This window comes from Camelus bactrianus, chromosome 15 (assembly GCF_048773025.1).
Source record: "Camelus bactrianus isolate YW-2024 breed Bactrian camel chromosome 15, ASM4877302v1, whole genome shotgun sequence".
Lineage (NCBI taxonomy): Eukaryota > Metazoa > Chordata > Mammalia > Artiodactyla > Camelidae > Camelus > Camelus bactrianus.
The window spans coordinates 18099488-18243666 of NC_133553.1; the positions used below are offsets into that span (position 1 = coordinate 18099488).

At 47.8% G+C, this 144179-nt stretch overlaps 2 long non-coding RNA genes across 5 annotated transcripts; one reads left to right on the plus strand and one right to left on the minus strand.

The window, feature by feature from the left end:
- Positions 1–30826: 30826 nt before the first annotated feature.
- Positions 30827–119916, minus strand: LOC141573456 (uncharacterized). 4 transcript variants are annotated; one of them, XR_012499183.1, is made up of 3 exons: positions 119777–119916; positions 111465–111616; positions 30827–30973 (listed from the first exon to the last, which is right to left on the minus strand). It is a non-coding gene; the product is annotated as an uncharacterized LOC141573456 (long non-coding RNA). The 4 variants fall into 4 exon arrangements; XR_012499186.1 differs by lacking the exon at positions 30827–30973 and adding an exon at positions 33215–33420; XR_012499185.1 differs by lacking the exon at positions 30827–30973 and adding an exon at positions 45248–46295.
- Positions 48548–59795, plus strand: LOC123619466 (uncharacterized). The gene is made up of 4 exons (XR_006728074.2): positions 48548–49171; positions 53035–54110; positions 55314–55515; positions 55826–59795. It is a non-coding gene; the product is annotated as an uncharacterized LOC123619466 (long non-coding RNA).
- Positions 119917–144179: the final 24263 nt, after the last annotated feature.

A 144179-nucleotide genomic window follows, 5' to 3' on the forward strand; every position in this document is an offset into this window, starting at 1 on the left:
AATTATAAATTATACCTTTCTAAGCAACAGAAAATGATAATTTAGTGCTTTGCAGTCACAAAAATACTTATCAATAGCTTCTCAGGGACCCTATAAAGGAAAATGAAACAAAATAAAACAAAGCTTGGAACCTTGTCTCAAAAATCAAAGCTAGATTAAGATATTTAAGATTTATAATAAACGTATTTCTACTGTGACCCACTAGGGTTTATCCTAAGTATACAAGGATGGTTCGATATCAGAAAATCTATCAGTGTCATTCACCACATTAACAGATTTAAGGGGGAAAAAAGTCATAAATTAGCCCAATGGATGTACAAACATTATCAAATAAAATTCAAAATTCCTTTCAGATTACGAAAAACACTTCACAGCAATATACAAGAATTTCCTTAACTGCATAAATGGTATTTAGCCTAACTTTCAGCAAATATCAATATCATACTAAACGGTGCAAACTGAGCCTCAGTCCCACTAATGTCAGTAGGAAGGTGAGAGTCCCCACACCCACCTCTACTATCCATCACATTAGAGGGGTGGAAAGCAGTGACCCTAGAGCCAATTTCCAGGGCTTCACATGTGACTCTGCTCCGTACTAGCTGAGCCATCTCGGGCAAGTTTAACTGCTCTCTACCTCAGGTGCCTACCGACAAAGACCCCCTCCTTGATCAAACATTAATCAGGCTCCTACAAGCCCTCTTCTCAACTTAGCCTTGTCCTTGGGTATGGCCTTGGGCCAGCCTAACCCAGCTGTAGCAAGAATTTTGCTCAGTCAGTTTAGGGAGACTCTCCCCACCCTTGATACCTAACCACTCCCTATATCCGACCAAGTTCTTTCTCCCCCACCGTTGTCTACATTCTTGACCTGCCTTCAGCAAGAATCCTGTTAAGTCAATTTCACAAGAATCCTCTGCCCCTTGGTGTATCTTCTTAGTAATTTTCCATCCATAAATGCTTCCTCATTCTGCTCCCCACTTGTTCTTGCTAGATTTGGAGTTGAGTCCAATTTCACACCTGTTGTCATAGTCCCAAATTAAGTCTCCGTTACCATTTTAACAAGTGTCAGAATAATTTTTTCTCTAGCTCTACCAATAAAATAGGAATAATAATATTATTTACCTCAAGAATTGCCGTGAGGATGAAAAGGCTTAATACACACAAGGTGCTGGAAGAGTATCTAACCCATCAAAAACCCAATGTAAATTTGAATGGTTATTACTACTACACAGGTATTTTTGAAAAGAAAGGTAATGAGTGGAAAGCAATAGACAGGTTGTTAGAAAAAGATCCTAGAAAATCTAAAATAAATTATTAGCTATGAAGCCTTTGGAATATAAAAAATCAATTTAAAAATCAATACCAGCAATAAGCAATACAATTTAAGTTTCAAAAGAACATAGTATCTAATTTTTTTAAGTAACAATAAAATGTAAGGTGCCTAAAAATAACAAAATGTAACAATGTTTATAAGACATTTACTAGGAATATTATAGAGCACTATTCAAAGACATGATGACCAAAGTAAGGAAAGGGAGGGGTCTGGAGGTTGGAGGAGAACAGAGACACTGTTGACATTGTCACCCGGCTGAGCAGACACAGGATCTACCACTGCCAGTGGTCAGAGCAAGGACTTACCGAGTCCTAGTTTCCTCCACTGCCCTCAAGTCCCATCTTCAAATGAGTGTGTCCTTAGTGCAGAATCCACTTCAAAGTGGAAGCATCGCTAATCCAAGGCAGAAGGAGAGTGAAAGAAGAGATGGGTTTTCTCATGTTCTCCAGAAGAAATTGTCCTAAATGTCTTATCTTGTATTTTGGCGAAAAAGAAGAGAATCCCAAAGATAAAGCCTGTTTCTAGGACGTCGACAGCAGGCAGGACCATCCCAAGGAATTAATGAGCACCATAGTGGGGAGGGTGGTGCTCAGTGGTGGAGCACATGCTCAGCATGCACAAGGTCCTGGGTTCAATCTCCAGTGCCTCTATTAAAAAATATTAATAATAATAAAATAAATGAATCTAATTACCTCTTCCCTGAAAAAAATTTAAAAAAGAAAAAAACAGACAAGCACTGTAAATTCAAGGTTCTTTTGGGACAATTTTGAAACATTAAAATAGTTTCAGTTAATAGTTTTTTGAAAACTCAACATGAAGCTTTCTCATCAGCTATATAAAATCTGTTATTATTTCTTGGCCTTTGGAGATTTTATTTAATTTAAATATTGAACTATGACCCGATTTTCCTAAGTGCATTCCTAACCATATGTTTCTGGAGGAGAAGGCTGTTTTCACTGCCTCCCCCATTTGATGAACTGTTTTGTAACCATGAAAATGTGATTCGTTTATTTCTATTGAATCAAAACACACGATAAAAACTTGATAACTTACTCCTGAGAGCTTTGCTTCATTGATGACAGATTAGACAAAGGCACTCAGCATCCTAATCTGGTTTACCATCATAAATATTCAAATCTTACATATTTATCCCACAAAACAGTTGTTTAAGTGGCTTTAATTTATTTTCAATTTTATTGTCTCAATTGTATGATGCAAATCAATTGCTGAAATTGTTTGGTAACCTGCTTCCATCCTTTCAACAGTGAAGAGCCTCTCTCTCTCTCTCTTTCTCTCATGAAATTAATTAAAATGAACATGACGGAGCTTCAGAATCCTATAGCCCATCCTGCCAAGTTCAGGGTGAATGCGCACTTCACAACAGCGAAGCACGTTCTGTGCGCATGCAGGGCGAGCGGATGGTGAAGTTCCACCGCTATCAATCATTTCTTTCTTTAAAAATGCACCTCTCGGAGTTCTGTTTCCAGTAGCATGACAAGCGAAGTGCTTAGACTAAGTACTCAAAACAGCTAAAAATCATGAATAATTTTTTTTTAAATTCTTAAACACATCTTCATGACATAATAAGAAATTCTCAGGCCAAAAGCTAAGGGAAATTTGGAAACAAAGAGGAGCATGAGTGGCAGTGAAATCATTTTTGCCTTGAGAGCAGATACGATGGACTTTCATTTTCATGGCCTTTATGAGAAAGTCCAGGTCCCCTTCTGCAGACCTGGGATCTGGAGGACGCCAGCCCGTCTGTGAAGGGGTAAGGGAAGAAACACCCACGCGTACGCCCACAGGAGACCACCTGGGCGCTGGGCAGACAGGGCTGGGAGCTGGCGACGCCTTTGGGAATCTGTAATGAAAAATAAGCTTTCTACCTGATTAACATTAACAAAAATAAAATTCACTCATTAAAGGTTTTTGGACTTTTCAGATGCTACCAATGAAACCAAATAGTTATATTAACATCAGGGAAAAAAGTAGATTTAATAGCAAAAACATCATTTGGGATAAAGAGGGTTAACAACATAATACTAAAAGAAAATTCACTGGGGAACTTTTTTGCCCTAATTTTATTTTTTGTTTTGTTCTGTTTTTGTCTGAAAGGGAGCTATTGTTACTCTTACTCATGACTTTTCTCCCCAGATCTTGGATATTCCATGATGTCGTCCAGCATCCCAAAGGCCTAGGCTTTGGAACTCGAAAGCCAGTCTGTATTCCATGGGAACAGAGTCTGAGGTGCAAAACTGCTCCCAGAAGGTTCACTGGGAAGTGTTCTCAGAAGACACGTGTCTAAGGAGGAGAGGGAGGGAGGGTGGGGTGGGGGCGGAGGACCTCAGCAAGGTGGCACCTGGATCCCAGCCTCCTGCAGGGAGCTCTGGGGCAGGAGATGGTCCCTCAGGTCCTTTCCATGCTGGGGCACGGCGGCTGGGCCTTTGTGCCCCGACGTCAGCCAATAACTTGAACATGGGCTGTCCTCAGTGTTTCCAGTCTCTGCTGCTGGTTGAATTGACATCCAGCAGCACTTAGATCGATCGCCTTGGTGAGTGGAAGTCCTCCAGACGGACCCACGTGTAGCCTTCATCTCTGCGGCCATGGCATCTGCGGTACCTGCACTGGGAGGTGTGATGACAGGCTGACTGCTGTCCACCAGCCCAGTCACCCTGTCTGGTTCTTTACCGCCTCTTCCGTGGTCCATCGTGAACACACTTCTCTGGGCATTGCTGTGTGACACACAGACCTGTGCACACTCCGTGCTCACTCCCAGAAGCCCATCCACAGGCCCCTTCCCCACACCTCCTTGTCTCCCGTGTGCCAGTCTTCCTCCTTGCAGAATAGTCACCTGTCCACAAGCTTGGCTGTGAGGGTCACATGGCATGTATTCTTATCTCAGGCCGTTTCCCTTCCCTCACAAAGCGGATGACCAGGTGATCTGCCAGGATATGTGCCCCTGGACAACCCCTCCTCGTGGCTGTCTTCCAAGGCCATCCCTGAGGGGTGTCGCTGTGGCCCCACCGAGGGCCATCCATGTGAGTGGAGAAACACCAGAACAGTGGTGGGTGATGTGGGGCCCAGCCAGCTGTCCGTGCATCTTCCTTGTTCTGTCTGACTCTGCTCATGCCAGAGGCGTCCCAGTCCTGGATCGCTCACTTCCCCTTACGATGAGCCCATCCTGTCTTATAAGTTAGTGGGTCCGACAGAGCCCAGCCTGGCCATGTGGTAGGTCACAGGACGTTCTAAAGAGAAGCGCCCCGTCTCCCCCAGGGCCCAGGAGCTGGCTGGGAGCCCCTTTTCCGTGACGTGTACTTCTCCACCACTGATGACACAGCCTCTCTCCAGAAGTCCAGGAGCTACCAGATGATTCCCCCAGGGCTTGCCATAAGCACCACATGGCGTCTTTCCCCATCATCCGTCTCTCTAGAGACCAGCCACACACCATCAGGCTGACCAGGCTGTACGGCACAGGAGACAGGGTCACTCGCACTGTCACCTGCCCTGCTACGGAGCGCTGTCCTCTCCGGGTCCTGCTCTAAGATGGCAGCCATCCCTATCACCCAGAAATGGGTTGGAGCTCTATTCCCAGGGGCAGAACACGCTGCTTCTAAAGTCCGAAGACGCCTGCTAAGCATGGGGTATCTTTTCAATGATGGGAGATACGAAATGCGGTCCTTCCTTACTTTGGAGGGACTACCCCAGCAAGCCCAGTCTCTGGATCCCTCAAAACGGCACTGCTGTTGCGGACCTCAGAGTCCTAGCAGGGCTTCCCTCCCGGCTTTTGATGGTCACGCGTCTTACCGAGGCCCCCAACCTCCGCACCGGTTCTCGTTCATCTGGTCCAGCGCACATGACGCATCGCTGTCGTGGATGCACGTGATACCCTGTGGGGTGTCCAGAAGGTCCAGGTGACTTCAGACTAAATGGCAAAGGGTATGAAAGTTAGCACGGACCTGTAACAGGACCATACAAATGTCTTTAGTTTGTTTCAGGTAAATTTGAACTGCTTCTGATCGTCCTTTTCTCAGAGATGGGAAAGACACATTCCCCAGATCAATGGCTTCCTCCCACAGGCCAGAGTCTGTGGTGATGATTTTCTTTAGCAAAAAAAAAAAAAAAAAAAAGGTCATATCCGGCAGAGCAGCTGCAAAGGAGCTTCTTCTGGACTCCCTTTGTGGAAGTTCTCTGTCGTCTCTTGTGGTTTATCTGCTTTGTGCAGGGCCCGAGGGTGAATTCAGTGGGGCTCTGACAAGGACCACCAGCCCACAGTCTCCGTCTCTCAGGGTGGCACTCACCTCTGCACTCCGGCCCCAACACGAGATGTGATCGTGTTTATGACTTACTGTCTTGTGAGAGAAAGGGTCTGCCCCGCTACAGCACTGCTTTACTGTGGGCAAAGGAACCGACGGGCAGATCACGCCAAAGACCAAGCACATCTGTTCCCAGTGGTACTTGAGGACCAAGGACCTCCGCGGACCCAGGGGTCTCACTGTGAGGTGGACCTGAGCAAGGAGTCCACTTACTGCCTGACTCCCTGCTCTCCACTCTAACAGGAGGGCCATGGTGGTCCTTGGGGTCCCTCAAATCTCAAAATAACTTCCACAGTCCTTGAAAAGCTCAGGCACTCCTCTTTCCCCAGCGCACTTTTGCCTGAACAAACGGGCTGCATCCCTTTGGGGAAGAGCTGGGGAAGCACTGCTGAATCTATACTTGCTGTCATGTTGCAGGGCCCCCGCTAGGAGGAACGCCTCTTCTTCATCCACGGGCTCTGGGTCTTAGAACCAGCGCAATTCAAGAAACTAGGCGAGAGATCCTGACTGTCCTTTGGGGTGGCTTTGTTCATCCTCGTGATTATTCATAATTATCTAAATCAAATATGACCCTCATTGACTGCCCAACTGTTTCTCTTCTAGGAGCAACGTGTCCACCTGCCACCCCATAGGCTGTCCTCAGGGCAGGTACCACTTGGGCGCCACTGATCCGGTCTCTCACTGTGATCACTGCCTTCACCTCACTTCTGGCCTCTGTCATCTCAGGATCCTCTCCTCCCTGTTGCTCCCAAGAACCAGTTCTGTGATTTCATCATCTGTCAGCTTGACCCACAGAGCCACGCCAGCCCTGAGCTTCTGGATAGTGCTGGGGCCACTCTTTCCAGGGCATTGCTTTGCAAACAGGAAGCCCTCCAGCCCATCTTGGGAATACATCCACTCCAGCATGTCCACTTCTCCGGGCCACTTGGTCCCTTCCTCCACCATCCGCCTGGATGGGTCATTGCTTCCTCCAGGCTTTCAAGCACCATCCTAGCAGAGGGTTAGCATTGTCTCAGGGATCCTGGCCAAGATGTGAAATCCTGTACCAAGGAGAGTGCCCCCCATCACTGAACTCTCTCTCATTCAAATCTATATTCTATACTCTGACCTGGTCCCATGAATATCCTCCTGGGTCCTTCGGGAACAAATTAGCTAGATCCTACAGCTCCTTTGCCATGTAGCCCGTATTTGCCTGGGCCAGCCCAGCTCAGCCCCCGTCAGGCTGTGCTGAGATTTGGCCCTCATCATTTGTCTTGAATGAAGACAGGGCTGGATCCCAAGGGAGCAAGTTTTGTTTTGTAGGATGCCTGCCTTATTTATTGTGTGTGTGTATATATATATATATTTTATTTCAGAACTTTATGTACAGACATCATTAAAAAAAAAAAAAAGCACAAACGTTGGAGGATATCCAAGGACATGGAGCTGAAAATAAAAGTTAAGGGCAATTAGGAGAACCGAGATTGTCCCCAAGAAATTCCAAGGCTCACGCTTCCTTAAGTGTCCTTGATAACCTCTTCCAGTTCTGCCTTTGTGAACATGTGGACTTTCTGGCCAGGCTGCTCTGTGGCTAGCTCTACGTTGGTTGCATTCAGCGTCCCCTCCATCACTTGTTTGAGGACTATGAGTGAAGACTTGATGCCTTCTGTAAGACCACTGAGAAAAGAACATCAACGTCTTCTCCTGAGCTGGAGTGGACCACTTCTGCGGGTTCAGAGGCTCCAGGGGACAAGGATCTCACTGCCCAGGGCACCCAACCCCACGTGTCAGGGTCCCGCCACTTTCTTATAGGACCTTGACCTGGGAGAACTTCCCGCTTGGAACAGCTTGTGCTGCATCCCATACATCTTGTCTGGCTGTATTTTCATTGTTGTTTGTCTCGAGGTAATTTTTTTTATTTCCTCTTTGATTTCATCGTTGACCCATTGGGGTTTTTTAATAGCATGTTGTTTAGTCTCCATGTAATTTTTTTTTTCTCATTTCTCTTTCTGTGGTTGATTTTTAGTTTCATTGACCTTGAAGAACTTAACCCTTCTCTAAAACTCTGCTATTCTTGGGGTTAAGACCGGCCCTCCAGCTGGCCTGTCTTCCAGCTGCAGAACAGAGATTTGCTTAAATGCTGCCACGGAGGTGCTTTGCCTTAAACAGGTGATGAGTCACTGAAAGCCTGTCATTCTCTCTTCAGCAAATCAGCAGCCCTCAGCCACGGCCACCCCATCATCCCAGGAACCTTCTAATCACCGTTTCCCTCGTGCCTCTCCAGCGCCAACCATGCTCCACTTAGCACCAGTGACAGGCTCCTCGGGGTCAGTGGCGTGTGCTCCAGCTCCACTTTTCCACTGAGAAGCCACTTCTCACACCACTGCCAATGTCAGCTGCCTTGAGGTCTCCCAGAGTCTGGGATGGAAACCTGCGTGCAGGAGCGTTACCGGGAAGTGTTCTTGGGAGATTCACCTGTAAAGAAGTAAGAAAGAAAGGATTCTGCAGAAGGAGAAACTGACTTGAAGTGAGGTGACAACAGAGGCCACCTCCAGCCAAGCCTCAGGGATCCCTGAGGCTGAAATGGCCCAGCAGAGTCGGCTCAGGTTGAGGGCAGGGGGCCGAGCCTTCGTCTTCCTGCCAATCACAGAGCACGGCCGGCCCTGCTGGACAGTTCCCGCTGCACAGCCTGCTGCCCAGTGAGCGGCTCAGCCGTGAGCCGTCAGCAGCACCATTCCCAGCAAGGGAGGCGGCTGCATCCGCCCCGGAGAGGGATCTGGCCAGAGCACCCCTGCTCCACTTCAGCCAAAACAGGACTGCTTCCTGTTCTCACCCCCTTACCTGAGATAAAGAGGAGAGGCAGGTCCTGTTTGAATGAGAGGAACAGCAAAGGGAACAAAGAACTCCGGGGTGAAAGAGGAGACCTCAGTTCACATTTCAGAACATTAGCCCACCGCACCCATGGCGCAGCGCGCTAGGGACCCTCCACCCGCTTCTCTGCGCTCCTAAGGAACGGTTGGCTCTTTCGTACCTCGCCTTCTTCGCGCCACACCTAGATGTCCCCAGGGCTGCGTGGTCTTACACATCTCAGGACCCTCAGGGCCTCGCAAGGCAGCACCAAGTGTCGAATGAATCAGTGAAATCATCAAGAAAGTCATTCGTATCCCTCACGGTTGGTTAGGTGGTCGGTTTTTCTGGGCAGTTTAACAGTTCTGTACCCCAGGGAAGGGACCCCATAACAGGCAGCACAACTGTCTGAGGTGAAGATCTGGGGAGGTCCTACTATTTATGGTAAACGTGATGGAAAGGCATGAAACGGAAAATGCAGACACAGTCAAACGTGCTCAGTGCAGTGAGTCGGGAGGGCCCCACAACCCTGGGCGGTGTGGGCAGGTGGGCAGAGCCCTGTCTGAACCAGCAGGCTTTGCTGTGGACACGCAGAGTGAAAAACCAGGAACTGGCCTCCTTGGAGACGGTTACTCCACCCTCCTCGGTTCCGTGTCTGCAAAGAAGGATCATGAAAGTAACAAGCTCGGTCTCGCGGGGTCCTCGTGCAGGTCAAATGAGAGATGTGTGGAAACGGGAGGGCGAAGGCGCAGCTGCCACCCACGTGAGGACAGCTGTTGCCACCCGCTCTCCCGCCCCGGCAGAGAGCTCCCCTGTGCTGCTGCCGTTCAGAAGGGCTCCCAGAGGCAGAAAAGCTGGGAGCAGGGACCTGAGGACCCAGCACACACCAGCGAGAGCAGCAGTGTGCTTCGGTCCCAGACCTGCTGATTCCTGGCTGGGGAACCTCTTACCTGAACTTACAACTGCTTTCCCAGTGGTGAGCGGGGCTAGGAAAGCTGAAGTTGAATTTTGTTAAAAGGACTAAAATTGATCATGTGTATAGAGCATTGAGAAATCATCTATTATTAGAGAGGAACAGAAATTATGAAGTTGTTTTAATGTTCTGGGATCTTTCCAAAGAACACTAGTTGTTAATCAAGAGATCATTTTTTTTTAATTATATTTTTTTCACCAATGTTTAAGTGTGTTATTTTCCGTGACATACTTAAACTGAAAGGTCATATTCTCTGTCATTACCTATCAAGAAGTCTTGACTTTGCTAGTATTTTGATTTTGCTTTAAGGGAAGAAATTCTAAATACTGTAGATGACAGTAACTTTTGGCCGAAATCACCTGCCCAGCCCCCCCTGATCATCCAGGTCCCGGGCTAAGAGGTGAAGCTTCTCCAGGGCAACCTTAGGGCTTGTGTGCCCAACCCAGAGGCCAGGGCTGGAGGCTGAGAATGGTGACACCTGCACCCTTACAAAGCAGCCCACATGGTGAGATGCATCCTTCCCAGAGACCCAGCCCCACTGCGAGACGGGGCACCACCCACCACCGCTCACCCCTCCTCCCACTGTCATCACCAGCGTGGGCAAGGTCTACCAGCTAGCCCTGACTCCCCCGAGCACTGAGCAGCCCCTTGGGTTTGTGCAAGAATAGCTCAAACACGGGGCACAGTCCCTGCTGGGCCAACATAGGTGGGACCCACCCAAAAGGCCAAAAGGCAAGAAATCAGTACGAACTCGACTCCTGATGGCGAGTGACAGGAAACAAGAAGACGCCCCAGCAGTTCCGAGGTTAACAGGGAGGGTCCTGCTGAGCCCCACTCTCTGGTTTCTGTTCCTCCCGGTGTTTGGTCTGTAAAAAATTAATAAACAGAAACCCCGATTAGAGTTGGGAGACCAGAAGGGGGAGCCCCGTGCCCTGCCAGGGTAGCCGAGCCCAGCAGGAAGGAGAAAGACTCCTCTTCCTTCCTGGCAAGAGCTCAGCCAATGGAAAGCCGGGGACTCTTTCTTTTTCACAGCCCTCCCCACTTCCTCTTCCCCTCTGTAAAGGCGGTCTCCTTCCCTTGCTGGGTACACTCTTGCAAGTGGCTTGCCATGGTTGCAGACCCCAAATTGCGATTCTCTGCTGATCCTAAATAAACTCATTTTTGCTGGAGAAGTAACGGGCAGTCTATGTAATTCAGGCCAACAGGTCCCCTCCCACCCATCAGTCAGTAATCAAAGCAATGCGAGACGGAGCTGAGTGACAGAGGCGCCAAGGGTTCAGGGCTGTGTCATGCTCAGCTCTGCCTCTTCAGAGCTTGGCACACAAATCAAAGTGACTGTGAATCAAAACAGGAAAGCAAGAAACAGGGACGGACCCCAAGTTCTCATTTTGTTTGGAAAGAAAATGCAAATTATTGTAAAGAATATGGTCCGATTGCTATAAATCAATGTATCGGTTGCTATAAAAGGTCTCTAGTCCAAGAGATCAACACCCTGCTGAAAAAGGATACCAGAAAAGCAGGTGGTCAGTGGAGGAAATAAAGAACCTGTAGGTCAAACCCTGTCCTGCCTGGAATGGACCCACCCTTCTGGGCCCATGACATCTCAGGAATCCAGGCTTCGTGTAGATTGACTTGAGTTTCTGCCCAGTGGGAGTGAGAGCCCTTGACATCCTTCTCTGTGAGACGAGTAACTCGGAGAAGTTTGAGTGTGCTCGAGGGGGGAAGAAAACAAAAAGCAGACATGCAGAGGGGCAAGGGAGTCTCACAGAGCATGGTCTTTACAAACTTTCCACTGGGCGTCCCAGCCTGGCCACTCACACATCATGCCATTTGAACAAGCTTCTTAACTACCCAGAACCTCAGTTTCCTCATCTGCAAAATGACAACGATGATGGTGCCACCTTCCTCCCAGCATTGCTACAGAGTAAACAGGACAGTTGTCATACAGTGCTCAGCACACTGTCCCTCCTTGCTGCCTGTTACCTTTATTATAATGTCAGTTTTGCAGGTTTTCTTCAGTATTGCAGGACCAAGCAGGTGAGAGACGTGTACGCCCTCCCCTCCCCCCCCCGGTGCTCACTCTACAGTGTCACCTAACATGGCCCAACGGTACCAGATGGCACCACCCAAGGCAAGACCCCCGGCTGGGGCTTCCTCTCCGACCTGCCGCTGAGCCGGTCACTTCTTTGGGGGCCTGAGTTTACTGACCTGGTAAAATACAAGTTTCGTGCTCCGTGTTCTCTGAACTGTCTTCCAATCTAACAATTCCTGAGGCTGCGCTTTCTTAAAACTCAGTCTATGCTGAAGCAGACTTGGCCATGACCATGGTTAGTCTCCCTGAGATCCACTCCAGCCCCCCCGCCCCAGCCAATGGTTGCATCCTCCCCATGTGGAAGCCACCCTTGGAGAGTGTTTATATCCCTTGCTGTGATTACAGCTGATTAGTAAATTTCCAATGTGTTTGAAGTTGCCCAGGCTTACATCTTGCAACAAAAAGCTAGATCGAGTCCACACTTTCATCTGTAAGGGCACCCATCCAGGCTTAAGAAGATATCCCGAAATATATACCTTCTTAAAAAACCTTTTGGAAGCCAAGTGTTAAACAAAAGTGGAATGTGAGACTTTTTCTCTCGATTCCCTGTTATGGGCATTTGCTGCTTGTTTTGCAATTGCATTAGCACATGCACACACACACACGTGTGCAGGGGGATACACAAATGCACAGGGGAGCACTGCCTGAGGTGTGACAATTCTTAATGGCCACAAAGAACAGCCCTGGGCATTTGCATGGTGGGCGGTTTAACAGTATGAACGGGACTTTCTGGACAGACCTGTGGGGTGAGATGCTTGGATGCCTACCAGCTGCCAGGGCACACTACCAAAACAGGCAAAAGGGGAGAGTGGTCCATTCGGCACGCATCTACCACCCCAACTCCCTGGGCACAGAGGTTACCAGATCTCCTGGAACTAAGTCCTGGATGAGATGAAGAACCATGGAAAGTTGCTCAGACTTACGGACTCAGAGAAAATCGAAGTCCTGCTGCTGGGGGTTCGTGTGATTTTGTCACCATCTTGCATTGGCCTGAGAAAAATGATTACATCTCTCAGAACCTCAGTTTCCCCATCTGCAAAATCAGAATTTCTTTTAAATGGCGTCTCAGATCCTTTCTACTTTCAAAATCCTGGGAAATTGCTTTAAAACAGGTTTTTAACCCCTGGTGGCCATGGGTCACTCTAAATGTCTGATGAAAACAGGGGTCTCCTCTTTAGAAATAAACACGAAACTTCATAAGCATACAGAGTTTGTGCACAGAGTGTGAGGGAGGTTCAGAGACGCCCTGGGGCCTGCTGTGGAGAAAGAAAGGGCTTTAAACTTCTGGCTCCAGGACAAGACGTCTTTAGACAATCTCTCCAAACAAGAAGCAAAGGCTACAGCAACTGGGGAAGTTTGGAAATCTGAAATTTTAGATTAGAAACCAATACAGCTGTCTCATTCTGAGTTTTTAAAAACTGAGGCCCATTTTTGTACAACAGCTCAAAAAATTGAAAGATGGAAGATAGTAAAACAAGATTCGTTATCGTGATAAACTATAAAAGCTGTATCTGAGGCCAAAACTGCAAACGTGGAGTCCGATTCGGATAAATCAGGTATTATGCAAATGTCCAAGGCTGCAGTTAATGAGTTGAGAGTTTTCCCCAGATGTTCAGCTCATGTTCCAAAGCAGGAGGGAAGCTGGCTATGGACCAAATCAAATTTTTATATTCCTGTGAGATAATACCAGGCACTCAGATTTCATCAGTCCTATATTGGAGGCATCAGGGCACCACATCATGGTTGGGTAAGCCTATATTCGATCCATTTTCCCCAAGACAGAACAAATAGACTAAGAATCAGAGCACTCAGTGACTCGTTTCAGAGGCGTAAACTGAACGTCAACACTTGTTCCGCATGGAATCTAACTGAAGAGTTTGTCGTGCAGAATCCTCTGTGTTGAGTGTTGCCGCTCCTTTCTGAAAGGATGGCTCCGTGTGCGTATGTGTGTGTGTGTGTGTGTGTGTGTGAGTGTGTGCATGCTCACAGCTTCAAACAGCACTCCAGAAAATGGAAAAGAAGAAGAAAAAGAAGCCCAAAACTTCTATTTCACTTAGAAAGACATGCAAACATCACTGTCAATACTGTAATTGAAATCGTGACTTTGAGTTGCTTATTTCCAAGTATAGTTCGGGAGACACTGTTTACCAGAAACCTCCTGCCACTTCTTCAACCATCTCTCAGTTTGGTGTGTTAATTCTGTCCAAATACTATTCTTCAAAGGAAAATTTTGGAGTCTGGAGCCCTTCAGATCTCTGCTGGAACACGACTTCCTCAGGGAGACGTTCCCTGACCCGCCAGACCTGAGAGGGTCCCCCGCATGGTGCTCCCAGAGTCATGGGCTTGAGGCGTGGAAGCGCCTCAGCACCGGGCGGTCAGGACCTACTTCACAGCGGGATGGAGGGCGGGGCTGCTGCACACCGCCTGGCTGTCGTTCCTGTCTCTGCCACTTACCTGCTGCCGTCCTTGGAGCAACCACTTCCTCAGAGCCTCTTTCTTGCCTGTAAAATGGGGCCATACTGGCCTCTACCCTTGAGGTTATTATGAGCCTCAAATGATTTTCCATGCTTACAACAGCCCCTGACCCCCAGCAGGTGCTCCCTACGCCCTGTTGCCTGTGTTCAGCCCTTTGACCGGTCACCGTGAGAACTGGGGCGCTGTCTTTCTTCTGGCTCTTGTAGCGCCGTGTTGGGTCTCAGTAGGTCCTCAGTGACTCTGCTGAGATGAATTATCCAAAGGACGACTCAAGAGGGGAAGAAAGAGCAGGGCACTCCCTGCAGAGAGCACATCTGGGGAAGGGGCCCAGGGCGTGGGCGGGGACAGGGGCGTTGGTGCGGAACATGAGCCCACGCGGCAGCTGCAGGAAGACTCTGGGGAGGGCTGAGCGAGGGTCTGGCTCTGGCTTTGATGTTCACTCTGAGGCACCACCTCCACTCCACCACCTCGCTGACTCTGCCCGAGTTGCTATCAGACCACAGACAGGTCATTAGCGTAAACAGCAGGCACTTTTCTCCTCCCAGTTCTGGAGGTTGGAAGTCCGAGACCATGATCTGGCCAGGTCAGTTTCCAGCGTGGACTCTCTGGAATCTCTCTTTTCACGGTGTCCTCACATGACTTTCCTAGGTGCCCGTGGACAGAGATCTCTGGTATCTCTTCCTCTTCTTATAAGGGCACCAATCCTATTGGACCAGGGCTCCATCCTTATGACCTCATTTAACCTTAATTACTTCCTAATAACCTAGACTCCATTTCCAAATTTAGCTACACTGGGGGTTAGGGCTTCACGTATGAATCTGAGGGGGACACAAATGTTCAGCCCGTTGCATTGCCTTCCCCACCATCCCAGACACCCTACTCCCTCACTCTGCCCCTCCTAGCTGCCATTCTCCGGTGTGGGGAGGGGAAGGGGCAGAAACATTTCATCCTCACTCCCAGTAGGACAGCTGCTCCCAGCACCTCTGCTAATGACTGCGAAGTCTGTCCACTGCGTCCGGAGCCTGAGAATTTGCTTTTTAAACGAGGGTCCCTATTAGCTGTTAACTGCTGAGAGATGAGAAGTTGTGATTTGACCATTCAGCTGTTTGGCCTTTCAGCTAAAATCCCCTCTCAGGGGGCCTGCCTCTGCCTCTGCATAGTCAGAAGTTTCCAGCCATGTTCCCTTCTGCCAAGTAATTATTTACAAATTAGGTTCCCAGGGAATACACGGCCAGAGAATGTGAGTGTGACACATATAAATAATAACAAATTAATTTTTCAATAATAGACAAACCATCTCCAAATAACCAACATCATTAGGACACTCAGGGACTTGTCACCCTATCTACCCACAGCTCAGAGCATCTCTGCTCACTCCCCTCCCTGGTTGGAGCTGAGAATGTCTACAGCGCAAGTTGCAGCCAGCCGTGATCGATGCCCTCTCCCCTCCTCTTAGACTCTCATTAAACAATAGTCCTTTCAAATTATTTTCTCAATTCAAAACACTCGGGCACTTGGGGAAAATAGGAAGCATTTATTTCTGGTTTCATCAGAGCTCGGATAACTGTCCTGAAGCGTCCACTGTCTGCAGGAATAGGTTAGGTCTCATGAGACAGCTGTAGGCTCTCAACTATCCAGTTCCCCTCCCTCCCTGTGCCAGAACGGCAGTGTAATGTGTGCCCGTCTGAAAGGATGGCATTTGTCAGCCCTTCTGCAGCTAAGCATGGCCTCTGAGCTCTGGCCAAGGATGTGCAAATGAAGTGTGTGTAGGTGGGGCGAGGGTGAGGGTCTAGAAAGTCTGCTTAATCAAAGCAGAAGGGAAGGCAGTGGTTGACTTTTCATCCTCTTCCTCTTCTCTGCTCTCTGAAATATGCATGTCATATCTCCGACACCCACAAGTTGCTTGACCATGAGGTAACCATCAGATGTGAGCAAACCACAAGCTGAGATGGGGGAGCAGAAAGAAAGAAGGAGGCTGGGTCCCTGGTGACCATGGAGCAGTCGTCAGAAACCCAGTTTATTTCAAGATAGCACTCTTGTTACTCCATCACCGATTCACGCAGGAACCCTTTGCTGAGGTTCTGTTTGCTCTGCCCCCTGAAAGTCAATTCTGACCCCCAAGGTTCCCAATGCACTTTAGGATGTAAAATCAGACCTGACTTCCCTCCAGTATAATAAGGCAACAGGTCCCAAGCGGAATGACTCTCACCTGCCAGAAGTTTGTCAGTGTCGTTGTATCAGAACTGGACTCTATTTGGCCTTTCCCTCCCTTTGAAGGGCTGAGGATAGAAAGTTGGAAGAGAGAGGAGGGTGTGTGTGTGTGTGTAAATGAGGCTCCTCATGGGAGGATGGTTGGGGAAGGAAGAGAGAGAGAAACAGAAGAAAAGTGTGAAACTCTGCAGAGAAATGCAACTGAATTAACATCTATCAAAAGCACCATGATTCTTATTAACATTTACATTTAAGCACTAACTCATTTGCACTTAAGGGTTGGTAAAACCCTAACTTCCACAGCGAAGAATGTAGTTTAACAACAGCTCAACTCCATATAATTTTACTATTTTCAATAAAAACGAAATGCTAAGTATAAAATGAAAAGTGATTGAGTTTTTATGTTTGTGGAAGCCTTTTCGCATAATTAGACTCACCAATCTATAAACTTCATTTTCGACCCAGCCTCAAGTATCGGTGTGAAAAGAGTGATCGCCATAATCTCAAGACACATCTATCTGATACTGGGAAACACCCGAATAACTAGGAATTACTCAGAAAAATATAAAGGAGTCACTTTTATATTCCTTTGATGACGCTGATTCATAAGCACACATATTTCAGTAAGAATCATACAAAAATAAAATTGCAGAGCAAGAATAAGACCCTGTAACACATGAGTGCAGCTCAGAGTTAGTTATCGACCAGATCCCTGAAATTCCCTGAAGTTCCAAGGTATTTTTCAAGAGCGTGTTGATGTCCTCTACCTGTGAGAGTGCAGGGCACGTGCTCTTCTTTCCAAAAACCGAAATGACAATCATTAAACCAGGCAGCTGCTGCCCCCGGTGATATGACCACCTCTCCCTGCTCCCTGGAATTTGCTGGAGTCACCCTGCCTGAGCTCATCTCATTCAAATTAGCTGTTCCCTCCCCCGCACCCCAGCGATCTGGGTTGGTTCCCCATCTATTAGCTGAATTATTCAGATGTTTTCCCACAACAGCACAAGCAGGGCTCATGTAACTAGTTTTGAAATCAACAGTGAATTACATTATTGACAATCTGAGCAGATTAATTAGGAAATCTGTCAGGAATGACGCTATGAGAGCTGGCTCCTTTTCAAGTCGGATCCTCAGCCTTGGAGAGACTCATACCTGATATGATTTAAGAGGTGGAAGAGGGAGTTCTGAGACCTGATCTGGGGATGGAGACAGGCCCCCCAGGCTGAAAGGTGGAGCCGGGGTCGACTGGAGGCAGAAAGCCACATACATACACACACACACACACACACACACGCATGCACACACACGCATGCCCCACAGCGTTGCTGGCTGGCTTACATCAGCTAACAAGCAGGGCTGCAAAAATACCCTAGACAGAGGAAGGCACTTCTCAACATGTCTGCATTGTGGTTGCTTCCATGCACAGATTCTGGTGTCAGGGAACATCAGAAGCACAGAATTATCAAGTCACAGCCTTGCCCACATCTTGACCATTACATTTGGGGTAAATCCTATATAACCTCTCCAGACCTCATTTCACCACTGACAAAATGGAGTAGCAATGTTTTCTCAATAATTTCATTGGATTTCTAAAAGGACCAAACCGATTACGTATACAAAGTGCTCTTTATAATGTAAAGGCGTCCGTGTTCCCGTTACTCCTGTCAATCCTGTAGTATCAGCGTTTGTATTCATACTCGTATTATTGATGAAGAGGTAGCCTGGACACTCCGGAACAAAATAGATTTATATTTTTTCTCTATATGAAAGTCTTAATGTTGATGATATCCATTTGTTGAGGGCTGTTATACTGGAAAAGGAAACAAAGCAGGTCCCATCTATGCGTTTGAGTTTTATTGACATTCATGAGCCTGTTGATATAGATTCAACTGCTTAAAACCAATCAGTAAAACTGAAAGTTTACCCAGGGACCTGGAGAGTAAAAAAAAAAAAAAAAAAAAAAGACCCTCTCCTCATACCATTTTTCCCAATTTTAAGGTGAAAAACTACATTTCCAGCCCAGACGGGAGGGTCCTTCTGCAGGAATACAACCTGCCGTTAAAGATTCTTTTCCCCACGGCAGTTGTCCTTGGTCCTGATGCTTCCTTTGATCTGTCCAAGTGAAAAATACTCACCCTTAGCAATGGTAACCCTTCTCAGAAAAATCCCAAAATGGCCATTTCAATTAATAATGATCTTATTATATTCTATCTTATTTATACATAGACCTACAGTATAAAATATTTTATAACGCTACATTCAAATTAACACAGAACATATTGTGCAGACTCTTTTTTTTAAACTAGAACCAAAAAATATGGTTATAATGATGAAGTCTTTCCTTTTTCAGAAGTTTTCATAAATGAAAACAAGAAATTTGTCATTAAATAGTATTGATGATAGTAGGGTTTTCATGTTTGTCAATTTTATTAACCTTTCAAATCAGGTACCCACAATGTGTTAATAACAGCATAACCCATCATTCCATTATTCAAGGTAATTTCATGGATGTTATGTGTAGTTGATCATGTTAGAATCTCTTGTCCTTACAGCTATTAGAAAATGTTACACTTGCCAAGTGTATGAATTAGGAATGTATGAATACCAAACAGCTAAACCTGCAGCTCAAATAATGGTCCCTGCTTGGCCTTGAATTCTAATCAGGGTGCACTAGACAGTTTCCACTTGTGAAGGACCAAGCTCCCTTGCATATTTTATACAAGAACGAGAACTCCACAAAGCAGATGGAGAGCTTGGGAATTTTTCTTATTGAAGTATAGTTGATTTACAATGTTGTGTTAGTTTTAGGTGTACGGCAAAGTGATTCAGTTTTAAATTCTTTGTATTCTTTTATATTATATTCTTATATATATTATATTCTCATATATATTATTTTTCAAATTCTGTTCCATTATAGGTTATTACAAGATATTGACTATAGCTCCTTGTGCTATACAGTAGGTCCTGATTGTTTATCTATTTTATACATAGTAATGTGTATATTAATCCCAAACTCTTAATTTATCCCTCCCCCTCCTTTCTTGTTTGGTAACTGTAAGTTGTTTTCTGTGTCTATGAGTCTGTTTCTGCTTTGTAAGTAAGTTTATTTGCATCATGTTTTTTAGATTCCATATGTAAGTGATATCTTATGATATTTGTCTCTCTTTCTCTGACTTACTTCGCTTAGTATGATAAACTCTAGGTCCATCCATGTTACTGCAAATGACAATATTTCATCCTTTTTTCTGATGAGTAATATTTCATTGTGTATATAGACACCACATCTTCTTTATATACTCATCTGTTGACGGACACTTAGATTGCTTCCATGTCTTGGCTATTATAAATAGTGCTGCTATGAACATTGGCCTGCATGTATCTTTTTGAATTAGAGTTTTTATCTTTTCCAGATATGTGCCCAGGAGTGGGATTGCTGGATCATATGGTAACTCTATTTTTAGCTTATCAAGCAACCCCCGTACTGTTTTCCATAGTGGCTGCACCAATTTACATTCCCACCAACAGAGTAGGAGGGTTCCCTTTTCTCCACATCCTCTCTACCTCTCCAGCATTTATTTGTAGCCTTTTAAAAATTAAATTCCTTGCCTTCAGATTGGCAGTGATAAGTTGAATTATGGTTTAGCAAATAGTCACTCCCCCTTCAATTTGGACTACAGCATACTTTCCTGCCCTACTGACTATGGGATCGGCTAGCTGCTTGTTCTGCTGATGGGTTGTGAGCAAACACGAAAGAAATGAAGTTTTTAAATGTGCATGACTGAAATAAACAAACAAACAAATCTAATTGGTGGGGAAGGGTATAGCTCAGTAGCAGAGTGCACGTTTAGCAGATATGAGGTCTTGTGTTCAATCCCTGGTACCTCCATGAAAATAAATACAGGAATAAATAAATGAGCATGCTTGGCTGGTTTGTTCTTCTGTGTTGCAGTGCTGCAGAAGGAGGGGAACATGACCCAGACAGCCGCTTCCACTTTAGCACAGACTTCAGAATAAGACCCATGGAGCAAGCCCAGCCAAGCTAGTAAGATCAGCAGAACCTCAGCCAACCCAGAGACCCCTGTCTGCAGCACATCAGTGTTTGCTACAAGCCACCGAGATTTAACACTGTTTGTTAAGCATTATTAGGGCAACAAAGGGTTCACACAAGGGCAGACTATTCTGTTTAACCATTCATTGTTTGCAATAGGATCACAGAACATTCTGAGGTTTGATTTCTTAAGAGCACACAATGTGTGTCTCTTTCATGAAAACCTTGGCACTGATACCAAATCATCTTGGCTACATGACTTAGTTTTGTGTGCACATCAGTTTCTCATTTATTTAGTCAGTCAGTCATTCACACACTCACTTAACATATATTTTCAAAGTTCTTTCCACATTCTGGATGCTGTGACAACCACCGAAGACAAAATGAGGAGTGAAATAGACAAGATCATTTTTTTAACTGGAGGGAATCACACTCTATAAAATGGGTCGATCACCCCTAGTCCACCAGAGGAATGAAATAAGATCGTGTCTGTGAACTTGTTATAAAGGAATCAAAGCCAAGGGCAAACATTAGGGAGTCTTACTGCAAATTTCAGGATTTTCATGAGTGAAACACCTCAACCACATTTTTAAAGGTCCACGGTCTTTCTTACTATGAGAGTCTTACCTCCAGCTCTGAAGCTGATATTCTTATCTTCCACCTACAGGAAAACAGAAATTTTTATATCCATCAACTGCTATATGTGTTTGGTATTAAGCAGCTTCTGAACCTTGCCCACAGAAACCAGTCATCCCTTATCGTTAGTAAAAAGATCAATGAATTTTCCCTCCCGATTTATTTGTATTTTTCAAATTTGTGTGTATTGATGTTAATTTCCCTCCCTTTGGCAATTACTTAGTGATGAAGAACAGAGTGGGCGCATTTTGACAGCAGGACTTCGAAACTGGGCGTCAGTGAAGGGATTAAATCCTGGGATCAAGGACAGTAGACCCTCAGAGCAGGAAGGAACTGAGGCAGCACCCCTTCCAAACCCTCCCCATGCGATGTGAGAAAACATAAACCTAAGGGCTGAAGGGATGCATTTGGGAAGAGCCCAGACCATCCATCGCTCTCTCCTCCCAGCCCCACGCTCTCACTCCAGGAGAAGTTTCAGAAAGCTACACGATCAGCTTAGTAGAAGCTTTCATCTGTGATGCCCAGCTCTGAGTTGGAAGATGCAGGAAGAAGAGACACAGGTACCCCCCAGCGTCCCTGAGAGGTCACTTCTACTCAGCACGCAGCTTGCCACTGAGGCGGTCTCCTCCAGGCTTCATCAGGCGCCTCTTCTCTTTGCACCAAGACCCAGCCCTCAGGGCAGGGACCTGCAGGGATGTTATCTTGCTTATTGCCATCAGGGTGATTTGATCCATCACTGACAGATGCCGCCCAAATTCGCCCCTTCACTCTTCCTTCTAAGGTAAAGTCACAGAGGCAGCTGGCTTTCGTTCGTAGAGCAGCCTCCTGCTTTCACGATCTTGTGACTTCGTCTTCACTCTCCACTGACCAGTTGTTCTGCCTCGGTGAAAATAAACTAATTGAAAATACTCGCTCTGTCCTTTTCCCTGTGTATTACCTCTGATCTGTACAGCACTTTGAGGCCTCTTTTAGTAACCACCTCCTACAGATGAGGAAATCAAAGCTCAGAAATTCACTCACCCAGGGTCCCACTGTCACTGAAATCTGAATCAAAATTCAAATCCAGGTCTGTTAGCAAAACATTTCTCCTTTGCACCAAAGTACACTTTTTTTAATTCAAAAAAAAAAGAAAAAGCACACTTCTTGCAACAGAAGATCATCAATGATAAGGAGGCATTGTCTGCTGATGAACTCAGCTGACCCCACTTGGAAAATCCACAAAAGCCAAAAGGAAGCTGGGAAATGACAACTGGGAATTTCATCTGCATTTCGCTTGCATCTGTAGTGTCATCTACGCCGATAAAGACCTTCCACATGTCCCCTAAGAAGCAAATCTAAAGGCCCTTTGTAATACCTGAAAATCACCCCAGATTCTGTCATCCCAGCCCACAGTCCTTAAAGCCCCATCAGCAGCTGCCCAGAGAGTGTCTTTTGGTTCTCTTGGTTCAGTAAGAGGCATAAATCTCGGTAAGCTACTGAAAGGGTGATTTAAACAAGCAACTCCGATGAAGTTTTTAAAAAAATTAGAAAAATAGGTAAAACATGAGATTAGTTATTCTACCTGCAGGGGAAGCACATTCCGAGAGGCTGAGAGACGAGCTGGGGCGGATCCGCGCTACACCGAAGACCACGGCCGGGCTCAGCCTGGACAGTAACTGTGACAGGGCATCGCAGCACCGACAGCTGCCAGGGCGTCCAGACGTCCCCCTGGGTGGCTGCCACTTCTGAGCCCCGGATGGACCCAAGCAGCACTCCCCCCAAAGGAGCCAACGATGAAGGCCACAACCTCACTCAAGGTGACCACACAGCCGAGGTGGTGAAAGAAGTCATTTTCCACATCGGCTCAAAAAGAAAAAAATAACAATGTTGTGCTTCCACCGTTTAAGGACAGGGCCCTCGGTGGAGTGTGGCCGGTGGGTCTCAACCACACCAGCCAGCGGACGTCCATCGGACCCTCTCAAGGTCCTCTTCCCTCAGCTGCTCACACTTGCCAGGGACCATCCAACACATCCAGACGTGTGATCTCAGAGGGGAGACGCGCCTCCATCCTCCTGCCTCGGGAAAGCCCCCCGCCACCCCCAGGCTTCCGTGTCTTGTGCTCAGTGGAAACGTCTCCAAGCAGAGCCATCCTCTTCGCACCTTCCAACGAAGCCAAATTCTGTTTGTCAGTTTTTCCTTCTTGCTTAGCCCACGAGGGAAGGCCTGCTGTACGTGATAACACCTGCCATGAGCTTGCTTCTCTGCTGTTTCCTACCCCTGGCCCTGCCTCCCCTGCTGGTGGCAACTACCCTCTGTGGTTGACATCTGTCCTTCCCTCTTTGCACTTCAAAGGTCAGCTCTAGGAGCTTCGTAGTCAAAAGCAGGGGCAGGTGTCCTTGGGAGAAAGGGAAAAATGAAAACATTCTTCAAACCCACGTGGTGGAAAGAAAACGGGCTTTGACCTCAGACAGGCCCAGGCACTACTTTTGGCTCAAGGCATCTGCCCTCTGGTTGCCCAGGTCCTCCTGCAAAAAGCCAAAGAGTTAAAGGAAAAGTGTGGGCAACATCTGGGTGGATGGAAGACACTCAGGAAATAGTAACAATTATTCAATATTTTAACATCTGGCAGGTCACAGAGGGTAGGCTTGTTCTGAGCAGCTCAAGATGACGATTAACATTCACTGTGCACTTATCATGGGCCTGATGTTGACCTGATTTCATTTAATCTGCTCACCAATCCTCTGGTGTAAGTGTCGTCATTATCTGCATTGTCCAGAAGACGATGCCACGGTCCTCGGGGAAACTCACTGTGGCACGCCCACCCCTGAGTCCAGGGAAGCCCAGGTCTCCCGTGTGAGTGGTGACAGAGGAGCTGGGATGCGTGGATTGGAGCCTCCACACTGACTCCAGCGGACCCTCCCTGCATTGCCTCATTCATCAGTGGGGACAGGAACGACACATGGTTGGGCAGGAGGCAGAGGGTGGGCAGGTACAAAATTCTCCTAGACCTGGCCAGTTCTTTTTCCTCCACTGCGCATCTGTCCTGAAGCATTGGCCTGGCTTGACCGATGGAAAGAATGCCCTTCAGGAAGGCTGTCTTCCCAAAGAGCATTCATTCACCTACTCACGCATTCATTCATTGATCCAGCAATATGCATTGAGTGTCTGCTCTGTGTCGGCACCACACAGCCGTGAACACAGCATTCTAGGGGCAGAGGACACACAAGAAGCCAGTCAGCTGAGTGTCAGGAAGAGCTCCCCCAACCAGCGGCAACTGAGCATCCTCATGCCCTGGGGTCCCTGCGGCTTCCTTACAGTGAAGCCCAGGGGGCTCGGGGAGGCCGGCCAGACCCTCCGCCTGTGGCCACTCACCCCCTAAGTGACCACGCTGGGTGGATGCCAGGACCACGTGCCTTGTATTCCCAGGCCCTCCTGTGTCAGGGGTTAGTATCAGTCCTAATAATAATATCCATCCACTAATCTTGGCTTAAAGCTATGATGGCTACTTTCTTTGGTACAACATTAGAAGCACACAGCAGATGAAACAGAAAATGAATCAAACACCACCCACAGAGATAAACTGGCACCGTGATCCACAACAGTGGAATTTTTTTTCCTACACTGATAAACAGGAAAGGAGTTTGGGTTTCAAAAATCAACTGATTTCCTTGCTGTAGCCATATCTAGGTTGTGTATCGAAGAAAACAAAAATAATTCTGGGCACAGAAGGGAGATGGAATATTTCTGCACTCAACACTGGGCCAGGTTGGCTCCGTCCCAGACATAAAGATCCTGGTGTCCCTTTTTAAATAAAAATAAATAAAATAAAGTGGTTCAACCCCGATGGCCAGCGCCAACACGTGTTACAGAGCAGGGGGAGTGGGTGGCTGGGTGCGTGGTGTGAAAATATTTCACAATGGCCAACAGCAGCCCTGTTGTGAAGCCGACAGCTGGGAGGAAAACACAGGTGTGTTAACACAGCCTGGCTGCTCTCACTGCCCTTCCCGCTGGCCCGGGTGCTGGCCGGACCTCGGGGCCGCTGCTGACCACAGAGAGACTACGTGCGAGGAGGCAGGCAAAGGGGACAGCCAAGCCAACATCCCAGCAAGGGTCACGGCCCTGCTCCCACCTGCAAGCACCCCAGGCCGGGGCAGCCCCTGTGCCATCCACGCACCAGCGCCCAGATCAGGGCCGGGGTCGGGGGCTCTGCTGGGGGACTGCTGCTTGATGCTGAAAAGCTAATGACCTAGGTAGGCAAAGGACGGACCCGACCTTGTGGGGTGGCTCTGGGAAGTCCCGTGTCCAAACCCTGGACGGGCTCTGTGGCTTGGGTAAGTCAGCCCATCTGAGCCCCAGTCTTTTGCCCAGCAGGGAAGAGTCTAGGTACCACACTGACACATCTCTGAGCAGCGGTAGGGGCAGTAACGGCAGGGCTCTGGGATCTTTTCTGCAGGGATCCCAGGCAGGTGTCTGCAAGAACTTGAAGAAATTCGATAAAGATGTGCAGCTTTTCCGTGACCCCGAAAGGGAAGTGGAGTGGACTTGTCCTGCCTCACGTGGTCCCACAAAGGGAACTTTGGGTGACTTTTCATGGGTTTTATGTTTCGGGGGGAAGAACTTTTTTCCAAGTAAACTTTAGTTCAGTCAAAGGGATAAAAAGAGTTGATAGAAAGTACTGACACTCTTGGGATCACTTTTTCATGCTGAAAACCATCATTTCATTAACTGATACAAATTGTAAAAAGACAGCAACATCCTGACGACCTTGGGGTCTTGCTGCTGTTCATTTCACCTGGTCCCTGGGGAAGGCCGCTTGTCTTCTCTCTGACGAGAAGTTCCTAAAGCCAGATGGGTCCAGACGGGTCCAGGGGATCCGCCGGGCTCCTGAAACTTACTCTATTACTAAAGAGAGAGAGCACTTCCACTGTGGTCACTAGCATCTCAAACAAGCCAAAATTTGCTGTGATGAGTCTCCTCTCCAGCACCCAAGGAAAACAAACACCTGTTTGCTGAAGGCAGCCCAGACATCCCCTGTCCTCCTCTTTCAGGGACTGACCCATGAGGACTGAACGTGTTCCCGCATCCTCACTCCCAGTTCTCTCTCAGCCTTTCCTCTGCGTCATTTGCTCAAGGGCTCTTCTGTCTGAAAATGGATGCTTGGACTGAACACAGGGCACAGAGGTTGGTGAGTGAGGTGACAGGGAACCAGAAGCAACGATGTGCACCTGGTGGCCAGAGGCAGCATCCTCCCGGGCTCCCCTCCTCTGCCCCTCCAGGGCTCTCCGCCCCCGGCCACCCCTGCATCGCCCAGGACTTTTCACCAGGCCTGGGAGAGAAGCCAGCAGCAGCCAGTCTTGCTTTTCATTAATTTGTTTGTTGAAGAAATATTTCTGAGCACCTGCTACAGGCCTGGGATGAGTTGCTGGCGGGCCTGCTTCTCCCGCACCGGCCAGCCAAGGATTCAGATGCAGAGTTACCAGAAGACCCAAGAGCTGCGGGTCAGATAGGTGAACTTCTGCCCACATTCCAGCTTGACTTCAGTCCTGATAATCTGCCAGCAAATTCCCAGTTCTCATTCATGCACCAGCACCCCAGGGTGCTGAGAGCCATCCAGAGTGTGCTGGTCCTCGCTCTGGCCTCCGAGCGTCGGGGCAGGACCCAGATGGTGCCCTGTGCCACCACCAAGGCTGGGCTTCTGTGAATCCTCACTCTGTCACTTAAACACTAGCTTGACATGGCTCAACCTCGATTCCCTCATGTGTAGAAATGAGGAGAGTTCTGTACCCTTCAGAGGGCTGTGGTGCAGATTAAATGAAATCATTAGGAAAAGCACGTGACATGGTACCTGACTTATAACGGAGCGTCCACACCCAGTACGATTTCCATGGCACCCTGTTCCTTGTAGCTCAGTATTGGGATTCAGAACAGCTCGGGGTCGCCCTTCTGCACCGGAACCAGGGTCCCCGATCCAAAAGAAGTGAGCGCAATGCACTGAGATAAACCCAGCGGTGAGCGAGAAGAGGCAAACCTCTGGGCAACAGTGCAAAGCCCGCTTGGCCGTGGCAACACAGTTGTCATAAACGCCCCAGACAGCTGAGGCTCTCGGCTAGCGGACCGGCGGGCCGTCACGAGCCCTGGCATCGGGAGGCCCATAAATGATGCATCAAGAGCAGATCGAGCTACAAACTGCAAGCTTCAGACCCGGAACATCTGTGCAGACAGGAGGACTTCACCGGAAGAGGCGGCCCCAGCTACGCAGCCCCCCCAAGCCCCGGGGCCTTCGGATGGCACCCCCCATCCAGGCCGTGGCTCTGGTTTACACAGCGAAAGACATTCATTGTGACCTTAAAATGTGTAATGTTTTACAGAATAAAAATGTCACGTGTTCCGCAGTGGCAGTGCTCTCTTTTTTCTACTGTTAGGGGATCTGAGGAGGGAAGGGAAGGGATGGGAAGGGAAGGGAAGGGAAGGGAAGGGAAGGGAAGGGAAGGGAAAATCCCACCTCCAGCCCCTAAAACGAAGCCCAGTGGTCAGAGCTGGTCCCCCGCCGCCGGCTCAGGGCCTGGCACCAGGAGTCCCCACTGGGCTCTCTGGGCCAGCGTTCTTCCAGAAGCAGTGATCGGCAGGGCCTGCGTGCACTCTGTTCAGAGGACACCGTGCGGGGAGGTGGGAGCCCTGCATCCCAGCGTTCTTCCCCTGGAGACCTTTCCTCCTCTTGTCTCCATCCAGCGCATCATGGGGGAACCCTCAATGTTCCAGGAAATCTAGGAGCGGAGGGGCCCAGTACATGTGATGGGGAAAGAGCTTGGAAATAAGTAACTATCCTGGCCTGGAGGCTGGAGGCGCCCAGTGTGCCTCCAGGCCCTGTTCGCTGGTGAGCCCTGATCTACTAGGTGACCAGCCATCCTCTGGGTGACCTACCATCCTCACGATACAGCAGCTGCTCAGCGATCTACTAGGTGATACATAATCCACAAACTGATCCTTTGAAGAGCTTTATGGTTATGATCGTGGGCCCTGGGTGTAGACAGCTGAATGAAACCCTGCCCCACCCCGGCACCAGCTGCATGACCTTGGCAAGTCATCCAACCTCTCATGCCTCAGTTTTCGCGTCTGTCAAATGGAGGCGAATAAACTCTACTTCACAGGGTTTTGATGAGGATTGAATGAATTAATACCAGTCAAGTGCTTTAAGCAAGGGTAGCCTGGAGGAGGCACTAAAAAGTCTACTATATTTTTGGTACTGGTTTCAAATTAAAATGAAACTAAAAGTTTCTAAGACAGATGTAAGTGCAAACTGCCAAACCCTTAATGCAAATTATTATTATTATTTTTTACTGAGAATGGGAAGGGATGTGTAAATTACTCTAATGATACAGTCAATATAATAATACATGTATCAGACAAGAATTCTCCCTAAAAAAGATCCTGTAGTGGGAAGGAAGGTAAAAACTGGTTCCAAGAACATACCTGTTTCTGTGTCCAGTCCTTTCATACAACTATTTTGGGTTAAAAAAAAACGATGTCACTTACTGAATAGAGAAGAAAATATTAAAACCCTGCAAGTTATTTGGAAAATCCAGCACAAACCAACAGAAGACGAAATTTCCCATGGGCTAAACCAACAGGAAGTTTCCATCAGACCTGAATTTCTTCATAAAATGATTGAAAATGCTCTTTTGTTCCTATTCCCCTTTGCTACCAAGTTAAAGGAAAGAAAACTGGGTCATGCATTCAACATGAGAACGAAAGAGGTTACCACACCAGCCAGGGGTAAAAAGAGAAGTTTTCTGACAGCACATACCACCTCTCGAACCTGCCAAGAGGAGAACTCAGTCTCGGAAAGCAATTATTTTGAAAGTCCACCACGGGAAGACTTGGTTTCAGAGAGGAGCAGAGTGTAGAAAGGCAGTTACCAGCCTAAGACCGCAGAACCCAAAGGTGTTCAGAGCTCACAGTTTTAGTTCCAGGCAGAGGGGGCGGGAGATGGTTATCTGTTGAGAGTGTGGTCAGTGGTCAGCCTCGCAGGACGGAACACCCTTGGGTGTTCTGTGCAAGGGCCTGCTAACCTAGGGCCACCACGAAGGAGCCTCACAAGTAGAAAAGCAGAAACAGCAGTTACTCTCATGTGTGTCACCCACGTCACCGCCTCAACTGCCACGCACCCTCCCCGGAAAGATGGAGGGGTCGTCGACCTGCTTTGTGAGCTGAACGCCACCCTGCAAAGTGAACTGGCATCGTTAGCCATCAGTCTCCTAAGGGACAGAGGACCGTCCACACCAACTCACAGGCGACTCCTGAAGGCTTTGCCTTATCCCCTAAATACAGGAAAATGATCGCACAAAGTGGATTTCCAGTTAGCTTTGTTAAATAGCTCAAGAAATGAAGGAGAAGGAAGAATTCCTACTCCACGTAGCCAGCTGGGCTTAAACTTGATCTAACAGATCAACAGTTAAAACTTTCTGGTCTCAGGACCTCTTTGCACTCTTAAAAATTGGAATTCCCAAGGGTTTTTTTTTTATGAGGGTTGTCATACTTACCAAGTAGAAATTTAAACTGTGCAGACATTGTCACTAGGAATTGAGACCAAAAGGTTCAGCACTAACCCAAGCTTCCAAGAGGTAAGATGGTCACCGAGCTGCAGGTGAAGGGTGTTCGCGGGGGTGAGGGAGGAAGGCTGGGACCGGGCACAGTGCCGACGCGCCTCCGAAGGCTGGCGGTGTACGTGCACGCTTGGAAACAAACTGGACCCCGTGGAAAGTAACTGTGGTCGTTTGTGATGGTTCCACAGCCTGAGCAAAGGTCAGGGCGCCCTGCTGCCTTTTACCTGAGTGCCCTTCCGTCATTCCCCTACGAGTACAAGGATGGTGCTGCCTCCAGTTGGCAGGAGCCATCGTGAGAGCTGGCGGGACTAACCTAACGAGGGGGGAAGAGCTAGCAGAGGTTGGGGAGGGACTCCAACATGGCCCTTCCTAATTCCAAAGGCCAGGCTCTCTCACCTGGCTGATGCTCGTTTCCTACAATGGACCATGTCCTTCCCCGGGCCCATTGACAGGCTGGGGACTCCCCGCTCTGGCTTCTTAGACAGTCAACGTTCTACTCTGACCTATTGGCTGGGTGATTTTTCCTCTTGACAAAAATTTTCTTCTAAATTGCGAACACAGAGCAGTTGCTCAATGTTCTGAAATCAGAAACTATATTTTTTAACGGTCAGAACCATAATGAAGTGGTGAGTATTTCCTGACAAATGTGTGTTCTTGCCCAGAGGGGATGGCCTCTGGGCTGGGGACACTGCTGGCTCATCCACGTGATCTGGGACCCGGAGACGTTCCCCGAGTGTCTGTTGAATTGCCTGCTTAGTACGTGTGTTGCGTCTATGGTCTATACATACATGGATATAGATGGTCTCTGATTTAAAATTGATTGTTCTAGATTGCATTAGAGCCATATTAATCTTGTAGACCGAGGAGAAAACGATCATTGCTGTGCTAAGTTTTCTTTCTCCGTTAGCTATTTGATTTATACTAACCGTTACCAGGCACCAGCTAGAGGGACCTTCAGCATGTCAGGCCCATTTCTAACATGGCGACAGCCAAATCTGAGGCTTCCTGATTCAGACCTTCCTGATAAATTAGCAACAAATGCAGGGCTTCAGGGCGTGTGAGGGAGTGTAGTTCAGAAAGAGCAGGAAAAAAGGCACTCACACAATCCTAAATTATGGGGAAAAAAATGATCATTCCACCAGAACTTCTAAGACAGAAGGTTTCCTGAAGAACGTCCCTGCAGAACACCAGCCAGTTTCCACGGAACTGGAAGGTCCATTAACACGTGGTCAGAGACATCTCTGGGGACCAGCTGCCGCCAGGTCAGAAAGGGAGATGGAGCAGAGGTGATGGGGAAGGGGAGAGTGACTTTTCACACAGAAGAAGAGAGACGCGGGGCAAAGTAGGGCGATCTTGTCATGTTATAAACAAGCCTTTGATCCACAGTTGTGGATCAGTGTGAATTAACACCAGCTACGAAGATAAGAAGAGAAAGAAAATCGGGCCTCCCAGATAAACATTTGACGAGCATCCCGTGAACACTTCCAAACCTAGAAAGGAAAAAAAAAATAATCAGGGCTTTAAAAAAAGAGAGAGGTTCAGATCAAAAAAAACATCAAAAAACAACAGCCTCCATTTCTTAACATTGAGATCCAGGCCCCTCACTGCTATCAGCCTTTTTATTTCAATGTCACTGTTCTTTTTTCTTTCTCTTTGATTCAGAGATTAGCCGAGTGTATTAATACATGTTTCCCACTTCCTGCCCACACGCTTTTATCTACGTTTCTTCAAGGTCTCACCATGAGACACGGGCAAGTTCTTTAAAACCGATGCGACTTCCCCAGCCAGCTGTTAGCTAGTCATTTCCTGCTGTAATTTATGGATGGCACAAAAGGCTTCCTTCAGTCCAAGCTCTGTTACAGGTGCCCAGGAGCCAGATCTGAACAAGGCAGAAGAGGACCTGGCTTTCCTGGAGCTTGGGCTCTAGTTGAAAGAGACAGATGCTAAAGAAGGAACAGACATTAAGTCACTGTCGTGCATGAAAAGTTCCCCAAAGTGGGTAACACAGGGTGACAGGCTAGACTAGAATCATCTCGGCAAGATGTTCAAACCAGGACGGTGAGAAAGGAGGGGCTGTGAGATGTTTGGGGAAAGAAGATTCTAGAAGGAATTGAAGATATAAAATCTTTGGGGCAAGCACAAGGTTGGCATGTTCCCAAAAAAAGTCAAAGAAGGTTGAGACGGCTGAAATCCAACAATAACAACAGAAAATGAGATGAGGCAGAAAACACAGGTAGAGGCCAGATCACGCAGAGCTTTCTAGGTCAAAGCAAGGAAGCCGAACTTCACACAAGGGGCAATGGAAGCTCACAGAAATGTCTTCAGCAAAGTAGATTCACCTTTTAGAAAATGCTGACTAATGCTTTTAGGAAATATACAACCCAGTGCCAAACTCTGCCTTAAGTGGCATTATTGCCACCCAGGAGGTAGGGGATGCTGTTAGGACATCTATCAGAAATTCCATTTTTAATAGATTTCTGATTCCATTGCAAAAAAAAAAAAAATAGCTCTGGGCTCATACTTGGCTTGGCATATATGAAAAATCTGTTTGGAAGCAAACTGTTTTTTAAAGTACCTTTGGTTTTAATTAGTTTAGCATTTTAATTTTGAGAAAGGATGAGAACCCTTAATAAGAAGCATTTTCCATTTGGGTGTTTAAATCTGTACCATAATGTTACATTAAAATCGTTGCTGGTGTGTTAATTAATAATTATCTTAGGAATATTGCAAATGTGAAAGGCCACCGTGACTCACCAGCTTCATCTGAGCTCACTCCCTTTAAAAATTCTATTACTTCTTGTTACAAGTGACAAGATCGTTTAATTTCATCAATGTGACATTCTTATTACACATAGGGCTTTTCATCTAAGTGAATTTATTGGCTGTGACAGGCCCTGAAACTCGCTTTTATTTTTTCAAAATGCATTTTGTCAAATAGTTTGCCTGTTAATTCGATCCATGTTTAGATGACAAATAACTCTGTCCTATCCACGTCTTCACTCGGGGATGCGAACACTGAGCTCCAGAGAAGGGCAGGGCGAGGACAGTCATGTCCGGGGTGGCTACGTGAGCTCCGAGGTGGGGACCAAAGCTGCCACGTGGAGATGCACTTTTGTGCCCAGAAATGGCCTTTAATATTTCCACTTAGATGGCAGCAGTGGGAGGGACAGGGTAAAATCACCTGAAATGTTAAAATGATAAATTTTTCAATATTTATAGCAATTTAGGAGACTTTAAGCAGGTTGGGGAGAGGGTATAGCTCAGTGGTAGCATGCACGCTTAGCGTGCATGAGGTCCTGGGTTCAGTCCCCAGTACCTCTGTTGACATAAATAAACAAATAAACCTAATTACCTCCCCTTCCAAAAGAAGCAGAAGCAGAAGAAGGAGAAGCAGCAGCTTGGGTGGGGCCGAAGAAAACCCATGTCCTCTGAGTCTGATTTTAAAATATTAAAATATTTACGTTTTGCCTGATGGGATGCTTTGATGAAAAGTGGTAAGAGCTGTATTCGTGTTTGTGCTCAACCCACTCAAAGACTAGACATTTTCTGCATTAAAAGGAACCAGTACTTCATGGAAGTGACCTCCTGAGGCCAAAGCCAAGTACGTCAGGAAGCAGTTAGCTCAACTCACAAAGGTCACGGCCACTAGGCCGGGTTCTCTTATTCCATGTCCCCTCTACGTGCACAGTAAGGATAAGGGCAGGAGCGGCTCCTAGTGATGGAGGTGGTGCTTTACTTACGTCCCTTTACCCCCACTTACGTCCATTACCTCGTTTAGTCCTTCCTGCAGCCCATGGGACATGGTGACCTCCAGCCATGTCACACGTGGGGGAAATCAAGGCTCAGACAGATGAAGACCCTTGCCTCAGGCACACGGGTTTCCCCCGCGGTCTGTCTGACTCTTCCACTGTGTGTCATGCTGCCTTCTGGACCACGGCTGTTGGGATTTCAGGCAAATGGCGTCACCAAGCACCTCAGTCCACGTCAGAAAGGTGTGGAGAGCATCACACTGGCAGTCCCAGAGGGTGAGCAAAGCCCAGGAGGACTGCAGTGGTGATGAAAGGAGGGACACACACCCATTGCCACTTGTCTCATGGAGAGATGGGTCCTTTCTGTCCCTCTCCCGGGTCTCGGCTGGTCTGTGACTCCTTTGACAAACAGGGCATAGCAGAAGTGATTCCAGGCTATGGTTGTCAGGAAAAATGCAGAACCCCCAGTTCAACTCAGATTTCCAACAAATAACAGTTGTTTTTGGATGAGTGTGCCCCATGCAGTATTTGAGTCATACCTATACAAATAATTATGATCATTCATATGAAATTTAAGTTGAACTGGGCATCCTGTCATTTCATTTGCTAAATCTGACAACCCCACTCCATCTTCTTTTTTTTTTTAAATGAAGTGTAGTTGATTTACAATGCGTTAGTTTCTGGTGTACAGCATAGTGATTCAGTTATATATATATACATATATGTATGTATATATGTTCCTTTTCATATTCTTTTTCATTCTAGTCTATTACAAGATATCAAATATAGTTGGATAAAGAAGTTGTGATACACATACACACACCCCCATACACACAAAGGAATACTACTCAGCCATAAAAAGGATAAAATAATGTCATATGCAGCAATATGGATGGAATCGGAGACTGCCATACTAAATGAAGAAAGAGCAATTAAAGTACCATATGGCAACCCCACTCCAGTTTCAAAACCAGCCTTTGAGAGAACCAGGAGCATCTGCCAATCCCGTTTCTCCTGAAGCAGCCATGGAACAAGGCTGAACTACTCTGCAGGAGAGACCACGTGGAGGACATGGAGGGGGGATCCGGTTGAGCCCAAGCATGCAGCCACCCTTCCAAGGCTCCACCTATGTGCGTGAAGCCATCCGGAATGGTCCAGACCAGACCAGCCACCAGATGAACACCACGGAGCCACCCCAGTCTACACCAAGGGAAGCAGAGAGGCAGCCTTGGCTCTGCCTGAAATCCTGAACCACACAGCCCCAAACCAGAACAGAATGGATACTGCCTTTAGCCACTGCATGGTGGGGTAGCTCAACACACAGCACTCGAGAAGCAGATCAGAAGTGGAAAAGACTGAAGGGAAAAAATGGAAGTCAAAGCTGAGGCCCACAGTCGTGGAAAAGCAATGACAACCTCAGACGTCTGTGAGACATCGGAAGATACGCAACTGTTTAGTCCACATCAATTTTTAAATTAAAGCGTTTAATTTATTGTAGCTTAACCTTTGCTTTCGCTTTTTGAGTGAACGTTGATGGCTTACAAATTCCGTTTTTAAAATATAGCCTGAAACGTGAAAATAATTGTAAGGAATATTTCTCGGTCTTCACCTCTCTAGGTCCTCCCTTTCACGGCATGGTTCTTTTTAAAAAATAAATTAGAATAGCTTGTTTATGAGCTACCAGCAGCTGTTGATTCATTTGCTAATTAATGATTCAGACAAAATCAGTGTGTAATATCCAGCGATAACCAGTTTATAATTATGAGTTCTTTCCTTGTCATAAACCTTACAAATTACAGACAATTTTGGAATTTTTACTCATCATTGGTTACTGAATAGACTCTTGGAATGATTCTGGTCATTATTTCATCAATTACAGCCAAGAAAGAAACCTGGGCCTCTCTTTGGTTCCTTCTTTATTATCTCCCAGGACCAGCCACCACCTGTGGCTTCTGCCCCCAAACAGCCTGCAAAGCCACGCAGCCCATCACAACTATCTTAGTTCGGGACCAAGACATCCGTCTTTCTACTGGTTGTCTTGACATCATCCCTACACCAGGCGGTTGCTTGAACAATGGCCCCCAATGAGGTCCGCGTCCTAATCCCTGGAACCTGTGAGTCTGTTACCTGGCACAATGAAAGGGGCTCTGCAGCTGTGCTGAAGTGAAGGGTTTTGAGATGGAGAGGGCATCCGGGATAACCTGGGGAGCCAGCGTGGTCACAGGGGTTCGTGTAAGAGGGAGGCAGCAGAGTTACAGTCAGAGAGAGATGATGTGATGCGGGAACGCGAGGCTGCAGGGCTGCCCTTTGCAGATGGAGGAAGGGGCCCTGCGCCAAGGAAAGCAGGCGGCCTCCGAGGCTAGAAAGGCTGGAAACCGCCTCTTCCTGAAGCCCCTCCAGGAGGAGCACAGCCACCGGACCTCCAGCCTGTCTGTGGGACTGTCGTGTGGGAGCCACTGACTTGGGGGCAATTTGCAGCAGCAGCAAGAGGAATTGAATACACTCCCCCAATTCCTTCTCCATGTCAACAAGGTCTCTTGCAGTTATAAACGTGCTCAAGTCACCCCCACCCCAGCAGAAAACTCTCTATAAAGGCTTCCATTTGAGATTAAAATAAAATCCAAACTCCTAAAAATAGCCATCAGGCCCTGTTTCAACAAAACCCTTTGCCCTCGGGTCTTTCCATCCCCACTCCCATGCCCACCCCCACTAAACTCTAGCAGACAATGCCTTCCTGTTCCTCAGGCAGTCCGAGCTCTTCTTGGCCCTCCTGCCTTTTTCCTCTCTAATCCCACAGAGAGGCTGCATTTCAAAGCCCCCTCGCATTTATCCCGTGTGATCCGTGGAGTGGGTGCAGCCTGGTATTTGCCCCTTCCCGCCCCTCCCCACAGTCCTCCGGGCCCTCACTGGTTCCCATCTGACGGCTGATACACAAGGTACCGAGCCCCCTGGAGGCTGTGGGGTGACATCTTCCGTGTGGCCGGGGAAGCACCGCCCCACACCCACATCGGGTTCTGAAGTGAAAAAGAATTGCGCTGTCTGTGTTCAGCCACTGAGACCTGGGGATTGTTTGTTACAACCGCTGGCTCACTGTAAAACCTGTGCAGAAACTGTCACCCTTGCCTGGAACATCCTCACTCTAGAAATTTCCATAGCAGCCTCCCCAAGTCTCAGCTCCAATGCCTTTACCCACCAGGGCTGTCTGACCACCCGACTTAAAGGAACTCCCCACCCCCGTGAGCTTGTTGCATTTCTTCAGAATAGTTGTCATTAGCCCCAATATTTTTTTAGCTTTTTCTTTACCTGTTCATCATTATACCCTCTATATATCCACAGCACCTAACACAGTAAGCCTCAATACGTATTTGCCCTGTGGGTGGACGGGTGGATGGACGGGTGGATGGGCGGGTGGAGGGAAGAAAGAGTGCGAACACACAGGTTGGCAAATGCAGGACTTTTAAGAAGCTGGGAAGAGGCCCGCACAGCTAGAGAGAGGCCAGGTGACGGATGCTTGTGTGTGCCTCTAGAAGTCCTCATCTTTACCTCAGAGGGATGAGGAGGCTGCTAAGGTCTCTGCAATCAGAGTAGGTTTTCCAGGATTTTACCGCGGCAGCCATGTAAACAGTATTTGAGATAGAAAGATTGGAGGTAAATTACCCAATTAGGAAACCATTTGTGACAATAATAAATACGCATTATTAGCATTTATGGGACCCTAAGTACATGGCAAGCACCGCACTAACGATGTAAATGCGCTAGAGTTCATTTAATCTTCACAACCATGGGTTAAAGTGATATGATTATGTCTATTAAATAGACATGAAGACTGAAGCACAGAGCGGGCAAGTAACTCACTAAGATCACACAGCCAGTGATCAGTGGAGTTCTGATTTGAACCTCAGCAATCTGAGGCTATGCCCAATGCTTCTAAACCAGTCAAGGCCACAAAAGAGAACACAGAGAAACAGGCAGAGGCCACCAGCAGTAGAGAGGATGAACTAGTTTCTGAGAAGTCTGAGTGAGTACCGGGGGTACCCAGAACATCTCAGGTAGTTTTAATCATGCTGGGGATGACTCACCTCGGCCTTTCCGGTTCTGCTCTTAGGGGTGGGTGTTCATAGGTACTGACCAGAGCTAGTGCTCCCCAGTGGGCGTGTATCTCTAGTCCTGGGCTCACGGAGATCTGTCTGCTTTAGGTCCCCCATTGATTTAATCACGAGGCCCTTTTTTTATTTCAAACAGCACGTCTAAGGATGTGTTCAGCCTTGCTTCAATTCCAGGCCCGCACTGCGGTAATTGTAATTCTTTCCTTTGGTATGCATGAGTGTTCCTATGGGAACGTAATTTAGCTGGACATATTAAATCATGTCATCGGCAGTCACAAGCCAAATGAATTATTGATCAATGGCTGTGAAATCAAAGTGCATCTGCAGAATGACATTTGGAAGCAGGGATTCATTTACAGTCAACTTTATTCTGGAAGGTCTCCATCTGACTGAGCATTGCCCAGAACGCTCTTTTCAGGGCTTTGCTTCCTAGGCTCTTGAGTGTCTGTATTATGTCTTTGAAAGGGCCTTGCAAGCTCTCAGATAAATACAAGTGCTGGAGTGATTACCATTGCAGGTGATTGTCTTGTGTTCAGGAGCTGAAATGCACAAAAGCTTTTTCCAGCCTGTGTATCACCTACACGTGCCGCCTCCGCTCCTACCCACAATGACACCACCACCCCCCTCCACCCGCATTCCTTAGCGTCCTTAGCGTCCTTAGCGCCCACTAAGTGATGCTGGCGGCGGCACCAACCCCAGGCTCTGGCTCCCCGATTATCCTCCTGGTCTGGGTTGTTCCTCCCACACATACCCACAGACTTTGTTCCTCCACTTCTTATACATCGTGTGACTTAATCATCTCAACCCCATTAGGCGGCATCATTACCATCCCCACTGGACAAGCAAGGAAACAGAGAGGGTTAGGAACTCTCCCAGAGTTGCACAGCTAATGAGGAGGAGAAGCAAGATTGAAAACTGGGCAGCCTGAATCCAGAGCAAATGGACATCCTTCACTGTCCGCCCAGGAGAGGCTGAGGGAAGTGGGGAGGAGGTGACGTTTGAGGAACCTGCTTTGCTAGTTTACAAAAGTGCCATGGGGTGTCGGGACGGGGCGAGGTCCCCTGTTCACACAACGCCTCCTCCCTCATCTACACGGACTGGCGTGCAGATCATGCAGATCTTCTCAAAGCACAGATTCTGACTCCGTGGGGATGGGGAGGCCAGATTCTGCATTTCTAACAAACTTGCGGGTACTGCTGCTGCTGCCAGCCCATGGCAGCCAGGGTCCCGTGACTCATTCAGGGTGAAGGAGGGTGAGTGAGGAGGCTGCCACATCGGTCATGTCTCTGCAAAAAAGAGACGGTGCTTCACGGGGCCATGGATGAGCTTCATGAAGAGAATGCTCAGAGGGCGGTGCGCGGGGTGAAGCCATCAGCGGGTGAGGGAAGACCAGGAAGTAGCTGTGGCAGGAAGCCTTGCCAAGGTCTGAGGGGACGAGGATGGAGCCCCAGCCATGGGAGAGGGCATATCGGGCAGGCACCGGTGGCCCCAGCCACTGCCACACACAGTCCAGCAGGGATGGGGCCGGGGGAACAATGACCCTGACCCTCTCTCCTCCAAGTGTCCTGCAGGTGCCTCTCCCGGTCAAACCCAGCCCTGCCCACTAAGCCCGAGGCACGGGCCAGGTCCAGGAAGGACAAATGATGGTTTGAGGGGCAAAGCTGAACAACTCGTGCAGAAGTCAGCCCACCATGCCTGACCACCTGACCATGGTGGGAGGATCAGTCCGGCTCATTCATTCATTCATCCGTCTAAGGGCTGTTTCCTAAGCACCTGATACATGCCGTCTCTTCTAGGCCACGGAGAGAGAGAGTCAGCCGGAACAAAGCCCCTCTCCTCCTGGACCTTACACGCCCCGTGTCCAGAGTAGGCGCGGTACCCAGTTAAAGGATGAACTGTGGAATGAGGCCGGGCAGTGGTGTAGACAGATAAAACGGGAAGAGGGATGTGGGGGACACGAGGTGCTCTTATAGATGAAGTGGCCGAGGAAGGGGTCTTCAAGGAGTGACGTGAATGAAGTTACGGGGCCGGAGGTGGATGCAGTTGGAGGAGCTGTCCAGGCATAAAACAGCACAGGGGCCCGGGCACTCGGGCGGGTGCAGCAGGAGGAGGTCCCTAGGGTGCTGCCTGCACCCCTGCTAACGGGGCGCTCTCCCGGTGGTTGGCCTGTGTGCTTTTCTCGGGGGGCTGTTCAGCTCCACCCTGGGCTCCAGAGGAAGGATGGCTTCCTCTCGGTGCCCTGAACCACCAATCCCAGGGTCCTTGCCTCCAATCACTGCCCTTGCCCTCTGTCTGGACCATGAGAACCCAGGCAGCCTCTCTTCTGTGCCCCCTGATGGCCTAGGAAATCTGGAATGGGTGGAGGCCACCCCGTCTCTCTCCAGGCCACATCATACTAGCGTGTCAGCTTGCCTCCTGCCTTCAGGAATCTCTGCATCCAGAATGCAAGTCTCTATGATCAGGTACATCTTCAAATGTCACAGAACCTGTGTTAAGCTCCCTCCAGTTCTGCTTTGACGGCAGCGCGAGGACGGGCCCAGGGGCTTGCACAGCTCAGCCAGCGTCTCCTGGGCAGGAGCTGCAGGCGCCTCGTTCACAGACACTAGTCCGCTGACCCTGAGGAGTCCTTTGGAGACTTGCCTTTGACTTGCCCACCCTCCACCGAGGGAGGGAGCAAAGGCTCCCACCCAGCCCCAGACCCTGCGCTCCCCAGAGGCCAGCCACCACCCCTGCCCTTCCAGGGCCCGGCCTCTTCTCCTGCAGCCTGCGGGTAAGGGTGCCGGGAAGCGTTGGTAAAGCCTTTGGAGGTGTCCGACCCCAGCTCCTAGCTCCTTCTTAGGATGTGGGGCAGGTCGCACGCCTCGCTTTCTCCCGTGGACCCTCACTGCACAGCAAAGGCCCCAGGCATCAGCTGCCGCGAGTGAAACTAACACGTGTCCACAGGCGGCCTTGTTAACTACTTCGGTGAAAATGTGGTTTGGGAGAAGCAGCTGCACGTTCTCACAGAAACGAGCTCTGGCCCCAGGTTTTGTCGTGATTCTCACCTCGACAGCCACCACGTAACCACAGCCGGGTCTCATCACACATCCTGTGTATGCGCCCTTCCCAAGGGCCTTGGGCTGAGGGATACCCAGTTTTTCGATGATGTAATGCACTCCCATATTCGGTGGACAGGCCGTGGGCTCGTGATCAGAAGTTGTAGCTGAGACTGGAGGTCCTTCTGCCTCCATCCGAAGCAGCATTAACTCGGAGAGTCCATGGAGTTTGGGAAAATGTACGTGAAGTCGCAGGATGAACAGGATCTCACATAACTATGCCAACCAAATAAACAGCGGTCGTGGTACAGGTGACAGGTGTTGCTGTCAAAACACGTCACCGTGGTCACTATAACACTGAGCTGACGGCATATATATCAATGAGACTGATGTATGAGGTTCAAATCATAAAATCTGGGAGGTTTTGTATAAAATGATCAAAATATAAGGAATCTCTACCAGGACCCCATCTGCCCATAAATGGGTGAAAAGCATCTGATTGGAGTTAATCCTGACAACTCTAAGTGGGTTTTGCCTAAAGCAGATTTGATGGCCGACGAACTCCAAGAAGCATGAAGGTCCAGTTTGTAAATCATCCCACAGTTGGTTGTGCGCATTCCCAGGCACCGCATCCTCCTGTTCTGGAGGCCGATGCTGGTTACGGAAGGACCAGTTTGCCATAAACATGGTTCTGCCAAGCATCACCTGGGAGGCGCAGGACCCAGTTTGAGTCTGGGCTGCTGACGGAGTTACAGTAATGATCATCGTCTGCTTCCTGCATGCCAGGCGCTCTTCTAAACACCCCGTGTGTCATTTCACTTACCCTCTCAACCGTCACACAATGCAGACGCGATGAGGAGACTGAGGCACAGAGCTGCGTAGGACACAGAAGCAGGGTAAAGAGTGGAGGAAATAGAGACAGTGGTTCGCTGGGTCTGTTTTACCTTCTATTTCAAATTTCTATGGATGATCCCTTATCTTTTCTGCTGACGAGGAGGAAACAAAGGACGTTATACTTGCAACACGAGTTTCTCAGGTGTTCCCACGCGGTTGAATTTCACTCCGTGCAGCTAACAATAAGGCTTCTTTGGGGAACTCCACTCAATGGCATAGACCACATAGTGATACAAAACAAGCAACCACATTTGCAATAGCCAAAAATTGCTTTGCGTAGTAAAGCGTGACTTTAATGAGTCTTTAATAAGTGTTGCAGTTGCATGAGTTACAGTGGACGTGTTCTAGCAGCGCCATTCCGATAGCTAATGCCCTGACAAAAATTTTAAAGCCTGATTTTTGTCGGAGAAATGATTTTCCTTCTTGCAAATGGCCTCTAAATGAGAAGAGGCATTTGTATCCGTTCTTTGACACTGCAGACGTAGTATTGATCTACAAAATGAATGTTAGAAGGGGGAGAGGCAGGAAGAGAGAGAGAGAGAGAAAAAAAAAAAAAGAAAAGATTGTAAGTAAATGGCAGGGAGTGACTGCCAGAAGTGTCGTGGCCACGGCGAGAAGAGAGTTTCTTGTTCTTCCTCCAGGGTAATAGCATCTCATGCTTGTTCTTACTGCCCATTTAGTCAATTTTGCCGAACACCAGGTCCCCTTGTATCTTATTTACCTACTGAGGTAAAGCCCAGAAGGGTGGAAATGAACACGGAGGTGTTGCTTAGAAAAAGTGGCCTCATTTGAAGAGCTGCAGGTCGTGTGTTATTTATCAGGACACTGGAAGAAGCCAAAGGAAGAGGCAGAGCTGCCTGGCAGAGAGTCAGAGGCCTGTCCTGGCCGGGCCGTGACAAAAGCAGAGTGACAAAGAGAGATGCAGAAGAGAATGGAAACTTCGCCCAGACCAGGTTCTCCCGGGCAGGAAGAGAGGGCCGCTCCGCCCCGCAGAAGCATCCCTGTGTGATTTTCAGGCTGTGCTCTGACCCAGCGCAATCCCTGAAATATGATTCCAGTTTGACCAGAGAAGACAAACCCACAGTTTCGAGGACCCGGACCTGGTGATTTGCAGGCTGGTTTTGGCCTTTCCACTGACTTGACTTCACCTGCTCCGCACCACCTCAGGCATAGTACATATCCTACCTGAAAGAATGTATTGATTCTGTGGTCACCCATCAATAAATGAATTTCTGCTAGACAAGACACAGACAAATGAATGGTAAAGAATGCCTGCAAGGGCTCACCCTGGCCCTCCCTTCCCCCACCAGCCATGTGACCTTCAACCTCCCACTGAAGCCCCCTGGGCCTTCTTCCATATTAAAAAACAGTGATTTTCTTTAAATGTCTGCTCCATCTGTATCAGGCCTGGTTCGTCTACCGCAAGTTGTAATTATCAAATGAATTCATGGTGCAAAATCATTCTCTGTGTTGCACAGCCACCTGAAGAAGCCTGTCTCCCAGACCGGCTGCCTTTCAGGGCCCCTCTATGGTTAGCAAGGGTTATTTGACTATTTGGGCCAATAGAATGGGTAGAAATGTGTTTTGCATGTGAGAAGGATATTACCTGTGCCGATGTGTTGGGTGGCACCACGCTTTATTACGGGTTGTGCCTACGTGTAGCGTGCGCAGCAGTCCTCATCTAAAGACGACACAGCCACCTGGCTTCTCATCTTGTCATCATCACTGCCTGTGTTTCCACAAGACTATTAATTCTGCTTAAACTCAATCAAAGATTGATGTTGTATCAAAGGCTTTTGTATAGCACTTTTTTGTAAGTTACCAGATTTTATTTTGCTGGCCCATTGATGTGAATTGAGAGGAACAATTCAAATGGAGCATTAACAAACAGCAAGAAAAGATTTTAATATGGAAGGAGGAATCAGAAGGGAATTGTGAACTCTCTGAATAAATACACATGCATTTTTCTCAAGGTATTATTTTTATGATTCTTGAGGTCTGTGCAAGAAGGTCTCCACCAAACCCCCCAAAGGGCCCAGGATCCACAAACAACTCTTCTAACGATTGTCACACAGGGTTTCCTGCCCCCGGGCCTGTCATTGGTTCTGACAGGTCCCCACTAACTGGGGGAGTTTTTCCAGATCGTTGCATACAGGTGTATCTAGCATCAGGTCTGAGTTGATTTGTCGAGGGCCATGCGGTCTAATGGGATAGAAGCTCCCTGGATTCACATCTGAGAACAGGCACAGGCCTGAGCAGGGAGGAGACCCAGCAGCAGAGCCAGGCACGGCGATGAGGGGAGGACCCCCTGCAGGAACAGAGAGGCCATCCGGCCTGGTGGGCGCAGCACAGTCCTGGGCATCTGCGGAGTAGGCAGTGGGGTAACCGTCTCAGTGGCCGACGGGTTCCAAGAAGGAAGGTCTGCAGAGCAACCACGGAGGGCGAGGCCATGTGCCACTGCCAGGGGAGGCCAACAAGGACCAGATGGCACTTGGAAAAGCCAGGATGCTACAGATGATACTTCAATGACTCAAAGACAAGGAATCAGCAGAAAGCCAGAGACCAGTTCTGGGCTCAGGAATAAAGCAGAATCCAGACAGGCAGGCTCCTAGAGGCTGAGTTCCAGGACGTGCAACTCCCAATCCCGAAGTTCAGGTGCCTCTGGCCAGTGAGGCTGCCCTGGGGACGGGTGCACACAGCCCTGGGCTGGCAGGGGAAGGAGGTTCCCAATCGTGGGAGCTGAGGGATCTCAGAGCCTTGGAAATATGCCCAGTCCTGACAGATAAAACCGATAGATTTCGAGTTGATTTTTTTCTTAATAATAAATTAATAAATTCATGTTGTTAAAAAAAAAAGCAGATAACAGGGCTAAATTGGGAGTTGGAGATTTGCAGATACTAACTACTATATATAAAATAGATAAACAAGTTTATACTATATTCAATATCTTGTAGTAACTTATGATGAAAAATAATATGAAAAGAACATATGCATGTACACGTATGACTGAAACATGACGCTGTACACCAGAAATTGACACAACACTGTAAACCGACTATACTTCAATTTTTAAAAAAGCAGATAACAGAAAATACAAAGAAGACAACCTGTATTTCTTTCTCTGAAAGAAGTTGATCATTAACACGCTTGATACATAAACATCAATGCATATTTATGCACATTTATTTCTGGGTTTACATATATACGTATATAAATTTCACCCTCCAACGGAGGGTAACTGGCCCCATGGGTTAGTAAAAATGGGTGTACGAACAGGCTCTCTCATGAGTAGCTTTTTTTAACTTAACAATATATAGTGCATATTCCCTGTGTCCGTAAATGCAAATCAATATCACCATTTTAAATGACTGGTAGAGTATTTATTTCATACACCTGCCATAATGCACTCTACAAATCCTCCACTGGTGGACACTGAAGCTTTCCCACTTTTTTGAATTTATGAATAGTGCTGCAGTAAATATCGTTGTATATTTATTGCTCATAATATACAAAGCTCATAAGAGTGAAACCATCAGATCGAAGCCCATTTTTAGTTATTTGTTGTCAAACTGAACTCTCTGCAGCATCTCATGAATATTTATGTGAAAGGTCCAGACTCTGAATAGCTCTGTCAAGGGCATCTATCACTTGGAAGTTCATTTGTTTAGATCACTCATAAGGGGTCTCGGGTCCCCCACCCCCTCAGTAAGAACTCAATAGGACAGACTCGCACATAATCAGAGCACAGACCTCAGGAGCCACAGAAATAATATCTTGAGAAAAATGTATGTGTATGTGTATGTATTTATTCAGAGAGTTCTCAATTCCCTTCTGATTCTTCTTCCACATTAAAATCTTTTCTTGCTATTTGTTAATACTCCATTTGAATTGTTCTTCTCAATTCATATCAATGGGCCATCAAAATAAAAGTGAATAACATACAAAAAAGTGCTGTACATAAAACTTTGACCTGACTGTCAATCTTTTATTTAAAGCAGAATTAACAGCCCTGGCCTCGTGCAAATACAGGCAGTGATGATGACAAGATGAGAAGCCAGGTGGCCGTGTCATCCTTAGATGAGGACCGCTGCGCACGCCACACGTAGGCACAACCTGTAATCAAAGGTGGTGTCGCCCAACACATGAGCACAATTGTTTGGGGGGTGCTTCCTTCTCACAGCAATATCTAGCTAATTAGGATTTTAGAGACGAGAAGGCAGCACACGAGGAGAAAGAAACACAACAATTTATTTAGACTTTCAGAAAAGAAATTTCATCAAGTCCCAAAGGTTGGGTGTTCCCGACAAGGACGTATTTGTCAGGAATGAGGCGCTGAGTAAGAACTGGTCAAGGCAGGGACGAAGATGCAGGCTGAATAAGGAAACGCTGAGAAGTCTCTGAGCTCCCTTAGTTCACGTGGAGCCCCGCCAACAGGAAGCTTTCACGAACCCACCGAGGTAAGTCTACCGGAATACTTCCCGGAGAAAAAGAAATCTAAACCAGGCTGTCAGGGGCAGTGCCATCATAGCAGGCTGGTGTTCTAGGGGGAGAAGGCTCTTCAGGTTAAATAATTAGGGAGGCATCTCATTCAGTTTCTCCCTCTCTCTCTTGAACATTCACAATGCATATTACCATTTTTAAAGACCATAAGAAGCCTTTGATTTAAAAAAAAATCTTTAATCCTGTTTAGCCCATAATTATTCAAAACCCTTTTCTGGATGAGCATCTATTATAATCTCATAGAACATCAATGTTTCATGAACCATAAGCTGGTCTGAATTGTACATATGAGCCCATGGGTACCAAATCTATCTGTCATAACTAGTGACACAAAGGTAGACTGACTCTTCATTTAAAAAAAAAAAAAAAAAAGCCCAGTTTGTAGTGTCTGCCAATTTCCATGGTGTAAATGCTCCCACTGTGGCTGATCTGAAGGAAGGCCACATTCTTCAAGGAGTTGGTATAGGCTATTTCTTGAAAGTTCAAGGTTGCTTCTGCCCTGCTTCGGAGCAAACCAAACTCTGAAATCTGATCGTAAACAAAAAACATCTATCAACTTTGACACAGCTGATACAGTCCTCAGAAAAAAACAAGATTAGATTAAATCAGAGTGAAATGGTAAAAGAATTCACCCCTCCAAAAAAAATACCCAGCGCTGTTCTCGTGAATATCTCTAAAGAAAGAGATTAAAGACCAGGAGAAAGGCAACAAAAATTATGCAAAGGATTAGAAGAGCTTTAATGTGAGTGTCGAGTCTGGAAGTATGAAAACTGAGGGATGAATTGATTGAGGCCTGCAAAGGCATTAAATTGTAAATAGGAAGGGAGAAATTTCCTTTTTGTTAATTGAAGTCTAGTCAGTTGACAACGTTATGTTAGTTTCTGGTGTACAGCATAGTGATTCAGTGATATACATATATATACATTCCTTTCATATTCTTTTTCATTATAGGCTATTACACGGTATTGAATATAGTTCCCTGTGCTATACAAAAAAAAACTACCATTTTTAATCTTTTCTATGTACTAGCAGGAGATATGCACATATACACACAGCCTGCCGGACGGTGACTCAAATCCAGCTGGAAGAATTTTTTAGAAACAAGTAGGAGTCACTCCAAAAAGGGGGCCCCTGGGGAGAGAAGATTAATTGACCATTGGCTACACCCACAAACAAGGAGGCATCAAACAGTTTCGCAGGAAGAGAGATGCTACCAAACTGAAACCCTTCCCCCATTCAGCTCTGAGAAGGGGACTCAGCATCACGGGGCAGGATGTCACTGCCAGGCCCCCTCCTTCCTCCCCCTTCACCTGCATCACCAGGTAGAGTGACACTGAGCAAGAGAAAGCCAGTCTTCCCTTTGAGGAGCTGCACGTTCAAAAGCAAGTGCGCATTGGACTGTCCCCAGAAGACCTGTCGGTGAGGAGCCTCAAAGTCTTGCCAACTCGCCAGGCCTGAGAAACTTCTGCTCCTGGTCGTGGGGGATTTAAACATCAACATTCCTTCTTTCAGCCTTCACTTGCCAGGTTCAAACTCTGGAAAGCTGTTTCTAAAAACATATTATGTAGGGAATTTTTTTGTCCTAACAGATGTGTAAGCAATTTGAGAGCAATCAAACAGTATAGCCTTCCGATCAAAAGGACAAAAAATTCCGGACCTGCGCTCTGTTGAATCGGGAGTGGGGCACCCACGTCACCAGGACCCGCCCAATAAGGTCTCATGTTGACACGGTGTCGCGGGTCGCAGGGCGCTCAGCTTCAAGGAGCCTCCAAGGACACGGTCACTTACTGCACAAGATGTTCAGGCACCACAATTAGAGTTAAATGAGCAGATGGCAGGAAAAATCTGCTCGCAGGGAGAAAAAAATGAAAACTAATATCACAGGGAAATTGTGCAAATTAGGCAGAGTCATCTGAGAGTCTGTGAACACAGCGATGCCGACCTGAGCCAGCCCATGGGCCGCCGCAGAGAGGAGGCTGCGTGCCGGGAGTTCAGACCAAGCTTGGCTTCTGCCTGTGACTTAAAATCCAGCTGTCCTGTCCCTGCCAATGTCCATGTCTCTTGCAAGGATTTAGCAAACAAGGCTCCTTGCTTTGAAGAATTAATCCTTCTAACTAGGATTGAAAGTTACTTCACAGGAGAGGAATTAGCAGCCAGTTTATTTTTCACCTTGACTTATATTTTAGCCACTTTGTCTTCAAAGAGGATTTCCTTGCATGTCCCACCATCAGGACTCACGGGTCATCAAATCATATAGCTCGCAGGTACCTCCTACGAGGAGGCAGAACCATCACACTCACGGGTCCTCGTTCATTAAACAAAGGCTTCATGGCTTTATAAAAGATGCCCTTTTGATTTAACCTAAATATAATAAAGATGTATCTTTTTTTTTAAGTCGCCCTGGAGCTATCAAACCAGCCAAAGAAGTGTCTCTGGTCTCTGTTACTTGCCAACTTTGGCTCCAGCTGGGCTGCCCCGTGGGGCTCTGGACTGTGACACCTGTCCGCGGCCACCCTGGCTCTGGAGAAGGAGACCTAGTTATGACATTTGACACTCCTTTGGTCCAGGTTTCTCAAGCAGATAAAATCTAATTCAAGTTCCTGACAATGATCTCCCGGAGCCGCCTCACTAACCACGAGGAAGGTGGAGCTCAGCACTAACCAGTCAGAGGACCTGGGCAGTGCTGGGGGTAACTGCTCTCCAGTGAACCACACCGCCAGTGCCCACGCCCTCCCGCAGCCCCTCCCGCTTGGAACAATGACTGGCCTGGAGTAGCCAATAAAATGGGACAGGAGCATTGCTGTGTGACTTCTGAGGCTGGGGTGCAAGTTTCTGCCTTTGTCCCTCGAAAGGCTAGTTCTGGGGAAAGCCAGGCCCTGGGCAAGACGTCTGAACATTCTGGGACGGCCCTGCTGGGAGGAAGCCCATGCCAGCATGTAGAGAAGCCACAGGGAAAGATCCAGGCAGGTGTTCCAGCCATCCATCCAAGCTGGGCCCCGGACAAGAGTGGAAAAGCCACATGGGACTCCATGCCAGTCAAGCTTTCAGATGAATTCCAGCTCCAGTCACCATCTGGCAGCACAGGAGAGACCCTGAGGGAACTGCCCAGCTGGACTCAGCCAAGCCACAGAGCTGTGTGTCACAACAACATGGCATTGCCTTAAACCACTAAGTTCCCAGCAAGAGAGAGAAGGACCTGTGCTCCGCTCATATTTCAGATCCAAGGTTTGAAACATTACCTTGGATTCCAAAGAATGTCCATCAGAATGAAGGAGGGGGCAGAGGCGGGAGGTGGTGTCATGTCATGAAGGAAGGCGGGTGCAGGGGACAAGTGCCACGTGGACCACCACCGCTACCCGAGCGACCAGACAACTCACCTGTGGCCACAGCTCTCCTGGACTCTCGTAAGTGGCACAAGTTTTCCCGTTTGCCCAGAATGCTTTCCTTTAAACATCTGCCTGAAAAAGCCTTACTCATAATTTAAACACTCATGCCCCCTCCTGCAAGAAGCCTTCCTGGCTATTTCGGATGGCCTTTCCTCGAATCTCTCTCTGTCTTTCCACTGCGCTTCATTAGAGCACCTGTCACCATCTTGTGGTGCCTTTTGCATCTTTATTTCTCTTCCAGTGGGACCCTGGAGGGCAGGGCCGGTCTCTGCATTCATTTAGTAGAGCTGCTATAACAGAGCGTCATGGGCTGGAGGCAAAACAACAGAACTGTACTGTCTCTCAGTTAGGGAGGCTGGAAGTCCAAGATCACGTTGTTGGCAGAAGCGGTTCCCTCTGGGGACTGCGGGGAAGGCTCTGCTGTCCCGGCCTCTCTCCTGGCCTTGTGGATGGCCTTCTTCTCCCTGAGTCTTCACGGGGTCCTCTTCCCTCCAGGTGAGTCTCCTCTTATAAGGACACGATTCAGACAGAATCAAGGTCACCCCAGTGACCTAACTTGATTACCTCACTAAAGACCCTCTCTCCTAGATGGTCACACCTGGAGGTACTGGGGTTTAGGGCTTCAACACATGGGTTGGGGGACACGATTCTATCCCTAACAGCATCTCATCCTTCTTGGGGTTTCCAGCTGTCACCTGGTAGGTCCTCCAGGAAGGCCAGAGAGGGAGAGAGAAGAGAGGGAGAAAGGGGGAAGAAAAGGACGAATCAGTGTTTAGAGAGAGAGAAGAAGGAAGTTTAACAGGAAAGGTGTGGGGATAACTCTGGTTAAAGAGTGGGAAACCACCCGGGCAGAGCCTCCCACTGCTCTGGAAAGGTGACCCCTGTGAGTCCCATCCTCTGGAGGAAGAGGAAAGAAATAAGACGGTAAACTATAGAGAAGACCAATGGACATGATGGGGGAGAAAAGATGTCGGCAGGACATGAAAAGAGGTTTAAAGGCTGGAGTGCAAGGAGAAGGAAAGAGAGGGGGCAGAGGAGAGATGCTGGAAATGTGACTGAGAGGTGGAGGTTCCAGTCACACATACTACGAGTCTCATTTGAGATGCTGGCAGAGAAATACAGGGACGCTAATCCTACCACTTTAATTACCAGACTAGACAGCAGTTAGAAGAAGAAACAGACAACAGGAAATAGAGAGGAACTGAGTAGACAGACGAGCACCTAATTCAAAAGAACAGAATTCTCTCTGAGCACAAAATGGGAACGTATCTGCACAAACAGGAGTAATTATAGGCACATGGACATATGTAATCGTAGCACAAATGTCTTGGGATATAGGCTTGCTGCATTTAATTGAAAATAACATCAAGAAATAGTCTTAAATCACTTTGCCTAAGACGTTATGAAGAATTCAACTATTTTAAAATGTGATGAACGAGACGGCAAAACCCAGCTTCACCTCTGATTTTAATTCTATCAGAGAAAAAAAAAATCATTTCTCATCTAACAATTGCTACATAAATAGAAAGATATTTTATAAACACAGCACCAAATAAACATCTTGATGTCTAAATTTTCTTTCTAGAAATACTTAGGTTGTGAAGAAATGGTGACAAAAATACCCCTGCACAAAGACACAACTAGTTGCCGCCTCGTACAGGGCGTCAGGGCACCACAGATGCCTCACAGCACGAACGCAGCTGTTTCTAAGTCCGTCTGGAACATGTGTCATGGCTTCTTTGTAAACAATATATTTTTTAATGCAGCCCCACAGTCCACTAGAGCTGACAATTCTATACCCAGCAGTAGCATATGTAGGGAGCGTTCAAAAGTTTTTAACACCAAAGTGAGAATTGATTCCTCCCGTTATCCCAGTGCTGGTATCAGTCACGTGAGAGGAGGCAGCGTGTGTACAGAATATTCTTCCAGCTAAACATGGGCCAGAAGTCAAGGGAGGTGGGGCAGGGGAGAAGGCAGGCGATGTGCTTAGAGATTCTGGCTTCTCATTATTAAAGTGCTGTCTGTTCACCTGCTGCGCCAACACCAAAGCGTAGGGCTCGGCCATTGCTCCCGTGAACCGGGACCGTCTGAGCATCTTCTCTTGTCGGGGATGAATCCATCATCCCGAAAGATGTCAGCATCTGCCCAAACCATTTCGTATTAGAATAAGTGGCAGATGGTGGTGTTTTTATATTTAATCAGTTCCACCAAATGCAGTTTCATCTCTTCTAAAACGAAACCATCTGCAGCGTGTAGGTGTACAGCTCTCGCTGAATGCCCGCTGCTGAAACTCTCCTCGAGAGGTAAAGCCTCTCGGCAAAGCTGACGCTGGTTGGCATGAAGCACAGTCAGCCTGGAACTCCTTTAAAATAAGCCCCGTGTTTTTAATAAATACTAGCATTTAGTGACGCTAAATATTTACGGTTTACGTGCCCTTCATCTGAGGTTTGCAAGGAAGGTTCATGTTTCCTGCCCAGTGTAGCTTTCCACCCCGTCTGGAAGCCTCTGGTTCTAAACTGAAAAGACTCTCACGATGAAACTGGTCCTTTGCCTGTGAATTGGCTTCACAGCATTTCATCAAAATAATTTGACGTGAGTTCTTCTGGGAGAGGTCAGCCCTGGCTGCCGAAGTGGCCAACTTGCTACACACATCCACACACAAAAACCCAGACACATACACACACACACACACACACACGTGCCCACGACACCAGTATGAAACATCCTTGACACATTTGTGTATCCCCACCTGTGTGGGGTCTGACCAGATGTGAAAAATGGAACGCTTATTTTGAAATGCTGGCAGGTGGAACCCCCACCCTTTGGCCACAGAAAGCATGGAGCAATCTTACCACCAACGGTAGCTTTTACTTTTATTCCTTCTAGAATTGGAAGTTTAATAAGGGTCCAGAGAGCAAGCTCTGTTCCCAGGGTGGGGGAGTGAGGGCTGGGGCACCATGTCCCCAGGATGGAGGAGTCTGCATGTGATTCTGGAGCCTTCAGTCCCACCAGAACACAGGAGGAGAACAGTGAATTTCTCCCCAGACACAGAGTTACTGTGGCATCAGCAGATAAGACATCGTCCAACCTGATGGTGTCATCGGTCCATTATCTTAAACTTTGACCAGCTTCAGCCTCTCGAAGTCCAAGTCCCTTAGCCCGGCACCCACTGTTCTTGCAGCCTGGCCCTAGCTGCTCCCCTGTCCCCCCTGCTTCCTGGATTTCCATTCTTCCAAGGGCACCTCAGAGACACTTCCACTGTCCAGCTTTCCCAGCATCTCCTGGAAGGACCCCTTTGTGGGTTCCAGTTGCCCTTTATGTCTGTTTGCAACAGAAGGTCCCGATTACGTGTTGACCCGTCTGTCTCCTCACAGCACTCTGCATTCTGCTTTATTCCCCTCCGTATTTATCCCTTTCAACTTCCTACACTAGCCTCACGCAGAGCCAGGAGGTCAGTCAAGGGCTGTGGAATGAATGTGTTGCAGGTTTTTGCTATACTGAAATACCGTATCTGAGGAGAACAGGACAGGGTTTATTATTTTTCCTCCAAATCAAGAGAAAAGAAACAAAGTAGATAAAGAAAGGTGGAGGAGGCATGAGGTGGCGTGTGAAACAGCATTCCATTCCATTGATGAAAAGTCAAAATAAAATTAAGACCCCTGTGAAAGGAGCAGACTACATCGTATTCCAAGATCTTGGAAAAAATACGCTTGTAATTAAGCAGCTTCTTATTAGTTATAACTGAGCTGGAAATTGAGTAGATATCTCAAACGTAATGTGGTCCAGAAAAATCTATTAGGTAGTAGCCGACCTGCCCGCCCCCTTCCCTGCACAGAGCCCATCACCCAATCCAGCTCCTCCTCTTGCTTTTTCTCGCTCAGGAAACGGCCCCACTGCCAACCAGCTGTTCAGGCAGAAACTTTGGAGCAGCGGGTCCTGGGAGTGGGAGCCCCAGCCCCGCTCGGCCATCCAGCCTCTGCGCACCCCGCCGACTGCACCAGCCCGCGGTCGGCACTCAGTAAGCACCACCAGCTGACCGGTGGATCCTTCCAGCACAGCGGCATTTCGGCTCTCTCTAGAAGAGTGACTTAAATAGGAATGTATTGAGACTTTTGGAATGTCCCTCCCTCTGATTCCCTTGGCAGAGACCTTTGACCCATCTCGCCCCACACATGTTGACAACAGTATCCAGTTCAAGATCGTTTGGCAGGAGGCTCACCTGAAATTTACCTGAGTAGATGGGATCTCTTTTTCTATTTTCTAAAGACCCTGAGCCTTTAGCCCTGTCCATTCAGCAGACAGACACCTGCTGAGTTGCTGCACTTTGTCCACGATCCCACGCGAGGTGCGCGCGGACAGCAGGGCTCGCGGACAGCTGAGTGGTGAGGAGACAGGCATGGGGACAGAGCAGCCTCCAGCCTGCGGACAGCTCAGAAACGCTCCCGGAAGTGGCACTCAAGTACCAAGGGCACCCGGGCATCTCGGGAAGGAGGCTCGCGCATGGACCACGCGGGAGACGTGAAACCGCTCAGGCCGTATGTCCACGGGCCTGGAAACTGGCCATCACGCACGCGGGGAACCGCAGCCTGGGTTCTAAGGCAGGTGCCCCGCAAACCTCCACCACGTGAGCTCTGCGTCTGAGCCCAGGTGGGCCGGCCTGAAGCCCTCAGTGTCCTGACCGTGTTTCCTGTCGATAGGAGTGGCTTGAATCCGTCGCATGCACTGTTTCTGCAGTTGAGGAAACAGGCCTTGGTGGCTTTCACAGACATTTAAGCAGAAATTCAGACGTGAAATGGCTTTGCGACTACAGGGCTGGAAAAGAGGGGGAATGACGTGTGTCTCCAGGGGGAGCGCTTCCTTGACCCCGCCAGACTGGGGTGTTCTGCAAGGTCACAGAATGTCTCTCTCTTTGTCCCGGATGCCGAGAACTTGGGATGGATGTGATGTGGAAGCGCAGGTCCTCTGTCACCTTTATGTTCAATGTGTCACCCACCTGCTCTCTTCTCTGTCCCCGTGGAAGTCTGTTTCTACCTGAACCTTGTTAAACTGACTGAGTCACTCCTCTTGTTTGGTTGTTGGCTGGGTGGTGACTTGCCACTTGTGTGTATGTGTGTGTGTGAGTGTGTTGTGTGTATGTTGTATGTGTGTTGTGCGTGAGTGTTGTGTGTGTCTGTTGTGTGTATGTGTGTTGTGTATGTGTGTGTTGTGTGTATGTGTGTGTGTTGTGTGTGTGAGTGTGTTGTGTGTATGTTGTATGTGTGTTGTGCGTGAGTGTTGTGTGTGTCTGTTGTGTGTATGTGTGCATTGTGTGTATGTGTGTATGAGTGTGTGTTGTGTGTGTTGTGTATGAGTGTGTTTTGTGTGTGTTGTGTATGTGTGTGTTGTGTGTGTTGTGTATGTGTGTGTTGTGTGTGAGTGTTGTGTGTGTCTGTTGTGTGTATGTGTGTTGTGTATGTGTGTGTTGTGTGTATGTGTGTGTGTTGTGTGTGTGAGTGTGTTGTGTGTATTAGTGTGTTGTGTGTGTGTGTGTGAGTGTGTTGTGTGTGTGAGTGTGTTGTGTGTCTGTGTGTGTGTGAGTGTGTTGTGTGTCTGTGTGTGTGTGAGTGTGTTGTGTGTATGTGTGTCTGAGTGTGTTGTGTGTATGTGTGTCTGAGTGTGTTGTGTGTATGTGTGTGTGTGAGTGTGGTGTGTGTGTGTGTGTGAGTGAGTGTTTGGGGGTAGGTCACCTCAGACGCTTTTGCAGAGGGAGTGATGTAATAAAGCGTAATGGTTTAAAGCTGATCTCCTTTCACCGGGATATGTTTAACAAGGCAGAGGGAGGAATAAATCCACTGTCCTGATGGTGGCAGTGACTGGGGCTCCTTCGCGCACTGGGAGTCCGTCTTTCCTGACTCCAGATGCCCGTGACTTCCGGGGGGAGGCGGGGGTCTTCTGCACCCACTGAAGGGAAGAGAAGCCAGTCAGTGAGCAAACAAATTCTTTGCTGAAGAAATCCTGAACAGGGGGCTAGAGCTCCCACCTACTCTGAAAACAATTTCGGTCACCCTAAAGAGGGAACAAAATAGGACAGGAGAAATTAGTAAATGCTTAACTGGTAAAATGGGCAAACACGTCTGGGCATAGTTGGAAATTCACAAGGATTATTCTTTCTCTTTGGCAGATGCCAGTCAGTGCTGTCTGCCCAGCATCCCTGCTCCCTGCCTCCTTTGGTAGAAATGAGTTGTACAGTTCCATCCTCTTGGCCACAGGCATGGGAGTGAGGTTGAGAGCCTGCACAGACCGTCCAGATCCTTCCTTGGCATCTGCGACCTGGACACTTGGAGAGAGCAGCTGTGTCATCTCTAAGGCCCCGCTCTGGGACGGTAAGCCCACAGCTGCTGACTAGGGCGTTTCTCACTGCTGAAAGGGAGCTCGTCCGCAGGCCAAGAAAAAGAGAGAAGCTTAGCAATTATTTCCTGAGTTTCTGTCGCCTGCAGCTGAAAGAACCCTGACTAGCATGGTCTGATTTTACAAGGTGGGGCGAGAAGCCCTGACAGGCAAAGTAACTTCCCACAGTCACAGAGAGGAGACCCCGGGCCCCCCTAGAGCTGACCCCAGGGAAATGAGTGACCGAAACCTCTCATGCGTCCCCTCCCAGCCCTCCATCTCTTCTCCTGCCCACTCTTCCTCCAGAGTCGCAGTGACAGAAAAGACTACATCGCTCCTGGAAACCTCCTAGAAATTCCCCAAACTGAGAAGCCAGCATCCTCGGAGCCCTGCTTCTGGTTGTACATATTAACACACTTCTCGTCCTTTAATAAAGGACTTCAGTGGTGAGATCCTGCATTTATTCAAACAGTGCTTTGTACTTGCCTGGGCCCCTCTCTTGCTGAAACCTCCCCGATGGCTTTGCAAAAATCGCAGCCGACTCCAGTCAGTCCCCTCACGAGGAAGGTGACAATGGGATGACCTTTCCCCAGGTCCTCTTAGCTGGACGGAGACGTGGCGTCTTGGTTCACACCGCTCTGGGGGAGCCTCGGGCTCAACCCCTGGATTACGCATCAGTTAACCCCTGTGACGTGGAGTCGGTCACTCCCTGCCCCAAACCTCTGTTTTCTTCTCTCTTAAAATGGAGAGGACAGTTGTGGGTGTTTCAGGACACAACTGTGAGGAGTCTGTGAAATCGCGTATTCTCAGCACCTCACACAGGTCTCGGTGCATCGCGGGTCCTCGTTGATGTTAATTGCCTCCTCCTTCCGGTCCCGGCTGACTAGGAAAAGACTGTTTCGCACGATGCAGGATCCTACCTGCTTCCCGAGTAAGCTACACAGGATGATCATGCCCTCGCATACATAAATATACATGAGACGGAGGGTGCGGCATCATTAGCATAATGAATATTCTAATTATGGCGCAAACATTAAAGCTGGCACCAAACATTAATCCCTGGGGAATGCCAATTGCCAAGGATGTCATTACCAACCTGTGACCAAGTGTACTGAGAGGACCGAACTTGTGAAATCAAGGAGCCATCACACTTTTCAAAACACAGGAGGAGATCAGTTACAACAGCGCACTAACACACACACATCACAGAGTCCCTTTCCTATGAGCCACTGTGCCGTCATTGCTCTTCTCTTACAATGTTACTGCAGGGACAGGTGAGGTGAGGGCTGTGAATTTAACCAGCACCGCCGATGGAGGCTTTACGCGGACCAGATGCTGGCTGGGACATTTCCCCACATCACCTGTGGCTTGTTTCTCGAACAGCTGGACGAGGTTCTCTTCGTAGCACAGTCCCGTTCTGTGCATGGGACAAAGACAAGTGAAGTGACAAGAACTGTAACCGAAACAAGAGCTAACACTGCTGCTGGGTTTCGGGCGGCGCTTCTGGAACCGTCTGCGTGGGTCATCACTTCCCTTCTGCCCTGTTGCCCACAAAGGCACTGACACTCAGCGAGTCATACGGCGAACCAGCGGTGGAGCCAGGACCCACACCCGGGTCATTGCTCCCAGACGGCAGGTGGAAATGCCGACAAGCGCTTCCCATCTGCGCCGGCTCACATGGGTCCACGTCAGGAAGCTCTGATCAAACCCGGCCCCGTCAGACCCCAGCCTATACTTCGCACACGGTATTTCCAGAGTTCAGGAGTTAATTTGACATAATTTCTTATGGTTCCCTTCAAGAGAATATAGGAAGAGCTGGCTGCAAAACTGAACCCGTGAGCACCGATTTAAGGATTTCTGCTAAGCCAGAGCGCAGTCTTCTCTGGGGCATAAGAGGTCTGTCCCCAGCACAACTGGCATTCAGATTTTGGTCAGTAACTCAGATGGATGTAAAGGCGGTCACGGATTATGTTTAAGGAAGACACAAAGATGGACCGGAGAATGTGCAACAGATCGGGAAGTCAGTCTGCAGGGAAGCTGGCTTTGACGTTGACTCCACCCCTGCCAGGTACCGAGCCAGCTGCGTTACCCTGTTACAGCCCCTGAGATAAAACTGCGGGTGAAGAGAGACAAAGGCAGACTCTGCAGTGGGTTAAAGAAATCAGGGTGAGGAGGGAGTCACACGGCCTCATCGTGGCTCCTGGGGAAAGTCTGGGAGATCAGTTCACTGCAAACGAAGGCTGTTAGGAGCACATTTCTCCTTCCAGTCCATCTGGGAAGTCATAGGTGTCAGACAGCCACTGATGCTCAGGTGGCCCTGAAGCTAGGGGCCATGGAAGGAGGAAAGCCAAAAGATCCAAACATCAGGGTCTTCCTGGCGACCTTCTGCCAGAAAACCACCCCCTTTCTTCTCAAAGGATCCAGGGCTGGGAGCAGGTGAGCTCTGGGACTGCGGAGGGAGGCAGAGACCCACCCTGGGGAAGCAGGTGTCCCCTCACCTAAGGGGAAGCCAGAGAAGGTGATGGATGGATGGAGTCTCAGTGGGATCTCGCTGGCCCAAGCGTAGAAAATCAATGTCAGGCGAGCAGAATTGAAGGCAGAGAGACAAGCAGGTGATTTGAATAGGAAATCCAAACTAGCAGATAAAAATAAACTTATTTATAGGCAGAAAGAGACTCGCAGACATAGAGAGCACACCATGGTTACCCGGGGGGAAAGCAGGAGGGATAAATTAGGAGTTTGGGATCAGCAGATACACACATTCACTCATGTGTCATTATTCAGCTAATGCACTTGATTGACAGGTGACAGGTGACCTGCCTCCAGCTCCAGGACAGAGCACGTGGTCCAGGCTTAGACACAGCACCTTGCTTGGTACAGAGACAGACAGAGAGGATTGAAATTAAGCCTGGATGTTTGCTGGAGCCTTCTGGAAAGAGGGCCCGACCTTAAGCCAGACCCGTGTGGATGTAAGTGCAGAGATATGTGGTGATGGCCTGAAGCAAAACTCAGACAAAACCAGAGACACATGCAGAGCTGAGGCCTCAGGTCACCTCACCAGCCTGGAGGTGACCCGAACTCCCAGGTCATTTCCGTTAAGCCCTTCCCCCATCCTCTCACGCCTGCTTTGAGGAGGCGTTCTGTCCTAGCCCTGGAAGAATCCTGACTAACAGATCACCCCCGAGGCTCCGGTCACCGTCACCGTCCCCGCCTCCACAGATCCTCTCGCCCCTGTGAAGGGCGGCGAGCACCCAGCAGCCTCACTTCTGCGGGGTAGAAGATGTGCTACTTCGCATTTGTCTCTGATGCCTTCTTGGCTGCATCCGGGGCACCTGGGTCAGACAAGTGTCTCATTCTACCTTCTCCTGGGATTCCCACAGCCTGACTCGGTGAGGGTAATAAACGCTCAATAAATAGGACTTTCCGGGTGCTTACAGCCTAGCATAACTTTAGATGCTCTGCCTTCTTTTTCAATAGAATCTTTTCCCCAAAACAACTCCTGTTCATTCCCCGGCCTTGGAAAGGCAGCATTCCTCAAAGTAGCCCTAATCATTCTCTTGAGCACTTACTACGTGCTGGGCATCGGTGCCGTGTACAGGCGAGGTGACGCAGGATCGGTGTGACAAGGAGCCCACCTAGTTGAGGGGAACAGGTTACAGACACACACCCCGTGGAGTGAGAAAGGTCAGGGCAGAGGACCCGGGTGCTGCAGGGCCCCAAGGAGGAAGCACCAGCTCCACCATTTTGAACCATCTCACCTCTCGGCCCCCTGTGCTGTGCTGGAGGGTAAAGACGTGTGAACAGACAGTGAAATCCAAGGACCGTTTTATCAGAGAACAAATACTGAAATCCATCAGTCATGGCCTCCAAGGAAACACTGAGACGTGAAGTAAATCTAAAGATACAAGAAAAAGTACACACTCCTATTGCACCATAAATAAATAGGTTTGACAAACGTTCCCAGAGTTGGCAGCTTGTTACCAGAGGCCACGAACTTGTGGCTCCACACATTTTCTTATTCTTTTTCTTTATCGAAGTGTGGCCGGTTTACAATGCTGTGTCAGTCTCTGGTGTACTGCATCATGTCTCAGTCACACAGATGCATGCATACGTTTGTTTTCATATTTTTTTCATTGTAGGTTACTGCAAGGTAGTGAATAGAGCTCTGCAGTAGAAACCTGTTGTTTATCAATCTTCTAGATGGTAGTTAGTATCTGCAAATCTCAAACTCCCAATTTATGCCTTCCCACCCCCTACCCCCACCCCGGGAACCCTTCTCTATGTCTGTGAGTCTCACGTTTTCATTTGAAAACTGATACATGCAAGAGAAGATGGTAGCACCGTATGTTCAGAAGACTATAGCTGTGACCCCAAAAGTGTGTCATCTCAGCCCCCTAGTTCCCCAGGTTCAAGCAATCAGTCCCAGTATGCTCGCTCCCCTCCCTGAAATCCCATAGCAAATTCATTCAGCGCATCCTAAAGAAACACCCACATCCCCTGCACATGCCAAGCAACATGCTTGGTGCTAACAGTTCAGCAGGTTTGTTCTCAGGACTCGGATCTGGTGGCAGGTCAAACCGAGAGGCGTGTGTGGATCACTTGCTAAGCAGCGTGACCACACTTACCATGGGTCTAGAAGGCTGTCACAGCGTTGTCAGATCCGGCACTGTTTTGTTGTGTATTTACAATATCTGCCTGGTAACACCACGGCCCCTACTTTGGGGAAGAAGTCGGCTGTACTTTTCAGGGTCCCCCAGCCACTCTCAGGCTGGGTGGTGAGGGTCAGACTGGTAAGCAGCTGGAGTCCCCAAGGGGACGGACCTGATACAGGCCAGTTAGAACCAGAGCAGCTTCTCCAGAAAGCCAGAGGAAAACAGGACACTGAAGTTTTCTTCTGGTTTCTCTGATCTGGGGGACGAAAGGCTGAAGTCACCGGGACCCACCATGTGGAGGACCTGCAGCAGAGCACAAGGCCACCTGCTGGCAGAGGCCAGGTCCCGATGACTGCTGGCACCCATTTTCCCAGCTCTAGTCACGCGAGCCGGGTGACCCAACCCTTAACTTTTCAATTGTGTGAATCAGTAAATTCCCTTCTTGGCTTAAACTGCAGAAGCGAACGTGTGTTGCCATCAAAGCATCTACATTAACAATGCACTGAATGCACTTGACTCTGAGGTAATTAATCGACTAGAGCAAGAGCCATGTATCTTTCCCTGTGTCCTCCACACCTCGCACCGTGCTCCCCAGCAGACCACTCAGTCCACACTCACCCTCACTGAGGGCAGACTCCACAGGTTGTGACCTCGAAGGGTCATTCACACGCTGTTCCCAGGCAGGATCCACACCTCTGCTCAAAGCGTTCCGGCAAAGGGGCCAACGACTGGGCCGGGAGAGCCCCGGATGGAGCTGTTCCTCAGCCTGATGAGTTCTCCCAAGTGCCAGCAGGCTCTGGGGAGCTAAGTTCTGATAAAAGTTGCAGAAGGATGAAAGCAGATGGTAATTTACTAATAACCATGATAGCTGCCAGTCATCAAACAGCTACCATGAGACAGAATCTCAGCTACACACTGACACATCTCATCTCTGTTTCCTCTCATGAGCTCAGGAATGAAAAAAATCCCACATCCACCTTCACTTTCATGGAGGGTCATGACAGCCAAGGACGGCTTTCCAAGCAGATGCCAGCTGTGCATGCAGCCTAAGCTCCGGGGCCCATCACTGCAAGCGTCTAGGAGGAGAGCGTGCAGAGGGACCAGCACCTCCAGCCCCTCTCTGGAACCATGCAGCTCAGCCCCAGCCGGAAGGTCTCCCTCTCCGCCCTGGAGATGGTCATGGGGATGGACAGAGAGAGACCTCAGGCTGCAGCCTTGTGGCCACACTGGCCAGCCCACGGCAGCAAGCTGGCCCCGACTGGGTGTCCCAGCCCTGGGTCTGACCGCCAGGGATGATGTGGACAGCAGCTGTCTGCCCTACTGGCCCTGTTCCATGCTTGATGACCAGAGGTGCAAGGACCTGGCTGAGCGGGACCAACTGCCAAGGTGGGAGTGCACTAGCTCAAGCCTCGAGGGAGATGAAGGCTGCCGGTCTCCCAGCTCTGCCGAAGCCACTCCTCCCTCCTCCCCGCCCCCAAGGTATCATCACCGGCTCGGAGTCTCACCGTGGACAGAGTCCTCCCAAAATGGCCAATAAGCTGAAACAAGCATCCACTGGCCACAGCATAAGACTGAATCCTCTTTCTACTCACTCAACAGAAAATCATTTTATAAAACTTTTGTCATATGAAGAAGCAATCAAGAAACACACAGCCAAAACACCTAGGGAAGAAAGGGACCACGGAGGTGTATTGGGCAGGTAACTAATACCATCACGCTATTCTGAACCTTTGTCGTGACTGTGGTCATCGTGACCATCAAGGTGGCCAGGTGGCCCACTGGGAGGCTATGAAAGCCGAGACGGTCTCCTCGCCATCCTTTCTGTGTAGGAGCCGCCTGTGCATGAGAGACAAGACCGACCTCCCACCTTTATGCCTACGCTCGCCCCAAACCGGCTTCTACCTGGCTCAGGTAACCACGTCACTGCACCTGGACCTCACGCATCCTGCTCTCTGCTGCCAAGCACAATGACGGCTAAACAGTGAAGCTGTGAAAGCTTTTTAATGATTTAAAAGACACTAAGAAAGAGATCATGGAGATTCACCAAATATTGGCACCCACGGTCATCCTGTAGTTTTGAAACACAAGAAACAAATATTTATTTTTAAGCAGAAAGTCTGTTTTAAAAAAAATACAGCATTGACTAACTGCAAGCACTCCCCAGGGACTTGGAAATCAGTAACATATGACCTCTCTCTTTTTTTTTCCCCCTTCGCTAAAGAAATTCAGTAATCATGTCACTGCTAATGCGAACTACTGATGATAGTATCCAGCCTCGAAATTCAATCAAGAGCCACTGAAAGTCACCTGCTCCCCTCTGGAAGGTCTATTACGTTTCTTCCTCCATCACGAGCAGAAGTGTAAACATGAGAGAAAAAATGTGTCGAGGGCACAATTATGGGGGGTGCTCTTCCAGGTTCTTCTGTTAAGCAAATTACAGAAATGATTTTTCATCCAAGGGTTGAGATTAATGTAATAAACCATAATCAAATACGATGTGGAGAAATCAGATACACTGATGTTAGATAAACACACTAAGCAAACTTTCACTTACCGAAGAACAAAGGAGTGAAAGGACAATGAGGGAAGGTTACATAACTTCTCTGTTAAACATGGGTGAAGACACACCCACGCCATGCCTTACAAAAGGCCACGGACTCACTTACGTATATGTGACTGTTCATGTTGAAACATTAAAAATACTGTGGATACTCAGCATTGCTCTATAGTTTATGGAATCATATTAAACTGTTGTACTTTCTGATCGTGCTAACTTTAATTTTGAATAATCACATCAATCTACCCAAAGAGCCTAACTTCATAAACTACCCGTGGAGAAGATTCCTGAAATTTTTATCACTAAGAATATGACATATTTAGCACCACCTGATGGTACAAAAGAGAGATGAGAATGGGCCTTAATATTTGAATCATGCAAAGAAAAATTATAATTTTTATATAAATGTATATGTTTTACAACACAGAGCCCTTTAAGGGTTTCAGCATGTGGCATAAATTTTCCTAGAAATTGAAAATTTTTAAGAGATTTTCACGTAAAATCTACCAAAATTATATTTATATAGAATATAAACTATAACTACCTGAGTATAAGAATTCACAAATCCCCTCATTATTTCTCCAAATAAAACAATTTCATTTGATCATCTAAGTTAAATGTATAAATGATATAAAATTATGTATTTAACAAAAATTCTTGAATTGCTAAGAAATATATGCCAAGAGAGAGTACTAAATATTACACATGTTGCAGTAACAAAAGCTTTCCAAAATTTGAATTTCTCTATACTTAAACACAAATATTTTTAAAACAGGATGGAAAGCTCCAGTTTTAATACAGAGAATTAAAGAAGATATTTCAACCCTCTTGCAAAATCCACCTGTAGGTTTTCACAAAACTCAGATTCATAGGCAACGCCAAACCATGCTGGATAAGGAATGAAAGTGAAATGTAGTGATGGTCAAACAAGAGAGGGGACTCCATGGCTGTGGACTTTAGACAAGGCTGAGAGGATAAAGTGGCAGATGTCAAGGGTCAAACTGACCCCCTTTCTTGGGGAGAGCAGGCAGAGGTGGGAAGTGGGAAGTTCCCATGGACTGATTTTGGAACAAAAGGAGAGCAGGATGTGGTGGGCTGGACAGGAAATCAGTCAGACCCACCATGTATGCAGGAAGCCATCTGTCAATGAGGCAGGAAGCAGAAGAGAAACTCAGCATGATGGGCAGAGTGGCTCCAGAACATTTCAGACAATTTTGAAAGTAAAGGCTGGAAAGAATGCTCTCGGAGGCCCTGTGTCCTCTAAAGAGCTCCTGCTGAGTCTCCTACCCTCCACTCTGTCACTTTGGAATGAGCTAGACCAGAAGGAATTTGCCCCCTTCAGATATAACAAATGACCAAATAGGATCCAGCACCTCGATCTATTAAAAAAAAAAAAAATACTGCATGACAAGGAAGTAAAGATCAAGTAAAACAAATAAAAGACAAACACTGACCAGAGAAATGTGGCAAAGAGGAAGCTGAAAATTGTGATCAATGGCATTGTCAACGTGTATTTTAAAAAACTAGAAAGCAATCTCCTTGCCAAAACATGACCTCAAAGCAGATACAGGTGCTCAGGGAATCCATGGTTTTACAACAACAGGAGATAAAACAGGTTGATAGAGCTCAGAAAAGATGTGGGAGAGAAAAATGAAGCCATCACAGAAATGAAGGCCACATTGACAGCAGTTCTGAAAAGTAAAGAAACTGCTGGAAATCCAGCCAAAGACACAGCCACCAAAAGGCTGAGAAGCACAATCAAAATAAAATTTAAATAATCGAAGGATCAGGAAGGACTAGGGAGAAAATGAAAGATAAGGAAGATAAACCAAGAGACCCAACATATGTCTAACTGGTACCCCCCCCCCCCCGGATGGAGTCAGGCAAAATGCATAGATTTAAATAGATATTTTATTTCCAGAAATAAAAAGTTTTATTACACAGAACCAAAAGACATGTCCAAAGAAAAACTGATGGGGTCAACGGACACATTGAAGAAATAGAAGCATAGGTACATTCTACAAAGCAGTATAAAAACCAAGAGCACAAAAATGCAAAACTCAGACATTACTGAAAGATGTATACACAGACCAAACTAATCAGACCACACAAAAACCAAGTAATTCCCAAAAGCAGAAATAATGAAACTAAATCCCTTGATCACAATGAACAAACTAGAAATTAACAGTGAAACTTAAACACACCAAAAAAAAATTCCTCACCACTAGGAGACAAACAGTTTCAATTCATGGTCAAAGAAGAAACCAAAACTGGAATTTTACTATAACTGGAAAGCTGCAATAATTTAAAAAGCTGTGTAGCAGGGCTCATGGTTACATGTACAGCAGGGCTGAGAGAAAAAGGCGTGGCATGGTTTGCAGACATTAGTAAACAGAAAAAGACAAAAATACAGAATGGCTCATCCAGTGAAAGATGATTGAAAACAGATAAGAAAATAAAGCCGAGAATAAAAGGAGGAAGGAATTAATAAGCATAAAACGTGAAATTAATTAATTAGAAAACTGAAAAACAATAGTAGTGATAAATCCAAGAGCTTACATAAATAAATAAGCTATGAATGAGCCTAATTTTAACAAATTAGAAAGCACAAGTAGGCACTGTAAGAAATGATCAGGGGAGAAATTCTAGGAATCATACAAGACCACTTATCTTTGTGGCTTTAACTAAGAATTGAAGTTGAAATATTATTTTCTGGAAAATATAAATTACCAAAATGCACATCAAAAAAAATTAAGAATCCAAAGTGACTCCATTACGCCAGAGGAAACAGAACTGCTAAAGAGCTGGGACCCCCCCAGGAGCAGTGAGCCCAGACGGTTTGACACGAGAAGTCTGGCAAACCCTTAAGAAACAGGTCAGCTCCAGTGTTCGTTCAGACTATTCTAGATCACGGGAAAGTAAGGGAGGCTGGCAATCCTTTTGTTTTTCCTTCAAGCTAGCATAACGCTGATTGAAAACAGCAACACTAACAACAAAGAAGACATGAAAGCTCTCATTTATGAATACCAGTTCAAAATTCTTGACAAAATATTAAAAGAAAAATGTACAACAACCAAGTAACATTAAACTCAAATGCAAGAATGGTTAAAATTTATTGTCAATCATTGTAAACCATCATATGACTATATCAAAAGGAAAAAAACTCAAATGATCGTCTCCATATGTGATAAAGAAGCATTTTATATGCATTACTAGCCATTTTTAATAAATATTCTTAAGTATACGGAAAAGTGGGTGATTCCTCAATATGACATAAAAATATAATATCTATCAAAAGAACGTCAACCAAGTCTGTCTGTGTGCATATTCAGTTTACATGTGTGTCAACCCAAAAGTGAGCAACGTGTTTAGGAGAGAAAATCCAGTAACCTCCAATTCAGCCAAGGAAAAGGAAGGAACGTCCACCAGCACAGCTAGGGACATCGTTCTAGCAAGAGAAGCCCATCTGGTTTGATAAAAGGAATAGAAATGAAGTGTGCAAATGAGAAAGAGGAGTTCAGATTTTATGACCTCTAACTTAGAAAATAAAAGGGAATCGTTCAAAAACTGTCACAAACAATAAGAAAAAAATTATAAGATGCAAATTTTATGTAGAGAAATCATTGCTTTTAAAAATAACGACTAGTTTGATGAGATTCAATGTACCCCCGTGCACCAAGTTCATGCTGAACTCCAGCTTTCAAGCTTGAGTAAAATTAGCAGAGTTCTGAACTATTTATACATAGTAAGTTGCCATTTGTGCCTCACTCCCTCCCAGAAATAAACTGTGTAGACACGATGGCCTCTAGACGCAGAGACTGTCTCCAGCAGGTCACACAAGACCTCACTGTGTTTGCCTCTGAGGAAGGGGCTTTGGGGAGTAGGAATCTGCAATGGGAGGGAGGCTCACTTCCATGGCATTCTAGAGGTAGCTTTGAATGTTGTATCATATGCATGTAAGAACCATCCAAAATATAAATAACATCTATTTTTATCGATAGGAGAGTGACGGATTCTTTTTGGCAGTGTTTCTCATTTCACGGTCAGTGCTTAAGGCTTCTTATCTCTGGAGCCTTAAAAGTCTCATAAAATTCTGGATCTCAAAACTTATACCTCAGTAACTGTAGGAAAAAAGCAGTAACTGTCCTGTCCTTCTCTTACAACAACATTTAAGGTTGTTTTAAATTGAAAAACAGAGCGCCATCTATTTCTATATTATTTTTGACCATAAAACATATTAGCATCATTATAGCGTGATGGTCTCATCCATTTCAGAGTATTTTGCCTTGTTCAGAGCAGAGGTGGGTAGTCTGCATGTTACCCGGTGGCCAGGTGGCTGGGACTCAAAGCCCACCCTGGTGTGCACCAGCTGAGGACCCGGGGCAAGTCTGCAACCTCACATCTCAGATGCCCCGTCTGTACAATGGTGATCACAGTTTCCTGTGGTGAGAATTGAATGAGTTAATTCTTATAAAACATTAAGAGTGACTAGCCCACAGTGAGTGGGAGAGAAGTGCCCTATGATTATTTCTCAGATTTGGGGTCTCAGTTCGGTTCTTGTGAGAAGCAAGTGCCTTCGGGGGCTGCCCGCGGAGGAAGGGTTAGCCGGGGGGTTGGGGGGCGCGTGGACCGCCTGAGTCTTTCGGTCCTAATTCCCTGTTTGTGGTTTCTTCGTGTGGGAAAGTAAGAAGACTGAAAAGCCAGAAACCTGTGTTCTCCTTCTGAGTTTGGCCTAAAGGGAACCCACAGCTTACAAGCTTCTCTTATTTTAAATGCTCACTCTCAAAAATCGACACCACTGCTTTCTTCCATTGGGTCAAGGGGGGCAGAAAATCACAGCAAAACCGTCTGTCCCCTTAGGAGAACCATCCTGATTTATATAGAGAAAAAGTAGCTGTTATCAGCAGAGTAAACTTTCTTAGGAAAAATCTCACCCTTATCTCCACGAAGGCCCACGAAGGCCAGCTACGGTGACATTTTATTCTACTGCTATTAACTGCTCAGCGATAAAAGAAGATGAAGGAAATAAACACCGAAGAGGTCGACTGACTCTTCCACAAACATGTACGGAGGCCCTCTTCTGCGCCGGGAGGTGGTGCTCACGGTTGTGCGCACAGAAAAGATGCCAGAAGTTATGCTTCTGAGCAATTCACACTTCACTGCCTCCCCAAATGTGCCAAGAACCGACGCTTTAAGGTTAAAGAGGGTTTGATTTTGTATCATATCTGTGTTTTAGAAAATACACCTTACCCAGATCTTTTCTGTACAAATCCTAGCATCCATCTGTACAACCAAAACACCTTCCCTCACTTTTTGCCTAGAGGCCACATCTCTCAAAAGTGGGTCAAGTCCCCTAGCCCGGCGCTGTCCCCTCCCCGCAGGACCTGGTCTCCTTGTGGTGGCCCCGGACGCGTCCATTACAACACCATTACAACAGCCCTTCTCCCCCAGGGGCCGGAGCCCTCATCACTGTGTTCTCAGCAAGTACAGTGCACTTTGTAAATGGTAGCTGGAGGAACGAGCAGTTCCAGAATCTTTCTGGCTTCCTCTTTACTCAGCTCAACCTCAGTTCCCCTCTGGGATTTGTACCGCACGGTCTCTGTCTTAGCTGGAATCCACTGGTGACATGGCCTGGTTCCCCCTGCCAGCAATTACCACGATAGAGAAATCAGCAGGTCACTGTGAGGCCACATTGCCCTCTAACAGACACCCGTGATTTTCCAAAATTGTATTAAAAACAGAGCATTTGTAGTGAATAAAAAGATTTTCTTTAAGAGCAAAAAGAATAAAAATCTCCAAGAACATCAGACTCTGGCGCCCTGGTTTACAGATGAAGTTCTTTGTCAGAAACCTTCCTGTCAGTGAACAGGTAGGAATTCCCTTCTGTCCTGGAAAGAACAATCTCCCAAGTCAACCTGAAACCCTGGTGTGAAAACACACGCAGGTGCGGCAGAACGAGTTTGCAGGCTGCCCTTCCCCCGCCCCCCCCCCCCAACGCCATCACCACACTGAAAAGCCTCTGCTAAGACACAGGCGGTGCTCAGGAGGTGCCAGTCGGGTGGTGCGAGCCTCCCCTTTACGGTTCTCTAAGTCGTTTGCATCTCTTTCCTTCTGCCTGTTTTTGGCCACTTTTCTGTTCTCTTGATCATTTCAGTACTGGCAGGAGGCAGCGAGAAGCACAAAGAGGTGATATTATTATGTCCCCCCTTTTTTTTCTAGTGGTATTTATGATAAAAGGCTTCAGGGGAAAGGGAGCTACATTTCTGAGCTGAAATGAGGGCTCTGAATATCCCCAGGGTTTTGATGATCCATGCAAGGGCTCGCCCCTATCTCCAGAGACATTTGATTCTAGCCAACAAGGACAGCCCAGAATCCTTTATTTCCCAAAATGCTAGGCGTTTTGTGAAATACAAGAGGACCAAAGTTAGAGCCTCATCTCTCGAAGGAAACAAGGTGTGAGATAATTATGAACCATTAAGACAGGAGACAGGACCAAACGTCCCGATCGCTAGAACAAGTGTATCACAGAAACGCCGAGAGCAGGCTGCAGGTTCCTGAGCCAGATCTTTTTTTCTCATCCCCAGAAACATCGGGGCTGATGAGAATCAGCCTGGAGTCTTGACTTTCCCCCTTCCCGATGCAGGGAACACCTGGGACAGCAACAAAGCAAGGTGCAAAAACGGTGGTGACAATAAAGACAGCCCAAGGTTTGCTCCTAACGATTCTCTGAGACCCCTGGGTGTCAGGTCAGCACCAGAATGAACGAATCCCTCAGGTCCCAGATCTGAAGCCCCTGACCTGGGACCCATCAAGCCATCCCCTGGAGACCTGGAGGCCCCCAACAGTCACCCTCTGGTCTCTGCCCTCCAAAGAACTCCACGTAGGGCACTTGGCCAGAGTGGAAACTTGGTTCAAGTTTGAAATTGAATTCTATGATGTTCGTAGATCGTAATACAGCGCAATTTTTCCTTGTTCTCTTTGCACGTAAGCTGACCTGCTGCACTGAAGCTATTACTTAAAACAAAGGCGGATGATTTATGGCCAGACTCTCCCTCATAAATCACACCCGCAGCGTGGCGCTCGGGGCCCCCAGGCGAGGCGGCACTTGCCTTTTATAAATGCCTGGGGTGAGCGCCGACGGGGAGACTGCCGCCCGCGGCCCCGGCCCCCCCCCGCCGCCCGCCCCACGTTCACCCTGTCCTGGCTCGTGACATCTGCAGGGACTTCAGACCCGGTTTTGCAGGCCTGCCACTTGGGTTCTGTTCTGTTTTTTTATTTTTCAAATGAAGAAATGTCAAAATTAAAATCTATGGCTCCGCTGCCTGGACTTTGCCGGCCACAGAAATACAGCCGTGCCACTTGTCCCCCGCCTGCAGTCACAGCTCCTTCCTGTCGCCCTCCTGGGACAGGGATGGAGGCAGAAGTCTGGACTTCACAGGAGCTGGAGCACCGGGGGCAGGAGGCGCTCTCGTTTGGCAGAGGAAGCTGGTGGAAACCCACAAAAGCCCCCTCTCCCCGAAATGCCCTGTGAGGGGCTGGGTGAGAGACACTCTCAGTCGTTGTCATGACTCCTGCTTCCGCCCAGCGCCAGCGGGGTCTCCGGGAAGCCAGGCGGAAGACTGTCCGGGAAGTAAGGATGCGGCTGCAATGCCTGGGAGAGCGGCTCAGATGCAGGGCAGCCCCTGCCAGAACCGCCTGGCGGAGGATGTGGCGTCGGGGGAGAAAAGGGTGACGCTGTGTTCTCATAGCCCAGGGTAGTGACAGCAGGTCCCTGAATCCAGATCTGAAAATACATTTATCTTTCGGGAAGGCCTGAGGACACACAGCAAGCTGGAGCTCTGAGATCCCGCAAGAACCCACCTGCACTGCCTTCTTGCAGATGCTACGGTGGGAGGGGTGGGCTACCTGTGGGCTTCTCCCTCCTGATGAGGGGGTGGGGACCCTCCACCTCGGCCACCACTGAGCCCTGTCCCTTAGGCAAGAGGTCTAACCTCCTTAGGCCTTGTTTTATCAGGCGTATGGGTTCTGTTTTAACTGCCTCCTAACTCTAAAGTTGAAATATTCTAATGTTTATGTGGTCAAGGAAGATGGATGTTATTAGACCAGTGTTGCCCAGAGAACGTTCCAGAAAACCAGCTAAGGGTGGCGTAGACCAAAATCCTTGGGAAGTGCTAGGTTTCCTTACAAAAGGCCTTCTCAGAAGCTTTTTCAGGTCTCCCCCTTTGATTATTTTATAGGGATTTTTCTTTTAACTTACAAAGAATGACATCATCATTACATAAACAAACAACATGAGGGTTTAGAAAATAAATATTAATAATCTCATCTTCTCTACTCCAACCCCGCCCCCAAAAGGTTTGGTAGGTCTCCACATCCTCTAGAACTTTTATAGATCATGACTCTTGGAGGGGGCAGAGCAAGAAAAGCGTCCCTAGATTGTTGGACCCCAGCACCCTTTTCCACGGAGCACCGCACAGGGCAGCATCCTGTGGGAATACAGCTCTGTTCCACATATGAAGGGAGATTTTGAACGAGGGCGCAGATCCGCTTGTGATGGAATAGAATTCTTTCCCCTAATTTACAAGTTGGCCAACAGATATAATGCTGTTCGGCTTCCAGACCACAGGATTCTTTCATTCTTAGTAAGATTTGGGGGAATCTTTTAAATCACCTACCTGCCTTCTCTGGAGGAGGCTCTCAGAACTGGCTTGAAGGGGTCCTGTCCACTTGGGCTGTCACCTCACCTGTGTCCTCGGGGTCTTCCTGCATTAGGGTGAAGATGGTGTGATGCCAAACTATTTCTGCCCCTGAACCAAGAGGCTTGCAAAAGATGACACTTTTATCTTTATACCCCCTGTTCCTAGAGCAGCCCTGATTCATAGCACATCCTTGGTCATCCTTGGCTGGACTTGTGGATGAAAAGAATATGACTGGGAACACTGGAGCCCTGGAGGGCTGCGCGACCCCACCCCAGGTCAGGTCATGGTGGGACTCCCTGGGCTCCAGCTTACACATGCCAGCCATGCTTTCATGGAGTGAACAAGTCCTAACAGAAGGATGACATGCAGGTGGAGACACCAAAACCAAAACCAAAACTAAAATCCAAACAATCATAATGACAAAAATCTTTGCAATAAAATCCAGGAAAAAAAATTTTAAGTGATCCCCAGAACTGTACTCTGAGCCAAACTACAGAGCACCTGCCTTGACTCACCCTCCTCAGACACGCATGTTTATGTCATCTACACACAGATCTGCAGAGAGAAGGCACGTAGCTCATAAGGTTCAAGTGCATTTCAAGATGCACTCAGTACTTGGCAGTAACACAAAGGCTGTTCTTGTGAAGTGTCTATGGAGAAAATTGCCAAAATTCAAGACTAAATTCACAGACAAAAATTCTTGGTGTCAGGGCCGCATTCCAGATATAACACAAACTCTGCACAGTTGAGTGTCCAGTCAGTGCAAACCAGGCTAACGTATACAGCAAGATCATTTGTAAACTTCAGCTGAATTAAAGCCATGTTCACACTTTACAGGATGCTGTGGGGTGGGCCCTCTGGGAAGGATTTACACGTCACTCCACTGCACGGGGAGCAGCCCATGGAGACGGCAGGCAAGAGTGTATCTTATCAGCTTTACTGGGTTCATCCAATAGCAACGGGTTCAACCTTCTTGACTGTCCATTTTTATGTTTGGTTGTTTGTTTGATTCAGGCAATATTTTTAGGCTAAAAAAAAGAAAGATGTTTAATTACAAAGGTCTTCTATAGTCAAAATATTCTACAAATTTTTAAATTTATCTCACCTCTTTTTTCTAATTATTTTAAGGAGTCTGTAATTAATATGCATCATAGGAAGACTTTGCATCTTCCTGGGGGAGAAAAGTAATAATAATTGTGTAAAAGACAGGCTGCCTATGCAACGACTAGCAAAGGAAAACAGGCAAAATTCAAGGACACATGAACCTAAGTTGCAGCCTGTTTTCATAGAATACTTTTCATTGCATTTTCCTACCCATCATAGAAATTTACTGTTAGAGAATTTCCTCCTTGAAGGATAGGAGCTAAGCCCTGCGTTTAGAAGAGGACTGAAGAGCTTTGCTATCATTCTTGGGGTTTTTTGTTGTTGTTCATTAAGAGCCACTGACTTAAGAAATAAGTATTAAAAGCTATAAACATGTTTGAATCAATTCCTTTGGGTTGGATTTGCAGAGCTTTTTAGAGATAAAAATTATAATAATTGGACTTATTGCCTTTATTTTTTGTTTGCTTTGGGGGGTGAGGGAAAGTAATTAGGCTTAATTATTTATTTCTTTTTAGAGGAGGGGCCGTGGATTGAACCCAGGACCCTGTGCACGCTGAGCACGCGCTCTACCACTGAGATATACCCTCCCCTCCGGACTCATTGCCTTTAAAATGAAGAATGGGGCACATGAAATGATTTCAGTAGAAGGTGCAAACTGTAGGCAAGCCTGTGTGCTATGCCTGGTCCACTGTAGATGAGGAGGGAAGAAAGGGGGAAATAGACGAAAAAGCAATGAGAAAAAGAGAGGAGGAGGGGACGGGCGCAGGAAAGAGGGGGAGGAAATATAAACTCAGGGGCCAGACGAAACCAGCAAGTCCAACAGCAGTGGAGAAGGAAGGCCTCCTTGAGACGGTGACGTTTGCCCCAAGACCAGAGTCTTGAGAAGGAACGTTCTCAGCAGACGACACAGCAAACGAGGGCCTCACAGCAGAAATGAGCCTGGCCTAGTCGAGTGGCTGGAACACACAGATAAAAAGTCAGAGGCTCAGACGGCAGGCAGATCACGTAGACCTTCTGAGACCTGGGGAGGTGGGGGAGGGTGAGTTTAGATTTTTATTAAAAATGCAATAAAAGTCCATTGAAATATTTCAAGCAGAGGGGTGATATGCTCTGCTATATAGTTTTTAAAGGGTCATCTGGCTGTTTGGGGGGAGAGGAATTCAGATGGGAAAGAATGGATGCAGAAAGTTCAGCTCAGGATGAAGAGGCAATAACAGTTACGCGAAAAAGAGCTGATGCTGGTCTGGCCCAGGGCACTAACTCTGAAAATGATGGGGAGGGTGGGATTGGAAAGACACTTTGGAAGTGAAGCTTTAGACTTGTTGTTAGATTTGATGTGAGGGGGGAAGGAAACAGACAACCCAAGAAGAACCCGGGGTTTTGGGACTAAGTAACTGGGTGGGTGGTGGTGTCGTTCATGCGAACGAGCAAGACTAGAAGACAGGTCTGAGGAGTGGAAAAGCTGATCACGCGCTGGGTTTTGGCGAGTTCATTCTGAGATGGCCATGAGACAGCCGAGGGGAGCTGCGGCGCCGATCATCAGGTACGTGAACCTGAAACCCCTTGGCAGGACCTGAAAGAGGTGGACTTGTTCCCCGCCACCACGCACCGGCTCGTTCAGTCTGATAAGGTGAGGTACACAGAGAAAATATCCCCACTTTCCAGGGGGAACACGGAGCCTCGGAGAGATCGAGTTGGTGCTAATAAAGGTAAATCGCTGAGGGCAGAATCGCCTCCTCCACATCCAGTGCCCTTTCCCCCACGCTGCACGGACACTGAGGAACACACTGGCCATAAGGAGAGAGTGGCTAAGCGTCGTCTGAGATTAGCCTATCAGAAATTTACTATTTTGATTATACAGCTGTTGATTTAAAGTTTAGGTGCCAAAGCCGATAACCACCTTTGTTAAGCTATCCTAGCAGATGTCCATCACCCCTTTTCTGAACTTAAAACCAGTCAAGTGCCTATAAAATTGTCTAAGACTTGGAAATGGACCCAAAAAAGATTTCTGGTGTCTTGTCTAGTTCAACATTTAGATTTTCTCCAGTTTTTATTGTTTTTGAGGCATTTTACGATAGTTGTAGAACTAGAAATAGTTGTAAGAAACTAATAGGATATCAAATGATTCTTTTCCATAGAAATTCAAATTGTGTTTAGTGGTGATGGCAATTGATTACTGCTCTGTGGATTTTGGTCAATTTTGCATCTATTTGTAAAATCACCAGTGTTCCTGATTGCCTCTGTGTGTGTTTTGAATTCTCTTTGAAGCGGTTGTAACATCTAACTGGTTCCTCCACTAATTGATGAGTTAAATAAAATCTCTGACAGGCATTCATTTGTGTGTGTCTAAGAATCAGGATTTTAACCCTTTAAAAAATTGTTCCTTTAACATAGGACTACTTTTAATCCCAACAGTTATTTTTAAAGGAATATCCTCCTCAGTTTTCACAAGAATTTGTTCTTGTGAAAAGAAATTATTTAAATTTTAGAAACCAATTTTGACACTTTAAAAATATGGGTCTATCTACCAGAAGATAACCAGTGAGACTTTCTGATACTGAACAGAGTTTGTAGACAGATTAAGGCTTCTGTAGCCCACAGGTCATGGATGCTATATCCAAACCATTATCTATGTGATTTTGACCCTTTTGTAACTGAATGTCAAAAGCTATTTGCTACGCACCCCACGCACCACCCTTCTCCATGGACACACATCCTTCTTTGTCAGGGTGAGAATATCAGTCCTCTGCAAAGCACCTCCTCTTTGTTCAGCCAAGAGTCTCTGGAGGGTCTCCTTTAGGACCTAATGAATATTTTGCTTTCAAACAAAAGCAAATGTCTCCTCCCACTTGGTATGAGGAATTGGCCACTGAAAATGGGGTTGAGATATCTGTAAAAAAGAAAAAAAAAAAAAGCCCAAAGCTTATTGAGAAAATAAAATACAGAGCCAGACGTGCAAAATTAAGGATCTGTCAGAAAGAACAGTGGTGGTCCTGAGATCTGTAAGAAAAGATTTCAAGGGTCCTGAAGAGCAATTCAGCAGGGAGTCATTGGGAGTCATTCTTTTTGTTGGCCTGGGCTCAATACATGACCTGGAGGCTTTTTTTGGTGCGGGGGGAGGGTGCAGGGGGCTGGGGCTGGGCTGGCACAGCTTGTGCTGGTAACTCCTCGGAGCGTGGCACCCAGGCCCTGAGTCCTGCTCCAGGGAAAGCCCAGTGAAGCCAGTCTCTGTGAACTAAGAGAACTGTACCTTGGGAGGCCACCCACGGACCATCACCCCAGCCTGCGCAGGGGGGGAGAACACTGAGCATCAGCGCGTCATGGACAGGCATCCTCAGGGCTGCACAGGCGGGTTGCACCAGCGACACCATGTTGTAGTCAGGGACAGCTGCAGGAGCAACTTCCCCGTTCCCTCCAGGGCTGACAGTTGGAAGCAGGACTGACTGAACCTCTTGGGACGAAGTAATCCCTGCTCCCCAAGTTTATGCAATTTTGGAGGCTACCTTCAAGAGGCATACGCACATGTAACAAATTGATTGGAAATGTAAAAGTGATGTTTCCAAAATTGTATCTGAAGGGGGCGAAAGTTATACAGGTCACACTGGTTCTTCTCTGATCAAACTCCCCTCTTATGCTTTGCCTTGAAATGGATAATCAAAAAGTCAGAATGGAGGGAAAAAATAGAAGTCAAATACTCTTAACAGCTTTTTCACTGCTTCAAGTGCAACTTCTGCCCCTTCTCGGGGATGAGGGAGTGAGAAGGTCAGGAAAGATCGTCTGTGCTTCAGTGCACCACTTTGGTGACGCAGGAAAGATGTGAGCCCGGGGCCCCAGCCCACCAGATCAGACAGCCCTGGTGCCAGGGCCTCAGACCCAGGCTACATCCCGGCATTAAGACCAGCACTCAGGGCAGTTCCACCAGCTCGGAACTTGGGACAAAATCTCTGGAAAACTGTAGTTGAAGGAATCTTTGCTTCTGATGACAAGAGGTCTTATGAGGACCAATGAGATGAGGCTGCAGACAAAGACTTTGGGTTCTAGAGAGAAAGGTCCTGAGGGAGTCCACAAGGAGCCAGCCTTTCAGACAGGTGAGCATCCCAAAGATGAGAAGCCCCAAAATAGAACCCTGGGGCTGGGGGCTCCCACTACAGTTTCACTTCCACGTTGCACTTCCCTGTAGACCTGGTGGCTCCTGAAAGGGCCCCAGGGTGGGACGGCTGGTGGCCAGGGCCCTCGGCTTCTCTGCCCACCTGCAAACACACGTTGCGGAGGAAGTTCAAGCCCAGACTTCACCAGGAGGAAACTGGCTTAAAGCAAGAAATTCTTATCAACACTACCGCCCGTTTCACACAGACTCAGACTCCAGGTCGGGATCAAAGTCCCCTTTGTTTCCTTGGGGTTTTCCCAGTGTCCTCCTATCCTCAATCTCTATACAACAAAAAGAAACTGAGTAGTTCACTAATACCAAATAATAAGTGGTTCCTTAATATCAGCAAGATCTATTTCAACAATCCTTTCCTTAAAAAATACAAAAGCAGGAAAATAAAATAAAACAAAATAAAATAAATGTGTAGATAAATAAGGAAGTGAAGATCAGATGAACTGATTTGAGCACCAATGCTCATTGCTACAACTCCCTTCACTGCTATAAAACTGTCAGGGGGTAAGAGTAAATATAAACATGAAAACCTAATTTCTACTTTCGAAGGACTTCAGTTTATTAGGCACTAAATTATATTTTTTATTTTTAAATTTATCTTCTGAAAATTAAATAATGCCTGTTGGGTTTTGAATCTTGGATAAAATGTTCATCCAGTAACTCATTAAAAATGTTCTATGAACACCTAAAAAAATATCTAGACTTTTAGGGGAATATAGAACTTAAAGCTGGGTAACTTTGTAATAATTAAAACAAGTCAAATGCCGTTAGTTAACCATCTTCCTTGGATATCTGTCTGGAGGAAAGGGAAACGAGGCTATTTTTAGCATTTGTATCTGTCCTAAATCTATCCAAACAGATAGGACAGGGAGCAGTAGATATAAGCACTTAATTGTGAGAAACGTCCTTGGCAAAGAAAGATCGTGTTAGGAACCGAACAGGAGAAGAGAGACCAAGAGAACAAGACAGGATGGCAGACAGGAATGAATTCCTTCCTCCTCGGTCAGTCATTTAAACTCCCCCCTGTTGGCAGTGAGGGAAAGTCACTGCAGTGCTATAAACAGAAACTGAGCCGTCAGAAAATACAGAATCTGATCCTTTTACACTCTCCAGCACTAACCGGGGTCCACATCCACACAGTCCTCCCAACATGGATAGAAAAAAAAGCGACATGAAACATATTCCTCTATGTATTTCTGTGCCCACTTTTGTTGTGAGATTATTTAAATGAAAAGAAAGGAATTGTGGCACCATAGAGAACTAGCAGGCTTAACTGGAGAAGGAGGGGCCAGCCAGGCATATTAATCACTTTGAAAATCTTGGGTCACAGAGCACAAGCACAGAATTTTTCATTTATTCCCTCCTTCCTTCCTCTGTTCCGCTGTGGGCAGCTGACATGCAGAGGAGAGAGAGACACACAGAACACAAACAGCCACGTGAAAATGCGGCCGGTGACAGCCGCCGCAGAGCCAGCTGATAAGCATCCACACCCCGGCTCCTTCGGAAGGGGCAGAAACAGTTGAAGCCACAGAGAAGCTGTGAGTAGTATTTAACCCCTATTTTTTCTAATTCTTTTTTTTTTTTTTCAATTCTCTCTCCTGAGGCCGAGGTAGAACACAAAACTGATTCCGGGTGAGCAGTGAGAACAGATTCAGGGACATGGTCCGGACCTTGGTCACTGGGCTGGATTCACACCTGGTGGAGAGGCCAGGGTCCGCCTCGCTCATGGACACGACAACAAGCAACAGAACAGTGGCTGTAACTGACTAGGTGCCGGGCACTTCCTCGCCTGCCGAAGGTGGCCATGTAAATTTCCCTTGTACAGTTGAGAAATCCGACGCTGTGAGGGGTTAACTAGCCGCTCAGGGACACACAGCTACTCAGTGGTGGGCATAGACGGTGCAGCCAGGCCTGCACAGAAGACGTTTACTAAATGAGGAGGAGTGAGAGAGGTGAGCTGGGCTCAGCCAGAGGGAATTCCAGGGGAAGGGCATGGGGCAAGCTAGGAGTGCCCAGCTGGCCCAGGAAGCAGGAGTGGCAGGGATGTCTGGACACCAGGTCGTGATGATGAGCTGAGGGGCCCTGGATACTCAGTAGCTTGCGTGGACCTTTCATTACTTCCTTCCTCTCGGTACCTAGAAGAGGCTACTTGCAGGAAAAGGCTGGATTTTCTTTCTAGAGAATGCAGCACATGTTTGGTTTTGTCTTCAAAGCTTGCCAACAGCAGGACAAGGTTCCAGCTCCCTTACAGAGCCCAAGCTGGAAGTGGCTCAGAGGCCCTGCTCAGAGGTCTCTGACACCACCCATCAGCAAAGCCCCTGAGGCCAGGGAGTTGGGCAGAGCCAGGAGGGGCAGCTGGGACTGGAATAGAGAAGCTGCTCTTGGCTGAGAGGTCAGCCCCTCAACAAGGACCCGAGGACCCTCCCAAAGGGCAAAGAAATGGGAACCTGCTGTGGGCCCTCAAAAACTGTCACATCTGGCCAAAACAATCAAGAAAGCCCTTCTAGAATGTAGCCTGGTGCAACCATTATGTAAAACAGTGTGGAGATTCCTTTAAAAACTAAAAACAGACTTACCATATGATCCAGCAATCCCACTCCTGGGCCTATATCCAGAAAAGACAAAAACTCTAATTCAAAAAGATACATGAACCCCAATGTTCATAGCAGCACTATTTACAATAGCCAAGACATAGAAGTAACCCAAATGTCCACTGACAGATGAATAGATAAAGAAGCTGTAGTATATTTATACAATGGAATACTACTCAGCCATAAAAAAGAATACAATAATGCCATTTGCAGCAACATAGATGGACCTGGAGATTGTCATTCTAAGTGATGTAAGCCAGAAAGAGAAAGAAAAATACCATATGATAGCACTTATAGGTGGAACTAAAGAAAATGACACAAAAGAACTTATTTACAAAACAGAAACAGACTCACAGACATAGAAAACAAATTATGGTTACCAGTGGGGAAAGAGGGTGCGGTGGAGGGATAAACTGGGAGTTCAGGACTTCCAGATACTAACTACTATATATAAAATAGATGAACAACAGGGTCCTACTGTATAGCACAGGGAGCTATATTCAATACTTTGCAATAACCTATAATAAAAAAGAAAATGAAAAGGAATATGTATGTGTTAACTGAATGCCGTCCGACAGAAATTAACACAACATAGTAAACTGACTACACTTCAATTAAAAAAAAAAAAGAAGAAGAAGAAGAAAGCCCTTCTATGCAACAGACAGAATGTCCAGGGAGAGGGTCCTCCTGGGCAACCTTCCTAAAAGTGGCCAAGGAGGGTCTATGTGCGCCCCACCCCAAGCAAATTCTCAGATACCGGAAGCCCCTCGGGGGGTGTTCCACCGGGAGCATGTGGCCGGAGCAGACCGGAACTTCCGAGTCTTGTCTCTGCTAGTGGGAAGGCAGGGTCCCCAGGACTCAATTAGATGCAACTTAATTCTTTCAGGCCCAAACAGGGCTCAAGCTCCAGGACCAGGTCTGGCGGGGGGACAACACCTGTCCAGGAGGCCCCGCGATCCCAGCGTGCAGGTCACACCAGGCCCCACCGGCCAGGAGGCCATGGTCTGAGACAAGGCGGGGGCTTCAAGCCAAGCCCATCCTGCCTGCTTCTCCTCAGGGTCCTGGGGCCCTCGGATCCCACTCCACACCCTCTACTGGCCTTTTCTGTATTCTGGGGACCCTCTGTCAGCCCCACCTTCATCCACTTTATTCTTGCTTCAGGGAGGGTCCAGGCCTGGAAGGGTACAGTGGGACCCTTCTGAGCACCTTGTCCATCCCCTCCCCCAGGCAGCCCACTGAAGGGCCAGAGAAGGCCCCCTGGGGCGATGATTCTGGGGGGAGAAAGCACGACAGGGAGGATGGAGGGGCGAGGATTCAGCACTGCTTGACAGGAACAGAGTGCAGGGAGAAGGAGGTGCCCCCGAGAGCGCCCTCATCTCTGGGGAGACTGGGGTGCCCTCAAGAAGGATGGCCGAGGCCCAGGTGACATTTATGCAAAGAAATAAAATGCTGGCACAATCACTCCAGACACGAGTTAGATCCAGACCCCTGCTGCCCACTTTTGAGAGGGCCAGTTCCTTCCCGAGTGACCACATGCCCTTGGCATCTCCCTCGTGCTCTGGGTGTAATCACTTCAGAACGCCCTGGAGCAAGGACATCAAAGCCAATTACAAGTTATACTGGGGGAAGGGAAAAAAAAAAGGTTAATTTTTTTTTAAGTATTTCCAGGAAAGAGCTCTACCTCGATCTGAAGGGGAAGAAAGTAAGAGAAGAAAGTCGCGCTCTCGATAAAACTGAGCACGGCCTTCCCCTACATCTGATCTCTTCACACCGACTTTGCAGTCCGTCCTGAAACAGGGCATTTCATAACCTGAAAATTAAAGTGATCATTTCATCAGCGCTTGCTGACACGTCCTCCAAGACAGAGGGGATGGAGGGCGGTGCTGAGACAGGGCTGGGCTCGGGCCGGGGTCGGCCACAGGATGCTCCCGACATCAGGAACCGGCCGTCCTGGGCCTCGTCTTCCCCGTGTGTGACACAGCGGTAGACGTCCCTGTCCTGCAGGGTCCTCGTGAGGCTGGCGAAGCCCATGATAAGCCTAACAGCCAGCTCCGCTCGGCCTCGCCCCGCGGCCGGGGCTCATCCAGCGGCTCCCCGCCCTGTTAACCCGCGAACCACACACAGCCGCCTCGGCCGGACGATGGGCAGTCCCCACTTGGCAGAGCCTAGCTTCCTGGAGCCTCCCGAGGAAGAAGGCAATGCATCTCTTCCTAGAAACTCCTGCACAAGACCATTTCGAGGGTAAAACGGTTTGAAATTCTAAGACAGAAGCCAATATTGAGCAAATAATAATCATAAGGGAACACAGGTCCCCTCCACCGGAGGCACAACCACAGAAGACCTGCTCCTGCACGTATCCGCCTCGCCAGCCAATTCAAAGACCTGGAGTCCCGGACAGACTCCGCTCACCTCCAAAAGCACAGCGCTTCAAACCTGGGGCTCTTTGACCGCCCTGGGAAATCAGGATTTTATTTAAATTGTGGCTAATCCCAAACTCCCAATTTACCCTTGGGATCAACAGGTACAAACTGCTACATACAGAGCAGGTAAACGACAAGGTCCTCCTGTAGAGCACAGGGAGCTATACTCGGGATCTCGTGAGAGCCTATAATGAAAAGAACGTGAAAAAGGATATATTTGTACATGCATAACTGAGTCCCCGTGCTGTACAACAGAAACTGGCACAATGTCGTGAATCAACTACACTGCAATAAAAAAAAATTACATAAACAAATAAATAAATAAGTTGTGGCTGCTTCCTTGGCCGTCAACCCATCCTGGCTTCAGCTTGTCTTTCCTTCTGGGGGAGCAGCCCCTCGCAGGCAGGGCTGCGTCACACTCCCTCCCAGTCTCCACAACAGGGAGTCTGTATTCCACACTCAACAAATATTTGCTGGTTTTTGAAACTTTACTGGAAAGTACTGAAGAGCCCCAGAATGAAGGGAACCAGCACATTGGAAACTTCTTTGGGAGAAACTCATGTTTGCAAAGAAAAGAGGATCTTCCTTTAAATATGTTAAATAAGTTCTTCACGTGGAGACGCAAAAAAAAAAAAAAATGGTGCTGATAGACTTGCTCAATTCAGGGTTGCCATAAACCTTCTATTTGTTAGAAAAAAGAAAAAGAAAAAAAAGAAAAAGAAACCCACGCATTATCTGTGAAGAGCCGTGAAAGGAGGTGTGCCTGCAGACATGCCAGCACCTTCTGTGCGTTTGCTCCAGCTGCTAAGCTGAGGGTATCATCTTCCAGAACCGGGGACAGGAAGGCTCCCCCACCTCGGTGGCCCGGAGCTCCAACCGCAGGCTTCCCCGGGTTTCCGGCTGGAGGGTCAGGTCTGGGGGAGTCTGCGAGGTCTGCAGGGTCACTCTGCAGAGGATCTGGGCACCGAGAACCTCCCCCAGGGCTTTGCAGGAGCCTCGGGAGGCCTCTTCTCAAATCAGTGTGGGAATCAAATGAGAAAAAAGGTTTCGCGGGCAGATGTCCCTGCGAGAGGTGACCAACCTAGTTCCTAGGATGTGGATGGTGGGTAACCCCAGACGGATGGACAAGGGAGAGGAATGGGGATAGTTCAGCAGGGAACGAAGAAGGCAGCATTATCACCTCACAGCTGGCTCACGGGCCACAGGGGACTGTCCACCATTGGCCACCACTGGAACCAGCCAACCCACCTAGGCCTGGCCCCCTAGGCACGCCCAGCTGGCCCGGAGCTCCTCCACCATCTCGCATTTTGCCTTTTAGGGGGAGCCACTCCCAGCCACCAACCCAGGTGTTAGCATAATGACTAACCTAGGGTCCCGAAGACTGAGGTCCTGGCCCCCCTCTGCCTCTACTTAGTGTGAGACTCAGGGCCTCAGTTTCCCCTTTCGTCCCATGAGCTAGTTGCATTTGAAGCCCCCAAGTTTCCCGTCAGCAATCATCCCCCCAATTCCAAGGTAGACACCCTGGCGTTCTTAGCACGAAAACAGCTTCCCCAAAACACCCATCGTGAGGGTTAATTGTATGTGTCAACTTGACTGGATCACGGGGTGCCCAGATTTGGGGGCTGGAAGATTACTTCTGGATGTGTCTGTCGGGGTCTTTCCAGATGAAATCAGCATTTGAATTGGTGGACTCGGTAAAGCAGTGGTGGGGGGGGTGCTTCATTTAATCCACTGAGGGTCTGGGGGTGGGGAGATGTGGGCCCTTTCGGCCTGACTGCTGCCCTGGGACGTCACTCTCCCCTGCCCTTGGTGGTCCTGGACCTCTGGCCTTCAGACTCGGATGGAACCACGCCACCAGCTCCCCTGCGTCTCCAGCCTGCAGGGATCATGGGACCCTGTAACTGCACAAGCCAATTCCTTATAGCAAATAAATGAATAAATTCTTTAAACTAATTCAGAGAAGAAGAAAGACAAGGCAAAGGCTGTGACTCCCCCAGCCCGGGCTCAGGAGTCCGGCTCTGGGAGCTGCCCCAGCTCCACAGCCAGAAACGCCCACTCCAGGGGGACTGGCTTCTCCAGGCCAATGGTGTCAACCGCCCTCCTGGGAGGGTTCTCCCTTCCTCACAGCATCATCAGGGCCTGTGAGTACAATTCTCATTACGGTTCATTTAGAGGGGGGAAAAAAAAACATTAAACATGTGTCCTGCAACGCTGCGCTCTAGCAGGAAATTGAAATGCCCTTTTTTCTGGCACCGAGGAGCACCCGGCGGACGGAGCCTGAGACCCCAGAAGCCAGCTGTCCCGGGCGGCCTCTCCAGTCGGCGTTCTGCGTTCACGTTCTGCGGCGACACTTACGATCTGAGCAACGCAGGACTTTTATTGTCTGCCACTCTAAATCTGCCCTGCCGTAACTTAAAAAAAGATGTTGCAGCATCTCTATAAAACTATTTGGTTTTAACTAGGTTGTTAAATCTGTTTGCTGAAGTCAGCTCTCAGGCATTAAGAACTCCAATGGCACGGGGTGTCAAGGATAAATACTGCAGACCGTGTGTGGCACTGGATGAGATTTATTTTGCAAACGTTGCCAACCCCAAAAAGGAGATTATATGTTTCGGGAGATAGGGCACCATCCTATGAGCGATGTTCATTTAGATTTCTTTTTTTTACACCAAAGGGCATTAAGTCTCTTCATAAATATTAACTAAAGTTTGTTGCAGAGCATAAGCTCCCAAGTAGGGGGGCCAAGGGGCAGACTGGGCCCCCAGGTACGGACTGTGCCTTCCCCACGGAGAGCTGGCCTCTCCCTCCCATGTGACATAAACCGTCTGCTTTCATGATTCCTGAAGACTTAGGAAACATTTAGAGTCAGCCCATCCGTATTTTTAATTGTGTCTCTCACCGTAGCTGCTTCTTTGGTGGCAACTAAAATATTCAAATATCTAATCAGTGATGCTTTTTTCCCTTCCTGTGACTTATATTTGTGACACCGTAGCCGTTTCGAGGATGCCAAACCCTTACAGCTGTTTGTTTATAAAAGTAAGAAGAAACACGAGCCTATCACGTGCATTTCTAAAATTTACTTTATTTAAACCAGGGGCAGCTTTGCCGTCTGCCCCCAGGAGACATTTGATGATGTTACTTTCTGTTGTTGCTCCTGGGGTTGAGGGGTGTGGCAGTACCTGGCAGAGGCCGGGGAGGCTTCTAGACATCCTGCAGGGCAGAGGACAGCTCCGCAAGCAGGATTCATCCCGCCAGGAGTGTCCGCAGTTCCAGGGGCAATGAAATCTGATACATCAACAAGAACGCTCCTTCCCACAGAAAATGGGAGAGAGGGCTCCCTTACTCGAGAGCTTTGAAGGCACCGGTGCTTTGCTGAGATTATCTCATTCAATCCTGCTTCTATTTGAAACAATCTTTTCTAATACGACCTGAAATTTTGTGTTCTACAAAATCCATGTGTGATCAAAAATTGTCAATGACCTAAATCCAACCAAAAATGTTCCGCCTATATCTCATTTGACCTCTGGGCAGCATTCAGCCCTGCCCACCTCACTTCCATCTTGGAAACCTTTGCTGACTGGCTGATGCCACCTCTCCAAGCTCCAGCCTCCCCTTCTCTGCCACTTTCCCAGACCTTCCCCAAGCCAGTTGATGCCAGAGCCCTTCGAGGCTCAAATCCAGACCCTCTCCTCCTCTCCTGGTGGGCTCTGTGTCTGGAAAAGCTTGGCCACACCTCCCACCACGGACAGCTCAGAGCACAGGATTCCAGCCCCAAACTCTCTGTACTCCACATTCATCCCACTGCCCGCCTGACTGTCCTCTCCTCAGGGCATCTCAAAGGCAACTCGGTGAAACGTAACTGAAGTCTCCCCCTCCCCATCCCTGCCCTCTTCCAGGCTCCCTGGCTGGCTGGGGCATGGCCCCCATGTACCCAATTGTGGGGCTGGAGCCCACAGTCAATCTCTCCGCTTCCCTCTTCCCAAGGCCCGTAACCAAAGCATCACCCAACCTTGTGGTTACTTCCAAAATACTTTCAAACCCATCCACTTCCCTCCAATCTCTGTACCACACCCTTGCACAAATTGCCACTGGCTCTAACCTGGACCCCCGCGGGAGACCCCCTCCTAGACCACCAGCATCCCTCTGCTTCCTCTCACCTGGAGCCACCATGGCCTTTTTAGATGCATGTCACACCCTGATCACCCCAAAGCACCTGCACACTCGCACACATGCAGAAACGTACTCCTGGCTCTCCAGTGCTCTCAGGGTAAAGCACAACTTCTGACCTTGGCCTGTGAGACCCTTTATGTTCTGGTCCCCACCTTCCCTGCCAACACTTTGGCCTTTCAGTGCCCCCGCTCCCCGTGACTGCAGGGCCTTTGCACATGCTCTTCCTCTACCCGGAGCACCCTCTCCTCCCCCCATCAGCTCTTACCCATACTTCAGATCGGCTCACCCTCACTTCCTCCAGGACGACTCTGCCCTCTCCCTGGCCTGTAATGTCCTCTTCGAGCATCGTGATCCAGGCTCCGAAGCACCCACCCACTTGTGATTTTACGTGTTTTACATGTGTCATTGTTCAGCTGTCCTCTGTGTCTCCATCAAGTACAAACAGCTTGAGGGCAGGGAAACTGGGGTCTTAGAGACGTTAAGTAACTCAGCCAGCACCGATGAGTAAGTTCAGATGCTGTCTGACTCCTTAGGCCACTGTTCTCTTAAGGACGTGGAATTGCAGTTAAAGACGTGTAAATATCTAAACTCTGGTTTGATCTAAATAGCACCTCGATCACAGACAAATCTTCTAAATGGAACGAATGAATGAATGACTTACGCTCTCCATTTGCCTGCCTGTCAGATCCTGATCTACGTTTACAGTTTTCAAAATTTAAGAACTGGCTGCCTAGAGAGAAACATCCCCACTTCCACAATGTCCCTTCTGATCCAGCGCGCCCTGTTTGACGAGCGTGCCCCTCCCTCCGTCAAGAGCCAGAAAGGCCGGTGCTACATCCTTGCCTCTTCTCAGCGCTCAGCCCTGGTTTGGGAAGGAGGGAACCGCTCAGCCTTCAGAGCAGGCACGTCTCTTGTTCAGGCCTGACAATCACGGGGCCCTTTTTGCGGTGTCAGTTTTATGAAGATACATGCTTTTAAAGTAAGGCTTAGCGTAAGCATTAATAAAAAGAGTCACTGGCAGGCAGTAATTACTCTGGACCTGAGAATGCAGAAAGAACCACGGTGAAATCAAGTAGTTTTCATAAAGGGAAAGGGCAAAAACCTGGAAATACATATTTAGTAAAGAAATGGGATGAGAAGGAAAAAGAGCTCAAAAATGGAAGATACAGGAAAGCGAACAAAGACAAGACACTGCAGAAAAAGGAAGTTTTATGGTTTCGATTGGGACAGTGATACATGTCGACTGTCCAGAGACCGACCCAAAATGTGGCACCAGGTCACTGTAAAGGGGGGGTTGATAAATAGGTAGTTTTGCTCCAGTTTTCCATCCCTAAATTTAGCTTCGTTGCAGAACACAGCTCAAAGTATTAAAATGCATTTCAGAGTAGCTTTATAAGGTTCTGAGCTGACTTCATTCACTTTGTCCTGCACTTTCAAATGTGAGAGAGATTTTGCAGAGCCCACGAATCACGTTACCTGTTAGGTGGGTAATTGATCTTAAATTCTTTGTTTCTGGGACGCCCAGTTGGATCACATTTAACTGTTCTGAAAAGAGTGCAGGAAGCCGTGGAGGGCCGTGCGTGGGGCGCCAGGGAACCAGACGCCCCACCCCGGCAGGCGCGGGGCTGGCGGGGCCGCACCAGCGCCGGCGTGAAGTCCCAGGCTCTGCACGGCGGGGATCAGCAGGCGCCCTGAAGACAGACGAGCAGGGAAGCCCTTAGCCACACCGACTGCTCGCAGCTCTCTTCTCTCTCCTCCCTCCTCCCATCCTCCACCCGCTCCCCGTGCTTGGCACACAGGAGGAAGCTGGCCACAGAGTCCTTTCAAACCGTCTCAACCAGACCCAGGAGGAAGCTCAGCTCTTCCCGGTAGCAGCTGAGTGGTGAGCTCACCCTCCCTGAGCGCCATTTCTTCACCAGCGAGATGGGATCGTAATGCCAGCAGGAGAGGCTGCTGTGAGGATCTACAGAGGTGACCCAGATCCCTCTCCCCGGACAGTGCCTGTCACGTTCCACCAGCCACTGCTCCTGGTCACCTCCCTTCACTCCAAGTTCACCCCGAGACTGTCCTGATGACATTTGCTGAGCCATCGCCTCCCTAGCGGAAAGCTCTCCTCCCTCCCCGTGGTCTCCAACAACCTCAGACCTGGGACTCCTCTTGCCTCCTGTGTACTTTGGGGCCTGACTTAGCTTTTAATGCCACAGGACCAGAATCACAGCTCGGTCGGGGTCCACCGCTCCTAGATGGTAAAGAGGCAGGAGTCACCAGAACCACCTCCTCACGTGTCAGGAAGCAGCTCTCCTCCCCAAGAAAATAAGGCTTATTGCAAAACAATCCAAAGCGATGCTTCCCCAGTGCCACTCGGGTGTATAATCTCATGCAAGTCTCTGCACCCAAATTATAATTTTTGAGAAGACAATGTTTCTGCTACTAAAGAATGCAATATCTCAGGCAATCAGAGAAAAGATCTAGGCAAACGTGTGGAATGAAAGCTTCATCCCAAGTTCTGAGGATGGAGCCAGGGAGTTGGGAGGAGCCACAGCACCCACAAAGCCACTTGTCTAAAGACCCCTCTTATTATACAGCCTGACCCCCAGGTGCACACATGAAGGTGAAAAGCTGGAATGGGAAGAAGGGGAGGGAGAATCAGAGGCTCAAGTCTGCTGTGCAGGAGGGGATGGGGGATGGGCCAGAACTCACCAAACGTCCTCCCAGATCCCAAGCTCCTCATATGGCCGTACTTTCCAGCAGGTGATGGTTAACATCATCAGTGTGCGGACATGCCAAGACTCTTTGATTTCTCCACTCCCTGTGACTTGACACCTAACTTTCCTTCCCTTTCTAGAACGTTGAAGGGCGCTACTGCTGAAGCTTCCAGTGCTGGGCACTTGCTGGCTCTCACACAGATTGTGTCCAGTGGCCCAGTCACTCAGGATCGAGCTGTTCACTCACTGTCAAAGGCGGTCACAGGATCTCCAGCAACACAGAGCATCTCAATACACTGGATTCAATTAGCAGCAAGGTCGCAAAGATGGAAAATGCTGCTGCCTGGGGGGAAAACGAGCTGAGAAGTAGAAGGCTGGGTGTCTTGGGATGGTGGGCATGCACATCACTCCTTTTCCAACTTCTCGAATCCAGTTTATTACTTTTACAGTCCCAAATCAATTTTTTAAATTGTAAGTGGCTAAAAAAAGATTGTGTCCAAAAAGTACGTTTGTTAGTCAGTATTCTTTATATCAGACTGTAATGTCCCTTGGAAAAAGTACTTCCAGGCTAGCTCACCAATGTAATTTTGCTCTGATTTCAGTGACTTAACACCCCTGGGGACCACAGAGGGGGTTCACCCTGTTTCTTGGGAAAGTCATTCTCCAGTCGTAAGCCTCTCACTCCTCCTCCCCCAGCTCAGACAGGGCAGAGCTCCAGGGAAGCCCAGAGGGCGGTTTCCTGGAGCCCTGGCTGAAAAGGGGGTGTCTCTAACCTGCAGGTTGCAGAGCCAGAAGGTAGAGTGACACCAGAGTCCTGTGCACCGGAGAGAACTTATTTAGGTCAGGAAAGTGCTCTGACACCAGAGCATCCAGCCCCGGACCTCACACAGACTTGGGTAGAAAGGGGCCGGTTGGAGGGGAGGAGAGGGAATTTGGGGGAACAAGAGGACGGAGCTGGTAAGGGACCAGCGCCCTGGCCTCATCCTGAAAGAGAGGGCCCCTTGCCCGGCCTTCTAGCACAAACCCCAGCAGGTGCATCTGCGCCCGTGGGCCCTGAGGCTTCTGGAGCACCCCGACCCTGTCTCTAGACCCCACTCCTGTCCATGGGGAAGGGGCAGGGCAGCCCCATTCCTGACCTGGGCCCCCAGCACAGCAGTCCGGGCAAGAACACAGGACCACATGACAAAGAGGGCCCTTAGTGTGCCTCGGGCATGGCTGCCCACATAGGGGAGTCTGGGACTTGGAAAGGGGCGTCTGGGACTTGGGGCCTTGTCCCACCCCACCCCACCCCCCAGCCCACAGAGTTCAATCCTCCCTGCAGAGAAGAGCTCGCTGGCCGGCCGGGTGTGCACAGGAGGAGGAGGAATTGCCTTTCACATCCATGGGGTCACCACTGTCAGGGCCAGGACCCCCGCGGCCAGCGGGCCAGGCGAGGCGGTGGCTCCAGGCTTGCGGCAGCCCTGGAACTCAGGGCTCGGGAAGGGAGAGGTGACTTCGCCCCACCTCGAGGCCTGGTCTCCCTCTAACGACTGTGGACTCACTCCAACCGCAAGCTTCTCCTTCATCCATGACTCTCACAGGCCTGTTGCAGTGTTTTTCAGGCACCACTTAGAGAAAGCTCAGATGCATTAAAGCAAATCTCCTCTCACCTGTTCAACCCCCGCCCAGGTGCCCAATTGTGTGCCACCTGGCAGCTACCAATCCTAACTTCACCCAGTGCCTCTCATCCTGCCAGGTCCCCGCGCCTTTCATCTCTCGCCCTGGAGGTAAGCGGCACGGTTGCCTGTCAGTCCCATGATGATCGGCATCTTCTGAAGTGGGCAGCCTCTCTTTTTGACTGAACTTGTAACAAACTCCCAGAATGAGGGACAGACATCCAGCATCTCTCCTCTGCATCTGCTGGATGGAACCTGAACTCCCTCTCCCTTTCTCACATGTCCTCTGCTCTGCCTTCTAGTTCAGAAGTCACCTCCGTGGAGTAGATGGAGAGAAATAAAGTGACCGATGACCGTTGACTTGAGGTATCTGTTGCCCAATATCTGAGACCATCCCTGGCTCGGTCACTTTGGAAGAAACTCAAACTCAGTTACTCACCTTAACCCCAATACCTGGCACCTGTGATGGAACTCAGGAGGGAGAAAGAAAAGCCTGGAGAGTGATCGAGAGAGAAACTAACCACCGCCCTAACGGCTCAGAAAGAAATGACCCGGGGGCTCTTCTCAGTGGAACAGCGCAGACGCTCTGGGACGTCCTTGTGCAGGAGAGCACCTTCACCCCGCAGTGAGCCTGTGTTCTCTTACAGTAAAATCCCAGTTTGCACGATGATGTCTGAAGCCGGGCCTGGGAGAAGTAAAAGGAGAACCCCCCGCCCCCGGCCCCGCTTACAGCAAATTCCCAGAACAGAAATCATTTAGGGCCACCGTCCCCTCATGGCGTCTTGTTCCAGGGCCGCATCTGTTGTCTCGTCTGACCATGCTTGTTTGGTCCCTTCCTCTGACTTCTCCACTTCCTTTTCTCTTTTTAGCATCCCCACCTCCTGCTTTCAACCCTAAGCCTCCTCTCGGTGATGGGTAGTGTCAGCAGGACAGGCAGGAGAGACCAGTACTGCCACGTGCACTTGGGGCTCCCCAAAATAGTCTTTGGGGTGGATTTGAGCCCGACACTTGTGTTTGAGTCAAAGTCTTTGCTGTAAATGGCCTCAGTTTCTGATGCTGTCCTGAGAGGCTGGCCGTCCAGTCCCCACCCCAGGCTCATGAACCACAGCCTGCTGTCTCAAGACAAGCTCTGGGCTGTCCTGGAGAACCTCCAGGGTCCTGTCCCATGCTCGCCGCCTCCCGCTGGCCCTGACATTCCAGCCAGCTCCCTTTCCTGGTCCCTAGCCCAAGCAAACACATCCAGTGGGGTCAGAAGCTCTAAGGTGCCTGTCTGGCCACATTCTTGGACTTCCTGCGACCAGCTCCATGTGGCCACGCCTGCCTGCCATCCTCTTCACCGTTATTTGTGTTTTGTCCTTCCTTCTGACGCCCGCCGTCTTTCCCACAGCCATTAGCCGGCTGAAACAGACTAGGGAGAACAAACATGGCGCCCAGCCGCCCCTGCACTCACCACTCCTTGTCTGGCAGCTAAAGTACGCTGGGCAAATCACTGGCATGTGGTGACAGTGTTGGAGGCGTGCCAAAGGCCTGTCCTGGCCTCGCCAGGCCACACGGGGTCAATGGGAATGAAGTGGCCACTGTCTCCATTTTATAAATGAGGGAACCCCACCTCCAAGGCCTCAGAGCAACTGGGCCACACAGCGAATAACTGGCAGCCCCTGAGCTCAAACCTGGAATCTCGGCTGCCAAATCCTTTAGTTCCTCAGCATTGCGCTGCTCCCTCGGCTGCTGGGAAGTGAGGAGACAAAGAAGGAAGATGGCCTTCGCCCTCAGAGAACTCAGGCCCATGGTGGGGTGGAATGTTGAAGCAGCAGGAACACAGACTACGATCAGGGGCCCAAGGGGTGGTGCCCAGGAAGGGACGGGGTCGGGGATGAGGGCCTGAAAGAGTGGGGCTGGACCTCCCAGGACACACACACACCCCCCCCCCTCGTTGGTCTCTCCCACCATGTTCTTGGCACTTAGAATTAGTCCTGATTGTTTCTGGCTATATTTAAATTCCGATTATGAGCTATCATCGTCATGTACGATTGCAGACTCCAACCCGAAGGTGTTCGTGTGTATTGCAGGCTCCCCAGCAGACTCTGGGCTCCAGGACCATGTCTGGCACTTAGTAAGTGCTCAGTGGGCATGGATGGTGGGATCAAAGCCGCGTGCTTTCCTGCCCCACACGCTTCGTTGTCACCGTAGAGTGATGCTCCCCCGAAGAGGCTCAGGAAGGCAACAAACAGATCACTTGGGCTCTGGTTCAGAAAGACTGACGGCCCTTGCAACTGTGAGAGGCAGGACAGGGCAATTTCCATCTCCAGAAGCGATTAAAATAGATGGGGTTAAGATGTAGGAAGAAAGGCTAAAGGAACGGTGATTATTTTCACATTTAAAGGGAAAAGTCAACTGGGTAATTTAATAAAGAGCTCTAAGAATAATTCATTAGACTTACTGCTCCTTCACTAGAGGAAGAAGAGAAACTGGTTTTCAGTTTCACCAAGGTAGCGCATGCAAGAATTCACTACAGTAAGAAAGCAGAAAAGAGAAACTATTTCCTGGGAAGGTGCTTTCTAGAAGCACGCATGCGTCCCGTGCACGGGAGACAGCTCGGAGGCCGGCAGAGCAGGTGCCCCCACGTGGTCTTGCCTGGATGTCGTTGGGGAATTTCTCTAAGACAAGCATTTCAGGGCCCATGGAAAGATCCCTTGGTTATTCGTTCATGTCAGAAAGAAAGATCTTCTAATAAAAATATTCTTGTTCCAAGTTCGCAAATGTTTTCTTTTAAAATTATTCTTAAAGAAATTCCAATTACCATGGTGTCCTGACCTGTTTCAGTGTTTTTCAGACACCACTTAGAGAAAGTGACCACTCTCCACTGCTCCTGGGAATCCAGAGCACAAACCACATCAGTGTAGACACACCCCGGGGAACGAGGGAGACATCACACACACACACACCAATTTAAAAATAGAGCTGTGTCTTCATTCTAGAACAAATAAAGGAAGGGCTCGTCAATGGCGTCCAGTCGGTAAGAGCTTTGTGGTGGACACTGAGTCCCAGCCCGGTGCCCCGCCGCCCCGGGCGCCGAGGACCCGCCTCTCAGGTAACAGAGCAACGTGGAAAGGTCAGCCGGCCTTCCCATTCATCACGGATTTCCAAGCTTATTCAATACACCGGACAAAGCCATCAAGGCAGCAACCAGTTGCCAGTGATGTCTGTTTGAATGTTCCGCAGGAGACTGCAGAGCAGGGCGCTTCCCAGCACACCCAGCCTGGATGAAGTTAGATCCAGAATCGTCGCCCCGCTCTCCAGGTCTCCCCGTACCCAGCGAAAGTACTTCCTGAGTCTCGAGAATCAAACACTTCTACAGATTCTGCCGCTTCTCCAGCTTAACCACAGTGATCTTCCCAACCCGACTTGAATCGTCAAAAGAAAGCTGAATCTGACTTGTGCCACTTTGCTAAGTAGGGATCGCAGTAGCAACGCCAGTTCGGGAGATCAGAAAAAAAGGGGACATCGAGGCAAAGTTCTACAGGTGCAACACTGAAAATCAAGACAGAAAAGTCCTTTTATAATAAAAAGTTGCTCTCGCTCTGCTTCTCAATCCAACTACCTACCTGCCTGGGGTGGCGCACAGACATCGCCCATGTCTTGCTTCTGTCCTTACAAGGATGCCCAAGACCCCTCCAGTAAGCAGTGCTAATCAGTCAGTGGGAATATTTGGGGAGCCTTTTATATAAGTCTTTCATGTGTGTGAACTGAATTGCCAGTTCATCTCAGAGCAGACTCCAAGCATCCAGCAGATCTTTCCCGGCTGGAGGTCATCATAGCAGAAAGTCACCTAAAAAGCTTCCTCAGCATGTAAACTAATTTCAAAAGGAGCAGCACAGTTTTACACTTGGAAGAAAATAAGATTAACCAGAAGGAACTGAGAGAGAAAAAACCAAGATCAAGGCAGTGTGGGGGGAAAAGCTTGAAAAATAAAACCAAGAGAAAGCTGAGTCATTTCTGACAGAATTTCAAGGCCCCGTGGAAGTCCCCAGCATGAGCGTAAGAAAGGGTCACATCATTCTCTTCTTCTAGGGGTCAACCAGTCCCATCCAGTGTCATTGCGGGGACAGGTGTCACCAGGCTGAGTTGATAACACTGTGACGCGGAGTAGAAGACATGGCCTTCCTTTGATTTCGGTGGCGTGCTGCAACGCACCTGCCTTAAACTGACCAGAAATCACATCAGATCTGGGGAGAGACACTTCGGGCGGCTTTTGACACGGGCTGCAAAGACCAGCAGTGAGACTTCATTAAAAATGTTACAAAGATACACGAGGTTCCTATTCAAGATCATCTTTCTGTTCTGAAAACCCAAACATCGATGTCAGGCTCAGAAAGTAAAACTGACAACGAATAGGATGTGAAACTGGCCAGACAGACGGCTCTCACTTCGCCATGATGGTAAATGAAAGTGCTGAAAATTCCAGCGGTGAAACGAATGTTTAAGGTTCCTCAGACGAGATCTCTGAGGTCTCCCTCATCCTCATGCTCAAATGTTGTTCACAACAATAGAAAGCACAGTTTAAATATGTGATTCGGTGATTTTTTTTTAAATGCATTTGGGGTTCTTTTGAGAGTTCTGAAATTTCCATGGCAGCTGCATACTTCAGTCCTGGTGGCATTTGGGGAAACACTTGTCAAATCCATCTTTGGAGCCAAAACCGCCTATGTGAAAACAATTTTTCCCCCTATTGTTGAGTGAAAATTCCATGAGCAAAAAATTCTTGCACTGTGTCCAGTGGAACTACGCATTTCCACTGAAACTATTACCCCAGTGAGCTTACTCGTAATGTTGACATTGGAGATAAAGGAACAGAATCGCGCAAGATCGCTCCTTTGCTGTTTCTCTTCTGCTTCTCTCTCACCTCGTCCTCCAGTCCTCAGCGAGGGAGTGGGAGGAACGTGGCAGAAAATCAACATGACAAATGCAACTGCTTGCCTCTCAGGCACCGGGAGCCCTGAGCCACCCTCCTACCCCCGCCGCGCACCTGTTTGCCACCCCCCATGGTGTGTCCCTCTTTGAGGAAGAGCTCCGAGGTTCTGGCTTGGAGCTGTGGCCAAGGCTCTTGGCACCGCATGTTTACAGACTGGCGGAAGTAAATCCTTGCTCCTTTATCAGCCAATTTAGGTCTCAGCTGCAGTTTCCGGCTTTGATCAAAGCTGGAGCCCATATCATCATCCCATCATGTGTGAGCCTGGGTCTGGGAAGACCCAGATGAAGCACAGAGGGGACACGGAGCAAGGCTGGGCCACCTGCTCCCCACATTAGGATAGGAGGAAAGGGTGCAGCTGATTGGCCCGGGGAGCATGGCGTGGGCCGGGGAGATGGGCAAGAGAAGACTGAAGCTGTCTCTGACTTGGCACTTCGCAGAGAGTAAGAACCCAGCCCTCAAGGACTTAGAGTCTAGAGGGGCCCCCGACACACAGACACAGCTAATTCTGATATATGTCAGGCCGACGAAGGCATGAATGAGGAAACAAAAGAACACTAGGGACAGAGAGAGAGAAGAAAAACAGCAGAAGGACAGTCTGCAGGGAGAGCCTGGTCGCAGAATCAGCCAGAAAAGGGAAAGTTGAGGAAGAAAGTCACTAGGACCTTGCTCCTTTCATTCAATCTGTTAATTGAGCACCTACTAATACAATCATTTACTAAGCACCTACTACATGCAAGGCACACGAATAAATACAGTATAGTTTCTGAACTTGCAGACTTTAAGACAGGGACGCAAACAATGGCGGAAAAGAATTTGTGATAAGTTATTTGCTCGCACAAAGCACCGGGGGAGTGTGGAGGCTAGAGGAGCCCCTTTTGACTGGGAGAGCCTGGAGGACTTCCCGGAGGAGCTGCCATCTGCAATGAGCCTCCCAGGGTGAGTGGGATTTCACTTGCCAGGCTGGCAAATTTGGGCTGGGCTTTTGGGAGCCTCAGAAGCTCCCAAAGCCAGGTAGAGAGCTTTCCTCCCTTTCCTGGAGGTTAGAAGGAGGGAGTCTCACAGCCTGCCAGCAGCACACATCCTGTGCTTTCTTAACAGAAGGGATATTTTGAGCTATGGCCTCTGTGTCTGCAAGGAGGGTGTCAACACTGAGCAGCTAGTGGGGGCGGCCCTCAGATCAGGAACCCGGGAAACAGCCAGGCTGTGAGAGAGTGGCCCTGCCCCTCCGGTTTGCACAACACGCTGCTCTGGTCCCCGCACTTCCTTCTCAGCCTCCTGGACAACACCCCTTCCCTCCTACTCTCCTCCAAACGCCCCAAACTCCAACCCTGTCCCCAGCCTCCCACTGTGCTGTGCAGCCTTGGGCAAGCTACTTAACTGCCCTCTGCCTCAAGTTCCTCCTCCGTAAACAGCGATGGTTAAAAATAGCATGTTTCAGGAGTCTACTGAAGATGGCGTGGGCTGGGGCTTCCCCGGGCACTGGGCACAGAGGGAGTGCCCACAAAGCTTGGTTGTTATTACTTACTGTTTTCTTACAAAGTGAGCTCACCCACACCGATGGCCTCATCATAGTCTGTAAGCTGGTAACCCCCTAGTCTGTATCCCAGGCTCGTCTCATCCTAGAGGTCCACCCTGCAAATCCAGAGCTCTGGTGGACATCACCCCGTATCTCTCGTTGTTCTGACGGGCACCTCAAACTCTTCAGACCCATCTAAAACTGAATTCATCGTCCTTCTCTGACCTTCTCTCTCTCCCCATCAGAACTTCCCTTTGGCCACTCGGAACTCTTTCTGATTCCCGAGACTTGTCATCCAGGGAAGGAGACTTCTGTCTCTCCTCATCGGATCCAGCTGGTTCCTTGCTGAACCGTCAGCTTCCGGACCCCCCCGCCCAGGTTTATCTCCCTAAGAGTCCTTTTACTGCTGGTCATTCCACTAATCTCAGAATTCCCTGAAGTCCAGAATTATTCATGCTTAACAGGAAGTTTCTGCAATAAAGTCAACACACTGCCTGGTCTAAAGTCAGGCATTCCATTAACGATTTATTAACCCAGGAGAGAAGGGATTCAATGCCAACGGTGTTACATAACAACACCAGCAAAGGGAGAAGTCAGCGTGGCATCTCTTTTTTTCTCCTTTTGGCTCTGTTTCCGTAGGACCTTGCAACGAGCGCCACATTCTGCCTTCGAGCTGAGAATGGCCCTTCGTTCCCTCCCCTCTATTTCTGCCAGACTCAGTTCCTGCTGCTGCCTTGACAGACTTTTGGAAGGTTCACCTTTCCCTCCAATTTCTCATGGTGATTAAGACCCATAATTGCCACTGAACAGTCCAGTTGAGCGCCGAGAAAGCCAACCAACCTTCACCGGCGGACTCTCAAGGCTGGCAGCGGAAACAGCCAAGAGAAGTTCATTAACCGCCGAGCAATAAAAAGCGCAGGGGAAAAATAGAGACAGAACAGCTCCCCCGGGCACTGCAAGAGGGGGCCTTGGTGATGAAACATTCCTCAAGGAATCTGGGGAAATTACATTATAAAACTGCAACAGATGGCAGGGTAGAGCAACAAGCTCTGTCGAGCATCAGGACGACGCAGGAACGTTCCTGGGGAGGGAAGCGCCCCAGGCAGCCCCCGGCAGGCAGGCTGTCCAAGCGCCCCCAACGCCCGGCCGTTCCCAGCGCCCTCTGAGTATCGCCATGAAGACCGCCGTTATCCCCATGGCACAGGCACCCGGGGGGGTGAGAAATTGGGAAAGCGCACTTCCCTACTCTGCATGTGCGGTTGAAAGCTGAGCATCGGGTACATTTTGACATTTTTTGTTTGTTTGTTTGTTTTCTAAAGGGGCCAGGGGTCCACAGAAAAATAGGTCAGTCTACCATGAATGACTCTGACATTAAAGGGGTTGTTTTCCCGCACAGGACCAGCTGGAAAGATGCATCTTTGGAAATGCAGAGCAAAAGCATTACGCAGAAACCAGGAAACTTGGAGTGTTGCAGGATATGCCAGAGCTGCCGCAGAGCGTACACTCTTAGTGTGGTACTTATATGGTATATATTGTCCACAGCAGGACATTTTTGAGAGCAGGCAGGTAAGGTGTTAACCAGTCCTGCAAATGAGCAGGCATGGTCCCCTGGCTCTGAGTGGTGTCTCTGTGAATTAGACCTTCAGGTGAAGTGGACAAAGTGTACCTAGATTACAAAGGCCAAAATATACATTTTTAAAAAAGAAGGACCCTCTGGACTTAGTTCTTTGACTGTTCCCTGATGTAGCTGCAACCCAAATTACACAGGCATTTCTTATCAGTAAAAACAGACAGTAAAATATGGGAAGAACTATAAGAGAAATGGGCCAGGGCTCTTGTGAAATTCTTTCGCCACCCTCGCGTGCTTCTGCAAACAGGAAGACATTTAGCAAGAGGTGCGCAAGCTAGAGATGCGACCAGATGACCCCAAGGTGACTATCAGTGGGTGCACATCAGCGTTTCTCCCCTTTAAAACTCAGCCATAAAAGTGAAGCCTTGCCTCACATGTCCAAGTGTTTCTGCGTCACAGAAATAATCTGTATCCCAATCAAGTGATGTTGAAAGAGGTGACAATGGGATACAGAGCATGTGCGCGGACGACTTCAAAGCCTCCTTCGGAAAAAATATTGGCACAAAACAGCTGATTCCATCGTACTGCCCTTGTCTGTTACTTCAAGGTCAAGTCATCTGAGACAAGTTTTATTCCAGCCTAGGCCCCCCCAAAATAAAATCACCCTAAAAATCTGAAGTCAAGGTGACCATGATTTTCTTAAAAAGGAGAGGAGGTTGTTTTGCAACATTTTCTTCTATTCACTAGTACCTTTTTTACTCCTGGATCTTTAATCCCTTCACCCCACCCCTCCACCCCCAAAAATGGATCTGAGACCTCTTGACCCACAGTCAGAGCAAATCTAAAGAAGAGAACTGTTGCCAGCAACTACATCTCTGCCTGGATGATGCTCAGCTCGTGATGATGCTTCTAGTGGTGACGCTTAATACGGTTAGTGAGGGAAGCATCGTTGAGATGCTCACGGCAGGGAAGAGAGCCATTTCTCTTCTCCCCAGCACAGCCATTGCCACACTGTGAGCCAGGACCTCTGGCTTCTGGGCAGCCTGCACAGCGCACCCCGCATAGTGGGCAGTTAGCCCTTCTGGGCTCAGCACATCTGCTGAAGGGTCTGGAGAAAGTCCTGCGTTCCGCCTGAGGCCAGGCTCTGACTCTGCTGCTCCTTAGATGGAGGCACCAAGCAAGAAGCAGGCAGCTGGGAGCTCAGGTGCTCCAGGCTTCCCAGGTTTACACATGTGCTCTATGCTGCACCCTGTGAGGGAAGTAAAACGGCCCTAAGATCTGTTTCCCGTGGACTGTCCCCATCAATCCTCCAAAATGTTGCCTCCACCACTTCCCCTTCCCCAAGCATGTTTCACATTTTTGACAAAGCAAAACCTATCACTGTGAACTAAGGTAAAATTAACCCAGAATTCACTGATTTGAAATCATTCATGCTGGGCTGAGGTTTAACTTTGCCCAGCAACCCCATTCTTCTCTCACACGGCAATTTAAATTTATAAATAGTATTTTGGGGGAAGTGTCAAACGCATCAGAGAAGACATTGTTTCAACACATCCAAGCACTCACTTACAAATAATTGTTACAGGAAGTAAGTAATGGTTAAATATTCAGTATCTCAGCTCCCTAGAGACTCGAAAGGCAACATTTCCATCTCAGCTGTGTTACAGTAACCCTTTCAAACAGTCTCAAGTTCTGACTGCTTGCTCCCTGAATTACTGCAGATGAATGCCATCTTGTCTAGCAACCTTTAACAACTGAATTTTACAGCATTTGATAACTAGTCCCCGTCACAGTGTGGTATTAATGGAGCTGCTTTTCATATTTAAAAGCAAAGATCCGTGCATTTCCAATTGCTCCACCACTGAGCGCTCTCTGTGCCCAATCTCACTCCCTGCACCCTATGGAGGAGTGAAAGCAATTGAGGAGGCAAGACTAGAATTTATGAGAATAATTGGATCCCAGATTCTGTGGTATGGAGCCCAAGCGAAATAGAAAATCTCAGAAAGGCAAGAGACTGAGCAGAATTTGCCCGAGTCAGGGACACTGCATGTGCCGGGGGGAGCCCCTCTGCTCCACCTCCAGTCAGCTGTCCGGTCTGCACACCTCAGCTCAACAGCTTCTGCAGGGCGCCCTCTGGTTCTAACGGCAGCCTCGGTGTGCCTGCCGTTTGCACTGCCCTGTGTACATCATAGTGTGTCTAGTTATTGTTCCCCACAACCAGCAGAGGACCAAGCCTGTGCCTCCGGGAGGCATCAACATCTTGCCAGGAACCAGGCACAAATTAAATTCTCCAGTGAAAACGAATGTACGTACGTATATGCGTGACTGGGACATTGTGCTGTGCACCAGAGATTGACACACTGTAGCTGACTGTACTTCAATTAAAAAAAAAAGAATTTTGCAAGACAAAAATTTTTTTTTTTATTTATTTATTTTAATTCTTAACAGTGCTTTGCTGAATGAATTAATAAATGCACTTTTTCCTGTACATTCCTCTTTGTGGAAACTTCCCAGCTTTCAGAAATTAAGTAGTAAGTGGGGGCTGCCCCATTTTTGCCCAGCAGCCCTCCTGCATCAGTTTCTGCGGCCCGGCTGGAGTGCACACATTGTCTTTAAAGGTCAGCTTTACCAGGCAGTTGCAAAGGTGCTACTATTCCCCCAGAGCGGAAAGTCCCTCAGCTGAGTGGACAAGTGAGCTTCCGGTTTCCATGACCCACATCTGCAATTGCTCAGGCATCTGTTCATCACACTGGGCTGTGCCCCACATTCAGCTGGCCTCTTTTAACTGTCATCTTGTCTCCAAGCATCTGTAATCACCTCCATGGCAACAACTTTTCTTATGTGGTATGACCTGTGTATAACAATGACTCTGTCTTCTGGATGGAGGAAATCTGTTATCATCAATACACCAAGCGACAGAGCAAAGTCCTAACATTCTCAAGGGGGGCTCACGTCAAGACCCTCAAAATCACAGCATGAATTATTTAGCCCATGAATGCAAGCAATGCGTGACTACAGAAGGAAAGGATTTCTAGCTGCCTTCTTTTCATATATATTTTAGTGTTTTCACTTATCTGAAACAAGCCATCAGCTGGACTTAATTCCCTTCTGATCTTAGTTTTTTATTGTTACCCTCTCTGACACATCTGTTGCCAGAGAACCTATATCCTGACTCCAAAATGTTATTCTAATTGAAAACTAATCAATCTGTAACCTTTCATTACGTCACATGCTTGTTTCCAAAGCCTGAACCGCTCCTTATCTCTGGCCAGGTTTTAACCTTCAGTACTCTGATCAAACTTGGTTTTAACCTGTGCTTCAGCTTTTTCCTAACATCCTCTAAAATCCCTTGCCCTGCCAAGACATGGTCACGTTCAGTAACTAGACTGGGCACTCGGGCAGCCTGTGCCTGGTTCTGCCTCCAAGTGCCGGGACCTCCTCCCAGGGCTGCCCCAGGGAGGAGGGGCCTGTCTGCCCTCACTCGCTTCCCAGGCACCCCCCCCACTCCTTGGCCCTGCACAAGCAGCACACCCAGAAAGTCAGCTTCCTCATCCCCCAGCAAGACAGAGGCTCCAAATGGCCCCCAAATTCCCCCGATGACCGACACCTCTCCAACTCAGTCAAATGGCTGAGTGCATCCTCCTAGACTGACCGCACGGATGAGCAAGCCCACAGTGGAAATGCAGAGGATGCAGTGCCCACCTGGCACCTGGGAGAACCACTGACTCCATGGTCCTCCAGTCTGCCTTGGATTCTGGCTCTCCTGCTCACGGGCTGTGTGTGCCTTAACACCTGTTGTCATCTTTCTGTGCCTCGGTTACTCAGACGTGAAAAAGCGGCAATAATATTACCAGCCGCACAGGGGAGTCATGAAGACTCACTGTGATGCTGTGATGAAGGCAGCAGAGCCTGGCGCACAGTAGACACTCAGTTAAATGTACACTGTGTCTGTCTTCCTCTCTGTTTGCCTGTCTCTATACATCTGTGTCTATCTGTATTTTTTCCTTTAACCAATTATCAGCTTTCTGAGCGCAGACACCATTCCTGGTTCATCTTTTCACCCGTCAGAGAAGGTAGTCCCTAAGTGCTAATTGATTTAATGTTGTTAAATTCACACTCTAACTCAACTTTCTATCATGTTAAAAATATTTTAATTACTCCAAGACTTTGCTAAATAAAAATATGAGCTTCTCTTTTCTCTTTCCATAGCAGGCTTCCAGGATTTTATAAACCTCTGTACATAATCCTACTTCTTCTGGAAACATCTGCAACCCAGCGTGGCAAGAAGCGTGGGAACTAGCCTGGCTGAGAGTTGCCACGTCATGTCTTGCCACGTGCGTGCCGGCTCTCAGTCTGCACACAACACACACACGCATGCGCACACATGCAGACACGTGGAGAGGGGGCAGCCAAGGTGACCGATATTATGTGCACGTTCTTATTTTGTGAAGGCTTCACCCAGTATCGCCCGCAGGCTACACTGTACCTGGAAAGACCAATGACCTGTTTATTTGGCCAACAGAGAAGCAGAGGGTGGTTATCTACATGCTTCAAAACAAATTTTTTTTTTTTTTGCCCTAAACACAGAGACAGTTGAAGTCAAGGTCAATTTCTTGGTTGGCAATAGCTGGGTAACTGAGGCGTCTGCCTCACACCAACTATGAAAGATACACTTTAAAGGACTCTTCAGCATGGGAGTCGCTTCCAACAAAATGCCTCTGAGAATTGGCAGTATGCCAGGTGCTACGAAAGCTGCGGGTGGCAAGAAGGTGCCCCCATCTTATCAGCGGGGAGGAGCCACGTAAAAAGGACAGAAGAGGGAATCCAGGGTTTTGCTGCTGCGACGGAAGCTTGTTCAGAGGTGGGCCACGGGCAGGGAAAGATCCATCTGAGTTTACAAATGAACTCGACAAATGGGGCTCATTTTAAAATGTAGATCAAGTAAAAATTGCAGTTTATTCAAAACCACACTTGGAATGGTGTCCAAATGTTCCCAACCAAGACACTTCATGGAAAACCCTGAGAAAATGAGCTCCAACCATCCCTCTTCTGTTGCTATAATCACTGGTTAGGGGCAGTGGCCCCAGAGGCTCAGGTCTGACCCAGGGAGTGAAATGCTTTGTCGCTCACCAGTTTGACACAAGAGGGTTGACTCTACTGGGGGCAGAAAGACTCCAACAGCACAACATTTCCCAACAAGAAGCCGGTGCCTCCAGCACTGTTGAAGGGGGAGCAGGGGCTGTCTTCCCTTGGACCCCAACCTTGCCTCACTCCAGTCCACCAGGGTGGATTTTTCCACTGTCAGCAAATACTCCTGGGCGGTCACCATGTGCAAAGCATCAGGCTTCATCTGGAGACAAGCAGAGCGAAAAGCCCCCACCCCTGATGGTGCGGTCCCTTGAGCCTCATTGGGAACTTTAAGTAGCAAATTTCTCAAAGGCAGGCAAAGACAGGCAAACTGCAAGGATAATGACGAAATCGAAAAATCCATAGACTGGGTTCTTCTTGACCTGCCCCTTCTCCTAGACCAGTATGGTGTCAGTTGGATTGAGGGGATTTTTATGGGTGTTTTGGAGCACTCTGGAGGTCACGGCATCGTGGTTCTTTGTGCCTGAGCTGTACCAGTGCTGCTGCGTCCACTCAGGCAGCATCTCCTTCCCAGCATCCTTCCAACCAGTCTCTCCCCTCGAGAGTGCAGCCAGCTCAGCTTCCTGGGGCTCTGTGCTTCCAAGGCCCCTGGAACCCTTGCTGAAGCCATGTGACCTCTGGTTGGAATCCCTTCCCAAATTTGTTTTCATGGTATCTGTTTCGAGTCCCCAGCACCCACATCATATCTTGTTCGTTGCCAGTTTCAGTCTCTGAGCCAGTGGCCTGCTACCCCATGGTTGTTTTTCCTCCTGTCAGTCAGTGTATGGCTCTCTGCAAAATTAGCATCCCCACAGTTGCCACAACCTACAGAAGACTGTTTTTGTCTGGAGCTTTTTAAAAAGCAGATTCATCAGGAGCTATTCTAGATAAACATATGTCACCCTTATATATAACCAGAACTTTGGAGAGGGCTATGGCATTTTACCATCTGATAAAAAGTGCCATTCTTCTACCCCTCACCAGTGCTCAACAGCCCCAAAGCCCCACAGCCCCACAGCCCCTTAGCCAAGTCTATCCCGGTACCTGGAAATTCTACGCATGCCTTGGAGGTAAAACTTACAGTGATCTCTGGGGAAGAGAGTCCTGGTCAGCTCTCCGTTCCCCTGTGGCCACTTCAGTGATCAGCTCAGTTGCCAACAGCTGGCTATGGGCAGGGCCCAGCTGGAAGGAGGGGCGAGGGAGGCCAGAGGGGCCCCAGGGCTAGGTGGTGCCACAGAATCAAAGAGGGAGGGGCACGGAATGGGCAGCCTGGGGGCCCCAACCTCACCATCTGCATCACTGCACCTCCGCAGGGCTGGAAAGTAGACAGGATGTGACATCCCTCCCTGCGACATGCTCAGGCCCGTTGAAGGCACCGTCCTTAAAAAATCACAGCTCGTGACTCCTTCCATCTCTGCAACGCCTTCTCCCTCCAGTTTCACAAAGGTTACCATTTGCCATCCCATCAACCAGTTGTAAGTGGACAGGGGTGGGTTTTTAAGAATTTCTTCGAACAAGGCCGTATTTTGGCACTTGATGGTGGCGTCCGTGAAGCCTACCAGGTATTGACTGCGGAAACCATGTGTTTTCCTAATTGAGAGTTCACGATGCATTTCCAGAAGCGGAGGGCCCAGCTGGAGCCCAAGCAAAGTCTGCGGTTGTGACTGAGAAGTCGGGTCAGGTCTGGCGGAAATGTGGGGAGGACCCTCCAGGGCTCCATCTGCATCAAAAACCAAAGGGCCTCCAGGTGACTCATCTCAGGTCTGCAGAAGACCGGGAAGCTGCGGCATCAGATCACGGGGCGACCATCGCAGTGCTAGACAGGCCTGGTCTCAGGTTTCTCCTCCCGGGGCTCTTGGGGCGCCCTGGATCCCAGGAGGCGGTGGTGTACCAGAGGGGAAAGCTTTTGGCTGAAAGTGACAGAAAACCTAACCACAGTGGCTTAAGCAAATCAGGGGCTCATTTTTCTGGTTCAGCAGCCCCGTTCTGAGACAGCTGTGGCCTCTCCCTCCTGGTCTCCGCTTGGTGAGAACTGCCCCACCTATCACATCTGTGTTTGTTCCATCAGAAAGAAAAGGGAAGTCAACCCGCAGCAGAAGCATTCAGGAACTCTGAGCAAACCCCGCTTCCTTTCGTCCCTTCGGGCGGCACTGGACCAGGTGGCGACTCCCCGCTGCAAGGAAGCAAACCTAAAGGGGACTGGACATGGGGTTGGGGCCACTAGATTGTGGTATCTGCCACCAAGGGAAGCCCCACAAGACAGGACTGAGCTGTAAAGTCCCCACAGTCCGAAACCTGGAAAGCAGCCTCCCCGCCCCCTCCCCATGCCTGCAGAGAACACAGGGTGGCTTGGACACAGCAGGACCGCCTCCCGTGGTGCCAGGCCTCCCTCGCCGGGGTGCCCCTCCCCCACAGCGGCGGGGTGCCTCCCAGAGCCATCAGGAAGCCCGGATGGGGCTCTGCGACGTGCAAAGGTCTCCCAAAAACAGCTTGAGCAGGACAGGAGGATGAAGGGAGACCCTCTGGGGACAAAAGCGGGGGCCGCCTCTGCACCCCTAAGGAGCCCCGAATTCACCCAGGAATAACAGAGGGGGGCCTGCGTGGGGATCCTGCCGGAGCGTGAGACCACACAGGAGTCTCGGGGCTCAGGGCCCGGGAAACACAGTGACCTCCAACAGCTAGAATCCACTGACTGTGTGATGGAATCAATAAAAGACCAAACGTCCGTTTGCTGGAGCGTGAATTAAGAATTCAGTTCTGAACACAGGTCTGGTTTTCAGATGAACAGGGAAACCAGAAACTTGCAGAGTCTAGAGGATGCCAGACTCTTTGCCCAAATTGTTGTACTGGCTCCTGTAATAACCCTATAAATAGGCACTATTTTCATTTACTGATGAGAAAACAGGCTCAATGATCTTGAATAACTAAGCTAAAAGCTGGAAACGCCAAGTTCAAGCCCAGACGCTACCCAAACTCAAAGTGCATTTCCGACATCACGTGTTCTCAGGTGACTCCAGTTTTATCTGGAGAATTATTTTTACTATTTATAAAACCTCACCTCTGTCTAAGGAGATTTAAAATAGCCCCCTCTATAAACACGCAGGCGGATGACCTGCCCCTCACATTCCGAGGTAACAGAGACGCTGAGACTTTCCCCAAATGTATAAAAAGGTGAGAAGCCCAGGAAAGACCCGGAGTCCCAAACTCCCCATGCGATACCCCGTCTAAACCAGGGTTGTCATCCCTGCCAGCAGCTCAGCACCACGGCCCATTCAGCTCCGAGCAGGAGGAGGGGCGGAAAGGGAGGCGCTGTGCAGGGAAGAACCCGCCTCTTCATCATCAAGACAGACGTTCTTAATGCAATCATTTCAAACATAAAAATGAAAGTCAAAATCCATCCTGAACAAAACATCACACACTTTATAAATGAAGACAGGCAGTCTTTGTTTGAGTCTGTGGTTTCCGAGACAGCAGTTTCTGGCCTGGCATGGCTCCCGTGGCCCCACCACCATGACGGTGGGCTGAGTCCCCTCGTCCCCAACACCTCCCTGAGGGCTGACGGTGGGTGCACGCAGATCGGACAACGTGGGGCTGTATGGAGTCACGGTTTGTTTTTGGTTTTTTTTGTTTTTTTGTAGAATTTCTATTTAATTTCTGCTGGGTTCAAAACATGGGAGGACTTTCTGCTAAGTGTGAAAGGGCACCTAGTCTTAGTTTCGCCTCTGGTGCCAGAGTGGCCCAGTCCCTCCAACCGCTCAGTATGTCACACAGCAGAAATTGACACAGCGTCGTGAAGTGACTGTACTTCAACAAAAATATATGCATGCAAAGAAAAGAGAAAGAGAGAAGGAGAGAAAGAGAGAGAGAGAGGAAGGAAGGAAAGAAGGAGGAAAGGAAGGAAGGAAGGAAGGAAGAAAGAAAGGAAGAAAGGAAGAAAGGAAGAAAGGAAGAAAGGAAGAAAGGAAGAAAGAAAGAAAGAAAGAAAGAAAGAAAGGAAGAAAGGAAGAAAGGAAGAAAGGAAGAAAGAAAGAAAGAAAGAAAGAAAGAAAGAAAGAAAGAAAGAAAGAAAGAAAGAAAGAAAGAAAGAAAGAAAGGAAGAAAGAAAGACAGTCAAGCAGAGAGGAGACAGACGAGGAAGCGGACCTCCGCGGGCTTCGCGAGCTCAGCCTCCCGGGACCCCCGGTGCTGCTTGCTCAGGGCCGGCTGGCTGATCCCATCCACACAAATCCTACCCAAGGATGTAACGGCAGTACCTTTCAAACACCCCTTTCCTTAGGAGAGACTGTGACTTTAAAATGACCCTAACAATGGTGGAACAATCTTTCCACCCCCTCCCTGGGGTCAATTTAACTTTTTCTTCCTTTTTGTTTTTAAATTGAAGCCTAGTTGATTTACAATGTTGTGTTGATTTCCAGTGCACAGCATAGTGAGTCACGTACCCATATATACATATATTCCTTTTCATATTCTTTTTCATTACAGGCCATTACAAGGTATTGAATATACTTCCCTGTGCCAGTAGGACTTTGTTGTCCGTCTATTTTATATATAGTAGTTATTATCCACAAATCCCAAACTCCCATTTTAGCCCTCCCCATCCCCCTCCAAAGCACTCAGTGTGCAGTGGTGAGCTGACACGTTCCTTGTTAACGGGCTCGCCGATCATCACTTGGACAACAATGGAAAGGCTAGAAGCTATTACACTGGGTACCTGACGATGCAAACAGGACTAGATTAATTTGCATTCAAAAGATTGCAAGAGCAATTAGCACCTCATTAATATGATGTAAATGCTAATTTATACAGATCCCAAGCCACCCCCAGATTCCTTTCGTCCAACCAATGTTAAGTGTTGTTTCAGAAACCAGACCTTGAGAATTCCCAGGCAGGCAGGAGCAGCTCCACCTGGGCTGCCCTTTGAAGGGGGCACGGGTCACCCACATCGCAGCTGCTCAGATGAAGGGCCACCTGCGGGAATTCCATGCAGCCCACGGTGCTGTGTTCCAAGGGGCGCCCAGTGACCGACTTGAGAACTGCTGGCCACAGCAGGACGCGTGATGATAAGGTGTCCCCGCTGAAGGGCAGGGCTGTGCCGCACGCTGGGCGGGGAGGGAGCTCCCCGAGAACAGCTAAGCTTCTCCACCACACACTGGCAGCTGGTAATGATCAAAGCAATTGCCTTAAATAATTGATTGATTTATACCAGTTAAAAAAAAACAAAAACAAAACCCTGGAGGGTTATGAATAGTCTGAGATATAATCATACCATTTGGGACTAAGAGATGCTCAGAAACGCCCTGTGTCTGGCAACACCCTGAGGGTGTGATTAGGGTATCACACATCAAAAGATGGTGGCAGAGCAGTCCACCCAGTAAATCACTGCATACAATTCATTTTAAACACTGCCAGTAAGAAAAGTTCCTCAAGAGCTTCGCACTGCCCCTTGTTGTTCACCACTAATCCCGCAGGGGGAAGGAGGAGACAAAATGGGGAAGGAATGTGGAGGAGAACTGGCGAGGGGGCACTTCCCTGGGTAGAATGAATGTCTCCCTGTTGTCCTCACCTCTGCCTGCAGGTACGCTCACCTCAGGGATGCAGTGAAATGTGCACACCCTCAGACACACACACACTCACACACACACTCACACACAGTTCATGACAGTTGTGCCCCTTTTCAAGAATCCTCCTGGGTCGTCCTCACCACGTCAGTGTTGCAAAGTTGTATGAAACTCAGCTTAGGAGTCTCTGTTCGCCCAACAGCGTTTCACTCATCCCGTGGATGATCCAAGATGCTGAAGAGAGACCCGCAAATCCAGCTAAATTCCAAAGGCGCCATGAGCACCTGGCAGATGCTGACACTGCCGGGTCCCATGGAGGGAAGACCGGAGTCAGAGCAGGAGATGCACCGATCCCACATGGTTGTTCAAGGTCAGTGCCACGACGGAAAAGAACCGAGTCGACAGCAGAGAGGGCTTCCTGGAGGAAGTCCAATCTGAGCTGGTCTTCCTGAAGAAGGAGAGCATTTCAACAGGGATAAAGGGACAGAAGGATTCCAGGGGGACGGGAGGGGGAGGCAAAGGCACAAAGCAAGTGACTCAAGATTGGTGCTCAGAACCTAAGTCTGGGGCCATCGTTCTTCACACCCAAAGAAGAATGGAGAGAACCAATAACAAGGAAGCAGCAGGCCTGAAATGGGAACAGCCTGGAGCACGTGCCATCGAGTCACTGGACTGACACTGGGCAGGCTCAGATCCCGGGACATAGTCTCAGCGGTCTATTGCTCTTCTTAGAAAAAGGTAAAATTCCCTGTTGTCATTGTGATCATCGTCTTAAAAGAAGATGCTGTCTTTGCCTTTTCTGCGTCACCTGGCGGGTCTCGCAATAACCAGGCCGTCTCAGCACCCGTGCCGCCGCCTCTGCGTCTATGGTGGGGCCGGCACGCCAAGCTCTGGGGAGAAGAGCTGAGGCCGACCTGATACACAAGTGATGCAGGAGAGCAGAGTGAAAGGTCGAGTGACATCACAGAGTCCTGTGTGAGTGAAGCTTCACAGCAGTTCAAATAGAGGCCTCCAGTGGGAGGGCTGAGTCACCCCAAGCCGGGCAGGGATCAAGGCCAAACTCACCAGGGCCTGGCTCGGCCGCCAGCCCCGGGACCCATGTGCGTCAGCAAAGCATCATCACATGAACTTGAACTTTGGTGGATTTCAGTTTGGTTCACACCTAACTCGAAAAATTGTTTTATTTTATAGAAATGTGGGAACTGCAAGCATCAGAAGGCCGACTCCTAGTTGTGTTTGTACAAACAGAACTTGTTCAAAACACCACCAGGTGTTGGAGGCTTTTTTGTCCTTTTTTAAAAAGAGTCACTCTGTTTCTCGAGTTTGAGAAACACGGCCCCAGACCAGGAGCTCCTGGGGGGCAGGGACACCAGTGGTACCAAAACAAGACTCCTCTCCATTTCTCCAGGGATGTTTTCTGTTACAGTTCTGGCTTGATGCTGCCATGCAGGGTGGTGGTTCCAAGGAAAGTAGGAAAGTTCTTCTTGTACAGAAGCAAAGAAGCTAGAGCTGGTTTGGGAGGGTGTGGGGGAAGCAAGTAGATAGAAAATGGGCCTTGGAGGCAGAGGTAACAGCAGATCACATTCAAGACGCTGTCATGTGTTTGGCCCGATTGGCCCGAGCGGAGTGGGTGGGATGTTCTGACGCCTGGGGGAGCCCAGGCCACATGGGCTCACAAGCCAAGCTCAGGAACACAGCGGAGAAGTTAACCACTATATATAAAAATAGATTTTTATCTACTTCTTTCTATACAAATTTCTATCTATACAGATTTCTTCTGTACAGCACAGGGATCTATATTCAATATCTTATAATAATCTTTAATGAAAAAGAATATGAAACCGAATATATGTATATATATGCATGACTGGGACATTGTGCTGTGCACCAGACATTGACACATTGTAACTGACTGTATACTTCAGTTTAAAAAAATGATACTAACTCTTTACAGGGGCAACCCCATGAGTATGGAATGCTAGACTTGTGAAGATTTTTCTCTCCTATTAAAAACCATAATAAGAATGAGATTTTTAATTTACTCTTCAAAAAGCAATGAAAGATTTCATTTATGTTAAAATAATGTTGATGTTAATCGTTGAAATTATTCATTGGAATCCAGGCTTTGCTTTTGTGCAGGTAATTTTAACAAATTTGGAAGAAAAAAATTCTTTGAAGGCATATATAAAAATAACTTTCATATCTTGAATTTTAAGTTTTTTAAATGTATACATTAACGACGATGTATTCAAATTTTGTAGACTTTGAAAACACCGCATTTGTATTTTCATTACTTAGATCGTCACTGTTAATAGAACACAAATCTTCTGGAAATCTTAAGTAGAACAATTTAGTTATTCTGCTGAACTTATGGTGAGAAAATTAAATTTCGTGTGGAATAAACTAGTAATTTATAAGTTGTGCAGATCACCCGAACACCACTGGCCCCTCCACACAGCAGGAGGCCCAGCACACAGAAGAGGACCTTACCTGAGAGCAGGTGCTTGACAATCATTGCTGAGTGAGTGACTGGGGGAGTGAATGAAGGGCTGCTTGTAAAGCCAGACAGCAGTGGGCCTTGGCCATTGGTCAGAGAGTTTAGCCAGGATGTGAGCAGGGGAATGATGCTCTCCGCTGCAATGCTGGAGGAATGAATTGGGCATTAGGGTACATATCAGGCTGGAATTAGGCAACACCAAAAAGAATACGGTTAGCTGAGTACTTTAGTTTCCACTCTTTGACTTTTATTTTGTTTTGAAGCTATGTCTATTTTATGTAAAACCGTGGGCGTGAATACCATGGCCCCTTGGTTGCCTGCGGTCAGCATCCCATCAGGGAGGCCACTCAGGGTGCTGGAGGCAGCGTGGTGCCAGGGAAGGACCACGGACGGGGCGCCTCTCAGCTCTGGTTGGAATCCCAGCACCACCCATTAAAGTAAGCCTCCAGGCTTAACTTCTTTGAACCCCAGTTTTTTCATCTGTAAAACAGAGATAATACCACCTCCCACATAAGACGGCTGTGAGATTAGAAGTAGTGACCGGCAGGCAGCGGGTCTCAGTGAAGGGCAGCGACAGTCACCACCCAGGCTCCAGAACCCACAGGCAGAGAACAGCGTGTTCCTTCCACTCAGAGCCCAGGCTCCAGAACCTGCTACCGGGCGGGTAGAACCAGCAGCTTCCTCAACACCTGAGAACTTGTTAGAGACCCAGGGCCTCGGTCCCTCCCCCAGGCCAGCTGACTCAGGGCCCGCAGGTGCCAGGCTCCCAGGGGATCACTACGCACAACGGGGTCTGTAAGCACCTAGCACCTGAGCCATCGGTTCAGCCCTGACCACAAATATCCTGAGGGGCTTTAAACATCCAGTGCCTGACAGCCACCCCAGACATATTAATTCAGAATCCCTAAGAATGAGGTGGGGCTAAGCTTTCTAAAAATAAATCCCCAGGGAACTGTGACGTCCAGCCAGGCTTGTCAACCACAGGCTGCATCAAAAGATGTGAAGCCTCGGGTCAGGGCCTCGTGTCAGGGCCTCGTGATGACCTCATGGGCTCCTGGCATGTTTCCCCCCCTCCATTGGCTCTTTTCTCCATAAAATGATATTAAAAATTATGTTTTACTATGTGTTCATAAAAATATAAATATGTCATTACTGTATATTAAAACATGTTCTTCAATCTAAAGATTGCTGTTTCTATTCTAACTCAAAAATATATATATGTTAAAACATTTCATAGACCCTTAAAAGTATTGTGGGCCTCAGGCACTGTCCCTAACATAAATTGGTCCTGTTTGGGGACGTTATGTAAAAGTTAGGGTGTCAACATAGTGGGTGAGAGGAAGAAAGTCTCAACGGAGCTGTGAAGCTAAGGGTTCAACATGTGTGAGCTAATGGCTCACTGATACTGAGATCCTGACCCAAAGGAGAGGGAGAAGGAAGAAGGGAAGGAAGGGAGGGAGGGAGGGAGGGAAAAAGGAAGGGAGAGCCGGAGGGAGATTTAAATAAGAATGAAATTCTAACCAAATGGAGAAGTGCTGGTACAAAGAGAGAGCCTGCACTTGCGGTCCAGTCACCACAGCAGAGTTTACACAAACAGCGCTTAATGACCCCCTGCTGTTCACCCATCCCTTCTTTTACTCACTCATTCTTTCATTTCTCCAGTTCTCAGCTGAGCCCTGAGTAAGTGCCAAACCCAGACAACTCAAAGATGACGATGCTATCGTCCCTTCCTTCCGCCCAGGAACCAAATGCTCAGAGCAGGCAACCCTATCCCCTGTTGATTTCATTACTTTCCAAAGGCCGTGAATGCAAGAATGGCTATTTCCTAGAGTGACCAAACGTAATTAACGCAGCACAACTAAAAAGAAATCAGCTGGAAACACGTGAAAAGGAAGGGAAGTGAACACTTCAGGTATCCTCCACACAAGTTGTGTGGCCTAACAGCCACTCCCCGGGAGCCTTCTTATAAATAATTTTTATTATTATTTTAAAAAAAAATCTGGCTTGAAAGGAGTGGTTACAAAAAGCCGATCCTCCCCCGTAGGAATCTTGAGGAAACTGTATCTACACTACAATCGCCCAGGACCAAACAGAGCATCCTGCACAATGGGGAGTTCAAATCAATGAAAATAAGAATTCTGCTTTCATGAGCACTTCCTGAAAGAAAAGGAGAAGGTGAGAAGAAAGGTGGGTTCAAAAGTTGCAAGGAGACTGAGTAATTAGAAATCCAGAACCACTATTCAGTGCACAAAAGAGTAGGGAGTTTGGGTGTGAAAAGTAAACATCTGAATATGAAAGTCTCACATAAACAAAAGATTAATTGCTCTATGCATTGACTTTTGCATATAAAAAAGAGACAGTGACCATGCCAGCCAGCCTCTCTGTGATTTTCCTGTGCAAAGGATAACTCTAAGATTTGTGGTTTCCTTAAAGAGATTTTTTTTTTAATATGAGGAAATTAATGCAGTCAGTACCTGTTCAACTTGTGATTTCTTGCCAGGCCCACACATGAGGGGTGTACTAGACAGTTTCCACTTGGGAAGGACTGAGTTCCCTTGAATGTTTTATACATGAACTGGAGATCCACAAAGCTGAGGGAGAGCCTGAAATTTTTTCTATTGAACTATAGTTGATTTAGAATGTTGTGTTAGTTTCTGGTGCACAGCAAAGTGATTCAGTTTTATATGTATATTTCTTTCTTCGATTCTTTTCCATTATATGTTATTACAAGATACTGAATATAGTTCCCTGTGCTATACAGTAAATCCTTGTTGTTTATCTACTTACTGTATAGTGGTATGCATCTGTTAATCTCAAACTCCTTCCTTAGTCATCCTTCCCCCATTTCACCTTTGGTTACCGTAAGTTTATTTTCTATGTCTGTGGGTCTGTTTTGATTTGGTAAATAAGTTCATTTGTATTATTTTTTAGATTCCACATATAAGTAGTATCATATAGTATTGTCTTTCTCTGACTTACTTCACTTAGTATGATCATCTCTAGGTCCATCCATGTTGCTGCAAATGGCATGATTTCACTCTTTTTTATGGCTGAGTAATATTCCATTGTATATATATATACCACATCTTCTTTATCCAGTCATCTGTTGATGGACATTTAGGTTGCTTCCATGTCTTAGCTATTGTAAATGCCACTTCTGTCTTTTAAAACGAGCCCACCTGCCCTCCCACACACAGATCACAGCAGCAGCCAGTGAGGAATGTGCTAGACCTGAACTGGGAGGCAAGACTCTGTAGGACCTGGTGAGGCATTGACAAGAACCATGGTGCATATGGGGCTGATAGGGCTGGGCAGAGCCTAAGTGTGCAAAAGTGTTCATCCGTGTGGGTGTACTCTCCCATAATAGCATGTTAAATTCCAGCCAGGCCTCCAGCAGTGCTAACCTGCTGTTGGAACAGCTCCTAGTAACTTGGAGAAAGCAGTGGTCCCCACTAAGAAAGCAGAAACACCAGGCTGCTGCCCAGACAATGGAGTCAGGGAGGAAGAGGTTCAGGAAAGTAGAATTCCAGAGTAGAAATATCATGTGAGGTTGGAAACCAACCAGTCATGTTCATCAAGAGAGCCTGGGAAACACTCCATTTGTCAATTTGTCAAAAAAAAAAAAAAAAAAAAAAGCATTGCTGAGAGGCGCACCCTTGAAGAGCTCTGAATAATCCTATTATTACAGAACTGGACTCCCTAAGGGAATCTTGAAATAATAGAAGCTAGTGTGACATTTAATTAGCAGCAACGGGGACACAATTATAATGGGGCACATGGCCGAAGGGGCAGCCAGAGGGCCCTGAGCCAGAGAGAATAACGGACACAGCATGACGGGGAGGTCACTCAAGTTAGACACTCAAAAAAAAAAAAAAAAAAAGAGAGAGAGAGAGAAAATGCAAGGAAAGATGATCAAGAGGTTGAATGAACTGCCCAAATAAAAATAAAAATCCAGTCTCAGCACTGGACCTGGTATCTGGACCCGAACCAGTTTTCAGACCCAGACCCCATGGACTGAAGGACAGGTGAGTCCCTGAGAGGAAGAATCTACAGCATCACAGCAGGTGTCTCTGTAAATAACTCCCCAGCTCCCCAGAGAGCCCCTGCCGCGTGCTCAGGGAGTCACACACTGGACGGCGAGGACTGCCCAGATGCGCTGAGGACTGCAGGTTACAAGATCTGAGATGACACTGATAACTGGGGTTCTGAGACGTGATCCTCCTGAACCCCCTTGTTAAAGCAAAGCCATGGGTCCAGTTATAAATGAAGACCTGCCCAGGTCTGGGTCCACAGACCCAACCATGGTTATTCCCCCAACCCCCAAATATATAATTCAAACTACCTCTGGAAATTGGCGGAGTGACTACATGGCTTCTTGGAATAGGAGGTAAGAGTTATCAAAATGGGGGAAATTAAGTGCAAGTCTCTGAAATGCACCCCACACACATGCACACACACACACATCAAGATAGAAAATTAAAAATTACATCACATCCTGGGGGAGATGCCAGAGATTACAAAATGGTGCTATGGACTAAATGTTTGTCGCAAATCTTACATTGAGACCTAATCCCTAGTGTGATGGTGTTAGAAGGTGAGGACTTTGGAGGGTGATTAGGCCATGAGAGTGGAGCCCCCATGATGGAATTAGTGCCCTTAAAAGAAGAGACAGGAAAGAGATGATCTCTCTGTCTGCCATGTGAGGACAGAGCAAGGAGGTCCATCTGCAAACCAGGAAGAGGGCCTTCACCTGACTATGGTGGTACCCTGATTTTGGACTTCCAGCCTCCAAAACTGTGAGAAATAAATATCTGTTGTTTAAACCACCCAGTCTGTTATAGCAACCCAAACTGGCTAAGAAAGACAGGACTTTATAATTGCTAAGATGCAGGAGATCAAGAAAGAAAGACGCTTCCTGCTTTCAGGATTGGGCACCTAGACATATAGGGGACCACAAAACAAAAGGAACTTGGGAAGAAGAGAGAAACATGCCCACCTCTGCTTTCGATTCCTGGGTGTGAGAAGCCTGTGGGAACCCCCAAGTGGAACTTCAGAGAGAGATCTGGGCTAGAGATGGAGATTCATCAGCACTGAGGGGATGGCTGGCACAGGGGGAGATTCTAGGAGTATAAGAACACTAAGGAGACCCCAAGGATGGAGACCCCCTAGGAAAAGACCACCTCACTGAGTCAGCTAAGAGGATCTGACCAGTGACGCTACTAGGGATGAGTGGAGGGGCACACGTGAAGGGCCATCATGCTGTCAGCTTCAACAACAGCAAAAAGATGAGCAAACCATAGGCAGCCATGAATGGAGACATGCCACACGGCTTCATCTCTATAAACCTTTACGCTGATCTGCATAGTCCCCATCTAATCCTTTATTACAAGTCAGTCCCTCGTAATGTGCTTCACTGCCTTCTCCCTTCCACAGTGAGAGAAGATAAAATTCAGTCAACATACAGGTTCATATCATGAGACAACTAAATAATTGCCCTTATGTTACTGACACATTTTTTAACTCCAAGGAACTGGGATCATTCGGAGAAAGTGCTAGTCGTGGAAGGTCCCAAGCCCGCCTGCTCTCTGCTCTAGTACATCAAAGGAGGCACATCTGTCACTAGAACCACTGTGTGGGCAGAGCCTGCAGGCAGCCTTCCAGGTCAAGAGGGAGGTGGTTCTGCTTTACAGACCAACACATTTGCAAAGGAAACCACATCAACTACTTTTGCTCACCAGCACAGTCCTTCATTCATTGAAGATTCAACCAGAAATCAGCAGGTATTTGAGAAGGAAAAAAATAAAATAAAACAGTCAAGAGAAAGAAATGAACAACTGATTCCAGTGGAAAGGGAAGTATTAGAAGAGAAAAAAATTATTTCTAATGGCATACATAGAGAGATCTCCAGAAATGGACAACCATGACAATAGAGAGGAGATAACAGAGAAACAAAACAGAAAAAATATTATCTAAAGAGAAATCTGATTTTTCAAGTAGGTACACCAAAGGCCAAGCAGGATGAGTGACAGGAAATTTAAAAAAAAAAAAAACCCTACTATTCTTTGTTAACAATTCAGAACCCTGGAGATAAAACAAAAACCCTAGACACCACCAGAAAAATTTTAAAAAACAAGATTACTTACAAAGGACCAGAACTAAACTGACCCTAAACCTGTCAACAGAATGTAAAGTTGGAGGGCAAAGGAGCAAGACATTCAAAATTTTAAAGGAAAGTTATTTTGAAAGTAAAATTATATTCCAAACTCTTAACCAAGTGGAGTGATGGAAAATAAAGGTATTTTAAGAGTGGTAGGACTGAAAAGGTTTTACTTCCCTTTATGAGAAAATTGCAGAGTAGTAATATTTGCAAGGCACTCTTCTTAGTACTTTGCATGTACTTAACTCCTTGCATCTTCAGATCAACCCTATGACATTATTTTTACCCTAAATTTTTAAATTAAGAAACTGGGGCACAGAGAGGCTACACTCTGTCAAATGAAAAAGGGAACTCAAGAAAAAAGATGCTATAAAACTTAACTCACAGCAACCTAAAGAGGAGACCAATGGAAAAGAAATTCAAGACTGACAGCTATGCAGTGTGTCTAGAAAGCAATGGACCAATTAAAAGAGAAAGTAAGATGGCTTGTGAAGAAGGCTTCAAGACAGAAACAAATCCAATTGCATACACTGTATGATAACTAGAAAGGTCTTGAAAGGTCTAAAAAGCATGATGGATACATATGTCCCTGCAGTCAACATTTATTTTAAAAAAAAGAAAAAGAAAAAGAAAAAGGGAAAAGAAACACCAGGTGAGTGAGAAGGAGAGGAAGATAGCAATACAAAACATACATGCTCCAAATATGAAGCAAACTTACAGGTGCCCTAATTTTGAGGAATAGATAGAGTTTAGGAAAAGAAAAGTAGACTTAATCTTAACTCTTGGAAGATCACCCTTCAAATAGCACCAGTTCAGTAATATAGAAATAACTTTTCCTTGATTTGTGTTGTAGTTTAAAAAATTGAATAATCATAAGAATATAAATGCTGTTCTTTAAATTTTCATTTCTAGAATTGCTCCTTAGAAGCATAGAAAACTTAATTATAGTTACAGTAGTAAAACAGGTAAATATTTTCAATTCTGACAGCGTAAAAACATAATGGCACAGATGCACAAAGAGTAAAGAAGGCGGGAGTAATAAAGATGCTAATCTCTCACCTTTCTTAATGGAGAATCAAGAGATAATACCTGATGCTGATGGAGCTCCAAAACCAAAAGTATCACTCATGAAAGACATAGTAAGCTGGACTTCGCTAAAATTAAAAACTTCTGCTCTGTGAAAGACACTGCCAAGAAAATGAGAAGACAAGCCACAGACTGGGAGAAAATACTTGCAAACGATATACAAGAGGAAGAACTGTTGCCCCAAAATATACTAAGAACACTTAAAACTCAACAATAAAAAATAAACAACTCAATTGAAAAAAATGGGTGAAGGACCTGAACAGAAATTTGATGAAATAAGATACAGAGATGGCAAGTAAGCATATGAAGGGATGCTCACCTCATCTGTCGTCAGAGAAACGCAAACTAAAGCGATGAGATACTCTTCACGCCTATTTAGATGGTGAAAATCTACAGATACTGGATCAAGAAATAGATACGCATATTAAAGTTTCGAAACTGCAGAAAAAACTTTAGAAAACCAGAATCGGCAAAAGCCAACATGTGAAAGAGAGATGGAAGCTTGTGTACTGGCATTAAATTCTATTTAATTTTAAATTAAACTTAAATTCCATTACATTGAATTCCAAATTAATTATTCCCTAGTTAAGAATGAATGCACACTGCCCAAAGTTAATTGATCAGGATATAAGGGTAAAAATAATTCTAGATGAAGTTATGGTGGTAATTTCTAGAAGAATTAAAAGCAGAAGTGCTTATCTTTGGGAGCATGAGGGTTTGAGGATGAGGAGATATTTAGAAAGAGTTGTTCTTATTTTGTATCCTCTGTGCTGCTTAGATAGATTTTTTTCTATAATGTACGTGTGGTGCTTTTGTAATATAAAAGCAATTTTTAATCAGTAATTTTTCTGTTAGGGAAGAAAACAGCTGGAGGATGAAGTCTATGGAAATGTTTCTGGAAGCTTAATAATAAATGTCACTAACAAAGCAGTGTTGAAAATAATGAATTTTTGAATTTTGAAATGCCTTGAAGTTTTTCTCAAATTGTAAATCTCCCAAAGCGTGTTCATCCAAGCCCTACGTATCAGACGCACTACTAAGTTCAAATTATAAAAATCTTACCTGTAATTGAAGCCAGCTGCAACCTTTTTGACAAGGACTAATTGCCGATAATGATTTAAGTGCTGTAAATTCACATGCCACAATTGTTTTAAGTAGAGGAACCTCTCACAGCTTTCTCTGAAAAGAACTGTTCATCTTTGCTGCTGACTTATCAAATCCTTCAGTCACCTGTTTGCCATCATTTTCATGAGCTGATAACGTGTTTATTAGAGTCATAATGTGCAGGTGGAGGAATAAAGGTCTCATTTGATGGCTCTGGAATTTCATTTGACATTTCAATGTGGGAAAAGTTGGCTGAAGCACCAGCCTTGGCTACAGCAGAAAAAGACAGTGAAGGCAGCATAAACCTTTTAATTCAAGGCAAATGAAAAGTCAGCATCTGTTGACGGTCAGTAGCTTTAGATGGTAGAACAGGGGAAAACCCATAACCTGTAAGATGGTCCTTTTACCTGCTATAAACCAGGGGTCCTTTGTGCCAGTAAAACTGGGAGCCTGCTGGCTTGGGGTAGGCTGTCTTCCTTCATGCTCAGTATGCCTGTGTCTCTTTGGATGCATCTGATCACTTCAACTTTTCGTCAGCATTTCATCAGTTTCCATTGTCTGCTCATTGCTAAGGTTTGGAGTGCTTCGTACACCTCTGGAGGGTGTGAATTGTTGCACCTCTAGTTGTGGAGACAGGAGCAACTTGGCAGCATATATTCAAGAGTTAACCTGGCCTTTGACTTTGCAATTCTACAGCTAAGGATTTCGCTAAAGAAAAGAAGGAGTCCTGTGCAAATTTCTGGCCACAAGGATTTCTCCAGGGTATTGTTTATAACAGTGGGAAACTGGAAACCATCTACAGGGCTGACAATGGGGGATTGATCTGATACCTTAGTGCTCAGACCTGGGAAAGATGTGCAGGGACAGGTCACTATGGAACCAGAGACATCTAGGCTCCACAGCCAGGACACCCGCTTGCCAGTGTAAATCTTTAACTTGTTGGCTACACAAGCACTGTCAGCCTCAACTTCCTCATTTTAAAATGACAGTAGGGGTGTGGGTTTATTTCTGGGCTCTCTATTCTGTTCCATTAAGCCACACATCTGTTTCTGTGCCAATACCATGCTGTTTTGATGACCGTAGCTCTGTAGTATTGTCTGAAGTATGGGAGGGTTATTCCTCCAGCCTCTTTCTTTTTCTTCAGTATTGCTGTGGCAATTCTGGGTCTTAAACGTATCCCTGTTTTAGATTTCGACTGTTCACAGACTCTCAGAATGCAGAGAAAACTGAAGTGTTATCTACTGTAACCCTCTCACTCAACTGAGGAAGCAATAAGAGGGTTCAGCAAGGAGAGCTGGCTCCCTGCCTCCCCCCAACCCCATCCTCTGCACAGAGAACCAGCCCCAGAGCGGGGGCTTCCCTGCAGCCTCGGAAAGCGTACTGGAATTGGATGTCCGGATCTGAGTCTCTCCTGGCTCCATATCTATCTGGACTCCCTCTTATTCTATCTTGGGTATAGTGCCTGGCCCAAAGTAGGAACTCAACAAATACTTTTTGAATAATCTCTAATGGAAAAAAAAATATGTAAATGAATATATGTATGTATATGAATGACTGGGACATTGTGCTGTACACCAGAAATTGACACATTGTAACTGACTGTACTTCAATTAAAATAATAAAAAAGACTAGGAATAGACTTACCATATGACCCAGGAATCCCGCTCCTGGGCATATATCCAGAAGGAACCCTACTTCAAAAAGACACCTGCACCCCAATGTTCATAGCAGCACTATTTACAACAGCCAAGACATGGAAATAGCCTAAATGTCCATTGACAGATGACTGGATAAAGAAGAGGTGGTATATTATACAATGGAATAATATTCAGCCATAAAAATGACAACATAACGCCATTTGCAACAACATGGATGTCCCTGGAGAATGTCATTCTAAGTGAAGTAAGCCAGAAAGAAAGAAAAATACCATATGAGATATATGTGGAATCTAAAAAAAAAAAAAAAGTACATAAATACAAAACAGAAACACTCTCACAGACAAAGGATACAAACTTGTGGTTGCCAAGAGGGCAGAGGGTAGGAAGGGACAGACTGGGATTTCAAAATTTGTGGATGTGCTCTACACTGGAATTTGACACAACATTGTAAAATGACTATAACTCAATAAAAAAAAATGCTAAAAAAAATAAATAAATAAAAGAGAAAGAATAAATAAATAAGTAAATAAATAAATAAATATAAAAACAAATACTTGCTGGATAAATGCCTGAACCAATGACTCGCCTGTGCACTCAGATGATGCCCTGCTCCCGTAAGTGTCAGAGGACCTACACAGGGCTAGGAAAGCAGCCGCTAAGCCTTTGGGGTGGGGAGTGGGGAACTCAGAAAGACTTCCTAGGGCACTGAGCCAAGTCCTGGAGGAGGCAGCCAAGAGATCTCCAGACCCAAGAAAGAGCCCTAGGAACCGGAAACACATTGTAAGTCAGGGAAGAGAATATTGTCTTAGGCCAAAGGTCTGTACAAGATCATGTGTTAGGAAATCAGGAAAAGAGAAGTGACATAACCAGTCCATCCTTCCATTCCTTTCTCGGCCAACTAAAGAGGGCAGGGGGCTATTTGGGGAAAATGATTTAAGATTGGTTCCTAGCTGGTAAGGGTTTAATGGGTCTTTCTGTGCAGACAACCTTTGCATTTTCACCGGGGCATTCTGACTTCACCCCCAGGAACGTGAGAATTGCAGGTAATTAGGGCGGGGTGGGCAGGAAGGGGTTCTCTCCGGCGAGGAGTGCCTGGCGGTCTGCGGTAAATCAGCGCGCACTGACAGCGGGCTTCTCCACCCGAGGAATCCTGCCAGAGAGACTCTGTAAAAGACAACCCCACACACCTTCCCACCGGCAGCGCGACCCCCGGCCCGCTAGCATGCCCTCTGACAAACGTGCTCCCCGGGCCATTTTTATGGTAGATTTTCTTTTTTCATTTAAAGCTAATCACATTATCCTTCTCATCTGCTCTCTGTTCCTCTTACCATTTAAGAGAGGTTGAAAGGAGTTCAAGCACACACACACACACACACACACACACGCACGCACGCACACACACACAGTCACTGATTTTTCACCACTTGTCCCCTGCTCATACACACATAAGATGTTCCACTTGGTCCTGTTGGAACCCATTATTTCCCTGGCAGACTTGATGTCTGTTTTGATAGGAGCAATTTATCACCCTGGTGAAATCACACTGCTGTTTGGAAGGCAGGGTCGGGATTTCTGAATCCCTTTCCACGGGGAGTGAATTTAATTCCCAGGGGTGGGAGCGGTATTAGGAGATTCAGCCTGCCGCCCCTGTGGCATCGGAGACGGTGTCTCCCAAAGTGAATGGCAGCTGAGTCTCCTGCCCACCCCGCTTCCCCCATCCACGCTGTGCTAGAAAAGTCTTCACCCTTCTGAGCACGGAGGAAGCTCGATTTAGGGCGTGGAATCCAACGAAGTAGGGTATAAAACAATGGTTTAAGTGAATAACGAATTTAAACCAATAAAATTGATTTGTAGAGCATTTCCACTCTATTTTTCGTGTGTATGAGTTTTTAAAATTATTTTTCATTGAAGATACTTTTTGCAAAGGGTCCATTTTTAAGTTTCAATCCAGGTTCTTGCTCTATTTGAGCCAACTTCTTCTTGCAATTTATAGTCTCGTGTCCCCATTTGCTTTGTAGTTCAGGTTAGGAGGTCACAAAGCCTTTTGGAATTCCCTGGGGAGCTTTAAAAGCTCTGAATGCCTAATTCCCATCCCCAGGGAGTCGGGGACAATGCCTGAGAATCAGAATTTGTATAAGTTCCCCAGGTGATTCTAATGTACAGCTAAGTTTGAGAACCACTGCTATATTTTATATAATACATAGTTTATATGTATAGTATTTATGTAATCTATAATATAATGAGCTTGAATTTTTGAAAGAAGCGTAACAGAATTTCAAGTTAGACATCCATCTTACAACTGTTCATCTATTTCATTTTTTTAATTCTACCTTTTTAACTAATTTTTTAAAGGTTTTAAATGTTTATTTATTTATTTATTTATTTATTTATTTATTTATTTATTTATTTATTTATGGGGGTGGGGTAATTAGATTTATTTACTTATTGCATGGAGGTACCAGGGATTGAACCCGGGGCCTCAGGCAGGCTAAGCATGAACTCTAACCACTGAGCTCTACCCTCCCCACCCTTAACCTACTTTATATCTCTTTTACATGAACCAGTCCCGACTTATTAATCATTTCATTGATCAAGTCGGTATCTGGACAAATACGGCTTAACCAGCAGGGACAAGTGAGTTGTTCATGTGATGAACTGTCTTCACCTTCTTTAAAATTTGCCTGAAAGCAGGGATTCTGGCAGAGAGCAGTACTTGTGCTCTGTGGATTGTTCCCAGTTGGTCAAACAGCTCGCTTGCATCAGTTCAACTCCACGCGCTACTTGGTATCCATTCACTGTGCCAAGTCATGGCCACGTGTCTCTGCTCCCCATCTCTGCTCCTCACCCATCACCCATCCACCCATCCTTCCAGCCACTCAACAGTTGTCAGGCACTGGTGGAAAATAATAAATGACACAACTTCCCTTTTAAAGGAGTCCACAGCCTGGTGTGGAAAGAAGACAAGTTAACAGAAATCAGAGGAAAAGGAGAGATGAGCTGAGATGCCCAAGGAGCACACAGATGGGCACCTAACACTGCATCGGGGCAGGGCAGACGGCTGTCACAATCACAAGAAAAAAGGACTGCTATTTTGGCAAAGTGGCTTTTTGTATCATTGAACTATTGATCATTATCTGCATCGTCTGCAGAGAAAGATGATCCCCACATACAGGTATAACTGTATCTCTTTCCATCTTCATTCAGTCATTCATTGGCACTTAATAAATATATTATTCCACAATTAGATCATTAGTGAAAATATGAAATAGTAGAATTCATTTTCTGATTGAGATATTCTTCGTTTGAGAAATAACATAAGTACCAAAAACTCTTGGTTTTGGTCTCGCTGGTTCCACGGCTCTTTTTAAAAGTGCAAAACTTACATCCAAGGACGGATGTCCCCATGAGGAAGGCTGTCAGCGGGGTCAAGAACACTGCAGTCTTGCTGGGGCTCCCTGTTTAATCATTGACATTGGGGATTTCTTCACATTAGTAGGTCAGCACATGATAAAGCATGTGACTATTTTAAGACCAAACAAATGAAACTGGAGAACCAGGGACCAAGGCGAATACCTAGAATTCCTAGGCAGTCACCTAGAAGAAATGTCACCAGTGAGTCAGGGGACAGACCAGGACCAAGTCACCTTGTCCACGTACTTTAAGTGACTGCTTACAGGGCTACATAAAAAGCAAGCATGAAACGGGATAGAAATGAAAAGCTTGCAGGCTGGTGATAAAAGAAGTAAGAGGGGAGGGGGAGCTCAGGTGATACTTTCCTTTCTCCATTTGAAACGAATTTAGGAGTTGATTTAAATTTTCTGGTCTTCCAAAACTGGAACTCTCAGGGACATTAGAAATAATTTAACCCAATGTTAATTTATAAATGAAAAAACCTGAGATCCAGAGAGACTGAGGCCATGCTGTAAGTAAAGGGTAAAACGCCAGGCTTCCTGCTTCCTGTGACTCCTCGTCCCCTGACCTCGCAGCCGGGTCACTAAGGTGTGCCCAACATCCCGACCACAATCGAGAGCTCTTCCGGCTGGAGCCTTCTGAGAGCAGGGCCATCGCTCGTTCACTCGGGCAGCAGCTGCAAATCTTGGCCTCCAGCTCTGTGCCTCCTGCCAAGACAATGAGGTGGATGGGGGCGTGAGTCCTCTGACCCGGGTCACTGCCACGCACCAGTGGAGACATTGTGGCATCCACAAAGGTGCCCTCCTTCCATCCAGCCTCCTGGTGTCAGCTCATGCAACTGACCCCTCCACCCTCCTTGTCCCAGTTGTGGACCTTCTTCGGGGGCAGTGGCCCCCTAGGCTTCTCTGGCCCTGAAGTCAACATCCTCTGCTGTTACTTGTCCTACAGGCACAAGGTGGGCCTTGCGAGGAGGCTGCTTCAGGCCTCCCCATCCAAACACACGCTAGAACTATCCACCTGATGGGGCCGGGGAGACTCAGGGTTACGGCTAGTTTCCTGGGCCCTCCCGGGAGAATTTCAGGAGTGATTAGGTGCTAGCTCCCCGCTCTGGGAGTTCTCAAACATACCTGGGGTTTCTGCATGGACCCCCATCCGACGACTCAGCACTGGAGAGGGGTATGTGGGTGAAGACAGAGACTTGAGCAACTTCTCAGTTCTTTTGTCCCTTTCTCCAATCTAGAACCTTTATCTAATCTCAGGGCAACACAGAACAAAAACCAGGTCCGAACTAGTATTCCTCCAAATTTGTTGTCTACACCCTGAGTTCTTTTGAAAGTTGGAAGCCAAGAATTGTGTTCCTTGCCCCACCGTGCCACGCATCCCCTGAGGTTTTCAAAGTAGGAGACATTCAGGGAACAGCAGTGAAAACTAATCACTCAACTATTACTCTCCATCACCAGGATCGAGGTGCTGACGCAGCCTGGGTGCTCTGCCATTGGACCACACTGCTTGTTCCTTGCCCGTCCTTGCCCCCAGACCCAGGCAGGTTCAAAATGGCAGCCACAAAGAGAAGCTCGGGACAAGACACACTGGAGAATCAGCACACGCCATCGTCCCTCCCAGAAATCCACCACAAGATTAACACATCCTCTCTAAGCTCCACTGTCCTTATTTGTTTGAGGCAGGTGGATTCTCTACTTATAAAGACTACAGATAGGGGAGGTCAGCCCTTAGCAAGTGCATGTGTGTAGTAATTGCACAGTAAACAGCAGCCATTAGCAGATACACACTACTGTATACAAAACAGGTAAACAACAAGGACCTACTTACTGTACAGCACAGCAAACTACATTCAATATCTTGTTATCATGTATACTGGGAAAGAACCTGAAAAAAGAATATAGATGGTTAACTGAGTCACCGTGCTGTACACCTGAAACTAGCACAGCATTGTAAATCAACTATACTTCAACAAAAATAAAAGTAAATAAATAGCAGCCATTATTTAAACCTTTCTCTTCTCTGTCATCACTAATATCCTTCTTAAGATGGTGACACTTCTAGCTGGCATCCTTCTGAGTTTCCCAGCTGGCATGGTGCTAGCGAGGAGACACCAGGTCATAATTTTGGTCACTGCACAGGCCACATGACGGAAGTCATGTTTGAAAGAAGCCCACACGTAGAAGATGATCTAGGAAATGTGAATGATTGCTAACGAAAGCGATTTGGCAAGGGTATGAATGACTCAGGGCAAGCCTGTTACCATTTCTAGGAAAACAACTCAAACCGCTCTGTCTTAAGCAGGACTGAGCCCGAAGCACAACTGCTCTGAGTTACGGCGCATCGCGTACGTGGTGCAAACCAGGGGTTTCCATCACCAACCTTGAGTCAGCACTGGCTCCAGCGATTCTCTCCCGGGATTAAAAATGCAGGCTCCCTGAGCCCACTCCCTAGACCCCTCCACTCAGAATTAGTGCCAGAAAGGGCTTCCTGGGGGAGAAAGAATCTCGGAGCACATCAGCAGGAACCGCACGGGAGAATGTATCCAGCCACGGAAGGGCATTGCGAGTGAGAACCGGCGCAGCCACCTGGGGCCCCCGTGCGCATCCTGCTGGATGTGCCCCAGCCCGATGTGCTGCCCAGCACCCACACTGGTCGGAAACAGATAGCAACCCTCTGCCCAGCCCTTGGCGCCATCTGGGTATTCTAAGGTGTGCTTTGACAAGGTGCACTATTTTCAGATGCTGGTACTGAGTCATCAAACTGACAAAACACCAAACTTCCTCATTTTTCATATTCATAAGACCCAGGGATAGTTCTGACCAGTAATCTCCTGAAACTGCATTTTACATAAACTTGGTGCTAACACCGATTATGCCCAGACCAGCACCCCCCGGAGGAGGTCCCCCTCCACAGAGCCCCAGCCATGGTACCAACGTTCAGATCCAGTTCTCCAGACCTCTACTCAAGCCCCACCATTCCAAACTGTCTAAAGACCTAAAAACTCACAAGAAGTTAACTCAGTTATTCCAGTAGGAATCCCTTAAGTAACTGAGAATCCAGGAACGTACATTAGCTAATGGTTTCCATTTGGTCTGATAGGGAAATAGGTCAATTATATTTTTCCTTCTCTCTCTCTCTCTTTAAACAAGAAAATTCCAAGTCACACACCAGGAGCTGGATTAAGATCAACAGCTTAGCCAAACAACACAAGAGTGAAATAATAACTAAGCCCTCACTTACATACTACTTAGTCGACCAGGCTCCATTCCAAACCATTCACTTATATTAACTCATTTAATCCGCACAACCCTGTGTAGAAGTTCATACTATTATTATCCCCGATTGACCAATGAGAAAACTAAGGCACAAAGACACTTAAGTCACACAACTCATAACTGGCAAGGCCTGAACTCCAACCCAGACCGCCCAGCTCCCCAGTGAACACCCTTAAACACAGATGTTCGAGAAGTGGAACTAGATAGCTCTGGATGCTGAACAGAAGACAAAAGAGTTTTAAAGTAAGGGAAGAGGATTTCTGGAAGCACAACCATCATTATATACATTTTAAGCAAACTCTCAAAAGCCACAACCCTTTCTGAGGCAGTAGCATCCAACCACCTCCACCCAGCAGCTCAGTCACACACCAGACTTGTTCCATCTTTCATCCATTCAACATGGCGCCCAATCTCGAAACGCCCAGTGCGGTAATGCTTCATCGTACTGGGCAACTGGGACTACAGCAGGGGGAAGAAGGCCGCTTCCCTCCCAGAGACCACAGGAGTCAACGGCTCTTATGTCACTCTCTGGGTCGTGTGCAGGTGAGGCCCCCAGGATCCCAGCACCACTTTGCAGGAGTTCCTCTGGACGCGTCCTGCTGAGGCATCTCATCAGCAGAGGCCACCCACAGTCAGGCCAAAGCATAGGAAAAAGGAGCCACTGGCTGGGTTCTGGGCACCCAGATTGCCTCCGCCACATTGCAGGGAGCAGCGCATGGGGCGAGCTCCCCATGGGGCGAGCTCCCCTCAGTGAAACCACATTCACGCAGACCCAGGGAAGACACCAGGAGGGGAGGAGGCCCAGCTCTGCCACCACCGCCAGGCTGGAAACACACAAAGACAGTAACCAGGAAAGACGTGGAGCTGATGCAACCGCGATCAGAGCAGACGTGTGCATGGAAAGTTGTGGAGCCAGGAGCATCCTCTGCGGGGCGGGAATTTCCCCAGCTTCCATCATCAGCAGGAGTTTATTATTTCATTGAACACTGAAAAGTGTGCCTTCACAAATGACTTGGAAGAAACCTTTCAACAGAAAAACAGTTTTTTTCCATCTTGACCCAGATACTAAACAGCAGAACTGACAAGCTCCGTGGCAGGCTCTCACGGCACTGGCCACGGCGGTGAGACACTTAGTCACAACGGCGGGCTTGGCGCTGAAAGTCAGAGGGCGGCTGACTAATGCCGACAACAGCGCCTGTCTGGGGGACCCAGGGCATTCTTCCTGACTTCTTTAAAACTAGGTCAGGTCCTTCCCGCCCGGTAAGATGGCACCAGGATGGAATCGTGACGTCTGAAAGGTCTCTCTAGGCCCAAGACGCCACTCCCCGAATCGCTGACCCTCTGGCCTCCACAGAGCAGGGTGAGGCCGCCTCCACCCCGTCCACCTGTCCATGGTTTGGCACAGCGCTGGGCAACCCAAGGGACTTTTAAAAACCTGCTTTTCCAGCGTGCAGCACACAATCGGCAAAAATGAATATGGTTCAAAGGTTTCTGGGCAGGAAGTGTCAAAGCATGTGGTATCTTGATGAAGGCAACCAAGAAAATGAAAGCAGTCTGGTCTCTGAAACTCAGCCGCCCTGCTCCCCCCCCTCCAAAGCCCTTCAAAGGGTCCCAGGATAGGCAAGTTGGCAGCATTCAGGCAAAACCCCGTCTCCCCCCGCCCCCTTCCACAGGCACGCACACTGCTCCTACCCGCCCACCACCGGGCTCTGCATCCTCGCTCACAGCAGAAGCGTCAGGAGGGGCCCGTGGAGAGAGCTGGCTTTGTCGGTGAAGTAGCAGATCTTAGAGATGCTATGATCTCCCCAAACCAGCCGAGCAGACTCTGGCGGGAGGCGCATCGACTCCCTTGAGGAAGCCTCAACCGCTCGGTTCACAAACCCAGCTGAGCACGGTTTGATCAGGGCTATTTCGTTGCTCATTTTGAGGTGGGCAAGGTGACCCCGCGGGCCAAGCGGCGATGAGGGCCCTTAAAAACTCGTATCACAGGAGATGTTTTGCGGACTTGGTTAGAGCCGCTGGGAATAAGGCAGAGGGTGGGCCGGAATTCAGCCGCTGATGCCCGCGCCAAGCACCTGGGCACCTGGGCACCCGAAGGGGCGGCAGGACGCAGGGCCGGGCCCAGCCGCAGCCTCACTGACCACGAGCGTAGGGGCGCTGGCATCCCCGGTCCCTCCAGAAGGGAAACTGAGTCCCCACGGCCGGCGAGGTTTCGAGCTCAGCCCCACCGGGCCCTTGAGGGCGGGCTTGGGACGGATGGGTCGCTTAGCCCGGGCCACCGGTGTCACTCGCCGGGTGGCAGGGATGCTCCGCCCTGCTCCCGCTGGGTCGGAGGTGGCGGGGGTCGGGGCGTGGGGGCGGGGGGCGGGGGGGAGGCGGGGGGCGCGCGCGCCCAGGCTCGGGATGGCGGCGCGGAGTCGGGGAGGGGGCGGGACGGCAGCGGCGCCCGTCCGCACCCTGCACCCAAGCCCCGCGCCTGCAGCACCTGCGAGGCAGCTGGGCGCCCGCCCGTCTCTCCACCCCGTTCTCCCCAAAGCGCCGCGGCCCCGCCGGCTGCACCCGGCTCTGCCTCCCCGCCTGCCCCCGCCCTCCGGAGCCCGGCGGCTGCGGCTGCTGCCGGATCCCCAGCCCGGATGCAGGGAGCGGGGACGCTGAGCCCGCCTGGTAGCTCTCCGCGCAGCCACACCTTCTCAAGTCTTTCTTTACTGACTTTACTGAACATGTGTGTCTGTGTGTGTGCGTGTGTGTACACAGTCCATGCAGAAAGGAGTGCTGAGAAATGACTAGGGTGTCATGCATGTATGTGTCTTAAATAAATCACGGAAAATAAGCTCAATCACACATCCCAAGCCAGGTTTCAAGGGCCTTCCTCCCCACGGCGGGTAAGCCCACCCTGCGAAAGAAAAGGGAAAGCCCCAGCCTGGTGTTAGGGGCGGCACGGAAGCGGCTGCAAACAGAATCTTCCCAGAGGAACGACCTCCTTCCGCAGCTGGAGGTGTGGGGAACCCAGAAACTCGTGACAGCGTTCTTTAAAGGGGCAGATAAGAAAACAGGTGCAGCCTACCTGGGTTTATGGGCTTGGTTTTTACCTGCTGGAAATGTCCGTCCTTTATGACCCACTGTGCTATATTTAGGATCTCATTGGTTTCCCCAGGCCTTTTCTGCTGGTCCATTTCTTTTTTTTCTTATGACCTTCCTTGTTGATCTAAGCAGGCAGTTTTAATCCCATTTAAGACCTGTGAGTGATTCTCACCCCCAACCCCACCCCACAGTCTACGCTCTGTTAACAAGCAAAGTCAAGTCAATTTTCCAGGTGTTAAAGAACATTCAACAATAACTATATAATCAGGGTGAAAATTAAGTGCTGGGTGACACAGGGAAACACCTTGCACTTTCTGCCTGGTTTCTATATTATTTCTTGAACTCCCAGGGAACCTAGCCTCACGGCTGCAATATTTATTTCCTTATTGATTTTTAGTGTCTTACTTGAAAATCCTAATTTCCAGTGGAGAGAATGAATGCATTTTCAACATGACAGGCAAGCACATGGATGGAAGAGAAGGGCTGGAGGAATTATTTCCTTTCTATGGTTTGGTTACTCCAGGTGGAAACTGGGTGCCCGGTCCTAGTAAAGGCTGACCCACCGTTTATCTGCCTGCGCACTCCTCCGGTGTCCTCAGTTTTGTGTTTAGGACATACTTCATTCTGCAGTGAGGATTATTACCTGCTCATACCATTACTAACTTACCCAGTGGATGGAGGAAGGACGGGAATCTTGGTTCACGTTCAGACCACCGCCCAGCCGGAAGCAGACAGCTGCGCAGCCAGGCTTCACATCCTGCAAGCCCGTCCGCCTCTGCCCCAGGGCCGTTCTGTGACCAGACCTGCTTCCAGAAGTTGGCATCACGGAGTTCTGCCTCTGAAATGTTGGTCAGGAGTCCAAACCAGGCCTCCAAGTGTTGACCTTAAGTCCCACCCACCTCACCCCTGAGCCACAGCTGCCAGACACACTGACTTAACCAGGAACGATCTCGCAATGGGGTATGTCTCGCTGGGATCAGCGGCACAGACAGTATCAGCCTCGCAAGTGGAATTTTCAAAAGCCAGTGAAGGAGCTGGAGAAAGGGGGTCAAAAGGTACAAACTTCCAGTTATAAGATAAATAAGTCCTAGGATGTCATGTACAACACAAGGACCACAGCTAACACTACTGTACGATCCTTAGGAAAGTTAAGAGAGCAAATCCTGAAAGTTCTCATCACAAGGAGAATTTTTTTTCTTTTTTCTTTTCTTCTTTCTTTTCTTTTCATTGTCTCTGTATGAGAAGATGGATGTCAGCTGAGCCTTTTGCGGTGATCATTTCACAATATGTGTAAATCAAACCATCGTGCTGTATGCCTTAAACTTAACACAGAGATGGGTGTCAATTATTTATCAGTAAAAGCAGGGGGGAAGTCAGTGGGTCCCCAAACTTCTATTTGGCTCTTGCAATTGCATTGGTTCATTCCACCCTAGAAATGTCACATCGCCTCCATCCTGGTCATGCAAGTGTCTTCCCACTACTTGCCACCCATGCACACATCTGTATACATCTGACACTGCAAATCTACCCAAGGGTCCTTGTCAACTACCGATTGCCTAAAACAACCAGAAAGAAGAATGACTTTGGACCACTTCGTGATTTCATGTGGTCTTTAAAACACACCTCATATTGGTGGAATAGGCACCGTTATTCAGTAGGCTGGGATATATAACCAGCACAGCGTCTGGCCCGTGTGCAGTGCCCTGTGAACACTTCCTCTTGGACCCACAGGTACTTGGAGAGCCTCGGGTGTGACTCTTCCTTACCCTTCTTCCGTTGAAATGTCCCTACGGGCTAATGGATTTGTTTTGATTCCTGATTCTCTGCAGCCTCTTTACTCCTTCTTCATCCCTGAGGGACCCTCCCCTGAGAGACAGCCCATCCCAAGCAACATAATGGGGTCTGCAGGTGGATTCCACAAGACAGCGAGTGTCCCGGCTTCCTCCAAGCCAGCACCCACCCAGCCTCCATGGTCACCCCCAGAGAACAATTTTCCCCCAAATCTCCTCAAAAGCCTGCAGTGGCTGAAGTTAAAAACTGTGGGCTCATAAACTGGGAGTTCAAGATTTGCAGATACTAACTAATATAAAAAAAGCCCCGTGGGCTCTGTGATACTTCCTCAGGGGCATGAACAAATGAATCAAAGCATAAACAAAGCTACCTCTCACTGTCCCATTTCCTCACTGTCCTTTCGCCCCTGCATTCCAAGGTCTGTGGTTCCCAGGCTTTTAGATTTCATTGAAGTAAAACATTAAATTAATTTTCAGTTTTCAACTTCATTTTGATTCACTGAATTAGCCTATTTTTTTTAAGCTGCAGAAGAACTTGACCCTTCAAAGCGAGTCACTGTCCAAATGAGATTCCTTACACCTGATGTCATAGGCCAATTTATTTTAAAGTCTAAACAAATATCAAGTCCCTTTTGGCAGCAATGGAAGTTACCTACCGTGACGTCAGAGCACCCAATACAAACACCGCGACAGAGATGTTCTGTCTCTTAGCCCCGAAGAAGGGAGAGTTCTGAGCGGTTTGTTTCCCTGGCCTAAGATGCCCTCTGCTTCCCTCCAAATCCAGCCTGTCTTTCAGAACTTAACCGAGGTCCCCACCTTCTGCACAAAGGCTTCCTGGCCGACTCTGGCTCTTCCCAATCTCTGACTCCAGCATCACTTCTAGTCTTTCAAATAGGCATTTAATTACAAGGCCGTCTTGTCTCGTTCACCCTGACTTCAAGCGGCTTATTCTGGCCTCCTGATGGAGATGGTGGTGCGCAGGGCCCACAGCTTTATGTCTTTTACTTTTTCTGGGTCCTTTCCAGGAGAAGCAGGTGTGGACTGAACATGAGGAGGGGCTCAAATGTCCTTGCTGATTGGTTAACTGGATCTTTCCACTAAGGGTCAGTCTCCATGGCAGTCCCTTTGTGACCAGACAGTACTCCACCATCAGTGTTGGGGAAGGAATTCTACCCTGACCTCATTAAAGCCACATTCCAGCCCATTGACTACCTTCCTAGGATTCTAGGTGAGAAGTTCAAGGGGGAAACAGTGAACAATGGTATCTTGCATTGTACCACCTGCCCAAACAACTAGCATAAGAGATGGAACACCAGGACCATGACAGCAGTAGAAAATGCTGATGGGGCTCAGTGGAGAAGAGGATTCTCACCCACCGGGGGTGATCAGGCCGTGTAGACAGAGAGGGAGGCAGTGGCGGAAGGCACCCAACTGTGGAATCAGTCCAGCGAGGACTCAAGTGTGGCTCTGTCATCCGCTAACTCTGTGACCTTAGCCACAGCAATGCCCTTCACCTCCCGGTGTGGTTGGGGTTGTGGGCAACACCTACAAGCTGGGTACAGACTCTGAACCTCGGGCTCCACCCAAGGCCTCTGGATGAGAATCTGCATTCTAAGGAGTCCCCTAAATGAGAATCAGCATTTTTTTTAAATTAAAGTACAGTCAATTACAATGCATCAATTTCTGGTGTGCAGCACAGTGTCCCAGTCATGCATATACATACATATATTCATTTTCATATTCTTTTTCATTGAAGGTTATTACAAGATATTGAACATAGTTCTCTGTACTATACAGCAGAAACTTTTTAAAGTCTATTTTTATATATAGTGGCTAAACATTTGTAAATTTCAAACTCCCAAATATATCGCTTCCCGCTCCCTGTCCCTGGTAACCATAAGATTGTAAACATAAGATTGTTTATTATGTCTGCGAGTCTGTTTCTGTTTGTAGATGAGTTCACAGTGTCCTGTTATTTTTTTTGAGACTTGGTATTTTAATGATGGTTCACGTGTATGGGGGCGTGAGGAGCCTGAAGTCCGGGAGGGTGGGTTATTACCTCCCCCAGGACCCACTTCTTACAGCACGAGGGCCTCGGTCCACTTTGGAGGAACAACCTCTCTCCTGCGAGTCACTGACCAAGGGTTCGGGGTCTGGGGCTAAGCTAATCAGTACTTCCATCTCCCAAGCGGGGCTGGGGATGGGCGTGTGGCCCAGGTCAGGCCAATCAGGGTCAATCTGATAAAGCCAGGGCTGGTGTTTGATCACGCAGAAAGCTGACTTGCTCACCCTCTCAAGATGAGGAGACAGGCCATGGGGTTGTCACGCCTGTGAACCACCTTGTGACTCCTGGGGACCTGAAAATGGACCACTAAGGAGAGCAATGCAGAGACACCCCCTGCGGTGAGCTTTAAGCCTGGAGAGAGGAGCTAGGTCCGAGAAACTACTTAATTACGTGGCCCAGTACATTCCCTGTTTAAGTCAGTTTGGGTTAGATTTTCTGACACTGGGGAATAAATGAGGCAGTGTGTGGAAAGCGTCACACAGAGTTGTTATGCAGACGCTGTGGCTGTGGTGGTGGCCCCTGCAGGGATTGCTGTGGCAGTTGAACTTGTCCTTGAAGTCTCTGAAGACTTTCTGTGACTCCAATTTAACATACCTGAAGAAGGAACACCTGAGGTCAAGTTTATTGAATGCTGACCAATCTAGACAGAACAGAGTTTTATAGAATAAAACTGGGGATGGAAAAATGGAGGGCTTGAAGGTACCTGAGCAGGAAACCAAGGGAATCAGCGCTTACACAGTCTGTTCTCCTAAGGCGCCTCCCGCAGGAGCCTCTCTCTGCCTGGGCACAAGAGACCTGTCTGGTTGGTGTTTCAGATGCACAACTGGATGACTTCGGTTCAGCTCCACCCTACTTTTTCGTCTCTGTTTGAGAACATGCTTCTCCGCTGCTGCTTTGGGCCATTAGTCGGACCTGGGGTTGCCAGGCCCAAGCTAGTGCTACAAGGGCTGGATGGCTACACTGGCCTAAACTGAGGTCATTCCAGAAACGCCGCTTAGGCCACACATGCAAAGCCGTATCCTCCAACACAGCCTCCGTCTTATTTTACTGTCTTCGTCTTTAACACGTTCAGAAGTCAGGCAGGGAAGAGGGCTGCTCTTTCGGGGAGGCCCCATGAAAGTTGCAGCAGATGGGACAGAGCGGAGGGCTGAAATAGAAGTAGGGGGACCAGGGTTGAAGCCCCTGCAAAGGGCTAAGGCTGTGCTAGTGAGACAGCAAGTAGAGACAAGGAGGGGGAGAGAGACAGAGGCGAGAGAAGGTGACAGGGAGCAGCCATCAGCATTGGCATTTTATGACACGAGGCCGGATGAGGAGCTTGTGATACAGGGAAGGATGGAGGGCCGACAGGGTGTCTAGAGGGGAAAGTCCAGTGGGAAATAGAAAGTGAGGCAGAGGAGAGAAGGTACAGCTCAGTGGTAGAGCGCATGCTCAGCGTGCACGATGAGGTCCTGGGTTCATCCCCGGTACCTCTATTAAAAAGAGAGAGAGAGAGAAAGAGAAAAGAAAGGTGAGGTCGAGGGCCAGAATCGAGAGGGAGAAGAGTATTGATTGCATAGAAATAAGAACGGAAACAGGCTCAGGGAGGAAATCCTGGGGGAGGAAATGTGGAGCAAGGAAGCAAATAGACAACCGTGCCCAAGAGGGCTCAGGAGAACGAGGAGCTGGCGGGGAAGAGCGACCCACCGCGAGCGACATCAGTGATGAGAAACGTGGTCTCCACGGAGGGCAGAGTTTCCTGAAGGAAGAGGCCCTGAAAGTGTTCAAAGTCAATGAATAAACTACAGGAAGGGGCCAAGGAGAAGGCCCGGGTGGACCCTGGAGGCCGTTCAGAAGCCAGGCGGCAGGGCACAGACTTCGGGGCTCCGGGTACCTCGAGGAGGGCGCTCCGGAGGTGGAGCCGGCGGAAGCCGGGTCAGGGTACCTCGCTGCCGGTTTGGATGCTGAGCAAAGATGCTGAGCAAAGACAGACAAGACCCTCCAGGTCAGAATGGTGGTGAAATATCACAGATCTTTCCTGGTGCCATCAGGCCAGACTCTCAGACCAGGAAACCACGGATCTTCCCTGATTCCAGGCAGACTACCCCCTCTAGCTTGCTACTGAATTCCTGCTACCTTGCTGGACGCCTTTTCTGATGACTTTGGCTGCGATGAATCCCAGAGAGAGGACTATTTTCTCAAAGTCGTGCCTCTTTAAGCACTTAGTGGGAGAAAAAAAAAAAAAGAAAAGCTTCATAAAAGGAACCACAGAGACTAAAAAACAAAAAAAAAGTTCTCCGGTGAGCTGCATTCAAATTACCTACTTAGGAAAGAAATTAATGTTAACTGCTAAGGTCAGAGAATGAACTAAAGGCATGGCTCTGAATGTTTAACTCCAATTTTTCATTCTGGTCACACATTATGACTTCTTGGTGGATTTGACATTGATTCTACCATTTAAAGCAGCCATGCATATGTGTGCTAGCCCCAGGGCCTGGGGGATGGCTGGCTGCCTGCCTGTCCCAGCCCAGAGGAACTGGGCACCTTGTAAATTTGGTCAGTGGACTCTCCAGCTGAAAGCATCCAGCCCCGCCTCTTACTCTCAGTCTCCACCTACGACTTGCCAGCCCTGTGACCTGTGACATCCAGAGAGAAAAATCCCTTCCCCCCTGGGGGGTTTATCAAGAGTCAAAATCCTCCTAAGCCATTTCTCCCAGGAATGGGTGATTTTTCAAATGGGAGGCCAGTCAACATGAAAGAAATACTGTTGCAGCAAAGTGCGTTGCAGCTCAGTGTGACAGCAACCTGGATCCTGGCGAGAGACCAAGAAGCACTCGGAGGCTTGGAGAACTCGGGTTTATTACACCCAGGGGCCCAGAGGAGTTAACACTCCAAGCTCTGGACCCCTTCTGTATGCTTCCACAGGCTTTTATAGGCTGTCACACTAGACTTTGCAACATCTTATGCAAATAAGGTGTAACAAAGTGGACCAATCAGGAATGAGCGTTTTAGAAATGGACCAATCAGGAGTGAGCTTAGGGAACCAATGGAATCTTAGGGGTAAGTTCAGATTTCCTAGAAGCAAGCCATTTTACAGAAGCACAAAAGTGAGATAGTGGCCTTGCCTGGGGGTCCTGCCAGTCTTTTCATGGGGCTTCCCACCTCAATATTTTACCCAAAGTATTTTAAAATTAAACACTAAAGTCTACTCTCATATTCTGCCATATATCACTCCCTCCACTGATGAAAATGAAAGCCAAGAGAAGATGTGTGACCTTCTCAAAATAAAGCTTTTGCCCAACTGAGGATATTTTCAAAGACTCCGCAAGGCCAATTTAAAGAAACCATTTTCCCAGAAGCATTTCAACAGGAAGTAAGTGTTCTACCAAGGTAATTTTTCTAATACACTTGGGCTGAGCACTTAGACATTCTAATTTCAATTTAGAACAAATGTAATTGTTCAGCCCAACAGACATGATGAAAAAAGGACTCAGCTTTCAGCGAACTGAAAGGAAAAGGCGGTCTATATCTGTGTTGCCTTAGAACTCACACACTGCGAGTACTGTGTGCTCAATAAATACACATTAAAACTTTCACTCGTCCTTATTACTAGATGAGAGTAAATTTTTGCATAAAGTCCATATTATTAAAATAATATCACTCTCTTCCCCACTGAACTGATTGGGCACTGTTTTCAGATTTTCTGCATTAAAATGAACATATTCTCAGTCATCGTTTGAAGCCGTCAACATTGGGAAATCTTCTGCCTGGATCTCAGCGGCTAAGGCAATGACTGCTCCACTCCTTCCTCTGCACAGAGGTGGGGGGCTTTCAGTAAAGGGCGCTGCAGGCTTTCCCGGGGCTCCTGCACTCAGTTGAGACCAGGGCTGGAAGATTCTGGTGAACCAGCAATGAGACGGCCCTGGGCTCACTGACGGCATGTGTAGCAGGCTTCAAGTGATGCTCATGCGGGAAAAATCAAATAATTTAGTTTGAAGAGGAAAACTATTGTTCTCTCTTCACTTATTGTCGCACACACGGACTCTGCCTACAAAACTAGCTCCCATCTCTCATTTCTGTAAGCATCAGCTGCCCTCTGCCCACAGCAGGAAGAGAATCCACATCAGCAAAATAGAAGCAGTCATTCTTCTTTTCTGCCAGTTTCAATTAAAGCCCAGCACCTCAGCTCAGCCTAGCAGGGGCCCTCACTCCTGCCTACTTGATAAACTTGCCTGAAAGGAATAAGAGTTTTTTTTTTTTTTTTCATTTTTAAGAAAGGGATGCAGATGGCATCTTGATGAGAATTACTTTATTGCAGTTATTGACAGTCACACATCAGAGAGGTTACGGTTGCACCCATGGATAAGAAGTATCTTTCAAGAATGAAATGTACATATAAATATATATACACGTTATTCAGCGTTTAAAAAAAGGAGATCCTGCCGTTTGCAACAACATGGATGAACCTGGAGGACATCATGCTAAGTGAAATAAGCCAAACACAGAAAGAATAAAACTACATGCATCTATATGTGGAATCTAACAAAATTAAATGCAGGGAATCAGAGAGCAGAGCAGTGTTTACAGGGTAAGCAAGTAGGAGAAACGGGGAGGCGTTAGTCCAAAGGGACAGGGTTGCAGTTGTATAGGGTAAAAGTCTAGAGCGGGAACACAAGGCACAACGAACACAGCTGGTAACACTGTGCTGAGCACTGGACGTTTGCTAAGAGAAGAGAGGTCAGGTGCTCTCATCACAAAGAAATATGGTGCCCCTGGGAAAAGGATGTGTTAATTAGCTTGAGTGTAGAAATCATGTCACTATATATATGTGTGTCAAACCATCATATTCTACACCTCAAATACATATAATTTTTATTTAAAAAAAATAAGAGAAGTTTCTTCCACAAGAGTAAGTGACCCTACTAAGGTGGTCCCGGGACGTGTAGTAACGACCCTTTAGTCTGGAACAATGGTCCTAGGCTGGATATCTTATCAGCTTAGCTTTGTGACCTAGAGGCAGAGCCTGCTGACTTTTACGACGTCTTCATTTCTCTAAACCCCAATCGGTGCTTCCGGGTAGAGTCAGCATTTCCTATTTGAGTGTCTTTTGGTGACAGCTCACCCACCAGCAGCCGTTTGTGCCACACCCTGTGCCAGGCGTGAGGCATCAGGTGAACGGGGCCCAGGACACGCCCTTGTGCTGCTCACACGGGGAACGATGGATCACCGTTCGCCACTGACTAGTTGTATCGGGTGACTCTCGACTCTTCCTCTGTCCCCACGCGGACTTCCTAGCTAGCTGGGTCACCGTGAATGAAATGTACACAGCGTGTACTTTCCAAACTACGTGAATATGTACGTGACTTCTATCCTACGGCAATTTATGTGTCTCTATAATGTTTTTTGAATTGTGGAATATTCAAGCATACAGAAAATTACATAAATAATGCAACAAATACCCATAGAAATATCTGAGGCTTGATAATTCTTAATATGGTGACATATTTCCTTCAGGCCTGTCATTTTAGGAAAAAACACAGATATATGTGAAGCCTTTTGTCTCAATGATGCGAATATTGTTTTGCCTGTTTATATAAGTGGCACATGCTACTTATCTTTCACAAACTAGCTTTCTTGACTCAATATTTTATTTGAAAAGCTTATCCATATTAAGACAGTCCCCCACAGCACATTTAACTGCTGAATAGTATCCCACTGTTTGAATTTATGGCAATTTGCTTATTCCTTAGCCTGTGGTTGACATTTAGGATGTTTCCAAGTTTTGCTGTTAAAAAAACTCGCTGCGTTGGTGTCTCGGCACATAACTCCTCAGGCACGGGAGTGAGAAGGTCCGTAGTGTGTGTCCCCGGATGTAGAATTGCGGAACCGAAGTGCGTATCTCTCCACATTGGCCAGATATCACCACGTTGTTCTGCGCTTGTTGCCTTTGTGGTAACATTCCTATTGAGATGCAAGTCACATGCTGTACAATTCACTCACTTATTGTGTACAATTCATTGCATTTTAGTAGATCAATTCTAGAATCAATTTCTAGAATTTGAGAAATTTTAAATTTCTTGGTTGGGGGGGTACTAAATTTCATTACCCTCCCCCAGAAAAACTCTGTACACTTTAGCCATCACCCCTGTCTCCTGATTTCCCCCAGCCCAAGGCAGCCACTAATCCTTTCTCTGCCCCTCTAGGTTTGCCTGGTTCTTATAAATGCAATCACACAACATATGCTCTTTTGTAACTGGTTTCTTTCACTTAGCAAAGTTCGAGGTTCGTCCATGTTGTGACATATATCAGTATTTATTTATTTTTTGTGTGGTGGTGGTGAAATACACACAACATAAAACTTACCATTTTAACCACTTTTAAGTGTACAATTCAGTGCCATTAAGTATATGGTGATGCCACCATCACCACCATCCATCTCCAGAACTTCTTTATCTTCCTAAACCAAAGTTCTCTATCCCTCTCCCCGCAGCCCCTGGCAACTACCATCCTACTTTCTGTCTCTATGAATTCAGCAACTCTGGGGACCTCGTGTCAGTGAAGTCATACAATATTTGTCCCTTTGTGACTGACTTGCTTCATTTAGCATACTGTCTTCAGGGTTCATCTGCAATGTAGCATGTGTCAGAGTTTCCTTTCTTTCTAAGGCTAAATAATATTCCATTGTATCTAAATACCATATTTTGCTTATCCATTCATCCATTGACGGATGTTTGGATTGCTTCCACCTTTTGGATATTATGCTCCGGTGAACACCAGTATACAAATATACATTTGAGTCCTTGCTTTCAAGTATTTTGGATATATACCCAGAAATGGAGTTGCTGGATCATATGATAATTCTATGCTTAGTTTTTTTAGGCACTGCCATACTGTTTCCCTATTTCTATATTTCTAACACTTATCTTTACTGGTAATATTTGTCACAAATACCTTCCCCCAGTACATGGTTTTCTTTGTCTTTATTGTACACAATTTTAATATAATACCAAATTTATGAATCTTTCCTTTATGGCTTTTGCTTCCCGTATCTAATTTAATGTGCTTTCCCATCCCAGCGTTAGAAGATACTCTCCTGTATTTCCACATTTCCCATATCAGTCTTTAATCTACCTGGATTGACCTCCTCATACTCTGTGAGGTAAAGATCTAATTTAACATTTTTTCCCCATATGGATAACCAAATGTTCCAAACAGCAAACATCCCTCACTCCATACATTCCCCACTAATTTGTAATTCTGTCTGCATCCTAGACCAACTTTCCATATGGATCAGTTTCTGGGTTTTCTGGTTTGTTCCATCGATTCACTTTCTGTCCTTGCCTCACTACTTTTAATTCAAGCTTTTCGGTAAGTGTTAATAGTTAGAGGGCAAGTCCCACATCATACTCTTTTCCATTAAAATCATCTTGTCTCTTGTTGGTCCGTTACACTTGCAAGTGAATTTTAGGATTCTCTACCGAAGTTCCATGAACTACATTTATAGATTAATATTAACTAAAGACGTGGGATATTGTACCTTCCCATCTATAACACAAAGGTCCCGACTCCGACGGCTTCATTTTACAAATAATGATGTTCCCACGCGCACACAGAATGTCAGAGGAAGAGCCAAGTCTAAAACCCACATACCCCCCCCCAATGCTCCTTCCACTGACTTCAGATACGGACCCTCCCACCCCTGCAAATGAGAGAGCATTGTTCTCTATTATCTTTCTACATAAATGCAGGCATTAAGTCATTCATTCACTCCATTAGCATTTCAAGTGCCAGTAGGCCTTGGGCTCCAGTTGTGGGCACAGTCCCTTCTCTTGAACTCCAGTGGGGTGCAGCTGTTGGGGCCGGGCCAAGGCCCAGACCATCCCATGGGAACTCGGATTGGTTCTGAGCCCTCGTGTGGCCAGCGAAGAGGGTCAGAGGCAGCAGCTGGGAGGAAAGAGGGCGGCCTGGGGTTGGTGGAAGGACGGGGGCGCGCAGCACTGGGGGTCAGAGCTGCGTGTGAGAACAATGCTGACTCATGCTCACCAACCCACAGGAAACCAAAGCACAGAAACCAGAGCGCCAATGTATTCATTTATTGTTAGAACAAAATGCGACTGCCAGGGCACCAGCACTCACTTCCTATGGCCAAACATTCACCCTTTGTAGGCAAATTACCCGGGAAGGCAAATTATAACTAGGAGTTTGCTTGGGGAGCTTGGAGCCAGAGCAGGGAGAGCTGAGTCTGTCCTGATTTGAATGTATCCTGACGTCGGGTGTACTTGTTTCCATATCAAGGCACTGTCAGCGCTGGACATGACAGGCTCAGGTGGGACGCTCACCCTGCAGGCGGTGACATCAGTGTCTGTCCCCAAGTCCCCCCGCCCCCCCCCCCCCGTCTGCTTCCAGAACAGCCAGTTCTCCTCCGGAAACACGCACGCTTTCTTTGGACAGGATCACGCTGGGATCGGACTGGAGCCAGGTTCTTTTGCTTCTCGAATTTGAATTCTAGCTTAACTTTTAAAGTGGGTGATTTCTAATTTCTCAGAGACAGGAAGAAGATCCATTTGGCCAGCAAGGAAACTGAAGCTTAAAAAAGTTAAGGAACTCACTTATCCAAGGTTGCCCAGGTAGCAATTCCATGAACTGAATTTCAAGCCTGGTTTTAATCCAGTTGAAAGGGGGAAATGTCTGAAAATACAAAGCGCTGAAGGTTAAGCGGCTCAGTTTGGTGCCTGAGCACATCAGCCTCTGAGGTTAGAAACTTGAAAGTGGAGCCCCTGACTTCTGCTCCTGCATCACTTCCCACAGTGCCTGGTCCAAAGTGTGCTCACGGAGGCACTTCACATGTGACAGCTAAGCTCTCTGCTCCATCCCAGATGGACCCAAATACCCACAGAGGCATCACACACCAAGCCACATTGCTTCCTTCCTCCCATCACTCACCTTTTAATCAACAGGGTCTCCTTCAAGGAGCACCTGGGAGTCCTTTCCTCTGGGGTCCACAGGCCTCCTCTCCCTGCCCCACATGCCTCTGGACCTTTCTGGCCCCCAGGGACACCACCCCATCCTGGAGCTGCTCCCCAGAGCCCTTGGGGTGCTGCT